Raw genomic sequence first — 144,179 nt, forward strand, 5'->3', positions numbered from 1 at the left:
ACTGGTTTTATATTCTAACTTATCCTCCTGTATTTCTGGTAAACCTGCTTCAAATCAAACATGTTGCACATCAAATTAAAGCTTAGGTTCTCTTCTTTCCAACAATTGTTGGCTTTCCATCCTATCACAACCTGGCTGCTTAAAATCAGACATTTAGTGTGGTCAATACCACACAGCTTTCAGAGCTGGGTCAGAGGTCAAATCTGTTCTGTATATTTAGCCTGGTCTTTCAGGCTAGCATGATCTGATTTACTGGAGTGACACCTCAATTTAAAGCTCAGATTCAGACCTTTTCATAGAGTCCAACATTGTTGATTTTACCCCTTCTGGTGGCTAGCAGCACACTGATGAATTATGGTTACATTCAGCTGTTTTCAAAAGGCCTGTAGCCAACAGGTTTTATATTCTAACTTATCCTCCTGTATTTCTGGTAAACCTGCTTCAAATCAAACATGTTGCACATCAAATTAAAGCTTAGGTTCTCTTCTTTCCATCAATTGTTGGCTTTCTATCATAGCACAACCTGGCTGCTTAAAATCAGACATTTAGTGTGGTCAATACCACACAGCTTTCAGAGCTGGGTCAGAGGTCAAATCTGTTCTGTATATTTAGCCTCGTCCGTCAGGCTAGCATGATCTGATTTACTGGAGTGACACCTCAATTTAAAGCTCAGATTCAGACCTTTTCATAGACTCCAACATTGTTAATTTTAAACCTTCTGGTGGCTAGCAGCACACTGATGAATTATGGTTATATTCAGCTGTTTTTAAAAGGCCTGTAGCCAACTGGTTTTATATTCTAACTTATCCTCCTGTATTTCTGGTAAACCTGCTTCAAATCAAACATGTTGCACATCAAATTAAAGCTTAGGTTCTCTTCTTTCCATCAATTGTTGGCTTTCCATCCTATCACAACCTGGCTGCTTAAAATCAGACATTTAGTGTGGTCAATACCACACAGCTTTCAGAGCTGGGTCAGAGGTCAAATCTGTTCTGTATATTTAGCCTGGTCTTTCAGGCTAGCATGATCTGATTTACTGGAATGATACCTCCATGTAAACCTCAGATTCAGACCTTTTCATAGAGTCCAACATTGTTGATTTTAACCCTTCTGGTGGCTAGCAGCACACTGATGAATTATGGTTACATTCAGCTGTTTTCAAAAGGCCTGCAGCCAACTGGTTTTATATTCTAACTTATCCTCCTGTATTTCTGGTAAACCTGCTTCAAATCAAACATGTTGCACATCAAATTAAAGCTTAGGTTCTCTTCTTTCCAACAATTGTTGGGTTTCCGTCATAGCACAAGCTGGCTGCTTAAAATCAGACATTTAGTGTGGTCAATACCACACAGCTTTCAGAGCTGGGTCAGAGGTCAAATCTGTTCTGTATATTTAGCCTGGTCTTTCAGGCTAGCATGATCTGATTTACTGGAGTGACACCTCAATTTAAAGCTCAGATTCAGACCTTTTCATAGACTCCAACATTGTTAATTTTAAACCTTCTGGTGGCTAGCAGCACACTGATGAATTATGGTTACATTCAGCTGTTTTCAAAAGGCCTGTAGCCAACAGGTTTTATATTCTAACTTATCCTCCTGTATTTCTGGTAAACCTGCTTCAAATCAAACATGTTGCACATCAAATTAAAGCTTAGGTTCTCTTCTTTCCATCAATTGTTGGCTTTCTATCATAGCACAACCTGGCTGCTTAAAATCAGACATTTAGTGTGGTCAATACCACACAGCTTTCAGAGCTGGGTCAGAGGTCAAATCTGTTCTGTATATTTAGCCTCGTCCGTCAGGCTAGCATGATCTGATTTACTGGAGTGACACCTCAATTTAAAGCTCAGATTCAGACCTTTTCATAGACTCCAACATTGTTAATTTTAAACCTTCTAGTGGCTAGCAGCACACTGATGAATTATGGTTATATTCAGCTGTTTTTAAAAGGCCTGTAGCCAACTGGTTTTATATTCTAACTTATCCTCCTGTATTTCTGGTAAACCTGCTTCAAATCAAACATGTTGCACATCAAATTAAAGCTTAGGTTCTCTTCTTTCCATCAATTGTTGGCTTTCCATCATAGCACAACCTGGCTGCTTAAAATCAGATATTTAGTGTGGTCAATACCACACAGCTTTCAGAGCTGGGTCAGAGGTCAAATCTGTTCTGTATATTTAGCCTCGTCCGTCAGGCTAGCATGATCTGATTTACTGGAGTGATACCTCCATGTAAACCTCAGATTCAGACCTTTTCATAGAGTCCAACATTGTTGATTTTACCCCTTCTGGTGGCTAGCAGCACACTGATGAATTATGGTTACATTCAGCTGTTTTCAAAAGGCCTGTAGCCAACAGGTTTTATATTCTAACTTATCCTCCTGTATTTCTGGTAAACCTGCTTCAAATCAAACATGTTGCACATCAAATTAAAGCTTAGGTTCTCTTCTTTCCATCAATTGTTGGCTTTCCATCATAGCACAACCTGGCTGCTTAAAATCAGACATTTAGTGTGGTCAATACCACACAGCTTTCAGAGCTGGGTCAGAGGTCAAATCTGTTCTGTATATTTAGCCTGGTCTTTCAGGCTAGCATGATCTGATTTACTGGAATGATACCTCCATGTAAACCTCAGATTCAGACCTTTTCATAGAGTCCAACATTGTTGATTTTAACCCTTCTGGTGGCTAGCAGCACACTGATGAATTATGGTTACATTCAGCTGTTTTCAAAAGGCCTGCAGCCAACTGGTTTTATATTCTAACTTATCCTCCTGTATTTCTGGTAAACCTGCTTCAAATCAAACATGTTGCACATCAAATTAAAGCTTAGGTTCTCTTCTTTCCAACAATTGTTGGCTTTCCATCCTATCACAACCTGGCTGCTTAAAATCAGACATTTAGTGTGGTCAATACCACACAGCTTTCAGAGCTGGGTCAGAGGTCAAATCTGTTCTGTATATTTAGCCTGGTCTTTCAGGCTAGCATGATCTGATTTACTGGAGTGACACCTCAATTTAAAGCTCAGATTCAGACCTTTTCATAGAGTCCAACATTGTTGATTTTACCCCTTCTGGTGGCTAGCAGCACACTGATGAATTATGGTTATATTCAGCTGTTTTTAAAAGGCCTGCAGCCAACAGGTTTTATATTCTAACTTATCCTCCTGTATTTCTGGTAAACCTGCTTCAAATCAAACATGTTGCACATCAAATTAAAGCTTAGGTTCTCTTCTTTCCAACAATTGTTGGCTTTCCATCCTATCACAACCTGGCTGCTTAAAATCAGACATTTAGTGTGGTCAATACCACACAGCTTTCAGAGCTGGGTCAGAGGTCAAATCTGTTCTGTATATTTAGCCTGGTCTTTCAGGCTAGCATGATCTGATTTACTGGAGTGACACCTCAATTTAAAGCTCAGATTCAGACCTTTTCATAGACTCCAACATTGTTCATTTTACCCCTTCTGGTGGCTAGCAGCACACTGATGAATTATGGTTACATTCAGCTGTTTTCAAAAGGCCTGTAGCCAACAGGTTTTATATTCTAACTTATCCTCCTGTATTTCTGGTAAACCTGCTTCAAATCAAACATGTTGCACATCAAATTAAAGCTTAGGTTCTCTTCTTTCCATCAATTGTTGGCTTTCCATCATAGCACAACCTGGCTGCTTAAAATCAGACATTTAGTGTGGTCAATACCACACAGCTTTCAGAGCTGGGTCAGAGGTCAAATCTGTTCTGTATATTTAGCCTGGTCTTTCAGGCTAGCATGATCTGATTTACTGGAATGATACCTCCATGTAAACCTCAGATTCAGACCTTTTCATAGAGTCCAACATTGTTGATTTTAACCCTTCTGGTGGCTAGCAGCACACTGATGAATTATGGTTACATTCAGCTGTTTTCAAAAGGCCTGCAGCCAACTGGTTTTATATTCTAACTTATCCTCCTGTATTTCTGGTAAACCTGCTTCAAATCAAACATGTTGCACATCAAATTAAAGCTTAGGTTCTCTTCTTTCCAACAATTGTTGGCTTTCCATCCTATCACAACCTGGCTGCTTAAAATCAGACATTTAGTGTGGTCAATACCACACAGCTTTCAGAGCTGGGTCAGAGGTCAAATCTGTTCTGTATATTTAGCCTGGTCTTTCAGGCTAGCATGATCTGATTTACTGGAGTGACACCTCAATTTAAAGCTCAGATTCAGACCTTTTCATAGAGTCCAACATTGTTGATTTTACCCCTTCTGGTGGCTAGCAGCACACTGATGAATTATGGTTACATTCAGCTGTTTTCAAAAGGCCTGTAGCCAACAGGTTTTATATTCTAACTTATCCTCCTGTATTTCTGGTAAACCTGCTTCAAATCAAACATGTTGCACATCAAATTAAAGCTTAGGTTCTCTTCTTTCCATCAATTGTTGGCTTTCTATCATAGCACAACCTGGCTGCTTAAAATCAGACATTTAGTGTGGTCAATACCACACAGCTTTCAGAGCTGGGTCAGAGGTCAAATCTGTTCTGTATATTTAGCCTCGTCCGTCAGGCTAGCATGATCTGATTTACTGGAGTGACACCTCAATTTAAAGCTCAGATTCAGACCTTTTCATAGACTCCAACATTGTTAATTTTAAACCTTCTGGTGGCTAGCAGCACACTGATGAATTATGGTTATATTCAGCTGTTTTTAAAAGGCCTGTAGCCAACTGGTTTTATATTCTAACTTATCCTCCTGTATTTCTGGTAAACCTGCTTCAAATCAAACATGTTGCACATCAAATTAAAGCTTAGGTTCTCTTCTTTCCATCAATTGTTGGCTTTCCATCCTATCACAACCTGGCTGCTTAAAATCAGACATTTAGTGTGGTCAATACCACACAGCTTTCAGAGCTGGGTCAGAGGTCAAATCTGTTCTGTATATTTAGCCTGGTCTTTCAGGCTAGCATGATCTGATTTACTGGAATGATACCTCCATGTAAACCTCAGATTCAGACCTTTTCATAGAGTCCAACATTGTTGATTTTAACCCTTCTGGTGGCTAGCAGCACACTGATGAATTATGGTTACATTCAGCTGTTTTCAAAAGGCCTGCAGCCAACTGGTTTTATATTCTAACTTATCCTCCTGTATTTCTGGTAAACCTGCTTCAAATCAAACATGTTGCACATCAAATTAAAGCTTAGGTTCTCTTCTTTCCAACAATTGTTGGCTTTCCATCCTATCACAACCTGGCTGCTTAAAATCAGACATTTAGTGTGGTCAATACCACACAGCTTTCAGAGCTGGGTCAGAGGTCAAATCTGTTCTGTATATTTAGCCTGGTCTTTCAGGCTAGCATGATCTGATTTACTGGAGTGACACCTCAATTTAAAGCTCAGATTCAGACCTTTTCATAGAGTCCAACATTGTTGATTTTAACCCTTCTGGTGGCTAGCAGCACACTGATGAATTATGGTTACATTCAGCTGTTTTCAAAAGGCCTGTAGCCAACAGGTTTTCTATTCTAACTTATCCTCCTGTATTTCTGGTAAACCTGCTTCAAATCAAACATGTTGCACATCAAATTAAAGCTTAGGTTCTCTTCTTTTCATCAATTGTTGGCTTTCCATCATAGCACAACCTGGCTGCTTAAAATCAGACATTTAGTGTGGTCAATACCACACAGCTTTCAGAGCTGGGTCAGAGGTCAAATCTGTTCTGTATATTTAGCCTCGTCCGTCAGGCTAGCATGATCTGATTTACTGGAGTGACACCTCAATTTAAAGCTCAGATTCAGACCTTTTCATAGAGTCCAACATTGTTGATTTTAACCCTTCTGGTGGCTAGCAGCACACTGATGAATTATGGTTACATTCAGCTGTTTTCAAAAGGCCTGCAGCCAACTGGTTTTATATTCTAACTTATCCTCCTGTATTTCTGGTAAACCTGCTTCAAATCAAACATGTTGCACATCAAATTAAAGCTTAGGTTCTCTTCTTTCCAACAATTGTTGGCTTTCCATCCTATCACAACCTGGCTGCTTAAAATCAGACATTTAGTGTGGTCAATACCACACAGCTTTCAGAGCTGGGTCAGAGGTCAAATCTGTTCTGTATATTTAGCCTGGTCTTTCAGGCTAGCATGATCTGATTTACTGGAGTGACACCTCAATTTAAAGCTCAGATTCAGACCTTTTCATAGAGTCCAACATTGTTGATTTTACCCCTTCTGGTGGCTAGCAGCACACTGATGAATTATGGTTACATTCAGCTGTTTTCAAAAGGCCTGTAGCCAACAGGTTTTCTATTCTAACTTATCCTCCTGTATTTCTGGTAAACCTGCTTCAAATCAAACATGTTGCACATCAAATTAAAGCTTAGGTTCTCTTCTTTTCATCAATTGTTGGCTTTCCATCATAGCACAACCTGGCTGCTTAAAATCAGACATTTAGTGTGGTCAATACCACACAGCTTTCAGAGCTGGGTCAGAGGTCAAATCTGTTCTGTATATTTAGCCTCGTCCGTCAGGCTAGCATGATCTGATTTACTGGAGTGACACCTCAATTTAAAGCTCAGATTCAGACCTTTTCATAGACTCCAACATTGTTCATTTTAAACCTTCTCGTGGCTAGCAGCACACTGATGAATTATGGTTATATTCAGCTGTTTTTAAAAGGCCTGCAGCCAACTGGTTTTATATTCTAACTTATCCTCCTGTATTTCTGGTAAACCTGCTTCAAATCAAACATGTTGCACATCAAATTAAAGCTTAGGTTCTCTTCTTTCCATCAATTGTTGGCTTTCCATCCTATCACAAGCTGGCTGCTTAAAATCAGACATTTAGTGTGGTCAATACCACACAGCTTTCAGAGCTGGGTCAGAGGTCAAATCTGTTCTGTATATTTAGCCTGGTCTTTCAGGCTAGCGTGATCTGATTTACTGGAGTGACACCTCAATTTAAAGCTCAGATTCAGACCTTTTCATAGAGTCCAACATTGTTGATTTTAACCCTTCTGGTGGCTAGCAGCACACTGATGAATTATGGTTACATTCAGCTGTTTTCAAAAGGCCTGCAGCCAACTGGTTTTATATTCTAACTTATCCTCCTGTATTTCTGGTAAACCTGCTTCAAATCAAACATGTTGCACATCAAATTAAAGCTTAGGTTCTCTTCTTTCCAACAATTGTTGGCTTTCCATCCTATCACAACCTGGCTGCTTAAAATCAGACATTTAGTGTGGTCAATACCACACAGCTTTCAGAGCTGGGTCAGAGGTCAAATCTGTTCTGTATATTTAGCCTGGTCTTTCAGGCTAGCATGATCTGATTTACTGGAGTGACACCTCAATTTAAAGCTCAGATTCAGACCTTTTCATAGACTCCAACATTGTTCATTTTACCCCTTCTGGTGGCTAGCAGCACACTGATGAATTATGGTTATATTCAGCTGTTTTTAAAAGGCCTGCAGCCAACAGGTTTTATATTCTACCTTATCCTCCTGTATTTCTGGTAAACCTGCTTCAAATCAAACATGTTGCACATCAAATTAAAGCTTAGGTTCTCTTCTTTCCATCAATTGTTGGCTTTCCATCATAGCACAACCTGGCTGCTTAAAATCAGACATTTAGTGTGGTCAATACCACACAGCTTTCAGAGCTGGGTCAGAGGTCAAATCTGTTCTGTATATTTAGCCTGGTCTTTCAGGCTAGCATGATCTGATTTACTGGAATCACACCTCAATTTAAAGCTCAGATTCAGACCTTTTCATAGACTCCAACATTGTTCATTTTAAACCTTCTGGTGGCTAGCAGCACACTGATGAATTATGGTTATATTCAGCTGTTTTTAAAAGGCCTGCAGCCAACTGGTTTTATATTCTAACTTATCCTCCTGTATTTCTGGTAAACCTGCTTCAAATCAAACATGTTGCACATCAAATTAAAGCTTAGGTTCTCTTCTTTCCAACAATTGTTGGGTTTCCGTCATAGCACAAGCTGGCTGCTTAAAATCAGACATTTAGTGTGGTCAATACCACACAGCTTTCAGAGCTGGGTCAGAGGTCAAATCTGTTCTGTATATTTAGCCTGGTCTTTCAGGCTAGCATGATCTGATTTACTGGAGTGACACCTCAATTTAAAGCTCAGATTCAGACCTTTTCATAGACTCCAACATTGTTGATTTTACCCCTTCTGGTGGCTAGCAGCACACTGATGAATTATGGTTATATTCAGCTGTTTTTAAAAGGCCTGCAGCCAACAGGTTTTATATTCTACCTTATCCTCCTGTATTTCTGGTAAACCTGCTTCAAATCAAACATGTTGCACATCAAATTAAAGCTTAGGTTCTCTTCTTTCCATCAATTGTTGGCTTTCCATCATAGCACAACCTGGCTGCTTAAAATCAGACATTTAGTGTGGTCAATACCACACAGCTTTCAGAGCTGGGTCAGAGGTCAAATCTGTTCTGTATATTTAGCCTGGTCTTTCAGGCTAGCATGATCTGATTTACTGGAATCACACCTCAATTTAAAGCTCAGATTCAGACCTTTTCATAGACTCCAACATTGTTCATTTTAAACCTTCTGGTGGCTAGCAGCACACTGATGAATTATGGTTATATTCAGCTGTTTTTAAAAGGCCTGCAGCCAACTGGTTTTATATTCTAACTTATCCTCCTGTATTTCTGGTAAACCTGCTTCAAATCAAACATGTTGCACATCAAATTAAAGCTTAGGTTCTCTTCTTTCCAACAATTGTTGGGTTTCCGTCATAGCACAAGCTGGCTGCTTAAAATCAGACATTTAGTGTGGTCAATACCACACAGCTTTCAGAGCTGGGTCAGAGGTCAAATCTGTTCTGTATATTTAGCCTGGTCTTTCAGGCTAGCATGATCTGATTTACTGGAGTGACACCTCAATTTAAAGCTCAGATTCAGACCTTTTCATAGACTCCAACATTGTTGATTTTACCCCTTCTGGTGGCTAGCAGCACACTGATGAATTATGGTTACATTCAGCTGTTTTCAAAAGGCCTGTAGCCAACAGGTTTTATATTCTAACTTATCCTCCTGTATTTCTGGTAAACCTGCTTCAAATCAAACATGTTGCACATCAAATTAAAGCTTAGGTTCTCTTCTTTCCATCAATTGTTGGCTTTCCATCATAGCACAACCTGGCTGCTTAAAATCAGACATTTAGTGTGGTCAATACCACACAGCTTTCAGAGCTGGGTCAGAGGTCAAATCTGTTCTGTATATTTAGCCTGGTCTTTCAGGCTAGCATGATCTGATTTACTGGAATGATACCTCCATGTAAACCTCAGATTCAGACCTTTTCATAGAGTCCAACATTGTTGATTTTAACCCTTCTGGTGGCTAGCAGCACACTGATGAATTATGGTTACATTCAGCTGTTTTCAAAAGGCCTGCAGCCAACTGGTTTTATATTCTAACTTATCCTCCTGTATTTCTGGTAAACCTGCTTCAAATCAAACATGTTGCACATCAAATTAAAGCTTAGGTTCTCTTCTTTCCAACAATTGTTGGCTTTCCATCCTATCACAACCTGGCTGCTTAAAATCAGACATTTAGTGTGGTCAATACCACACAGCTTTCAGAGCTGGGTCAGAGGTCAAATCTGTTCTGTATATTTAGCCTGGTCTTTCAGGCTAGCATGATCTGATTTACTGGAGTGACACCTCAATTTAAAGCTCAGATTCAGACCTTTTCATAGAGTCCAACATTGTTGATTTTAACCCTTCTGGTGGCTAGCAGCACACTGATGAATTATGGTTACATTCAGCTGTTTTCAAAAGGCCTGTAGCCAACAGGTTTTATATTCTAACTTATCCTCCTGTATTTCTGGTAAACCTGCTTCAAATCAAACATGTTGCACATCAAATTAAAGCTTAGGTTCTCTTCTTTCCATCAATTGTTGGCTTTCTATCATAGCACAACCTGGCTGCTTAAAATCAGACATTTAGTGTGGTCAATACCACACAGCTTTCAGAGCTGGGTCAGAGGTCAAATCTGTTCTGTATATTTAGCCTCGTCCGTCAGGCTAGCATGATCTGATTTACTGGAGTGACACCTCAATTTAAAGCTCAGATTCAGACCTTTTCATAGACTCCAACATTGTTAATTTTAAACCTTCTGGTGGCTAGCAGCACACTGATGAATTATGGTTATATTCAGCTGTTTTTAAAAGGCCTGTAGCCAACTGGTTTTATATTCTAACTTATCCTCCTGTATTTCTGGTAAACCTGCTTCAAATCAAACATGTTGCACATCAAATTAAAGCTTAGGTTCTCTTCTTTCCATCAATTGTTGGCTTTCCATCCTATCACAACCTGGCTGCTTAAAATCAGACATTTAGTGTGGTCAATACCACACAGCTTTCAGAGCTGGGTCAGAGGTCAAATCTGTTCTGTATATTTAGCCTGGTCTTTCAGGCTAGCATGATCTGATTTACTGGAATGATACCTCCATGTAAACCTCAGATTCAGACCTTTTCATAGAGTCCAACATTGTTGATTTTAACCCTTCTGGTGGCTAGCAGCACACTGATGAATTATGGTTACATTCAGCTGTTTTCAAAAGGCCTGCAGCCAACTGGTTTTATATTCTAACTTATCCTCCTGTATTTCTGGTAAACCTGCTTCAAATCAAACATGTTGCACATCAAATTAAAGCTTAGGTTCTCTTCTTTCCAACAATTGTTGGCTTTCCATCCTATCACAACCTGGCTGCTTAAAATCAGACATTTAGTGTGGTCAATACCACACAGCTTTCAGAGCTGGGTCAGAGGTCAAATCTGTTCTGTATATTTAGCCTGGTCTTTCAGGCTAGCATGATCTGATTTACTGGAGTGACACCTCAATTTAAAGCTCAGATTCAGACCTTTTCATAGAGTCCAACATTGTTGATTTTACCCCTTCTGGTGGCTAGCAGCACATTGATGAATTATGGTTACATTCAGCTGTTTTCAAAAGGCCTGTAGCCAACAGGTTTTCTATTCTAACTTATCCTCCTGTATTTCTGGTAAACCTGCTTCAAATCAAACATGTTGCACATCAAATTAAAGCTTAGGTTCTCTTCTTTTCATCAATTGTTGGCTTTCCATCATAGCACAACCTGGCTGCTTAAAATCAGACATTTAGTGTGGTCAATACCACACAGCTTTCAGAGCTGGGTCAGAGGTCAAATCTGTTCTGTATATTTAGCCTCGTCCGTCAGGCTAGCATGATCTGATTTACTGGAGTGACACCTCAATTTAAAGCTCAGATTCAGACCTTTTCATAGAGTCCAACATTGTTGATTTTAACCCTTCTGGTGGCTAGCAGCACACTGATGAATTATGGTTACATTCAGCTGTTTTCAAAAGGCCTGCAGCCAACTGGTTTTATATTCTAACTTATCCTCCTGTATTTCTGGTAAACCTGCTTCAAATCAAACATGTTGCACATCAAATTAAAGCTTAGGTTCTCTTCTTTCCAACAATTGTTGGCTTTCCATCCTATCACAACCTGGCTGCTTAAAATCAGACATTTAGTGTGGTCAATACCACACAGCTTTCAGAGCTGGGTCAGAGGTCAAATCTGTTCTGTATATTTAGCCTGGTCTTTCAGGCTAGCATGATCTGATTTACTGGAGTGACACCTCAATTTAAAGCTCAGATTCAGACCTTTTCATAGAGTCCAACATTGTTGATTTTACCCCTTCTGGTGGCTAGCAGCACACTGATGAATTATGGTTACATTCAGCTGTTTTCAAAAGGCCTGTAGCCAACAGGTTTTCTATTCTAACTTATCCTCCTGTATTTCTGGTAAACCTGCTTCAAATCAAACATGTTGCACATCAAATTAAAGCTTAGGTTCTCTTCTTTTCATCAATTGTTGGCTTTCCATCATAGCACAACCTGGCTGCTTAAAATCAGACATTTAGTGTGGTCAATACCACACAGCTTTCAGAGCTGGGTCAGAGGTCAAATCTGTTCTGTATATTTAGCCTCGTCCGTCAGGCTAGCATGATCTGATTTACTGGAGTGACACCTCAATTTAAAGCTCAGATTCAGACCTTTTCATAGACTCCAACATTGTTCATTTTAAACCTTCTCGTGGCTAGCAGCACACTGATGAATTATGGTTATATTCAGCTGTTTTTAAAAGGCCTGCAGCCAACTGGTTTTATATTCTAACTTATCCTCCTGTATTTCTGGTAAACCTGCTTCAAATCAAACATGTTGCACATCAAATTAAAGCTTAGGTTCTCTTCTTTCCATCAATTGTTGGCTTTCCATCCTATCACAAGCTGGCTGCTTAAAATCAGACATTTAGTGTGGTCAATACCACACAGCTTTCAGAGCTGGGTCAGAGGTCAAATCTGTTCTGTATATTTAGCCTGGTCTTTCAGGCTAGCGTGATCTGATTTACTGGAGTGACACCTCAATTTAAAGCTCAGATTCAGACCTTTTCATAGAGTCCAACATTGTTGATTTTAACCCTTCTGGTGGCTAGCAGCACACTGATGAATTATGGTTACATTCAGCTGTTTTCAAAAGGCCTGCAGCCAACTGGTTTTATATTCTAACTTATCCTCCTGTATTTCTGGTAAACCTGCTTCAAATCAAACATGTTGCACATCAAATTAAAGCTTAGGTTCTCTTCTTTCCAACAATTGTTGGCTTTCCATCCTATCACAACCTGGCTGCTTAAAATCAGACATTTAGTGTGGTCAATACCACACAGCTTTCAGAGCTGGGTCAGAGGTCAAATCTGTTCTGTATATTTAGCCTGGTCTTTCAGGCTAGCATGATCTGATTTACTGGAGTGACACCTCAATTTAAAGCTCAGATTCAGACCTTTTCATAGACTCCAACATTGTTCATTTTACCCCTTCTGGTGGCTAGCAGCACACTGATGAATTATGGTTATATTCAGCTGTTTTTAAAAGGCCTGCAGCCAACAGGTTTTATATTCTACCTTATCCTCCTGTATTTCTGGTAAACCTGCTTCAAATCAAACATGTTGCACATCAAATTAAAGCTTAGGTTCTCTTCTTTCCATCAATTGTTGGCTTTCCATCATAGCACAACCTGGCTGCTTAAAATCAGACATTTAGTGTGGTCAATACCACACAGCTTTCAGAGCTGGGTCAGAGGTCAAATCTGTTCTGTATATTTAGCCTGGTCTTTCAGGCTAGCATGATCTGATTTACTGGAATCACACCTCAATTTAAAGCTCAGATTCAGACCTTTTCATAGACTCCAACATTGTTCATTTTAAACCTTCTGGTGGCTAGCAGCACACTGATGAATTATGGTTATATTCAGCTGTTTTTAAAAGGCCTGCAGCCAACTGGTTTTATATTCTAACTTATCCTCCTGTATTTCTGGTAAACCTGCTTCAAATCAAACATGTTGCACATCAAATTAAAGCTTAGGTTCTCTTCTTTCCAACAATTGTTGGCTTTCCATCATAGCACAACCTGGCTGCTTAAAATCAGACATTTAGTGTGGTCAATACCACACAGCTTTCAGAGCTGGGTCAGAGGTCAAATCTGTTCTGTATATTTAGCCTGGTCTTTCAGGCTAGCATGATCTGATTTACTGAAGTGACACCTCAATTTAAAGCTCAGATTCAGACCTTTTCATAGACTCCAACATTGTTCATTTTAAACCTTCTGGTGGCTAGCAGCACACTGATGAATTATGGTTATATTCAGCTGTTTTTAAAAGGCCTGCAGCCAACTGGTTTTATATTCTAACTTATCCTCCTGTATTTCTGGTAAACCTGCTTCAAATCAAACATGTTGCACATCAAATTAAAGCTTAGGTTCTCTTCTTTCCATCAATTGTTGGCTTTCCATCCTATCACAACCTGGCTGCTTAAAATCAGACATTTAGTGTGGTCAATACCACACAGCTTTCAGAGCTGGGTCAGAGGTCAAATCTGTTCTGTATATTTAGCCTGGTCTTTCAGGCTAGCATGATCTGATTTACTGGAGTCACACCTCAATTTAAAGCTCAGATTCAGACCTTTTCATAGACTCCAACATTGTTCATTTTAAACCTTCTGGTGGCTAGCAGCACACTGATGAATTATGGTTACATTCAGCTGTTTTCAAAAGGCCTGCAGCCAACTGGTTTTATATTCTAACTTATCCTCCTGTATTTCTGGTAAACCTGCTTCAAATCAAACATGTTGCACATCAAATTAAAGCTTAGGTTCTCTTCTTTCCAACAATTGTTGGCTTTCCATCATAGCACAACCTGGCTGCTTAAAATCAGACATTTAGTGTGGTCAATACCACACAGCTTTCAGAGCTGGGTCAGAGGTCAAATCTGTTCTGTATATTTAGCCTGGTCTTTCAGGCTAGCATGATCTGATTTACTGGAGTGACACCTCAATTTAAAGCTCAGATTCAGACCTTTTCATAGAGTCCAACATTGTTGATTTTACCCCTTCTGGTGGCTAGCAGCACACTGATGAATTATGGTTACATTCAGCTGTTTTCAAAAGGCCTGTAGCCAACAGGTTTTCTATTCTAACTTATCCTCCTGTATTTCTGGTAAACCTGCTTCAAATCAAACATGTTGCACATCAAATTAAAGCTTAGGTTCTCTTCTTTCCATCAATTGTTGGCTTTCTATCATAGCACAACCTGGCTGCTTAAAATCAGACATTTAGTGTGGTCAATACCACACAGCTTTCAGAGCTGGGTCAGAGGTCAAATCTGTTCTGTATATTTAGCCTCGTCCGTCAGGCTAGCATGATCTGATTTACTGGAGTGACACCTCAATTTAAAGCTCAGATTCAGACCTTTTCATAGACTCCAACATTGTTAATTTTAAACCTTCTGGTGGCTAGCAGCACACTGATGAATTATGGTTATATTCAGCTGTTTTTAAAAGGCCTGTAGCCAACTGGTTTTATATTCTAACTTATCCTCCTGTATTTCTGGTAAACCTGCTTCAAATCAAACATGTTGCACATCAAATTAAAGCTTAGGTTCTCTTCTTTCCATCAATTGTTGGCTTTCCATCATAGCACAACCTGGCTGCTTAAAATCAGACATTTAGTGTGGTCAATACCACACAGCTTTCAGAGCTGGGTCAGAGGTCAAATCTGTTCTGTATATTTAGCCTCGTCCGTCAGGCTAGCATGATCTGAGTTACTGGAGTGATACCTCCATGTAAACCTCAGATTCAGACCTTTTCATAGTGTCCAACATTGTTGATTTTAACCCTTCTGGTGGCTAGCAGCACACTGATGAATTATGGTTACATTCAGCTGTTTTCAAAAGGCCTGTAGCCAACAGGTTTTATATTCTAACTTATCCTCCTGTATTTCTGGTAAACCTGCTTCAAATCAAACATGTTGCACATCAAATTAAAGCTTAGGTTCTCTTCTTTCCATCAATTGTTGGCTTTCCATCATAGCACAAGCTGGCTGCTTAAAATCAGACATTTAGTGTGGTCAATACCACACAGCTTTCAGAGCTGGGTCAGAGGTCAAATCTGTTCTGTATATTTAGCCTGGTCTTTCAGGCTAGCATGATCTGATTTACTGGAGTGACACCTCAATTTAAAGCTCAGATTCAGACCTTTTCATAGACTCCAACATTGTTCATTTTAAACCTTCTGGTGGCTAGCAGCACACTGATGAATTATGGTTATATTCAGCTGTTTTTAAAAGGCCTGCAGCCAACTGGTTTTATATTCTAACTTATCCTCCTGTATTTCTGGTAAACCTGCTTCAAATCAAACATGTTGCACATCAAATTAAAGCTTAGGTTCTCTTCTTTCCAACAATTGTTGGCTTTCCATCATAGCACAACCTGACTGCTTAAAATCAGACATTTAGTGTGGTCAATACCACACAGCTTTCAGAGCTGGGTCAGAGGTCAAATCTGTTCTGTATATTTAGCCTGGTCTTTCAGGCTAGCATGATCTGATTTACTGGAGTGACACCTCAATTTAAAGCTCAGATTCAGACCTTTTCATAGACTCCAACATTGTTCATTTTAAACCTTCTGGTGGCTAGCAGCACACTGATGAATTATGGTTATATTCAGCTGTTTTTAAAAGGCCTGCAGCCAACTGGTTTTATATTCTAACTTATCCTCCTGTATTTCTGGTAAACCTGCTTCAAATCAAACATGTTGCACATCAAATTAAAGCTTAGGTTCTCTTCTTTCCATCAATTGTTGGCTTTCCATCCTATCACAACCTGGCTGCTTAAAATCAGACATTTAGTGTGGTCAATACCACACAGCTTTCAGAGCTGGGTCAGAGGTCAAATCTGTTCTGTATATTTAGCCTGGTCTTTCAGGCTAGCATGATCTGATTTACTGGAGTCACACCTCAATTTAAAGCTCAGATTCAGACCTTTTCATAGACTCCAACATTGTTCATTTTAAACCTTCTGGTGGCTAGCAGCACACTGATGAATTATGGTTATATTCAGCTGTTTTTAAAAGGCCTGCAGCCAACTGGTTTTATATTCTAACTTATCCTCCTGTATTTCTGGTAAACCTGCTTCAAATCAAACATGTTGCACATCAAATTAAAGCTTAGGTTCTCTTCTTTCCATCAATTGTTGGCTTTCCATCCTATCACAACCTGGCTGCTTAAAATCAGACATTTAGTGTGGTCAATACCACACAGCTTTCAGAGCTGGGTCAGAGGTCAAATCTGTTCTGTATATTTAGCCTGGTCTTTCAGGCTAGCATGATCTGATTTACTGGAGTGACACCTCAATTTAAAGCTCAGATTCAGACCTTTTCATAGACTCCAACATTGTTCATTTTACCCCTTCTGGTGGCTAGCAGCACACTGATGAATTATGGTTATATTCAGCTGTTTTTAAAAGGCCTGCAGCCAACAGGTTTTATATTCTAACTTATCCTCCTGTATTTCTGGTAAACCTGCTTCAAATCAAACATGTTGCACATCAAATTAAATCTTAGGTTCTCTTCTTTCCAACAATTGTTGGCTTTCCATCCTATCACAACCTGGCTGCTTAAAATCAGACATTTAGTGTGGTCAATACCACACAGCTTTCAGAGCTGGGTCAGAGGTCAAATCTGTTCTGTATATTTAGCCTGGTCTTTCAGGCTAGCATGATCTGATTTACTGGAGTCACACCTCAATTTAAAGCTCAGATTCAGACCTTTTCATAGACTCCAACATTGTTCATTTTAAACCTTCTGGTGGCTAGCAGCACACTGATGAATTATGGTTATATTCAGCTGTTTTCAAAAGGCCTGCAGCCAACTGGTTTTATATTCTAACTTATCCTCCTGTATTTCTGGTAAACCTGCTTCAAATCAAACATGTTGCACATCAAATTAAAGCTTAGGTTCTCTTCTTTCCAACAATTGTTGGGTTTCCGTCATAGCACAAGCTGGCTGCTTAAAATCAGACATTTAGTGTGGTCAATACCACACAGCTTTCAGAGCTGGGTCAGAGGTCAAATCTGTTCTGTATATTTAGCCTGGTCTTTCAGGCTAGCATGATCTGATTTACTGGAGTGACACCTCAATTTAAAGCTCAGATTCAGACCTTTTCATAGACTCCAACATTGTTCATTTTAAACCTTCTGGTGGCTAGCAGCACACTGATGAATTATGGTTATATTCAGCTGTTTTTAAAAGGCCTGCAGCCAACTGGTTTTATATTCTAACTTATCCTCCTGTATTTCTGGTAAACCTGCTTCAAATCAAACATGTTGCACATCAAATTAAAGCTTAGGTTCTCTTCTTTCCATCAATTGTTGGCTTTCCATCCTATCACAACCTGGCTGCTTAAAATCAGACATTTAGTGTGGTCAATACCACACAGCTTTCAGAGCTGGGTCAGAGGTCAAATCTGTTCTGTATATTTAGCCTGGTCTTTCAGGCTAGCATGATCTGATTTACTGGAGTGACACCTCAATTTAAAGCTAAGATTCAGACCTTTTCATAGAGTCCAACATTGTTGAGTTTACCCCTTCTGGTGGCTAGCAGCACACTGATGAATTATGGTTACATTCAGCTGTTTTCAAAAGGCCTGCAGCCAACAGGTTTTCTATTCTAACTTATCCTCCTGTATTTCTGGTAAACCTGCTTCAAATCAAACATGTTGCACATCAAATTAAAGCTTAGGTTCTCTTCTTTCCAACAATGGTTGGCTTTCCATCATAGCACAACCTGGCTGCTTAAAATCAGACATTTAGTGTGGTCAATACCACACAGCTTTCAAAGCTGGTTCAGAGGTCAAATCTGTTCTGTATATTTAGCCTGGTCTTTCAGGCTAGCATGATCTGATTTACTGGAGTGACACCTCAATTTAAAGCTCAGATTCAGACCTTTTCATAGACTCCAACATTGTTCATTTTAAACCTTCTGGTGGCTAGCAGCACACTGATGAATGATGGTTATATTCAGTTGTTTTTAAAATGCCTGCATCCAACTGGTTTTATATTCTAACTTATCCTCCTGTATTTCTGGTAAACCTGCTTCAAATCAAACATGTTGCACATCAAATTAAAGCTTAGGTTCTCTTCTTTCCAACAATTGTTGGCTTTCCATCCTATCACAACCTGGCTGCTTAAAATCAGACATTTAGTGTGGTCAATACCACACAGCTTTCAGAGCTGGGTCAGAGGTCAAATCTGTTCTGTATATTTAGCCTGGTCCTTCAGGCTAGCATGATCTGATTTACTGGAGTGACACCTCAATTTAAAGCTAAGATTCAGACCTTTTCATAGAGTCCAACATTGTTGATTTTACCCCTTCTGGTGGCTAGCAGCACACTGATGAATTATGGTTACATTCAGCTGTTTTCAAAAGGCCTGCAGCCAACAGGTTTTCTATTCTAACTTATCCTCCTGTATTTCTGGTAAACCTGCTTCAAATCAAACATGTTGCACATCAAATTAAAGCTTAGGTTCTCTTCTTTCCATCAATTGTTGGCTTTCCATCCTATCACAATCTGGCTGCTTAAAATCAGACATTTAGTGTGGTCAATACCACACAGCTTTCAGAGCTGGGTCAGAGGTCAAATCTGTTCTGTATATTTAGCCTGGTCCTTCAGGCTAGCATGATCTGATTTACTGGAGTGACACCTCAATTTAAAGCTCAGATTCAGACCTTTTCATAGAGTCCAACATTGTTGATTTTACCCCTTCTGGTGGCTAGCAGCACACTGATGAATTATGGTTACATTCAGCTGTTTTCAAAAGGCCTGCAGCCAACAGGTTTTATATTCGAACTTATCCTCCTGTATTTCTGGTAAACCTGCTTCAAATCAAACATGTTGCACATCAAATTAAAGCTTAGGTTCTCTTCTTTCCATCAATTGTTGGCTTTCCATCCTATCACAACCTGGCTGCTAAAAATCAGACATTTAGTGTGGTCAATACCACACAGCTTTCAGAGCTGGGTCAGAGGTCAAATCTGTTCTGTATATTTAGCATGGTCCTTCAGGCTAGCATGATCTGATTTACTGGAGTGACACCTCAATTTAAAGCTAAGATTCAGACCTTTTCATAGAGTCCAACATTGTTGATTTTACCCCTTCTGGTGGCTAGCAGCACACTGATGAATTATGGTTACATTCAGCTGTTTTCAAAAGGCCTGCAGCCAACAGGTTTTCTATTCTAACTTATCCTCCTGTATTTCTGGTAAACCTGCTTCAAATCAAACATGTTGCACATCAAATTAAAGCTTAGGTTCTCTTCTTTCCAACAATGGTTGGCTTTCCATCATAGCACAACCTGGCTGCTTAAAATCAGACATTTAGTGTGGTCAATACCACACAGCTTTCAAAGCTGGTTCAGAGGTCAAATCTGTTCTGTATATTTAGCCTGGTCTTTCAGGCTAGCATGATCTGATTTACTGGAGTGACACCTCAATTTAAAGCTCAGATTCAGACCTTTTCATAGACTCCAACATTGTTCATTTTAAACCTTCTGGTGGCTAGCAGCACACTGATGAATTATGGTTATATTCAGTTGTTTTTAAAATGCCTGCATCCAACTGGTTTTATATTCTAACTTATCCTCCTGTATTTCTGGTAAACCTGCTTCAAATCAAACATGTTGCACATCAAATTAAAGCTTAGGTTCTCTTCTTTCCAACAATTGTTGGCTTTCCATCCTATCACAACCTGGCTGCTTAAAATCAGACATTTAGTGTGGTCAATACCACACAGCTTTCAGAGCTGGGTCAGAGGTCAAATCTGTTCTGTATATTTAGCCTGGTCCTTCAGGCTAGCATGATCTGATTTACTGGAGTGACACCTCAATTTAAAGCTAAGATTCAGACCTTTTCATAGAGTCCAACATTGTTGAGTTTACCCCTTCTGGTGGCTAGCAGCACACTGATGAATTATGGTTACATTCAGCTGTTTTCAAAGGGCCTGTAGCCAACAGGTTTTATATTCTAACTTATCCTCCTGTATTTCTGGGTTACCTGCTTCAAATCAAACATGTTGCACATCAAATTAAAGCTTAGGTTCTCTTCTTTCCATCAATTGTTGGCTTTCCATCCTATCACAACCTGGCTGCTTAAAATCAGACATTTAGTGTGGTCAATACCACACAGCTTTCAGAGCTGGGTCAGAGGTCAAATCTGTTCTGTATATTTAGCCTGGTCCTTCAGGCTAGCATGATCTGATTTACTGGAGTGACACCTCAATTTAAAGCTAAGATTCAGACCTTTTCATAGAGTCCAACATTGTTGATTTTACCCCTTCTGGTGGCTAGCAGCACACTGATGAATTATGGTTACATTCAGCTGTTTTCAAAAGGCCTGCAGCCAACAGGTTTTCTATTCTAACTTATCCTCCTGTATTTCTGGTAAACCTGCTTCAAATCAAACATGTTGCACATCAAATTAAAGCTTAGGTTCTCTTCTTTCCATCAATTGTTGGCTTTCCATCCTATCACAATCTGGGTGCTTAAAATCAGACATTTAGTGTGGTCAATACCACACAGCTTTCAGAGCTGGGTCAGAGGTCAAATCTGTTCTGTATATTTAGCCTGGTCCTTCAGGCTAGCATGATCTGATTTACTGGAGTGACACCTCAATTTAAAGCTCAGATTCAGACCTTTTCATAGAGTCCAACATTGTTGATTTTACCCCTTCTGGTGGCTAGCAGCACACTGATGAATTATGGTTACATTCAGCTGTTTTCAAAAGGCCTGCAGCCAACAGGTTTTCTATTCGAACTTATCCTCCTGTATTTCTGGTAAACCTGCTTCAAATCAAACATGTTGCACATCAAATTAAAGCTTAGGTTCTCTTCTTTCCATCAATTGTTGGCTTTCCATCCTATCACAACCTGGCTGCTAAAAATCAGACATTTAGTGTGGTCAATACCACACAGCTTTCAGAGCTGGGTCAGAGGTCAAATCTGTTCTGTATATTTAGCATGGTCCTTCAGGCTAGCATGATCTGATTTACTGGAGTGACACCTCAATTTAAAGCTAAGATTCAGACCTTTTCATAGAGTCCAACATTGTTGATTTTACCCCTTCTGGTGGCTAGCAGCACACTGATGAATTATGGTTACATTCAGCTGTTTTCAAAAGGCCTGCAGCCAACAGGTTTTCTATTCTAACTTATCCTCCTGTATTTCTGGTAAACCTGCTTCAAATCAAACATGTTGCACATCAAATTAAAGCTTAGGTTCTCTTCTTTCCATCAATTGTTGGCTTTCCATCCTATCACAACCTGGCTGCTTAAAATCAGACATTTAGTGTGGTCAATACCACACAGCTTTCAGAGCTGGGTCAGAGGTCAAATCTGTTCTGTATATTTAGCCTGGTCCTTCAGGCTAGCATGATCTGATTTACTGGAGTGACACCTCAATTTAAAGCTAAGATTCAGACCTTTTCATAGAGTCCAACATTGTTGAGTTTACCCCTTCTGGTGGCTAGCAGCACACTGATGAATTATGGTTACATTCAGCTGTTTTCAAAAGGCCTGCAGCCAACAGGTTTTCTATTCTAACTTATCCTCCTGTATTTCTGGTAAACCTGCTTCAAATCAAACATGTTGCACATCAAATTAAAGCTTAGGTTCTCTTCTTTCCATCAATTGTTGGCTTTCCATCCTATCACAACCTGGCTGCTTAAAATCAGACATTTAGTGTGGTCAATACCACACAGCTTTCAGAGCTGGGTCAGAGGTCAAATCTGTTCTGTATATTTAGCCTGGTCTTTCAGGCTAGCATGATCTGATTTACTGGAGTGACACCTCAATTTAAAGCTAAGATTCAGACCTTTTCATAGAGTCCAACATTGTTGAGTTTACCCCTTCTGGTGGCTAGCAGCACACTGATGAATTATGGTTACATTCAGCTGTTTTCAAAAGGCCTGCAGCCAACAGGTTTTCTATTCTAACTTATCCTCCTGTATTTCTGGTAAACCTGCTTCAAATCAAACATGTTGCACATCAAATTAAAGCTTAGGTTCTCTTCTTTCCATCAATTGTTGGCTTTCCATCATAGCACAACCTGGCTGCTTAAAATCAGACATTTAGTGTGGTCAATACCACACAGCTTTCAGAGCTGGGTCAGAGGTCAAATCTGTTCTGTATATTTAGCCTGGTCCTTCAGGCTAGCATGATCTGATATACTGGAGTGACACCTCAATTTAAACCTAAGATTCAGACCTTTTCATAGAGTCCAACATTGTTGATTTTACCCCTTCTGGTGGCTAGCAGCACACTCATTAATTATGGTTACATTCAGCTGTTTTCAAAAGGCCTGCAGCCAACAGGTTTTATATTCTAACTTATCCTCCTGTATTTCTGGGTTACCTGCTTCAAATCAAACATGTTGCACATCAAATTAAAGCTTAGATTCTCTTCTTTCCATCAATTGTTGGCTTTCCATCATAGCACAACCTGGCTGCTTAAAATCAGACATTTAGTGTGGTCAATACCACACAGCTTTCAGAGCTGGGTCAGAGGTCAAATCTGTTCTGTATATTTAGCCTGGTCTTTCAGGCTAGCATGATCTGATTTACTGGAGTGACACCTCAATTTAAAGCTAAGATTCAGACCTTTTCATAGTGTCCAACATTGTTGATTTTACCCCTTCTGGTGGCTAGCAGCACACTGATGAATTATAGTTACATTCAGCTGTTTTCAAAAGGCCTGTAGCCAACAGGTTTTATATTCTAACTTATCCTCCTGTATTTCTGGTAAAACTGCTTCAAATCAAACATGTTGCACATCAAATTAAAGCTTAGGTTCTCTTCTTTCCATCAATTGTTGGCTTTCCATCATAGCACAACCTGGCTGCTTAAAATCAGACATTTAGTGTGATCAATACCACACAGCTTTCAGAGCTGGGTCAGAGGTCAAATCTGTTCTGTATATTTAGCCTGGTCTTTCAGGCTAGCATAATCTGATTTACTGGAGTGACACCTCAATTTAAAGCTAAGATTCAGACCTTTTCATAGAGTCCAACATTGTTGAGTTTACCCCTTCTGGTGGCTAGCAGCACACTGATGAATTATGGTTACATTCAGCTGTTTTCAAAAGGCCTGCAGCCAACAGGTTTTCTATTCTAACTTATCCTCCTGTATTTCTGGTAAACCTGCTTCAAATCAAACATGTTGCACATCAAATTAAAGCTTAGGTTCTCTTCTTTCCAACAATGGTTGGCTTTCCATCATAGCACAACCTGGCTGCTTAAAATCAGACATTTAGTGTGGTCAATACCACACGGCTTTCAAAGCTGGTTCAGAGGTCAAATCTGTTCTGTATATTTAGCCTGGTCTTTCAGGCTAGCATGATCTGATTTACTGGAGTGACACCTCAATTTAAAGCTCAGATTCAGACCTTTTCATAGACTCCAACATTGTTCATTTTAAACCTTCTGGTGGCTAGCAGCACACTGATGAATTATGGTTATATTCAGTTGTTTTTAAAATGCCTGCATCCAACTGGTTTTATATTCTAACTTATCCTCCTGTATTTCTGGTAAACCTGCTTCAAATCAAACATGTTGCACATCAAATTAAAGCTTAGGTTCTCTTCTTTCCAACAATTGTTGGCTTTCCATCCTATCACAACCTGGCTGCTTAAAATCAGACATTTAGTGTGGTCAATACCACACAGCTTTCAGAGCTGGGTCAGAGGTCAAATCTGTTCTGTATATTTAGCCTGGTCCTTCAGGCTAGCATGATCTGATTTACTGGAGTGACACCTCAATTTAAAGCTAAGATTCAGACCTTTTCATAGAGTCCAACATTGTTGAGTTTACCCCTTCTGGTGGCTAGCAGCACACTGATGAATTATGGTTACATTCAGCTGTTTTCAAAGGGCCTGTAGCCAACAGGTTTTATATTCTAACTTATCCTCCTGTATTTCTGGGTTACCTGCTTCAAATCAAACATGTTGCACATCAAATTAAAGCTTAGGTTCTCTTCTTTCCATCAATTGTTGGCTTTCCATCCTATCACAACCTGGCTGCTTAAAATCAGACATTTAGTATGGTCAATACCACACAGCTTTCAGAGCTGGGTCAGAGGTCAAATCTGTTCTGTATATTTAGCCTGGTCTTTCAGGCTAGCATGATCTGATTTACTGGAGTGACACCTCAATTTAAAGCTAAGATTCAGACCTTTTCATAGTGTCCAACATTGTTGATTTTACCCCTTCTGGTGGCTAGCAGCACACTGATGAATTATAGTTACATTCAGCTGTTTTCAAAAGGCCTGTAGCCAACAGGTTTTATATTCTAACTTATCCTCCTGTATTTCTGGTAAAACTGCTTCAAATCAAACATGTTGCACATCAAATTAAAGCTTAGGTTCTCTTCTTTCCATCAATTGTTGGCTTTCCATCATAGCACAACCTGGCTGCTTAAAATCAGACATTTAGTGTGGTCAATACCACACAGCTTTCAGAGCTGGGTCAGAGGTCAAATCTGTTCTGTATATTTAGCCTGGTCTTTCAGGCTAGCATAATCTGATTTACTGGAGTGACACCTCAATTTAAAGCTCAGATTCAGACCTTTTCATAGAGTCCAACATTGTTGATTTTACCCCTTCTGGTGGCTAGCAGCACACTGATGAATTATGGTTATATTCAGCTGTTTTTAAAAGGCCTGCAGCCAACTGGTTTTATATTCTAACTTATCCTCCTGTATTTCTGGTAAAACTGCTTCAAATCAAACATGTTGCACATCAAATTAAAGCTTAGGTTCTCTTCTTTCTAACAATTGTTGGCTTTCCATCCTATCACAACCTGGCTGCTTAAAATCAGACATTTAGTGTGGTCAATACCACACAGCTTTCAGAGCTGGTTCAGAGGTCAAATCTGTTCTGTATATTTAGCCTGGTCTTTCAGGCTAGCATGATCTGATTTACTGGAGTTACACCTCAATTTAAAGCTCAGACTCAGACCTTTTCATAGAGTCCAACATTGTTGATTTTACCCCTTCTGGTGGCTAGCAGCACACTGATGAATTATGGTTACATTCAGCTGTTTTCAAAAGGCCTGCAGCCAACAGGTTTTCTATTCTAACTTATCCTCCTGTATTTCTGGTAAACCTGCTTCAAATCAAACATGTTGCACATCAAATTAAAGCTTAGGTTCTCTTCTTTCCATCAATTGTTGGCTTTCCATCCTATCACAATCTGGCTGCTTAAAATCAGACATTTAGTGTGGTCAATACCACACAGCTTTCAGAGCTGGGTCAGAGGTCAAATCTGTTCTGTATATTTAGCCTGGTCCTTCAGGCTAGCATGATCTGATTTACTGGAGTGACACCTCAATTTAAAGCTCAGATTCAGACCTTTTCATAGAGTCCAACATTGTTGATTTTACCCCTTCTGGTGGCTAGCAGCACACTGATGAATTATGGTTACATTCAGCTGTTTTCAAAAGGCCTGCAGCCAACAGGTTTTCTATTCGAACTTATCCTCCTGTATTTCTGGTAAACCTGCTTCAAATCAAACATGTTGCACATCAAATTAAAGCTTAGGTTCTCTTCTTTCCATCAATTGTTGGCTTTCCATCCTATCATAACCTGGCTGCTAAAAATCAGACATTTAGTGTGGTCAATACCACACAGCTTTCAGAGCTGGGTCAGAGGTCAAATCTGTTCTGTATATTTAGCATGGTCCTTCAGGCTAGCATGATCTGATTTACTGGAGTGACACCTCAATTTAAAGCTAAGATTCAGACCTTTTCATAGAGTCCAACATTGTTGATTTTACCCCTTCTGGTGGCTAGCAGCACACTGATGAATTATGGTTACATTCAGCTGTTTTCAAAAGGCCTGCAGCCAACAGGTTTTCTATTCTAACTTATCCTCCTGTATTTCTGGTAAACCTGCTTCAAATCAAACATGTTGCACATCAAATTAAAGCTTAGGTTCTCTTCTTTCCATCAATTGTTGGCTTTCCATCCTATCACAACCTGGCTGCTTAAAATCAGACATTTAGTGTGGTCAATACCACACAGCTTTCAGAGCTGGGTCAGAGGTCAAATCTGTTCTGTATATTTAGCCTGGTCTTTCAGGCTAGCATGATCTGATTTACTGGAGTGACACCTCAATTTAAAGCTAAGATTCAGACCTTTTCATAGAGTCCAACATTGTTGAGTTTACCCCTTCTGGTGGCTAGCAGCACACTGATGAATTATGGTTACATTCAGCTGTTTTCAAAAGGCCTGCAGCCAACAGGTTTTCTATTCTAACTTATCCTCCTGTATTTCTGGTAAACCTGCTTCAAATCAAACATGTTGCACATCAAATTAAAGCTTAGGTTCTCTTCTTTCCATCAATTGTTGGCTTTCCATCATAGCACAACCTGGCTGCTTAAAATCAGACATTTAGTGTGGTCAATACCACACAGCTTTCAGAGCTGGGTCAGAGGTCAAATCTGTTCTGTATATTTAGCCTGGTCCTTCAGGCTAGCATGATCTGATATACTGGAGTGACACCTCAATTTAAAGCTAAGATTCAGACCTTTTCATAGAGTCCAACATTGTTGATTTTACCCCTTCTGGTGGCTAGCAGCACACTGATGAATTATGGTTACATTCAGCTGTTTTCAAAAGGCCTGTAGCCAACAGGTTTTATATTCTAACTTATCCTCCTGTATTTCTGTGTTACCTGCTTCAAATCAAACATGTTGCACATCAAATTAAAGCTTAGGTTCTCTTCTTTCCATCAATTGTTGGCTTTCCATCATAGCACAACCTGGCTGCTTAAAATCAGACATTTAGTGTGGTCAATACCACACAGCTTTCAGAGCTGGGTCAGAGGTCAAATCTGTTCTGTATATTTAGCCTGGTCTTTCAGGCTAGCATAATCTGATTTACTGGAGTGACACCTCAATTTAAAGCTCAGATTCAGACCTTTTCATAGAGTCCAACATTGTTGATTTTACCCCTTCTGGTGGCTAGCAGCACACTGATGAATTATGGTTATATTCAGCTGTTTTTAAAAGGCCTGCAGCCAACTGGTTTTATATTCTAACTTATCCTCCTGTATTTCTGGTAAACCTGCTTCAAATCAAACATGTTGCACATCAAATTAAAGCTTAGGTTCTCTTCTTTCCAACAATTGTTGGCTTTCCATCCTATCACAACCTGGCTGCTTAAAATCAGACATTTAGTGTGGTCAATACCACACAGCTTTCAGAGCTGGTTCAGAGGTCAAATCTGTTCTGTATATTTAGCCTGGTCTTTCAGGCTAGCATGATCTGATTTACTGGAGTTACACCTCAATTTAAAGCTCAGACTCAGACCTTTTCATAGACTCCAACATTGTTCATTTTAAACCTTCTGGTGGCTAGCAGCACACTGATGAATTATGGTTACATTCAGCTGTTTTCAAAAGGCCTGTAGCCAACAGGTTTTATATTCTAACTTATCCTCCTGTATTTCTGGTAAACCTGCTTCAAATCAAACATGTTGCACATCAAATTAAAGCTTAGGTTCTCTTCTTTCCATCAATTGTTGGCTTTCCATCCTATCACAATCTGGCTGCTTAAAATCAGACATTTAGTGTGGTCAATACCACACAGCTTTCAGAGCTGGGTCAGAGGTCAAATCTGTTCTGTATATTTAGCCTGGTCCTTCAGGCTAGCATGATCTGATTTACTGGAGTGACACCTCAATTTAAAGCTCAGATTCAGACCTTTTCATAGAGTCCAACATTGTTGATTTTACCCCTTCTGGTGGCTAGCAGCACACTGATGAATTATGGTTACATTCAGCTGTTTTCAAAAGGCCTGCAGCCAACAGGTTTTCTATTCTAACTTATCCTCCTGTATTTCTAGTAAACCTGCTTCAAATCAAACATGTTGCACATCAAATTAAAGCTTAGGTTCTCTTCTTTCCAACAATTGTTGGCTTTCCATCCTATCACAACCTGGCTGCTTAAAATCAGACATTTAGTGTGGTCAATACCACACAGCTTTCAGAGCTGGGTCAGAGGTCAAATCTGTTCTGTATATTTAGCCTGGTCCTTCAGGCTAGCATGATCTGATTTACTGGAGTGACACCTCAATTTAAAGCTAAGATTCAGACCTTTTCATAGAGTCCAACATTGTTGAGTTTACCCCTTCTGGTGGCTAGCAGCACACTGATGAATTATGGTTACATTCAGCTGTTTTCAAAAGGCCTGCAGCCAACAGGTTTTATATTCTAACTTATCCTCCTGTATTTCTGGGTTACCTGCTTCAAATCAAACATGTTGCACATCAAATTAAAGCTTAGGTTCTCTTCTTTCCATCAATTGTTGGCTTTCCATCCTATCACAACCTGGCTGCTTAAAATCAGACATTTAGTGTGGTCAATACCACACAGCTTTCAGAGCTGGGTCAGAGGTCAAATCTGTTCTGTATATTTAGCCTGGTCCTTCAGGCTAGCATGATCTGATTTACTGGAGTGACACCTCAATTTAAAGCTAAGATTCAGACCTTTTCATAGAGTCCAACATTGTTGATTTTACCCCTTCTGGTGGCTAGCAGCACACTGATGAATTATGGTTACATTCAGCTGTTTTCAAAAGGCCTGCAGCCAACAGGTTTTCTATTCTAACTTATCCTCCTGTATTTCTGGTAAACCTGCTTCAAATCAAACATGTTGCACATCAAATTAAAGCTTAGGTTCTCTTCTTTCCATCAATTGTTGGCTTTCCATCCTATCACAATCTGGCTGCTTAAAATCAGACATTTAGTGTGGTCAATACCACACAGCTTTCAGAGCTGGGTCAGAGGTCAAATCTGTTCTGTATATTTAGCCTGGTCCTTCAGGCTAGCATGATCTGATTTACTGGAGTGACACCTCAATTTAAAGCTCAGATTCAGACCTTTTCATAGAGTCCAACATTGTTGATTTTACCCCTTCTGGTGGCTAGCAGCACACTGATGAATTATGGTTACATTCAGCTGTTTTCAAAAGGCCTGCAGCCAACAGGTTTTCTATTCTAACTTATCCTCCTGTATTTCTGGTAAACCTGCTTCAAATCAAACATGTTGCACATCAAATTAAAGCTTAGGTTCTCTTCTTTCCATCAATTGTTGGCTTTCCATCCTATCACAACCTGGCTGCTTAAAATCAGACATTTAGTGTGGTCAATACCACACAGCTTTCAGAGCTGGGTCAGAGGTCAAATCTGTTCTGTATATTTAGCCTGGTCTTTCAGGCTAGCATGATCTGATTTACTGGAGTGACACCTCAATTTAAAGCTCAGATTCAAACCTTTTCATAGAGTCCAACATTGTTCATTTTAAACCTTCTGGTGGCTAGCAGCACACTGATGAATTATGGTTATATTCAGTTGTTTTTAAAAGGCCTGCAGCCAACTGGTTTTATATTCTAACTTATCCTCCTGTATTTCTGGTAAACCTGCTTCAAATCAAACATGTTGCACATCAAATTAAAGCTTAGGTTCTCTTCTTTCCAACAATTGTTGGCTTTCCATCCTATCACAACCTGGCTGCTTAAAATCAGACATTTAGTGTGGTCAATACCACACAGCTTTCAGAGCTGGGTCAGAGGTCAAATCTGTTCTGTATATTTAGCCTGGTCCTTCAGGCTAGCATGATCTGATTTACTGGAGTGACACCTCAATTTAAAGCTAAGATTCAGACCTTTTCATAGAGTCCAACATTGTTGATTTTACCCCTTCTGGTGGCTAGCAGCACACTGATGAATTATGGTTACATTCAGCTGTTTTCAAAAGGCTTGCAGCCAACAGGTTTTCTATTCTAACTTATCCTCCTGTATTTCTGGTAAACCTGCTTCAAATCAAACATGTTGCACATCAAATTAAAGCTTAGGTTCTCTTCTTTCCATCAATTGTTGGCTTTCCATCATAGCACAACCTGGCTGCTTAAAATCAGACATTTAGTGTGGTCAATACCACACAGCTTTCAGAGCTGGGTCAGAGGTCAAATCTGTTCTGTATATTTAGCCTGGTCCTTCAGGCTAGCATGATCTGATTTACTGGAGTGACACCTCAATTTAAAGCTAAGATTCAGACCTTTTCATAGAGTCCAACATTGTTGAGTTTACCCCTTCTGGTGGCTAGCAGCACACTGATGAATTATGGTTACATTCAGCTGTTTTCAAAAGGCCTGCAGCCAACAGGTTTTCTATTCTAACTTATCCTCCTGTATTTCTGGTAAACCTGCTTCAAATCAAACATGTTGCACATCAAATTAAAGCGTAGGTTCTCTTCTTTCCATCAATTGTTGGCTTTCCATCCTATCACAACCTGGCTGCTTAAAATCAGACATTTAGTGTGGTCAATACCACACAGCTTTCAGAGCTGGGTCAGAGGTCAAATCTGTTCTGTATATTTAGCCTGGTCTTTCAGGATAGCATGATCTGATTTACTGGAGTGACACCTCAATTTAAAGCTAAGATTCAGACCTTTTCATAGTGTCCAACATTGTTGAGTTTAACCCTTCTGGTGGCTAGCAGCACACTGATGAATTATGGTTACATTCAGCTGTTTTCAAAAGGCCTGCAGCCAACAGGTTTTCTATTCTAACTTATCCTCCTGTATTTCTGGTAAACCTGCTTCAAATCAAACATGTTGCACATCAAATTAAAGCTTAGGTTCTCTTCTTTCCATCAATTGTTGGCTTTCCATCCTATCACAACCTGGCTGCTTAAAATCAGACATTTAGTGTGGTCAATACCACACAGCTTTCAGAGCTGGGTCAGAGGTCAAATCTGTTCTGTATATTTAACCTGGTCTTTCAGGCTAGCATGATCTGATTTACTGGAGTGACACCTCAATTTAAAGCTCAGATTCAGACCTTTACATAGAGTCCAACATTGTTGAGTTTACCCCTTCTGGTGGCTAGCAGCACACTGATGAATTATGGTTACATTCAGCTCTTTTCAAAAGGCCTGCAGCCAACAGGTTTTCTATTCTAACTTATCCTCCTGTATTTCTGGTAAACCTGCTTCAAATCAAACATGTTGCACATCAAATTAAAGCTTAGGTTCTCGTCTTTCCATCAATTGTTGGCTGTCCATCCTATCACAACCTGGCTGCTTAAAATCAGACATTTAGTATGGTCAATACCACACAGCTTTCAGAGCTGGGTCAGAGGTCAAATCTGTTCTGTATATTTAGCCTGGTCCTTCAGGCTAGCATGATCTGATTTACTGGAGTGACACCTCAATTTAAAGCTAAGATTCAGACCTTTTCATAGAGTCCAACATTGTTGAGTTTACCCCTTCTGGTGGCTAGCAGCACACTGATGAATTATGGTTACATTCAGCTGTTTTCAAAAGGCCTGCATCCAACTGGTTTTATATTCTAACTTATCCTCCTGTATTTCTGGTCAACCTGCTTCAAATCAAACATGTTGCACATCAAATTAAAGCTTAGGTTCTCTTCTTTCCAACAATTGTTGGTTTTCCATCCTATCACAAGCTGGCTCCTTAAAATCAGACATTTAGTGTGGTCAATACCACACAGCTTTCAGAGCTGGGTCAGAGGTCAAATCTGTTCTGTATATTTAGCCTGGTCTTTCAGGCTAGCATGATCTGATTTACTGGAGTGACACCTCAATTTAAAGCTAAGATTCAGACCTTTTCATAGAGTCCAACATTGTTGAGTTTACCCCTTCTGGTGGCTAGCAGCACACTGATGAATTATGGTTACATTCAGCTCTTTTCAAAAGGCCTGCAGCCAACAGGTTTTCTATTCTAACTTATCCTCCTGTATTTCTGGTAAACCTGCTTCAAATCAAACATGTTGCACATCAAATTAAAGCTTAGGTTCTCTTCTTTCCATCAATTGTTGGCTTTCCATCCTATCACAACCTGGCTGCTTAAAATCAGACATTTAGTGTGGTCAATACCACACAGCTTTCAGAGCTGGGTCAGAGGTCAAATCTGTTCTGTATATTTAGCCTGGTCTTTCAGGCTAGCATGATCTGATTTACTGGAGTGACACCTCAATTTAAAGCTAAGATTCAGACCTTTTCATAGAGTCCAACATTGTTGAGTTTACCCCTTCTGGTGGCTAGCAGCACACTGATGAATTATGGTTACATTCAGCTCTTTTCAAAAGGCCTGCAGCCAACAGGTTTTCTATTCTAACTTATCCTCCTGTATTTCTGGTAAACCTGCTTCAAATCAAACATGTTGCACATCAAATTAAAGCTTAGGTTCTCTTCTTTCCATCAATTGTTGGCTTTCCATCCTATCACAACCTGGCTGCTTAAAATCAGACATTTAGTGTGGTCAATACCACACAGCTTTCAGAGCTGGGTCAGAGGTCAAATCTGTTCTGTATATTTAGCCTGGTCTTTCAGGCTAGCATGATCTGATTTACTGGAGTGACACCTCAATTTAAAGCTCAGATTCAGACCTTTTCATAGAGTCCAACATTGTTGATTTTACCCCTTCTGGTGGCTAGCAGCACACTGATGAATTATGGTTACATTCAGCTGTTTTCAAAAGGCTTGCAGCCAACAGGTTTTCTATTCTAACTTATCCTCCTGTATTTCTGGTAAACCTGCTTCAAATCAAACATGTTGCACATCAAATTAAAGCTTAGGTTCTCTTCTTTCCATCAATTGTTGGCTTTCCATCCTATCACAACCTGGCTGCTTAAAATCAGACATTTAGTGTGGTCAATACCACACAGCTTTCAGAGCTGGGTCAGAGGTCAAATCTGTTTTGTATATTTAGCCTGGTCTTTCAGGCTAGCATGATCTGATTTACTGGAGTGACACCTCAATTTAAAGCTCAGATTCAAACCTTTTCATAGAGTCCAACATTGTTCATTTTAAACCTTCTGGTGGCTAGCAGCACACTGATGAATTATGGTTATATTCAGTTGTTTTTAAAAGGCCTGCAGCCAACTGGTTTTATATTCTAACTTATCCTCCTGTATTTCTGGTAAACCTGCTTCAAATCAAACATGTTGCACATCAAATTAAAGCTTAGGTTCTCTTCTTTCCAACAATTGTTGGCTTTCCATCCTATCACAACCTGGCTGCTTAAAATCAGACATTTAGTGTGGTCAATACCACACAGCTTTCAGAGCTGGGTCAGAGGTCAAATCTGTTTTGTATATTTAGCCTGGTCCTTCAGGCTAGCATGATCTGATTTACTGGAGTGACACCTCAATTTAAAGCTCAGATTCAGACCTTTTCATAGAGTCCAACATTGTTGATTTTACCCCTTCTGGTGGCTAGCAGCACACTGATGAATTATGGTTACATTCAGCTGTTTTTAAAAGGCCTGCAGCCAACAGGTTTTCTACTCTAACTTATCCTCCTGTATTTCTGGTAAACCTGCTTCAAATCAAACATGTTGCACATCAAATTAAAGCTTAAGTTCTCTTCTTTCCATCAATTGTTGGCTTTCCATCATAGCACAAGCTGGCTGCTTAAAATCAGACATTTAGTGTGGTCAATACCACACAGCTTTCAGAGCTGGGTCAGAGGTCAAATCTGTTCTGTATATTGTAAATGCAAAAATTTACTTCACCCGTTGTGGGTCAAAATGAATAAGCAAGGTTCAAGAGTCTTGTGTGGATTCTTTATTCAGCCATGCATGGTTCAGTTCAGTGTTCCAAACAAGCAACAAAGAAGTGACAAAGAACGGAGTTTAGGATCCACTTATATAGGTTAAAGTAAACAAAACTATAAATCTTGGCTCATAGCCAAACCCACTTGGTTCAAAACCAAACCCACTAGTTCGGACTTTTTACTGCGTGTCCACCTATAGAATCATTTAAAACCACACATAACCATATATAGTTATCATGCATGCATTCAAGCACTGATTACATCATTGTAGTAAGCAGGACAAAAAACACTCCACTTTCCAGGACAAAGGAAAGCAAGAACAGAGTGTACTATCCATATAAAAAAGCACATTATACATTTTATTTCTTACATTCCTCCCTTTTGTCACAAGGTGACAACTTAGATTAAAATAAAATAATGCAAAATGCAGCCTATTCTATATAGTACATCACTTAAACAGTGAGGAAAACATTTCTTCTAAAGTTACAAGCAAGCCATACCCAATGTAGATAAAAACAAAAAATAAAAGAATACAGCTGAAAACAACATTCCATCTCAATACATTCAATTCCCTATTCAGCATGAGATTAACAAACATGTCCTATATTGTTTCTCCATAACATAACAATACAGGGTACATCACAGGATTAATCAAATATCATTCGTTTGGTCAGAGAAGTCACAAAGCTATATTCACATTTACGTCTTTGTATTTTCAGACACAATCACTACTGAACTTTAGTGATCATCATCACCACAGTAAGGAGGAATCCACTCTTCTGGTGGAGTTCGCATTTTAACATACTGCTGTACTGCACCACCAACCACACCACCTAACCACCTATATATGAGAGCACGCATACACGTCAAAGTACACGTACAAAAGCAAAGAACTATGCCTAACACAATTACAACTGGAATCAATAATTGTATCAACATGGCTCCCCAAGGTCCTAATCTATCAGTTAACCATACTTGGAAACTATAACCTGCTGATGCCGAGGGACCAAAAGCATCTCTGATTACTTCCAAAGCATCAATAACACCAGTAAGATTATCTGTATTATCGGGAATCAGAGTGAAACAAACATCACCAGTAAGATTTAAGGTAGTACAAAGTCCTCCTGTCTTAGCCATAATATAATCCAATGCCATTTCATGTTTTAGTAGAGTAAGCCTATGTGATTTACTAGTCTCTTTAAGCCATTTAAACCCTGCAATAGTCTCATTAGCAAAAGCAGACATAGTATAAGTAATGTTGTCAATGTGATCGGCTAGATAAGTAACACCATAGTGTGGAAAAAGGCCTATTGCCCACTTTTCACCCAAAGATATTCTCCAATGATACGATTCTATATTATGAAACTTAGCCAAATCACGTTTATGCAAACGTTCAGCATGGTGATCAGCCTTAGAGTCAACTGGGACCATATGTAAATTAGTAATGGTCAGATTTGCAAGAAAACAACAGCCTGACCATTTTGCAGGAAGAAACAAGTAAGCTTTAGTTCCACAAATCCAATACACAAAAGGAAAAGGAAGAAAACCTCCTTCCATAGAGTAGGGGAGCAATGTGCTTACCAAGACAGTATTATCTTCTATACGCATTTTAATTTCTAGTGAATCATCTTTAGCAGTATATGCTTGATAACTCCTACATCTAGATATACCCAAATACGAACCTGTACTATTTTGACAAACACAACCTACTTCACGTGCAGGTGGCAACCGAGGGCGTTCAATAGGCACACCAGGATTTAAGTCTTTTGATGGGGCTGGCCACAAATTAGCACAGCACCAATCAAGGCAAGCTTCTAACCTAGGCACATTAACATCCCCTTCCCAATATTTGTTTTCCTTAACACATTCAGAATAATTCATAGACCTATTTGAACGATCCATAATAATATACACAGCAAACAATTCACAAGGAAAAGGATGAGCTTCAAGGTCAAAAGGACGATTAGCAACATGAGTCGTCTTATATGCAGCAATAACAGATTGATTCGGATAAACTTGGTCTCTCATATACATAAGGAAATTGTACCAATGATTATTAGCAGGATTATATGGATCTATCAAATCAGAGGTAGCATCAAATCCATACGGCTTCCAATTCAGTATAGCCCGCTTCTTTCTTTTCAATGAGGATACCGTGTCTTTCCAAATTGTCAGTCCGTCACTGTGTTCCATGTCTGCGTCTTCAATATCAGTGTGCATGTCGGTGTTGGGAGTAAGTGAGCTCGTGCGCTCTGACGACTTCCGCTCTCCAGGATCATCTGGAGGTGTGCTCCATGGTTGCACAACGAGGAGGGTGATGATTACACCCACAAAGAATGCCGCCATCTGGACTCTATGACAGGCATCTTCTCCTAAGCCCCACAGACCAGGCTTACGCTGGGGTGGAGTCATCTCAAGGTAAGGATTTACACTGGGATGCGTGAATCCAGGTGTCTCTCTCAGCTATACGGACTGCAGTTGGTGTAGTCAACAACACCTGGAATGGTCCAGTCCAACGAGGTTGATGCCAGTACTTCCTTCTCAGATCCTTTACCACCACCCAGTCCCCTGGTTGGATAGTATGGAGTTGTGCTGTGATGGGTTCAGGAAGAGCAGCTTTCACCTTCGGAAAGATAACCTTCAGAACATTGTTAAGGGCACAACAATACTCCATCATATCATCATCTAGACCAACCAGAGTCAGCCTATTCTGGGGAAAAGGTGTATTAGTCATACGCATGGGACGCCCCGTAAGTACTTCATAAGGGGAAAGTCCAGTGGTTTGATGTGGACGACCCCTCATGTACATCAGCGCAAGAGGTAAGACCTCAACCCATGTTAGCTGCGTTTCAGCTATCAACTTTGTGAGTTTTCCTTTCAAGGTCTGATTCGCTCTTTCCACTGCACCTCCACTAGCTGGATGGTAGGCACAGTGTGTCTTCAAATTTATTCGCAAACTCTCCGAAAGGCTCTGAATCACATTATTTACAAAATGAGAGCCATTGTCACTAGTCAATTTTGATGGGAGCCCCCATCTTGGAATGATTTCTCTCAGCAGAGCCTTTGCTACCGAAACAGCTGTAGCATGTCTGCAAGGAAAACATTCGATCCATTTAGAAAACATATCTACCACCACTAGGCAGTATTTATATCCCCTACATGGAGTGAGTTCGATGAAATCCATCATCAAATGTTCAAAAGGGCCCTCTGGCCTTGGATGCGCAGAGAGAGGCATGTCTGTTCCTCTACCTACATTATTTGTAGCACAAATGACACATTTCTTACAAAAATTTTCAGCAAATGTAGAAAAACCTGGCGCATACCAAAATTTATTTACAGTGTCTAACATTCCCCTTTTCGATACATGGTCAGAACCATGAGACAATTTTGCCAGGAAAGGGAATGTAGCACGTGGCAAAACAGGTAACCCATCCGGGCTAACCCAAACCCCTGAATCAAGGGGCTTGCACCCGTTCCTCGACCAGGAAGAAACTTCCTCCTTATCGGCTCCTCCCTGCACAAGAGAAACGTCATGGAAAGAGAAAAAATCATCCTGGGAAGATAGATGCATCTGCAAAGTTGGGGAGACAGGTGAAAGAGCAGCAGCTTTAGCAGCAGCGTCAGCAACAGCATTTCCCTGTGAAACTGGATCCACATTACTTGTATGAGCCTGACATTTACACACAGCAACAGAATTCGGAAGAAGAAGGGCTGACAGAAGATTAACAATGAGAGATCTATGAGCAATAGGTTTCCCATTGGAAGCTATGAACCCACGGTTGCTCCAAAGAGCATGAAAATTATGACACACATTAAAAGCATACTGAGAATCAGTATAGACTGTAATATTCTTACCAGCACCTAGAATAAAAGCACGAGTTAAGGCAAAGAGTTCTGCTGCTTGCGCAGAAAGATGTCCCGGAAGCTTAGCACTTTCAACAACATCATGTGAAGTGCAAACAGCATAAGCAACACAAGGAATACCCTCTTCCCTTTGTGCTGAACCATCTACAAAGAAAACACAGTCAGGATTAGTCAATGGTGTATCAAACAAGGCATCGCGAGGTTTCATAGCAATGTCAATCACTTGCAAACAGCAGTGGGGTTCACCATCTTCTGCTGTAGGAAGAAGTGTAGAAGGGTTAAGAACAGTACAACGCTTCAGAGTGACATGAGACATAGTGAGTAGAACATTCTGCCAATGCAGCATTTTCGCAGGAGTCAAATGAGCAGTCTTAGCCTGTAGGATAAGAGAATGAACAGCATGTGGAACATGAACAGTTAAAGGACACATAGCAACAAGATCGGCAGTTGCAAGAACAGCTTCAGTAGCTGCAGCAACAGACCTGAGGCACGAGACCATTGCTCTCTCAGTTGTAGACAGATGTTTAGAAAAATAACCAACAGGACGTTGCTTATCACCATGGGACTGAGTTAAAACAGCTGACATAAACCCATCTCGTTCAGAGACAAACAGATTAAAGGGTTTACTATGGTCAGGGAGTCCTAAACAAGGAGAACTAGAAAGAGCCAATTTCAAGTCAGTAAATGCTTTGTCAGCTTCAGTAGTCCAAGTCAAGGAGTCAGTCATGGCCAGATGTTTACCACCGAATGTGATATCATATAGAGGTTGAGATATCTCTGCATAGTCACGTATCCACGGGCGGCAATAGCCTACAAGACCCAAAAACGACATCATTCGCTGTTTAGTTTGAGGTTTTGGTACCTCCAAAATTGCAGTAACGCGTTCGGGACAGAGTTTACGACCTTCAGGTGTGACTATATGTCCTAAATACCGCACGGACTGTGAAACCAGCTGGAGTTTGGTTTTTGAGACCTTGTGTCCGTTCTCTGCTAAATAACAGAGAAGGGAGACAGTGTCTTTTTTGCAGGCCTGCTCAGAAGTAGAACACAACAAAAGATCATCCACATACTGTATCAATGTACTACCACAAGGAGCCTCCCAGCCTGAGAGGTTCTCAGCTACAGCCAAAGCAAACAAAGTGGGGCTGCTTGAGAAACCCTGAGGCATACGAGTCCATGTGTAGCGTTTACCATTGCATTCCAAAGTGAAAGCAAACCAGAACTGGGAGTCAGGATGCACAGGAATGCTGAAAAAAGCATTAGCCAGATCAATCACAGTAAACCAACAAGAATTAGATGGGACTTGAGACATCAGAGTTACCACATTTGGTACTGTGGGCGCTGGATGTTGCACAGCGTCATTTACAGCTCTCAAATCCTGAACAGGTCTCCAACCACCATTAGGCTTCCTAATGGGCAGAAGAGGGGTATTACAAGGAGAGTGAGGACATTCCACAATGGCACCCTGTTTTTGTAATGACTCAATAACAGGAGCAATTCCCTCCACAGCCTCTAGGCTGAGGGGATATTGCCTCTTACATGGTCTGAAAGAGGATTTAGGTTCTACCACTATAGGTGTTGCAGTTTTCATACTACCACAATCAAATCTACTACTAGCCCATAGTGTAGGCGGAACCATAGAGATCATATTCTCCTCTTCAGTTGTTAAAGGCATATGAACAAAAGAAGTGGTATCTGGTTCTTGATTAGAAAGAACATCCTCATCTACATGCTCTGTCAAATCCCAAAAATAACCCTCATGTGTTGTCATAGTGAAAATACCTAGCGTCTTAGAGGAAAGAATGATGCCTTCCGGACTGCAGTACATATTTATTCCCAAAGCACACATGAGATCACGCCCTAACAAATTCACTGGACAAAAATCTGTCAACAAGAACGGATGATCTCCTATGTAATCACCATGAGTGACAGAAAGTGGTTCAGAAATTGGTTCTAACACCGGGACTCCTGATGAGCCAACTGTTTTAAGAAATTTTGTCGATTTAGGCGCATTTGGGAGTAATTTGGACTGCACAACGGAAACATCAGCACCAGAATCAACCAAAAAGGGCGCTACTACATTTCCTACTTTCAAACTTAATTTAGCTGCTTTCTGTTTCTGTGGGTCTAATTTAGTATACTGACCATAAGTTATAATAGGGCCAGTGTCTGCCTGTCCATCTGAACTATCTTGTTGATCTATCTGACCTGTCCCCGCTGTCTCCTATTGGTTAGCTGGCTGAAATCCTGGAGCATTCACAGATAGGCTTGAGGGGGGTGCATGTGGCCAGGATCCATCAGGTGCATTCTCATGTCTTTGTATGCCAGACCTGTGTTCTGATGAACAATCACGAGCCATATGACCATACCCCCCACAGTTGAAACACCTTAGACGTTGCTGGTTGTAAAACTGTGTGGATGGCTGTCTTCCATAGCCTCTTCCTCCACGTCCTCGTCCTCTTCCTCGTCCTCTGCGCATTTCATTGCCCCAAGTTCCCGTCTGTTGATAAAACATTAACTGTGCAGTTTGGATTTTCTTACTGTGTCTTTGCTCGATGTCAGTCTGGTTCCTTTCAGCATGAAGGACATGAGCCCAGACTTCGCTGAGAGGTTTGGTTTCCCAGGCGATGCACGTGGCCACGGTTTGGCTCTTCAGCATTGGATGAAGGCCTTGTATCAACGCATTCTTCAGCAGACTATTATAGGCATCATTATCCTGGTCAACTCCTGAATGGGCAGCAAACACAGATTCCATTCTAGCACGATAATCAGTAGCAGACTCACCATCATTTTGCTTGGTCCTGTAGATGTCGGGCCAACTGGTACGTAAGGGATATGCTGTCTTCACAGCAGCATAGAGCTCATCCATCTGATCTCTGTAGCCGTGACTGCCTGGATCATGATTTATGTCCCAACTGCCTGGCTTGATGTTCGGCCATCTCAACAGAAAACACCTGCGACATACTGCTTCCACCTCTGCCAATGTAGGATTATACATTATCAACAACTGTTGCATTGCGATCACCCATTTCTCACCTCCAGTTTTATTGGGGTCCGGCAATTCTGTGGCAACTTCCTTCAGTTCATCAGGTTGCCATGGCCTGTAGACCAAGACATGCGACTGCCAAAGACCTTTTCCATCATCTGGCTGTGGATTCGGATATATCATCATGGGCATCTGATTCACTGTCTCTGTCTGTAGGTTTGCTGCCATACTACGAGTCTGTGGGCGGTGTGTAACAGGAGTACCAGAGGCGGAACCTACATTTGAAGGAGGAGTTAAAAACCCCAATGAAGCCTCCTTCTCCTTGAGCTCAGACCCTCCCACAGTTTGTAGTGTTGGATAAACATTAGATGGTTGAGGTGGAGCCTGAGATGTAGGAGGGGCTGAAACTGCCTTCTTCAGAACCGCCCCCTCATCTTCATCATCCTCTTCGTCACTCTCGTCATCACGCATTCCTGAAGGTGGAGCTATGCGAGAAAGAGCATAGGGGGGAGGCAGATCCCTCTCTCTGTCCCTGAGTTTCTTCATCTTTTTCTTTCTTCTAACCCTTTCTTCTGTTTCCTTACATATCTTTGCTGTTCCTTTTGAGAGCATTATATTAGCTGCGGACTTTACTGCCTTAGCCTCTGCTTCTCGCTCCCACTTTTGGAAAGCATGCCAATTTACCTTCTTTTTGCTCTTCTCACTCAATCTCATCTTTTCCTTCTCTTCTTTTTCTTCCAACATAACCCTACATCTGGTTAAACAATTTACACTCAAAGTACCTCTCATGGGGAAAATACCTTCAGTAACAGTGCCAGAGCGGAACCTCATCAACCACACTTTTACCCCATTTGTCTGCCATCACTTTTACAGGACCTACTAAGGGGTCTGTAAGTGGCTCTAATTTGTCCAATGTATTTCCCATCTTTCACCCAGTTGTGGTTGCCTTCCCTATTTTTTTTTTCTTCACACAATTAAATCCCCCTAAACAATAACTATCGCAAAAACTAATAATCCCTATATTACAATCAATAATTAGTGTCTACAGTTCACAGATTTTAAAATACTCCTTCCCAACATACACTCTTAAGTCCTATACCTTGACCACACGTTGTATAACTCCATTCACACAATGCCAATGGAATGTAGCATGATATCAGCCAGGTAGTTTGTACGACACTTTCGTTCAGAGCAACATACCCCTTGTGTGGATAAATACCCACAGGACACTGATATCACCACTTCATTCCCATCCACTCACAGTACATCACAAACAATATCTCCCCTTAAAAACTGTTTTTTTTTTTTTTTTTTCACTTTGGATCCCTTTCTACCCCCTGGGCTATGTCTCTTTCTACCCCCTGGGCTTTGTCCCTGACAATCTTCCTTATCTAATAACGGCAACCTCCCCGAGGCCCAACTATGCTCCCTGAGCTAACATTTTACGCCTCCCTGAACTACCTAGGGTTCTCTCTCCCTACAACTATGTAAAGACCTCCCTGAGGAAAAATTTTTACTCCCTCCCTGAGGAAGAGAAAAAAAATTCACAGAAACTCACCACTTGCTCTCTTAAAACGGATGGACGACCCACTGAACACCGCCCTCGCTGATTTCAGGCGGGATCCAGGCCCCCCTTTTTCTGGAGCGGAATTCTCCCTGAGTCTCCTGGAGACTCCTGTGCACAGTTGAACCCTCAGTCAGTCTCAGACGGCGCTCAGTGATGTGTCCATCCCATCCTCGTCGCCAAACTGTAAATGCAAAAATTTACTTCACCCGTTGTGGGTCAAAATGAATAAGCAAGGTTCAAGAGTCTTCTGTGGATTCTTTATTCAGCCATGCATGGTTCAGTTCAGAGAAAGAACGGAGTTTAGGATCCACTTATATAGGTTAAAGTAAACAAAACTATAAATCTTGGCTCATAGCCAAACCCACTTGGTTCAAAACCAAACCCACTAGTTCGGACTTTTTACTGCGTGTCCACCTATAGAATCATTTAAAACCACACATAACCATATATAGTTATCATGCATGCATTCAAGCACTGATTACATCATTGTAGTAAGCAGGACAAAAAACACTCCACTTTCCAGGACAAAGGAAAGCAAGAACAGAGTGTACTATCCATATAAAAAAGCACATTATACATTTTATTTCTTACAATATTTAGCCTGGTCTTTCAGGCTAGCATGATCTGATTTACTGGAGTGACACCTCAATTTAAAGCTCAGATTCAGACCTTTTCATAGACTCCAACATTGTTCATTTTAAACCTTCTGGTGGCTAGCAGCACACTGATGAATTATGGTTATATTCAGCTGTTTTTAAAAGGCCTGCAGCCAACTGGTTTTATATTCTAACTTATCCTCCTGTATTTCTGGTAAACCTGCTTCAAATCAAACATGTTGCACATCAAATTAAAACTTAGGTTCTCTTCTTTAAAACAATTGTTGGCTTTCCATCCTATCACAACCTGGCTGCTTAAAATCAGACATTTTGTGTGGTCAATACCAGACAGCTTTCAGAGCTGGGTCAGAGGTCAAATCTGTTCTGTATATTTAGCCTGGTCTTTCAGGCTAGCATGATCTGATTTACTGGAGTGGCACCTCAATTTAAAGCTAAGAGTCAGACCTTTTCATAGAGTCCAACATTGTTGATTTTACCCCTTCTGGTGGCTAGCAGCACACTGATGAATTATGGTTACATTCAGCTGTTTTTAAAAGGCCTGCAGCCAACAGGTTTTATATTCTAACTTATCCTCCTGTATTTCTGGTAAACCTGCTTCAAATCAAACATGTTGCACATCAAATTAAAGCTTAGGTTCTCTTCTTTCCATCAATTGTTGGCTTTCCATCCTATCACAACCTGGCTGCTTAAAATCAGACATTTAGTATGGTCAATACCACACAGCTTTCAGAGCTGGGTCAGAGGTCAAATCTGTTCTGTATATTTAGCCTGGTCTTTCAGGCTAGCATGATCTAATTTACTGGAGTGACACCTCAATTTAAAGCTCAGATTCAGACCTTTTCATAGAGCCCAACATTGTTCATTTTAAACCTTCTGGTGGCTAGCAGCACACTGATGAATTATGGTTACATTCAGCTGTTTTCAAAAGTCCTGCAGCCAACAGGTTTTATATTCTAACTTATCCTCCTGTATTTCTGGTAAACCTGCTTCAAATCAAACATGTTGCACATCAAATTAAAGCTTAGGTTCTCTTCTTTCCATCAATTGTTGGCTTTCCATCATAACACAACCTGGCTGCTTAAAATCAGACATTTAGTGTGGTCAATAACACACAGCTTTCAGAGCTGGGTCAGAGGTCAAATCTGTTCTGTATATTTAGCCTGGTCTTTCAGGCTGTAGTCAGCTCAGCCAATCAGCAGTCATATAACACTCAAATTTAATCAGCTCAGCCAATCAGCAGTCATATAAAACAAGCCTGTAGTGAGTTCAACCAATCAGCAGCCATGTAATATTTCCCTGTAGTCAGCTCAGCCAATCAGAAGTCATGTAACATCTGCCTGTAGTCAGCTCAGCCAATCAGCAGTCGTGTAACACTATACTGTATTCAGCTCAGCCAATCAGCAGCCATGTAACACTCAAATGTAGTCGGCTCAGCCAATCAGAAATCATGTAACACTAGCCTGTAGTCAGCTCAGCCAATCAGCAGCCGTGTAACACTAGCCTGTAGTCAGCTCAGCCAATCAGAAGTCATGTAACACTCAAATTTAGTCAGCTCAGCCAGTCAGAGGTCATGTAACACTAGCCTGTAGTCAGCTCAGCCAATCAGCAGTCGTGTAACACTAGCCTTTAGTCAGCGCAGCCAATCAGTAGAACTGTAACACTAGCCTGTAGTCAGGTCAGCCAATCAGCAGTCATGTAAAATAACACTGTAGTCAGCTCAGCCAATCAGCAGCCATGTAACACTCAAATGTAGCCAGCTCAGCCAATCAGCAGTCATGTAACACTAGACTGTAGTCAGCTCAGCCAATCAGCAGTCATATAACACTCAAATTTAATCAGCTCAGCCAATCAGCAGTCATATAAAACAGGCCTGTAGTGAGTTCAACCAATCAGCAGCCATGTAATACTTCCCTGTAGTCAGCTCAGCCAATCAGAAGTCATGTAACATCTGCCTGTAGTCAGCTCAGCCAATCAGCAGTCGTGTAACACTATACTGTATTCAGCTCAGCCAATCAGAAATCATGTAACACTAGCCTGTAGTCAGCTCAGCCAATCAGCAGCCGTGTAACACTAGCCTGTAGTCAGCTCAGCCAATCAGAAGTCATGTAACACTCAAATTTAGTCAGCTCAGCCAGTCAGAGGTCATGTAACACTAGCCTGTAGTCAGCTCAGCCAATCAGCAGTCGTGTAACACTAGCCTTTAGTCAGCGCAGCCAATCAGTAGAACTGTAACACTAGCCTGTAGTCAGGTCAGCCAATCAGCAGTCATGTAAAATAACACTGTAGTCAGCTCAGCCAATCAGCAGCCATGTAACACTCAAATGTAGCCAGCTCAGCCAATCAGCAGTCATGTAACACTAGACTGTAGTCAGCTCAGCCAATCAGCAGTCATATAACACTCAAATTTAATCAGCTCAGCCAATCAGCAGTCATATAAAACAGGCCTGTAGTGAGTTCAACCAATCAGCAGCCATGTAATACTTCCCTGTAGTCAGCTCAGCCAATCAGAAGTCATGTAACATCTGCCTGTAGTCAGCTCAGCCAATCAGCAGTCGTGTAACACTATACTGTATTCAGCTCAGCCAATCAGAAATCATGTAACACTAGCCTGTAGTCAGCTCAGCCAATCAGCAGCCGTGTAACACTAGCCTGTAGTCAGCTCAGCCAATCAGAAGTCATGTAACACTCAAATTTAGTCAGCTCAGCCAGTCAGAGGTCATGTAACACTAGCCTGTAGTCAGCTCAGCCAATCAGCAGTCGTGTAACACTAGCCTTTAGTCAGCGCAGCCAATCAGTAGAAATGTAACACTAGCCTGTAGTCAGGTCAGCCAATCAGCAGTCATGTAAAATAACACTGTAGTCAGCTCAGCCAATCAGCAGCCATGTAACACTCAAATGTAGTCAGCTCAGCCAATCAGCAGTCATGTAACACTAGACTGTAGTCAGCTCAGCCAATCAGCAACCATGTAACACTAGACTGTAGCCAGCTCAGCCAATCAAAAGTCATGTACCACTAGCCTGTAGTCAGCTCAGCCAATCAGCAGCCATGTAACACTCAAATGTTGTCAGCTAAGCCAATCAGCAATCATGTAACACTAGCTTGTCATCAGCACAGCCAATCAGCAGTAATGTAAAACTCGCCTGTCCTCAGCTCAGCTAATCAGAAGTCATGTAACACCTGCCTGTAGTCAGCTCAGCCAATCAGCTGACAGTCAAACAGTCAAATGTAGTCAGCTCAGCCAATCAGAAGACATGTAACACTAGACTGTAGCCAGCTCAGCCAATCAAAAGTCATGTACCACTAGCCTGTAGTCAGCTCAGCCAATAAGCAGCCATGTAACGCTCAAATGTAGTCAACTCAGCCAATCAGCAGTCATGTAAAACTATAGTAATCTCAGCCAATCAGCATCCATGTAACAGTCAAATGTAGTCAGCTCAGCCAATCAGAAGACATGTAACACTAGACTGTAGTCAGCTCAGACAGTCAGCAGCCATGTGACACTAGACTGTAGCCAGCTCAGCCAATCAGAAGTCATGTAACACTAGCCTGTAGTCATCTCAGCCAATCAGCAGCCATGTAACAGTCAAATGTAGTCAGCTCAGCCAATCAGCAGTCATGTAAAACTACACTATAGTAATCTCAGCCAATCAGCTGACAGTCAAACAGTCAAATGTAGTCAGCTCAGCCAATCAGAAGACATGTAACACTAGACTGTAGTCAGCTCAGCCAGTCAGCAGCCATGTAACACTAGACTGTAGTCAGCTCAGCCTATAAGCAGTCATGTAAAACTAAACTGTAGTCAGCTCAGCCAATCAGCAGCCATGTAACGCTCAAATGTAGTCAACTCAGCCAATCAGCAGTCATCTAAAACTACACTATAGTAATCTCAGCCAATCAGCAGCCATGTAACAGTCAAATGTAGTCAGCTCAGCCAATCAGAAGACATGTAACACTAGACTGTAGTCAGCTCAGCCAGTCAGCAGCCATGTGACACTAGACTGTAGTCAGCTCAGCCAATCAGAAGTCATGTAACACTAGCCTGTAGTCATCTCAGCCAATCAGCAGCCATGTAACAGTCAAATGTAGTCAGCTCAGCCAATCAGAATAAAAGTAACACTAGCCTGTAGTCAGCTCAGCCAATCAGAAGAAAAGTAATGCTAGCCTGTCGTCAGCTCAGACAATCAGAAGTCATGTAACACCTGCCTGTAGTCAGCTCAGCCAATAAGCAGTCATGTAAAACTACACTGTAGTCAGCTCAGCCAATCAGCAGCCATGTAACACTCAAATGTAGTCAGCTCAGCCAATCAGCAGTCATATAAAACAAGCCTGTAGTGAGTTCAACCAATCAGCAGCCATGTAACACTTGCCTGTAGTCAGCTCAGCCAATCAGGAGCCATGTAACACTCAAATGTAGTCAGCTCAGCCAATCAGCAGCCATGTAACACTTAAATGTAGTCAGCTCAGCCAATCAGCAGCCATGTAACACTCAAATGTAGTCAGCTCAGCCAATCAGCAGTCATGTAACACTAGACTGTAGTCAACTAATCCTATCAGAAGTCATGTAACACCTGCCTCTAGTCAGCTCAGCCAATCAGCAGTCATGAAAAACTACACTGTAGTCAGCTCAGCCAATCAGCAGCCATATAACACTCAAATGTAGTCAGCTCAGCCAATGAGCAGCCATGTAACACTAACCTGCAGTCAGCTCAGCCAGTCAGAAGTCAGGTAACACTAGCCTGTAGTCAGCTCAGCCAATCAGCAGTCATGTAACACTCAAATGTAGTCAGCTCAACCAATGAGCAGCCATGTAACACCTGCCTGTAGTCAGCTCAGCCAATCAGCAGCTGTGTAACACTAGCCTGTAGTCAGCTCAGCCAATCAGCAGTCATGTAACACTCAAATTTAGTCAGCTCAGCCAATCAGCAGTCACATAAAACAAGCCTGTAGTGAGTTCAACCAATCAGCAGTGATGTAACACTCAAATTTAGTCAGCTCAGCCAATCAGCAGTCATATAAAACAAGCCTGTAGTGAGTTCAACCAATCAGCAGCCATGTAACACTTGCCTGTAGTCAGCTCAGCCAATCAGAAGTCATCTAACACCTGCCTGTAGTCAGCTCAGCCAATTAGCAGTCATGTAACAGTCAAATGTAGTCAGCTCAGCCAATCAGAAGTCATGTAACACTCAAATTTAGTCAGCTCAGCCAATCAGCAGTCATTTAAGACCATACTGTAGTCAGCCCAGCCAATCATCAGCCATGTAACACTCAAATGTAGTCAGGTTAGTAAATCAGAAGTCATGTAATACCTGCCTGTAGTCAGCTAATCCAATCAGCAGCCATATAACACTCAAATGTAGTCATCTCAGCCAATCAGAAGTCATGTAACACTAGATTGTAGTCAGCTCAGCCAATCAGCAGCCATGTAATATTTCCCTGTAGTCAGCTCAGCCAATCAGAAGTCATGTAACATCTGCCTGTAGTCAGCTCAGCCAATCAGCAGTCGTGTAACACTATACTGTATTCAGCTCAGCCAATCAGCAGCCATGTAACACTCAAATGTAGTCGGCTCAGCCAATCAGAAATCATGTAACACTAGCCTGTAGTCAGCTCAGCCAATCAGCAGCCGTGTAACACTAGCCTGTAGTCAGCTCAGCCAATCAGAAGTCATGTAACACTCAAATTTAGTCAGCTCAGCCAGTCAGAGGTCATGTAACACTAGCCTGTAGTCAGCTCAGCCAATCAGCAGTCGTGTAACACTAGCCTTTAGTCAGCGCAGCCAATCAGTAGAACTGTAACACTAGCCTGTAGTCAGGTCAGCCAATCAGCAGTCATGTAAAATAACACTGTAGTCAGCTCAGCCAATCAGCAGCCATGTAACACTCAAATGTAGCCAGCTCAGCCAATCAGCAGTCATGTAACACTAGACTGTAGTCAGCTCAGCCAATCAGCAGTCATATAACACTCAAATTTAATCAGCTCAGCCAATCAGCAGTCATATAAAACAGGCCTGTAGTGAGTTCAACCAATCAGCAGCCATGTAATACTTCCCTGTAGTCAGCTCAGCCAATCAGAAGTCATGTAACATCTGCCTGTAGTCAGCTCAGCCAATCAGCAGTCGTGTAACACTATACTGTATTCAGCTCAGCCAATCAGAAATCATGTAACACTAGCCTGTAGTCAGCTCAGCCAATCAGCAGCCGTGTAACACTAGCCTGTAGTCAGCTCAGCCAATCAGAAGTCATGTAACACTCAAATTTAGTCAGCTCAGCCAGTCAGAGGTCATGTAACACTAGCCTGTAGTCAGCTCAGCCAATCAGCAGTCGTGTAACACTAGCCTTTAGTCAGCGCAGCCAATCAGTAGAAATGTAACACTAGCCTGTAGTCAGGTCAGCCAATCAGCAGTCATGTAAAATAACACTGTAGTCAGCTCAGCCAATCAGCAGCCATGTAACACTCAAATGTAGTCAGCTCAGCCAATCAGCAGTCATGTAACACTAGACTGTAGTCAGCTCAGCCAATCAGCAACCATGTAACACTAGACTGTAGCCAGCTCAGCCAATCAAAAGTCATGTACCACTAGCCTGTAGTCAGCTCAGCCAATCAGCAGCCATGTAACACTCAAATGTTGTCAGCTAAGCCAATCAGCAATCATGTAACACTAGCTTGTCATCAGCACAGCCAATCAGCAGTAATGTAAAACTCGCCTGTCCTCAGCTCAGCTAATCAGAAGTCATGTAACACCTGCCTGTAGTCAGCTCAGCCAATCAGCTGACAGTCAAACAGTCAAATGTAGTCAGCTCAGCCAATCAGAAGACATGTAACACTAGACTGTAGCCAGCTCAGCCAATCAAAAGTCATGTACCACTAGCCTGTAGTCAGCTCAGCCAATAAGCAGCCATGTAACGCTCAAATGTAGTCAACTCAGCCAATCAGCAGTCATGTAAAACTATAGTAATCTCAGCCAATCAGCATCCATGTAACAGTCAAATGTAGTCAGCTCAGCCAATCAGAAGACATGTAACACTAGACTGTAGTCAGCTCAGACAGTCAGCAGCCATGTGACACTAGACTGTAGCCAGCTCAGCCAATCAGAAGTCATGTAACACTAGCCTGTAGTCATCTCAGCCAATCAGCAGCCATGTAACAGTCAAATGTAGTCAGCTCAGCCAATCAGCAGTCATGTAAAACTACACTATAGTAATCTCAGCCAATCAGCTGACAGTCAAACAGTCAAATGTAGTCAGCTCAGCCAATCAGAAGACATGTAACACTAGACTGTAGTCAGCTCAGCCAGTCAGCAGCCATGTAACACTAGACTGTAGTCAGCTCAGCCTATAAGCAGTCATGTAAAACTAAACTGTAGTCAGCCCAGCCAATCATCAGCCATGTAACACTCAAATGTAGTCAGGTTAGTAAATCAGAAGTCATGTAATACCTGCCTGTGGTCAGCTAATCCAATCAGCAGCCATATAACACTCAAATGTAGTCATCTCAGCCAATCAGAAGTCATGTAACACTAGATTGTAGTCAGCTCAGCCAATCAGCAGCCATGTAACACTCAAATGTTGTCAGCTAAGCCAATCAGCAATCATGTAACACTAGCTTGTCATCAGCACAACCAATCAGCAGTAATGTAACTCACCTGTCCTCAGCTCAGCTAATCAGAAGTCATGTAACACCTGCCTGTAGTCAGCTCAGCCAATCAGCAGCCAAGTAACACTAGACTGTAGTCATCTCAGCCAATCATAAGTCATGTAACACTAGACTGTAGTCAGCTCAGCCAATCAGCAGCCATGTAACACTAGACTGTAGTCAGCTCAGCCAATCAGCAGCCATGTAACACTCAAATGTTGTCAGCTCAGCCAATAAGATGTCATGTAACACCTGCCTGTAATCAGCTCAGCCAATCAGAAGTCATGTAACACCTGCCTGTAGCACCTTGTTGATTTTCAATGGACTCCTTTTTAATAAAATGTACTCTTCAATAGAATTACTTTTTAGTGTTTTGCAATTTTCTACTTTACCATGTCCAGCTAACACTTAAAATAAGTAAAACTTAAAATGTTTGCAGGGGGGAAAAAACAACAAACACCATTATATCCATGTCTTAATACCAATTTATTAAAAATAAAAATAAAAACAATAACCCTCAAGGTTTAGTTTACAATTCAAAAACAAGTTTTCATTTTCTTTAGGTTTTGTGATGCAAGTGTGACAGCTCCCTTATCACGTGCTACATAACAATGAAACTTCACTTTCAGTTGAAAAGATGAAAAAAATAAAAAAACACATTGTTCTTAAAAGACATGGTACATTTAAAATTGTTACTATGAGAGGAAGGACAGTTAAAATCTTAACCATTTCTCTTACACTGAAAAATGTGTGTTTAAAGTGCATTTCAGAGGATACACACATCAGAGGATAATTCCAGCCATTTTCAACCTAGAACAAACTTTGCCATCATCTGGAATCTACCAATCGATTCTAACCAAAATCTTATCAAATGGGTCACTGAGTGAGTTGTGATGTGAGAGTGTGCCTGCCTTCGTGTGTGTTTGTGTTGACTTTAACAGTTGGCCAAGTTCTGAATTTTTTTCCAGTGGTGAGACATGACATATTTGGGTGCTTTAGAAGATCTGACTATCTGTTGCCTCGATACATTGTACTGCTGCTGGATAAACACCAGCGAACTCAAGTGCCAAAAAATAAAATGCACTCAATGGTAGGGTTGTCATTTTTCCATTTGAAATACTTTTCAAACACGGTAAAATGGATGTAAAATATTGTATCTGTAACTATGTGTTTGAATTCCAAATTGGAGTGCAGTTAGATTTACGATCTGACTTTCGATTTGCCACAGATTAGTGGGCCTTCTATTCCAACAGGTGTTCAAATTAGATTTTTAAAGGAGAGATTCGCCTTTTTTCAACCTTATCTCTATCTATCCGCATTACAGATATAGTGTGAAAAACGGCTGCAGTTATACACATCAAATGACGTTGCTGGTGCCGGAAGAACAGATTTTGCAGCTGCGCGGTGCAGCGCCCCAGAGACACAGAGAACATCGGCAAAAACTGCAGGTCAGTTGTTTCCCTCATCTTACAGATGAGGGAAAAACATTGTGTTTTCTTCCAACTTTGCGTCCACTTGGGTTGTCTCAAAAAGAAAAAAACATTTTTAACATCCGTTCACTAGGCTACAATACAAACTTTCTTGAACACGACAAGATGCTTCTCAGCTTGGGATGCGGACACCTTGCCTGGTCTTTTCCGGCCTTGGGCTGAAGGAGGAATCAGGTGGAGGAGGAGGATAATGGAAGAAAGATCACTGTCTCATTCTGTACACAGAAACAAAAGAGCTAAATGTTATATAATGGTACTATAATCTTGCAATTTAAAAACACCATTCCTTTAAAGCTACAGCTGAACCAAGAAAAAGCTGGGGAATTGAAACATTTCCACTTCATTTGACGTAGCTTCTGCGCAATGGATCAGTTCTTCAAGGTTGCTTGAGGTAGGGAGAGCCTTGCTCTGCTGGATGACCTTTTGCTTGAATGTAGTAGGCCACCTAGATAGAGAGATACTTTATTAATCCAACATGGAGAAATTCAAACACCAATAAGAAACAAAAGCAGATAAATGTATCAGTGATGAGAATAATAAAAACCCAATGTCTCCAATATCAAGTGACCATGATGTATTATACATTATAACCATATTGTCATTGCCATGCTAACATGGCACCAACTTGTGGACGAATTATATAATATAAATACTGATACATCCTGGAGTATCCCAATATGGAGTAAATAAGTGTAGATGTGATACAGAGAATGAGAATACAACAAAAGGGCCTATTGGAGGACCACCTCATAAACCTGCAAACTGGGTTTTTGGGCTAGGACTAATATAGAGTTGGGACTAACCTCTCCAAAAACTTGGCAGCTACATCTTCTCCAAACTGCAGGATGAAGTCTTGCTCGATCTGCAATAGATAAATGACATACCAAGAGAGAGCTTTTAAGAAATGTAACTACTGCCTCAACATCAGATAAGCAAACTACATCAAGGTGTGCGTTTCAGGGGCTGGCGTGTTGGGACTGTCCAGAAAAATCTTACATTTTAGGTCTAGCAGTTGACCAGGTATTTTTAAACAATGGTATACAGAAATCTTTATTTCTATAAAATTATAATAGCCGTAAGGCCTTGCAAATTGTTTAACCGTATCAGTTTCATAAAGATGAGGCAACGAAGTATAAAAGCCTCTGTCTGTCTTCTTTCTTAAAATGTATAAACAGGAATACTCTGAAGTCAGTGTAAGTCTGGCCCATCCTCCAGAATCACTTTCCCCCTTATGAAATTTGTGTGCAGTCCTATCGCCACAACAGGCATGTTATTAATTTACCTATACAGATGCAATTCACTTCCCATTCAGCTGCAAAAATAATATTAAAATAAACTTCCTAAGAAATTCCTAAGTTTATGTAGTTATGTAATCCATGGAGATTTGTGTGTGAGAAATTTTCTCTTCGCCTTTCCTTATTAGGCATGCGTGTTTGACTTCCTGAATGCACCAACTGATTCAAAATGGCTCAACATTTGAAACTACTTCTCAATCACAAAAACAGTAGCCTTTTAATGCTTCATATGATTAAGTCATGCTCATACACAAATCTCTATGGATTTACATTACTACAATAACTTTGGAATCTCTATGTTTGATTTTGATATTGGTTGGAGTTGAATGGGAAGTGAATGGCGTCCAGACTGTAGATAGAATCAGGTACACCAACACAAGGAAAGGATGGGGAGAGGGCACCAAATGTTTAGGGTAGTGGAGACAGTTATACATATTGTTATATCGTCTTTCCCAATAGGGGCCTTTGACGTCTTTGAAGCGCGGAAATTCAGTCAAGACGTCTGAGGATTTATCTTCGTCGAAGACCATATTGCGACAATATTCAAATGCCATCTTCATCTTCTGCTTGATAGTGGCCTCATCAGAGGAATGCTTCATTAAGGACATGGCCTCCCTGCATTGCTCTTCACTCAGGGTCATCTCAGGACTAAATGAAGCATCTCTCCTTGCTGTCGGCCATCCACCAGTCAGCTGACCTGATGCTCTCTGATGAAGTACTCTTCCTCTGGATGGTTTTGAGCCTCCATGCTAAGTAACCACTGCCACTTTCACCATCATAGAAATGTTCCTTTAAAATTATAACAGGATCATTAGTTATGAAAAAAGCAGCAGTTGGTTAAAATGATGAAGTTGGATAAATGTAATACAGGATAACTTGTGTGATCTAAATGCTTTGGACACTGGAATATTTGGAAATAGCAATTCAATATTTTCATAGTATGAATCGTGCATCAGGTCTCTAAAGTGCAACCATTTTAGTCGCATATGTGATCTAATTTTAAGTTGTGCAACCCGTAAATTAAATTTGGGCGCACTGGTGTGATCAAATTTACTTGTGTTGGTGGCCTTTGCTTCTTTCTTTCTTCAGTACGGCCTATAGTAGGAATAATTTGCTCTCAACCGTCTAATAACAAGAACACTTAAAAAATCTTACATATCCATTTTTGGAATATGGATCCATCAGGTAAGGGAACGTGGCAACTATGCCTCGAGCATACATCTCTCTCACATGCCGTGGCGGTGCCGTCCTGACAAGAGAAAAGTGAATAGTGTCATGGCTCTTGCCATGACTCTAGTTTTCCTTGTGTTTCTCGTTGTTCCCTGCCCCCTGTGTGTCTCCGCCTCCCTGGTTTGTCTTTCTGTGTTTGTCTGTGTCTGTCGTGTGTGGCGTGGGCGTGGCTCCCTCTCCTTCCCAGCTCCTGGGCTCCTGAGTTGCCGACACACCTGAACCTCATCACTCATCACCTCCTGTATATCAACCCCGGCGTACCTACCAGTGGTCGCCAGATTGTTCCACCAACTCCGTGGTAGACACACTCTCGGTCGCTCTGCACTTTATGTCTGGACTTACCTTGTGTATCAAGTTCTGTTAATGTTGATCGTGTCTCTCCTGTGCCCAGGATTTCCTCCATGAGTCTCTCCACCTGCCCACGCCACATCTGCCAGCCACCCAGCTTTCCTGCCTGTCCGCCAGCTCGTTACACTCCAACCCGAGCTCCAGCCAGCCGTCTCGCTCGCCGGCTAACCCACCAGCTCGTCAGCTCGCCGGTCAGCCCAGCTCCGATCATCTTCCCTACTCCGGCTGCCTGCCTTCATCTCACCACTTCTAATTCCAACCTCCAATAAATCGCTTTTCCTTTTACATTTTGTCTGTGTCTGCATTTGGGTCCAAGAAGACAACCATTCCTAACAGAACAATCTGGCCAAGAATGGACCCAGCAGACACTGACACCCTTCGCCAGGCTATCGCTAACCAGGGCGCACTCGTGGGCCAACACGACCAGACCCTCCGGGACGTGATAGAGACCCTGCGGTCACTTACCTCCAGTGTGTCCCAGCTGACTGGACAAATGGACCAAGTTGCCGCGCAGTTTTTGGCTCCCCTGACCGGGACTGCAGGTCTATCCTCTGCTGGTCCTTCACCTCCTCCGCCGCCAGCCATTCCGGCTCCGCTTCCTAGAGAACCTTTCGTCCCGACGCCTGAACGCTACACAGGAGATCTGGGAACTTGCCATCGATTCCTCCTGCAATGTTCCCTTGTGTTTGAACAACAACCCTCCACGTATATCTCAGATAAGTCCCGTATAGCTATGTCATTGGGCTTTTGAGTGGTCAAGCTTCTCTTTGGGCCACAGCTGTTTGGGAGAGTCAGTCTGAGATTTGTAGTTCATATGACAGATTTGTAACAGAGATGAAGAAGGTTTTCGATCATCCCGTTCGAGGCAAGGAAGCCTCAAAACGGCTCCTTTCTCTCCGTCAAAATTCTCTGTCAGTAGCAGAATATGCAGTAGAGTTCAGAATTCTAGCGGTAGAGAGTGGGTGGAATGAGGAGTCTTTACAGGGAGTTTTTCTCAACGGTCTCAGTGAGAGCCTTAAGGATGAGCTAGCGGCTAGGAATGAGACGACTAGTTTGGACTCCCTCATTTCCCTCTCGATTAGGCTTGACAACCGCCTTAGAGAGCGCCGCAGGGAGAAAGCTAGCCGTTTTTCCGTTTCCTCTCCTAGTTGCACCCCTAGAATCCCCTCTCGTAGCAGCTCTAACCAGTCAGTCTCCCTCGGGGTTACTGCCAGTCAGTCGTCTGTAGTCGCCGTGGACGAGCCCATGCAGGTGGGTCGAACCCGTCTTTCCCCAGCGGAGCGTCAGCGACGGATGAGGACCAGCGCCTGCATCTACTGTGGCCAGGACGGTCACTTTCTGGCAGCATGTCCGCTTCGGCCAAAAGAGGAGGCTCGTCAGTGACTGTGGGGGTACTGATGAGCCATACCACCATCTCTTCAACTCCCCGCACTCGTATGCAGTTCCATGCTTCCCTGCTCTGGAAGGAAGATTCCATCCCGGTGCTTGCTCTAGTTGATTCCGGCGCTGATGCGAATTTCATTGATGCCAATCTGGTTTCCCAAGCTGGCATTTCCACCGAGGCCCTTTCTTCCACGCTGGAGGCAAATGCACTGGATGGCAGGCTTCTGGCTCGGGTCACCCACCGTTCCGTACCCCTCAACCTCCTCATTTCAGGAAACCACAGGGAGTCCATTCAGCTCCACCTGATCTCCTCTCCTCTCGCTCCTGTGGTTCTGGGTCGGCCCTGGTTAGAGTTGCATAACCCGCATATAGACTGGTCTACGGGGACGGTGGTTAGTTGGAGTGTCTTCTGTCATTCTCATTGCCTCCAATCTGCTCTGGCACCTGGGGAGTCCGCCGTTTCTCCCTCTCCCGAGCCTCCTGATCTCTCCTCCGTGCCTGCTGAGTACCATGATTTGGGAGAGGTATTCAGTAAACAGCGAGCCCTCGCCTTACCTCCTCATCGGCCGTATGATTGTGCCATCGATCTGCTACCTGGAGCTCCTCTGCCCTCTAGTCGTCTCTACAACCTGTCTCGTCCTGAGCGGGAGGCCATGGAGAAGTACATCCACGACTCCCTGGCCGCCGGACTTGTTCGTCCTTCCTCTTCTCCCGTAGGAGCGGGGTTTTTCTTCGTGGCCAAGAAGGATCTTACCCTGCGTCCTTGTATTGATTTCCGTGGTCTAAATGATATAACGGTAAAGAACAAGTATCCTCTTCCTCTCATTGACTCTGCTTTTGTGCCCCTACAACAGGCTACCGTTTTCTCCAAGCTGGATCTCCGGAACGCTTACCACCTTATTCGGATTCGAGAGGGAGACGAGTGGAAGACGGCGTTTAACACTCCCCTGGGACACTTTGAGTACCTGGTGATGCCCTTCGGTTTAACCAACGCTCCCGCCGTCTTCCAGGCTCTCGTTAACGACGTCCTCCGAGACATGTTGAACCGCTTCATCTTCGTTTACCTGGATGACATTCTGATCTTTTCTCGGGACATGGAGGAACATACCCAGCATGTGCGGTTAGTGCTCCGTCGTTTACTTGAGAACAAACTGTTTGTGAAAGCCGAGAAGTGTGAGTTTCATAAGTCTTCTGTGAGTTTCCTGGGTTACATCATTGAGCGGGGACAGGTGAAGACGGACCCGGCCAAGATCCAGGCAGTGTCGGAGTGGGCTAGACCTACTACCCGGAAACAACTCCAGCGATTCCTGGGGTTTGCTAACTTCTACCGGCGTTTTATCAAAGACTACAGCAGAGTTGCAGCTCCCCTAACCCGGCTAACCTCTCCTGTTTCTAGCTTCTCTTGGACCCCTGAGGCTGATACCGCGTTTAACCACCTCAAGAGACTCTTTACCTCCGCCCCGGTTCTGATTCACCCAGATCCCTCTAGGCAGTTTGTGGTAGAGGTGGATGCTTCTGACTCGGGAGTGGGGGCTGTGCTTTCTCAGCGTGCGGCCGACGACATGAAACTACATCCCTGTGCATTTTTCTCCCGACGTCTCTCCCCTGCAGAGAGCAACTATGATGTGGGTAATCGAGAGCTACTGGCTGTGGTTCTGGCTTTGGAGGAGTGGAGACACTGGCTGGAGGGCTCCGAACATCCCTTCATCGTTTGGACTGATCATAAAAACCTCTCCTATCTCCGTTCTGCCAAACGACTGAACTCTCGTCAAGCTCGGTGGGCATTGTTCCTTGGCCGTTTCAGTTTCACCCTCACCTATCGCCCTGGTTCTCGGAACGTTAAGCCTGATGCTCTCTCTCGCCAGTCTGCACTGGAGAAATCAACCTCTGAGCCGGAGCCCATCCTTCCCTCTTCCTGTGTGGTTGCTGCAGTTACGTGGGAAGTGGAGGATGTAGTTCGAGAAGCGCAACGCACCCAGCCAGATCCAGGTAATGGTCCTCCTAACCGTCTGTTTGTGCCTGAATCCGCCAGGTCCCAGGTTCTCCAGTGGGGACACGCCTCGAAGCTCTCCTGCCACCCCGGTCTCCATCGCTCGCTGTCCTTCATCAAGCGGCGATTTTGGTGGCCCTCTATGGAGAAGGATACCAGGGGTTTTGTGTCAGCCTGCTCTGTTTGTGCCCGCAGTAAATCTTCTCATCTTCCTCCAGCTGGATTACTGCGACCTCTACCCGTTCCCAGCCGTCCTTGGTCCCATATTGCGGTGGATTTCGTCACCGGCTTACCTCCATCATCTGGTAACACTACCATACTTACCATTGTTGATCGGTTTTCGAAGTCTGTCCATTTTGTTCCCCTTCCTAAACTCCCCTCTGCCACTGAGACAGCTGATCTTATGGTTAATCATGTGTTCCGGCTTCATGGTATTCCACTAGACATTGTCTCCGACAGAGGACCACAGTTCATCTCTCAAGTGTGGAAGAGTTTTTGCCAGGCGCTGGGTGCCACTCGCAGTCTTTCCTCTGGTTACCACCCCCAAACGAACGGCCAGACGGAGCGGGCAAATCAGGATTTGGAAGCAGCTCTTCGGTGTGTCACAGTGCGCAACCCGTCCAGCTGGAGTTCACTCCTACCCTGGGTCGAATACGCTCACAATTCCCTCACCAGCTCCGCCACAGGTATGACCCCTTTCCAAGTCTCTCTGGGTTTCCAACCTCCTCTTTTTCCCGCTCAGGAAGAGGAGGTGGCGGTGCCGTCCGTGCAGGCCCATCTCCAGCGGTGTCGTCGCATTTGGAAGGCGACTCGTGCCGCCCTTCTCCGCTCTGCTGCCCGTAACCAGCGCTTTGCCGATCGCCACCGGACTCCTGCGCCTGCATACCAGCCGGGACAAAAGGTATGGCTTTCCTCTCGGGATTTGCCTCTGCTGACAGAGTCTCGCAAATTGGCGCCCCGTTTTGTGGGTCCATTTGAAATTGAAGGGATCGTCAATCCATCTGCTGTGCGCCTTAAGTTGCCTGCCTCCATGAGGGTCCATCCCACGTTTCATGTCTCCCTTCTGAAGCCTGTCTCTTCCAGTCCCTTATCGCCTCCCACCGCTCCCCCTCCACCTCCCCGGATGATCGACGACCATCCAGTTTACACTGTGCATCGACTCCTGGATGTTCGTGGCCGGGGGTTCCAGTTTTTGGTGGACTGGGAGGGATATGGTCCTGAGGAGCGTTCTTGGGTTCCCAAGCGGGACATTTTGGATCCTTCTCTCATCCGTGATTTCTATCGGGAGCATCCGGATAGGCCTGGTGGGTCGCCTGGAGGCGACCGTTGAGGGGGGGGTACTGTCATGGCTCTTGCCATGACTCTAGTTTTCCTTGTGTTTCTCGTTGTTCCCTGCCCCGTGTGTCTCCGCCTCCCTGGTTTGTCTTTCTGTGTTTGTCTGTGTCTGTCGTGTGTGGCGTGGGCGTGGCTCCCTCTCCTTCCCAGCTCCTGGGCTCCTGAGTTGCCGACACACCTGAACCTCATCACTCATCACCTCCTGTATATCAACCCCGGCGTACCTACCAGTGGTCGCCAGATTGTTCCACCAACTCCGTGGTAGACACACTCTCGGTCGCTCTGCACTTTATGTCTGGACTTACCTTGTGTATCAAGTTCTGTTAATGTTGATCGTGTCTCTCCTGTGCCCAGGATTTCCTCCATGAGTCTCTCCACCTGCCCACGCCACATCTGCCAGCCACCCAGCTTTCCTGCCTGTCCGCCAGCTCGTTACACTCCAACCCGAGCTCCAGCCAGCCGTCTCGCTCGCCGGCTAACCCACCAGCTCGTCAGCTCGCCGGTCAGCCCAGCTCCGATCATCTTCCCTACTCCGGCTGCCTGCCTTCATCTCACCACTTCTAATTCCAACCTCCAATAAATCGCTTTTCCTTTTACATTTTGTCTGTGTCTGCATTTGGGTCCAAGAAGACAACCATTCCTAACAAATAGTTCTATTAATTTCAATGCTTACAATAAGTTTCAGAGCAATGAGAATTAAAGAATGGCACTTAATAAATATTGATGTTTTCCCCACAAGCATGGAAGAAATGTCTTGTCACATGTCAAATGTCACAAGCATGGACGAAAAGTTCTGCTTGAAAAAAAGACATCCGAATTACCCATGAGTTTCAGTCATGTCTGCAGCGAGGATGTTAACTATCTGTTGCCGTGAGGAGTCAGTCAGACCTTTCGTCCGGTTGTATTCCTTGACAATGCGGTCTCCACCAGGTTTCTTGGTCAGTGCAGATTCAACCACCTGTGAAAGGACAGAGTAGAAGACAAGCCAATATTCACTAAAAAATAAATAATCTTGAACAATTGACAGTAAATACACCTAAAAAAATAACAAACAATCAAAAAAGTGTGCAATCCTCAAAGGAAGCTGTCACAACAAACAAATTTTACACATCAATTTACATGTTTGGCATCTTTATCCGCCTTTTGCCGTTTTCTGGAAGGGCTGTAATCCTCATCCAGGATGACTGTATCATCAGAGCTGCAGGCTGAAAGTGCCAGCGCTGAATTGGTTACGACATCAAGCAGTGGACTGGCGGACGAAGTTGTCCCCTGGAAACAGCCAGACGAAGTTGTTCCCTGGGAACCTAAGTGTAATTCAGGAGAGAGAGGGAGGAGAGAAAAAAATAAAAAATAAACACCTACCATTTGTCGGTTTTTCACAACCTAAAAGTGTAACTGAGTCTTAGGCAACATTCCATGGACTATGCTGAAAGAAATGGGAATCAAGAGAGAACAAGTTTACCGTTGTCAAATCTGATAGTAAATACACCAGCGTTGGGTTGCTGTGCTACTTCTTCAAAGACGTCTGCATCCACCTCAGTTCCCATCTCATCATAAACTCTGATGCCTTCGCTGATGGGTGGGATGGAGAACTTCATGAAAGCTTATGGAAAAAACACAAACAGGGAGTCATTCCATATGAAATGCTCAAAATTAACAAAGGGTATACCCCCGAAACGCCCTCAGTGATATCTTTTGACCATGCCACTAATCTGGTCACACTGTCTGGCCTACCAACTTTCATTAATCAAATTTAAAAAACAGTGGTCCCTAGATACCACACCAATTAAGTGAGAAACAAAACTCAACTAAGCCGACCAACAAAAGCCAGCCCTTGATTGCTGTGACCTCTGGAGATGCCCAAAAGGTAGCTTGCCAGAAAGTGAGAGATGGAGATTATTTTCAATCGATAGAACAATGACATGCATCTCCAAAAGTCATGAACTGACACATCCACTTTCCTTGTGTTTTTACAATGGCGTGACTGATGGCTTACCAGAATTCAAGAATTCATCCAGGCTCGGTTCACTGATCTTGACATATTTCTGTTCGTTATCGATTTTTGTTTTAATCAACATGATGGTATCTGTAAAAACAGCAAAACTGAATCCGTATTGTGATCTACAACACAAAGCTACTCTGACAGTAGCATCAGCTCCTGTTGGCATATTACAGTAGATGGGGAAATTGTATTGGTCGATTTCAAATTCAAAGCCACTGGACTGTGTGGAGTCTCTGAGGTGTGTAAGCAGAAACAATTTTGACATGTGCGTAAACAAAGACTAATGTTAATATTAACTTATCTAAAATGTTACTTACCATCACCGGACCATAGCACATAACGGACAAATCTGAAGAACAAAGTAGAAAAATAAATGAATTCCATGTAACGTTAAAAGGAATAAAGGGAAAATAAAGTCAGCTAGCTTATATCAGGGTATGAACAGATTTTACAAAGTCTAATTAAATACTTTAAGACTTTTTGACTATAAGAACTACCACTATGCGTTGCCATCAGCTTCACAGCAATTTGCCATTCTACCTGTTCCACAGTTTGTCGTTTTGACTTTTATCCAAGGGACACATTGATAAAATTCACTATGCAACAATTTTGACTCCATTCATTTCCTATGGCAGACGAACCATTGCTGCATTAGACATGATTGTATGGCAGGGTTTTTCCCGCATGGAAGATTTTTTGGTGGCCACCAAAGACAAATCAGGGCCACCAAAATGTGTAAAAACAGCCATTTCAATTCTCGATAAACAGAAGAAGCGTTTCACATCGCCACTGGAGAGGGAGGGAGTGTGAGAAAACAAGCACAGTGAACTGGATGGATGGAATGCCCTCAAACTAAAAGGCAGCTATTTTTGAAACTAGAAGTTAAATTCTTATTTTATGTATTTCTTGTATGCCTTGTTATATACTTGCATTGTCTAATTCAACTATCGTATTAACATACATTGACTAACCAATGTAATTTCAATATTGAAAGCTCGCCTTGCCTTTGTTTGTGTAATTATATCTTGGGGAGCATGCAGGCAAATAATTCAGTGTTTCTCAGTGGCTCTTCACTTTCAAAGTCTACTTTAACAGTACACCGAATCAAGAAAAACGCTCTTAATACAGCTATTTAGACTAACATTACTTTCATCTAACTGAAATGGGAATAAATACGACCTCAAATTTGTATTGTGAGGCATTTTAATGCCTCTAAATTTATTCCAAAGAGTTTGACTTTTTACAGAGCTGCAGTGTTACCCCTGGCCTGCATACCGTTGTCCCACGTGCAACATGGAGCCAACAACGTGCAACCTGTCTGGACAAGTTAACGTTAGCTACTTAGCTACCTAAGCTAACGTTAGGCTAACCAGTTTCATACCCCTCCTCGAAATTATCAAAACGTTGACACTATTATCAGGTTTAGCTTCAACAAATATTTAGTTAGCGACACAACGTAACAACATAGAATGCCAACTATTGCTAATATAAAGCAAGCACACAGCCCAGGCCATTTTTTCATCTCATTGTCGACAGTCTTTCTTTAGTTTACGTTAACTACCACCTATGCGTTTAATTCAAATTTGAATGTTAACGTTAGCTAGCAATATTAACATAGAAATTAAACATTGAAGTTTGGCTAAAATTAGTTGACTGTTAAATTGACTTATACGTGGCGTATAAGTCAATTTAACAGTCAACTAATTTAGTTAGCCTTTTTTGTTTCTCACCTTTTCAAATATTCAACGAGGTCTCCATAGCTTCGGGAGATGGCGGTTGAAGAGGAGATGACTGGGCGGAGTCTAGGTTTTGCATAAAGTTAACGTCAGTTAGTTACAGTTGCCAACACTGTTATTCTAACACATTTTTGGACATCATCAAGTTTTGCTTTAAGCAGCATGCTCCCTGCAGAGAGTATCAGCACATAATTTCTCATAGTTAAAAGTTCATATGCTCATTATTACAATAAACAAAAACAAAAATATATGTATAACAATCTCATGCATTTCAACAGAAGCAGCCCTGCAGCAAGGCCAACTTTTATGAGGTGAATCATGTTCAATTTATTTGAGTATAAGAAAAGGTGTTGTTTCAAGCCACCAAACAGCTGACAAATGATCAGCTATTTTGCAGAAATGGCCAGCAAGGTTTAATTCTACTTATGTTTAATCATGTCATCTTGCTGAAGGTGCCAACCGGCACATGAAATCACTTTACAAATCACGTTTCTCTACCTGGGTCCACTACCAGCAATGTAAGAGGCAAACTGGCTCCTATCTAGACTCAAAACACACGTTAAGATAATTAAAAAGATTAAGTTAATTAGCACTGGTGAGCCACTTAGCATGGTGTCTCCTAATCATCACTGAACACCCGGGAGGTTGTCAGACATCAGAAACAGAACAGAGTTTGTCAATAATTGTTTATGCAATGCATCTTGCTTGTTCTTTTATATGAATTTTATCTTTTTATCTGTCTCTTATCTGCCTTTTATTGGTGTAAAGCACTTTGAGCTGCATGTTGTGTATGAAAGGTACTATACAAATAAAGGTTATTATTAGTGTGCTTGCTTCAGCAAGCAAACTATTGTTATTCTCCTTACTTATTATTAGTGTGCTTGCTTCAGCAAGCAAACTATTGTTATCCGTCTTACTTATTATTATTTTTCAATATCTTCAACTTCTTTTTATTCTTCCGGACACTTTAATGCGGCTTGAACCGTTTGAGCTATTGATGCGGTTCCAACTCTCAAACGTTCAGCATGTTCGGGAATAGCATGCCATTACTTTTCTAAGCGTTCCGATGTTTAGTTTTTCCGCTATTTACGTTTAAACGGGAATTTTTTCCCAATAGAAATGAATGGTGGAATGTTCAGCTCGCTAGAGTGTGTGATGTCATCCCCACTCTAGCTACTCTTCAGACTTCAGATGCTGTGATTTTTAACTAAATATTCAAATTTCTTGAACTGTCATGACTCCCACAATTTTCACACTATATACACGTTACACTAGGGTTGGGCGGTAATACGGTAATACGGTATCCCGGGGTATTTGAAAATAGCAACGGTGTCCGTTTCATTACCGTCATAAAAAAATTTCTGGCAGAAGAAGAGGAGAGAGATGCCCAACCTGCACCCCCGAAAAAAAAGATAACTTTGGGCAGTCTCTTGCAAAAAAAAGCTGATGCGGCGGGCGCGGCAGGTCCCGTCGGACTCGGCACCATAGAGGAGCAAGCAGAATCAGAGATGAATGCCTATTGTCGCGAGCCTGTGATTCACGGAGACGAAGATCCCCTTCTCTGGTGGAAGTCAAATGGAGCCAGCCGCTTTCCGCTGATGTCGAGGGTGGCCCGAAAGTACTTGTGCGCGTGTGCCACAAGCTCACCATCAGAGCGGGTGTTCAGCACCGCAGGCAAAGTTGTAAGTCCGTTACGTGCCCTGCTCAAGCTGGAAAAAGTAAATACCGTATTTCCTCTAATAGTAGCCTGTAGTCAATTAAAAGCCGGGTCTCCGATAATGGCCGGGGCCGTGGTCGACACAAACAAATAAAAGCCGGCCTCAAATACAGGCCGGGGGAAAAAACTAGGTCAAAACCTAGTACATGGCTGGACCGTGTCCGTCTCCTCTCTCCGCCGCTGCCTCTCCACCGCGCCCACGGCCCGCATTGATCCTCCCGATCCAAGCCCCGGACCCCCGCCGAAATCTTGGCCGGATCACCGGGAACACATCGGTGCCCAGGTTCAGTTAGCTTCAGTTAGCTTCAGCTTACATGCAAACAACGGTGGATACTGGTAAACTCCTGGTGCCTGTTTGTAACTGTAGTTTGTAGTAACGTACAAGTGCCACAAGACGGCTCGGCCGGCGGAAGTCTCTGGAGCATGCCGTCGTCGATTACCGTAATTATCGTAATGCATTGCAGTAACAAAAAAAGTCTACCTAACGTACCGTAACAGAAGCAGATCAGAAAACAAGGAGGCTTCGTACTAAAATAGGAGCAAATATACTTATCAAACAGAGGGAATTAGAAATAAAGATAGATGACATGTTGTTAATTTTGTACATGTTTTGTTGTTATTGTTTCAATATTCTGTTGTAAATATGCAACGTTTTCTATTCCGTTTCTGATGTTCAGAGAATAAAACTGGAACATGTATCACATTTTTGTCGTGTGAAAATCACAGTTGAAGTGCACTGCAGCCACCTTGTGGCGGGAAACGGTATAGCAGCGACTACATAAATTCATCATTTGGAATTGGCGGCTCCCTCCAAGCCATACAATGTGATTTTTAATCAGATGGTAATACCGTATACCGCGGGAAAATTTGGGGAAGGTTTAACGGTGTCAAAAATTGGATACCGCCCAACCCTACGTTACACATCAAACTGTTCAGCTACTCCTTCTGCCACTCACAATGTAAATATCTAAGTCATAGTGTTTAGACTTTTTCAGCTATGATGGTTTGTTCAACACTAGTGCAAAACTGTGTTTTACGGCCCCTATCTAACTTTTAAACAGCTTTGTCATTAACACATTCTTAAACTGTCACTATTCCCACAATTTTCATACTACATACATATATTTTACAGCAAACTGTTCAGCTACTCCTTCTGTCACTCACAATGTAAATATCTAAGTAATAGCACTTGTAGTTTTTGAGCTGTGATGGCTTGTTCAACACTAGTGCTGTTCAGTTTTTGGCTCCTACACTTCAACATTAGTGCTTTACAGTAATTTTGCCTACTTTAAACAGCTTTTTCTTCTTGCACATTCAGTATTTAAACTGAAGTAGTTTCCACTGTCTTCACACTACATACATATATTATATATCACACTGTTCAGCTACTTCTTCTGTCACTGACAATGTAAATATCTACGTGGTAGCATTTGTAGTTTTTGAGCTATGATGGTTTGTTCAACACTAGTGCTGTTCAGTTTTTGGCTCCTATGAGCAGATTTTTTCTGCTTACACATATTTGAACTATCACAATGTCCACAACTTTAAGACTACATGCATATATTACACATTAAAATGTTCAGCCAGTCCTACTCTTTCTCACAATGTAAATATCTAAGTGCTGGGATTTGTAGTTTTTCAGTTAGGTACGTTTGTTCAGCATTAGTGCTCAAATTCAACTTTTTCACTTCATTTTACTACAATTCAACTTCTTCAGCTTTCTTTCAACTGTAATCAACTTACTACTATTTCTAATGCTGCTGCTACTACTGCTACTGCAGCTACTACTACTACTACTACTACTACTTCTAATACTGCTACTACTGCTACTTCTACTACTACTGCTACTACTACTACCTCTAATACTACTACTACTACTGCTACTGCTAAAACTACTACTGCTAATAGTACTACTACTGCTACTTCTACTACTACTACTACTTCTAATACTACTACTACTTCTAATACTGCTACTATTACTACTGCTACTACTTCTAATACTACTACTACTTCTAATACTGCTACTATTACTACTGCTACTACTTCTAATGCTGCTACTATTACTACTGCTACTGCTTCTAATACTACTACTATTACTACTGCTACTACTTCTAATACTACTACTACTTCTAATACTGCTACTATTACTACTGCTACTACTTCTAATACTACTACTACTTCTAATACTGTTACTACTACTGCTACTACTGCTACTAGTATTACTACTACTGTTACTACTCCTACTATTTCTAATGCTGCTACTACTACTGCCACTACTACTGCTACTGCAGCTACTACTACTGCTACTACTACTACGTCTAATACTGCTACTACTTCTACTGCTACTACTACTACTTCTACTACTACCACCTCTAATACTACTACTACTACTACTACTGCTACTGCTATCACTACTACTGCTACTACTACTACTACTTCTACTACTTCTCTCCTAATGCAGCTCTCCTAATGCTGCTGTCTGCACTTCTCCACTTTCATACACACGTAGGGGGCCACACACACACACACACACACACACACACACGTATTGGATTTGATGAATAAATAAAAATAAATCTGTTTAAATCTATATTTTAAGGTTTAAACTTTATGGCTTTTATTTTGAAGGCTGAAAGCCAAAACCGGAAGTTGTATTCATTGATATTCTGGTGAGCTTAACGCATGTAGCGTCTGTGTGCATCGAGTGGCTTTGACAAGCTGGAAGTCTCCCATTTCCCAGTTCACCTGAACGCACCACGTGTAAAAGCTGCCTGTGACGGTTAGAAAAATATCATTTGTGTTTTGGTAAGAGAAGGTGAGGGCAACGTCGCTTTATCGGCCAACGGTCATTTTACCGCTATGTTGGTCCAATGTAGGCTGAGACATTGTTTCTGTTTTTAAAATGTCATTAGATTTAACATTACTTGCTAACTGAGACAAGCGACAGCTTTCAGACATTAATGTTACGTTGGTAGCGTTGAAGACTGCTTTGAAAACGTCAACTGCCCAGTGTTAACGTTAGCCTGCTTAGCTAGCAAGAGACTGACGTTACTCTTTATGTAACGTTAACGTTAATAATGTTAGTTAGCATTGTTGACAAGTTATTTCCAGTCGACAACCAAGGTTGACCACCTCACTAGCTAACCGGGCTAACGTTAATGTGGCTATCTTATCGGTCATAGCTAGAAATTGCATTAGTTTGAAAAAACAGATGTAAAAATAGCGGCCAATTAAAGCTACAACATAGTAACCTGGCCAAAAAAATGTTAGATAAACCGGGTGGTGTTTTTTCATTGTCACTGAGATGATACAGATAAAGATATTTGAGACTAGTTAAACGTAAGAAAAGACTAGCCTGTACTTGTGATCTGACAGCTCTGGGGTGTGTGTAAATGTCTCATTGCTCTTGTATTTGCCCTGTATTTACAGATTGCCCTTGCTGAGACTCCTGCTTTGTGGGTGAGGATGTGTTCATGTGTGTTTTAAAGTAGCTCCAATCAAGTGAACAGAAACATTTGCTACTTTTTACCTTCAACATGAAATACTTGTGGTTACAGTGCAGTACCCAAATATATGCTTCGAATAAATGGGGATTTCATCACCTATAGTCTCACTGCAATAGTTTGTATATTGTAATGTAGTATTTTGATATGTCATGTGTTTTGATGGTGGTTTTTACTATGACAATTGTACTTTTTTTCTGAATTACTTAGGTGTTTTTTGTGACTGCTTAGTGGTAAATTCATGACCTAATCAACCTCTTAGCATATGTCTATCACTTTACAAGGGATTTACATTGCCTTGTAAATCCCTTGCAATACCATTTAAAACAGGGCAAAAATCTATGCCTGCATACATGTTCGTATTTCATCCCCTCAATTTTCTTTGCAATGCAGTTGTGGTGGTTATATCTTCCAGCACACTGCTTTCTTATGTGTAAATATTTGAGTGATAGGATTTGTAGTTTTTGAGTTATGAATGTTCATGCTTTACAGTAATTTTGCCTCTTTTCAACAGCTTTGTCTTCTGACAGCTCTGGGGTGTGTCAATGTCTCATTGCTCTTGTATTTACCCTGTATTTACAGATTGCCGTTGCTGAGACTCCTGCTCTGTGTGTGAGTATGCAGTGTGTTCACGTGTGTTTTAAAGTAGTTCCAATCAAGTGAACAGGAACATTCTCTACATTTTACCTTCAACATTAAATACTGCTGGTTACAGTGCAGTACCCAAATATATCCTTAGAATAAATAGGGATTTCAGCACCTATACTCTCACTGCAATAGATTGTATATTCTAATGTAGTATTTTGATATGTCATTATGTGTTTTGATGGTGGTTTTTACCATGACAATTATACTTTTTCTGAATTGCTTAGGTGTTTTTGTTTTTGTTTGTGACTGCTTAGTGGTAAAGTTAAGTGTTTTTTTCCCCTCCTCCTTTGTTCACAGATTTCATTTCTGGTGATCACATCCTCAAGGTGAGTTAATTTTAGGTTGCCACTCATGTTATGATTCACACATGTGATCTTTGTGCTGCAGGGCAGTTTTGGGTTTATTCTATTGATTTCAGTCTGCCCACTCTCTCACATCCTGCTTTGTGTAGCCTTCCCAAGGTTTCTCCCTTTTTTTTTTTCCTTACTCAGGTTTTGTGGGCATTTTTCCCCATTCACACAGGGGTCAAAGGTCAAACCAGTGCCGCTGTTGATTTAATTTGTTTCATAATGTGGCTGCTAAGAAGCCCTTTGATATTGTAATGGTGAGGAGGAGGGAGAGTATATACTGTATGTCTAACTGTTAATGTTGGACCTTAACACACAACAAGCCACACTGTATGGATAGTTGTGTCCCTGCTGTGATGTTGCTGTGGCAATTTGCTCTGATCAGCTGCTTTTGTCTAGCCCATCTCTCTCTTTCTCACTCTCACAGAGATTGTCGATTTGTCCTGAGCTACCCTCATCAGTAAGTTCACACTTTTTACAGTACCAAAGCAAAGTACCAAAACAAATTCTTAGAAAATAGGGATTTCAGCACCTGTAGTATCACTGCAATAGTTTGTATATTCTAATGTAGTAATAGTATTTTAGAGTGTATAGTGGACAGTACTCAAACATAAGAATCCCAAATATATATATTTTGTCATAACAAAATGTGCAAAAAGTCAATGGAGTTGACCAAAATCTTTAAGCAACTGCCTTAAAACTTGGACTCTTGAGTGTGTGCAGTGCAAACATTTAAGTGGTATTGCTCATTGAACAAATTTCAATCAATACTCAGCAAATACAACAAGAAAAAACATGTGGCAATTCAGAATTTGTTTTCAGTGATTTTATTCTGTGTCTTTCTATTAGTCTACAGTCAAAATAAGGTCAGTGGAACATAACAAAATATTTTATGAAATTATCCACAGTTTTCCTAATACAATTTTAGAGTAATCTGACAAGCATATAAAGAGCCCATTGTCCACAGTGGATGCTGTAGTTGGTTTGTAAGACTTGTAGCGGTCGCTGGCGGTTAAGCCGGGGTGCCAGTCAGAGTCTTTAGTCTGACAAAATATAATGGTACGAATACAGCCAACAAAACCCTACAAAGGAATGGATAGCAGGTACCAATCCCTTAACTACCTGTACACACAAAGCAGCCACAAGCATAAAACACACAACACAGCAAATGCAATGTTCCCCACAGTGTATTATACAAATAAGGACAGTGCAAATACCAACCAAACAATAATTCAATACAGTGCAACCCAACCCCAATAGTCCGTTTTTCAGTAGTGTCAGTCTGTGTCAATGTTTCTGAGTTCTCTACTCGAGACTTCCTTGATTCCCACAGTACTGCAACATTTGAGCTCCCGAATCTGAGTCCGAGTGTAACCTCCCGTCAGTGTAATGCATCTGTGTGCTCCGGGGAAACCCCGGGGTTACCTCCACAACGTTACTCCGGTTCGGGCGAGGTAGCAGGTAGCCGGCTCCCGGGAATAGTCGGACCGGGCGATGAACGGCGGGTTGGTGTATAAATGGCGTGTGAAGTGAAGAGAAGAAGCGGTGGATCCGGTCTGTAGGACGGGCGGTCTAGCAAATGGCGGACTTTTACACGCTGCCAGGGGTTGGCAGGCTAACGGCGGACACTCGGACGGTCTAGCCACTTCCTGGTGTGTGTCTGTGGTAAGTACGCGCCATAGTGCTTTTGAAATCCGGCCTTGAACAGTCTATGGGTGTGTGTGCGTGACGTGGGGGGGTACGTCCTTAAAGGCGCAGATCGCCACAGACTACGCTCACTCCTAATTGTAAACCTTGCCTAATTACTGTAAATAGGCTGTAGGGCTATAGAGATACATGACAGATGTGCATATTAACTTTTTCTGATTTGTTTCTGACAGGTCTGTACACCACAGTAGGCTATGTCTGTTTCATGTTCATTGCACAGTTGACATTGTAAACCTTTTCAAACATCAGTACAGCATTAACCCAAACTGGATGTAAGCTGACAGGCATCTAATCGTACAGTTTCCTTGTTCAAGGAGAACAACATTGTTTTTAGCCGTGCATCTATGAACAAGTGTTACAGGTACTGGTTTGTTAATTTCAATTATTTTACTCAACAACCGTGTCTTATGAATTTTTTCTTCTTGTCTTACAGGTGTGCTGCTGCTGCTGCCGCTGGTTCCAGTTGCACCTCTATACACGTTCCATCTTTCTATCCCTCTAGTCTATACCGCTCTGTCTTTTTTTGGATTTTCTTCTCTTTCTGTCCCTTATACTGCTCTGTCTAAATTTTGGATTATTCTATCTTTCTCTCCTCTAGTCTATCCCACTCTATCTAATTTTGGATGACATTCTACCATTGTGTGACACAATTTGAGATTCTGCTTTGAGAAACTGCTTTGAAAAACGATTTTGAGATTTGCACCTTTTGATACATTGCTTTGGTGTTTACTATATTGATTGCATTGTCTGATTGCACTCACACCCCATTACACCGAATTCTCTCTCTCTGAATTCGTTTGCTCTCTCTCTCTCTCTCTCTCTCTCTCTCTTTCACACTCTCTCTGTTGCTAACTGTGCTCCCACTGCATTTGGCAGGATTTGAAAAGCACTAATCTGTATCCAGACAGAATTTAAAGAATTACTATTCATAGACTACAGAACTACTGAGTACTTTAATATTGAATCTGAATAGAAAGAATATTGAACGGAGTTAACTACATATATTTAATTGTTTAGACTGTTTAGAGTTCTTTAGACTTGTGTGTACTGAATTATATTTAAACTATTGAGAATTTTATACATAAGTTAATTCTGATTGTTGCAGATCCACGCTAATAACAGTCTGAGTAGAATCCATTTGTTTGATCTGAATAGCCATATCAAAGTGTTTATTAAAAGTTGCCAAGGAGAAGAAACTCGACATCTGAAGCAGCCGTATCCTGTCAGCAGAACAACGTACCTGACTGGTGAATGGTAAACAGGTGGTAGAATACTGATGCTGAAAGCACTCATATTTGTTTAGACTTTTCCCTAATACTTCATGCTCAACTGAGTGAGCTGAATTGAATTTGTTTACACTGAATTAAAATCAACTGATCTGTTGCATTTGACATAAGAAATTAGACAAATTGTAATAGTTTATTGATACAGAACTCTTGATACACATTTATTTACATCTGTTGCTATCTACTGTGTGTATTTTAGACGGATACCAGTTATATACACAACACTTACATATTACATTGATTTGATTTAGATTTGTGTTTACTGAATTACATTCAAATTAAACAAGTAGAAATAGCCTGCTGCTTGTAATATTTCAAAAGTACATTCTATTACTGATTACCAGGCAACTGAGTTGAGTCGTCTCAGAACTCAAATTTGACTGACATTACACTGAAAAGGAGTTATTACATTATTTTCAGTTCTTTTGGAGACAGAAAAATTAATAGATAAGCTGATACAGATCATTCTTCATATTTCTGTATTGAGATCGCACTTACTGACATTTCTATCTCTGAATTGCATTTACTGCAATACATACCGTTCTCTACCAGTGTATATTTAAGGACGTAACATCTAAATATTGAGTAAGGTCAGGTAATTCCTTAGACCTGTCTGTAGCTGTCTGAATTCTATTGCAAACATATTTTGTAAATATAGTGGAAATAAGTGTTTGCTGCTTCCAAATACAAGAGTAGGCTACATCCTATTACTGATTGTAGCTGATAAATATAGTCTTAATTTCAGTTGTCAATAGCCATATCTGCCAATTTACAGCTACATTGTATAAGGTATCAAAAGAGAATCAACAACCTAAGTGGACATTTGAACTTTTATATTGACCTGTGTAGAACATTGAAGTGAGTGAGAAATACTGTTTGAGTGAAAAAAACAATTAAAAAAAACTGTCATATCACCCAGTTCTTACAGTAGTGTTCATTGTATAGTGGTATTAACACTTGCACCTTAAATTTGGAATATAAGTAAATTTACAGAAAATATTTACATTTATTCCTCTTAGATTTACGCTGATTGCATTTCTATAGCAGTGTTTGTCACTTTTGTACACATTTTCATCACTTATTGATCGTATAGGGAACAAAGGTACATTTTATCTGTGTCCAATAGTGTAATAAAGAGTAAATACTTTGCAACAAGCTTATTTTCTTTGGGGAAAAACTGCTGAACTCGGGATAACCATGCCAAGGCGAGGGAAAAGATCAGAAGCATCAAAACAGCGTTGGAGGAAGCTGAGCTTAGAAGTTGGTGTACCCAGTCAGCAGACACACACAGCAGAGTCTGGTCACACAGCCCCTGTACAGGTCACAGCCAGCCAGCCAGATGTGATGTATGTCAGAGCCTCCCACTGCCAGGCTGATGCTAGATATAATGAGTACTCCAGAAATGCTCAGTGCGCTTGTAATTCTCTCACATTTCTTGTCCATCACAATGAAAATGAGCAGCTCCAAAGCCCTGATCTTGATTGCATACTGGAGGAAGGCGATGCTGTGTACACTAGTGTCAGGGCAATGCTCGAGATAGAGAACAGATTTAAGGAGAGACGTTTGGCCTTTGATGAGCTCCCATGCTGGGCTATGTGCAATAACCATGAGTACGATGTCATCAAAGCAGATGTAATGCATGGTTTCTTCACTGCTACTGCCCCTTGTGCAGAAATGGAAGCGCTGTACCCAAACCTTGCAACAAGACTTCAGTGTCTCTCAACCGATGTCAATCAAGCATTGCTTACATTATCTGGGACCACCATTGCTGTATTCAGAGACACCTCTGGAAGATATGGCATCTTTGACCCACACTCCAGGTCAGCTGATGGACTGATACTGATGGAACACTCTGGAGGCAAAGCTTTAATGCTGTCTTTCAAAAGTTTGAATGACATGATTGAGAGATTACATATGATGTTTGACTGGGTGTCTCCTGATAAGCAATATAATTTCATGCCCGTCTCATTTCAGAGGGTAGATGTATCTGTAAATGATGTTCCACACCAAGCAGATCCTGCTGCACACATCCCTGATCCAGCTGCATGTGCTGAAACGGCAGAGGTCACACTTTCTGTTCAGCAAGTTGAAACACAGACCGGTAATGATGCAAAATTATCAAACCAACAAGGAAAGACTTCATATGGCAAGCAATTTGAGCTACATGCATCCAGTAATTTAAAAGTCATCAGAGGTCCACCATGCATTGCTTATTGTATCTCCTGAGTGCATTGCTGTGTTTCGTGACAGATCAGGAAGATTTGGTTTCTTTGATTCTCACTCTAGAACTGCTGATGGTTTGCGTGACCCTGGTAACGGAACTGCTGTGATGCTCACTTTTACACATCTGAGTGATATGATTGAAAGAATTCACATGTTGTTCCAAATTCATGCTGATGAAGCCCCATATGATTTCATGCCAGTGTCATTTGAAAGTGTAAACATGCCCTCTGATGAAAATGGTGCATCACAAAATGCCATGGCTGTGTCATATAATGACTCTGAGTTAATGGATGTTGACAACTGTGATGGTAGTGATTTAACAATGGAACAAGAGCATGGTTGGCAAATCAAAAAGGAACACAACACCACTTGCCACCTGTAGGAGAAAATGATGCACAGCATGAACAAACTAGTACATCAGATTCCCAAAGTGATGTGATGGAGGTTGATAATGATAACGTACTTGAGCAGAACACAGATGCAACACTTAGAAATGAAAGTGATGGACAAAATGAGCAGTCACCTAACTCAGAGGAGGAGAAAGATGATCTGAGACCTGGTCTTGCCCTTGACACTTGCCTGCAACTAACTGATATTGGACAGGATATTCTATCATATGGTGAAGGAATATTCAGTATCGCCCCTGCCGAAGGAAAAAGGCCAGTCAGCTTTTTTAAAACACCAAAACTAGAAGCAATGGCTTTCCCTGTTCAGTTCCCTACTGGAAATAACACACTCGATGAGGTCAGACAGATAAAAATATCTCCAAGCATGTACTTCAATGCAAGGCTGTTTTCTGTGGATACTCGTTTTGCGAGAGAACAAACCTACCTCTTCTTTGCACAGTTTGTCACAGAGATACACATGGTCACATCTAGTATGTCAATACAGTTAAGAAAAGGGAAAGCTAAAACCAAAGATGGCCGCAAAATATCTAACAGGCTATTGCGGGATAAGCGTGAGATTGAGAAACTGGTACACAATAAGGATGCAACAAGATTCATGCAGCCTCTGAGAGGGACTCCAGCATACTGGGACAAAACGCTAAAAGATCTGCTCGCCATGATCAGACAGTTGGGGAAGCCTACTTTCTTCTGTACATTCAGTGCTGCAGAGATGAGATGGCCAGAGGTTATAACAGCAATAAAAGCACAACAAGATGAACAGGTGGAATTTTCAGAGCTTGACTGGACTACAAAATGTGACATACTACGAAGCAACCCTGTCACAGTCATGCGCATGTTTGAGAAACGTGTCGATGCGTTAATGAGAGATCTGCTCATGTCAGAGGCACAGCCCATTGGTGAGGTACTCTGATGCAACCGTGTGTGCCTTTGTCGATCGCTACATAACATGCCAGCTGCCAGATACAATCAAAGACCCTGAGCTGTACAGCATAGTTACGGAGGTTCAGACGCACAGCAGAAATCATTCCACTTCATGCAGGAAAGGCTCTAAACTCTGCCGTTTTGGTTTTCCAAAGCCACCTATGCCACAGACAAAGATAACTCGCCCAAGGTCAGCAAACATGGATGAAGCAGACACCTCAGTTCCAAAAGAGTCAAACAACAATGATTCAGACACACAGGCAGCCAAATTGAAGCTCAAACCAGTCTGGGATCTGCTCAACGACCCTAACGTCTCTTTCGACAGTCTATCAGAGCTGTTAGCCCAATGTAATTTGAGCTTGGAGGAATACAAGCAATGCGCTGAGGCAATGACCAAGTCGAGTGTGATTATCATGAAGCGAGATCCAAAAGACTGTTGGGTGAATGGATACAACGCAGATCTACTGAGAGCCTGGAATGCCAACATGGATATCCAGTACATTCTCGACCACTACAGATGCGTTATGTACATGTTGTCGTACATATCCAAACCCGAACACGACATGAGTGAATATCTAAAGGCAATAATCCAAGATGTCAGGCAAACAGATGTAACTCAGCAGGAGGAAATGAAGCAAGTTATGCAGGCTTACTCTAAACATAGACAAGTTAGCGCTCAAGAGTCTGTGGCCCGAACGTGCAGCCTGCCACTGAAAAAAAGCTCCCGCAACGTTGTGTTTATACAGACAGATGACAATGCCCTGAAAATGAGTCTTCCCATGAGTGCACTGGAGAACAAGACACCAGAGTCACTGGATGTGTGGATGACAGGATTACCAGAGAAATACAGGGCAAGCACCTGAATTTGAAACTATGTGTCTGGCAGACTTTGCTTCAGGTTGTAGAGTTGTCTATGGCAGGCAAAAGAATGGGAAGAATGTTGTGCCTCTACTCAATGACGCGGGACACATTCAAAAACCAACAGTAGGGAAACCTGCACTTATCAGATATGTCCGCTTTTCCCAGGAAAGAGATCCAGAGAAACACTATGGCAGGCTACTCAAATTGTATCTCCCTAACCGCTCTGACTCACAGCTGAAAACCAAGAGATTCCCAACATATGAAGCATTTTACAAAAGTGCCTGTGTGAAACTTCCAGGAACTGAGTACATCCACTCTGTGTACAAAATTGTGAATGAAAACAGAGCACAATATGAGCAACATGAAGAAGAGGTAGAGAGAGCCATTAAGGAGTTTGAACAGAATGGCCCTTTTGAGGATGCATGGTCCACTTTTGCACCTGAAATTGATCTAGTTCGGTTGGAATGTATTGCAGAACAAGAGCAAGTACACCCTGATGAACAAAATGAACAAGATGATATTCCAGACTACAGCACTCGCTCAGATGAAAGAGGAGGAACAGTACCAACAGTGGAAGGCCCCAAAATAAACAATAAAGTCATCCACTCGATGTATCAAAACCTGAACCAGACACAGGCCTCTATATTTTACACAGTCCGTGATTGGTGCACAAAGCGCGTGTGGGGCCAAAATCCTGACCAGTTCTATTTCATCACTGGAGGCGCCGGCTGTGGCAGGTCACATCTCATCAAATGCATCTATGCTGAGGCCACTAAGATACTGTGTGAACTCCCCCGACTCTGTGAAGAAACAGACATATCGATGCCCACAGTGTTACTGACTGCATTCACTGGTACCGCAGCATTCAACATATCAGGAAAAACACTGTATTCCACTCTCAAACTGCCGAGAAGTTTAAAGCCACCTTATCAAGGACTTGGAAATGCACTAGATGAAGTCAGGTCTACACTGTCAAATGCAGAGATAATTATCATTGATGAAGTGTCAATGGTTTCGAAACATCTGTTTGCCTATGTCAACTGGAGATTGCAGCAGATCAAAGGCAGCAAAAAACCTTTTGGAGGCATGTCAGTTATTGCGGTTGGAGACTTTCATCAGCTGCCCCCACTTGGAAAAGCAAAAGCCCTCTGCGTGTTTGAGGATCATGTGATCGACTTCTGGCAAGAGCATTTTCAAATGATCACGCTGACAGAGATCATGCGACAGAAAGAGGATGTTGCTTTTGCCCAACTGCTGAACAGAATCCGGGTGAAACAAAAGACAGAGCCCCTATCTGAGGATGACAAAGCTTTGCTCTCACAAGCTGTGACTGACCCGGCAAACTGCCCCAATGATGTGATACACATATTTGCAACCAACAAAGAGGTGGATGAACACAATGCTGCAACAATATCCGCTCTTCACAGCAATATCATTAATATAGATGCAGATGACTACAAAAAAGATCCACGGACAGGAAAGGAGATCTGCCTGACATGATACAAGCTGCCGAGGGTGCCCATGTAATGCTCATCAGAAATATAGATGTGGAAGACGGCCTGGTGAACGGTTCGTTTGGCAAGATTTCCAGAATTGTGACTCAGACTCTAAATGGTGTGAGCAGAGTACAAATGCTTGGCCTGGAGCTTGACAGTTCAAGTGCAGGACAGAAACACTGCAACAAGGTACCTGGTGGACCTGATAACCTGGTGTACATTGAGAGAATAGAGGAAAACCTGAGCAGAAAAGGAGTGGTTCGCAGGCAATTCCCAATGAAGTTAGCGTTTGCGTGCACAACGCACAAAGTTCAAGGCATGACAACACAGTCTGCAGTAGTTTCACTGAAACATGTATTTGAACCAGGCATGGCATATGTTGCACTGAGCAGAACAACTTCCCTCCGTGGACTGCATGTCACTCATTTGGATGAAAAGAAAATATACACAGATCCTGAAATCACAGCCTCTCTGCAGAGCATGAGAAAAGCATCACTTGACCACATGATGCCACTATTGCAAATTGCACGAGCATCAAATCAAACACCTACTCTAAAAATCATTCATCACAACACAGAGGGATTACAGTGTCACATTCAGGATATCAAAAGTCATCATGAGTTGAGACTTGCAGATATTTTGTGTTTTACCGAAACTTGGCTTTCAGGCTCTTCTGTTGATGAAAGTCTCCAACTGGAAGGCTACAACATGTTCAAACGCAACAGACACGCCTCGTACACAAACTCTTCTCAGATTTCTGACAAAAACGGTGGAGGAGTTGTTGTCTATGTGAAAAGCCACTGTGAAGCTCAGGCCATACAGTATATGCACAATGTGACTGACCTGGAGTATGTTGTCGTCAAAATTGAGGCCCCAGTGAGTGCACTGATCGCTGTCGTCTACAGACCTCCAAAGTACAGCCTGCTGCAATTCCTGTCTAACCTGCGCAGCCTACTGGATTGTTTGGACATCATAGATCACCACCCGATCATTGTCTGTGGAGACTTCAATGAGGATCTGTTATCAAAAGAAAGGAAGCCCATCTTTGAGCTGTTTCAGTTGAGAGGATACACACAACTCATCAACACTGCCACCACTGAGAAGCAGACCCTGCTGGATCACATTTTCATTTCCAGACCAGAGCAATGCCTGCAGTCAGGTGTTCTGCAAACGTATTACAGCTATCATGATCCAACCTTCTGCGTTTTGTCTTCAAACATGACATGATTGGAGCGTCATATCACACATGTCGCATTAATGGTTACATTGTTGTTGTTGAACTTATAATAGCAGACCTTGCATTTGGTAACTTTGTATTTGATAACTTAATTATTGGAGCGTAATGTTACATATCTTGTATTAATGGTTACATTATTGTTGTTGAACTTATGATAGCAGACTTTGCATCTGGTAATCAAGTATATGATAATCTAATTTTTGGAGCCTAATTTCACAAGTCCTATATTAATTGGTCAACTTAATCAACCTATCAACTAATTTGGAAAAAAATGTGGGTGGAAGGAAGACACAGCTCTTCAGTTGTGTCTTCCTTACTTCACCCCACACACCAATGCCCCACCCATTAATCAACCTATCAACTCATTTGGAAAATTTAAACCTCCACCTCTGGCCACTTGCCCGAGGATATTATTGATGCTGGCCCCTCCCCTCCTCCAGCCCTTGTGTGCTGTGAGGTGCTGGATCAGCTGACCTTCCCATCAATGGTGGACTCCAGCACAGTACTAAGCTCTTCCTCACAGTCCATAAGGTATTGGACTTTTAAATATTACATTTAATACATTCAGTGTTTCCCACAGAATTCGAATGTACTTGTGGTGGTAGGTGGGTTGGCAATGGGGGGGGGGGGGGGGGGGGGCTTTTTATTCTTGTATTCTCTTATATTGTCAATATATAGGCTAATATCAATGAAGGATCCCACTACCTGGATGGCTGAAAAATTATCTAATATATTCCATTTTAAATAGTTCCATTTGTCAAACAAATAACTAACCTGTATATATCTAAAGTACTTTGTGTCAAAGATAACATAACTTAAAAATATAAACAGTGCTACACTGTTCTGTCTGTTGCTTGCTTTAGTCTACAAGGTGAAGAATAGAAATGAGACTCCTTTTACAGAGAAATCTGCTGTTCTGCCCCTCTGCCCTGCTACATCTCTCTGTGCTGTCAGTCTCACCTGTATCTTTACATCGTTACATTACAGCCTTTGACAGTATTATCTGCTCTGTTTTACTGCTCAGCTCCTCTGGTCCAGACTGTCCTGCTCCTCCTCAGGACGAGTCCTTTTCCTTCTTTGAAAATATTTTTCAATATTAATCTGGATTGAGGGAGCAAACATTCAGAGTCAGAGTTAAAAAGTTAATATTAACGTTATCAGTCCACTCAGTGGATACTGACTAGCAGCTAGGCTATACAGCGTGCTAATCTCGGAAACTCAGCTGGATTCCGAGTAACGTTAACTGTTAGTTCTTCTTTTCGGGAATTCAGTCGGCCGTCTTCTTGGCATGGAAAAAAATATCCCTCACGCGTGTGCAGTGGGAGGCAAACAGACGGGTCCGGTGAGAGAGCGAGTGAGCGAGAGAGAGAGAGAGAGAAAGAGAGAGAGTGAGAGAGAAGAGGTCGCATGGAGCAATTAGGGGCTGAGCGAATCAATGCGCTACACGCAGTTTTATGATTATATAGTTTCATATAAAGTTTTCTGTGTGTGGGAAACCCTGGAGGGGTAGAGCGAGGGGAGATTGCCCACTAGTTAATTGATCGCGGATGGCGTCGTTCTCTCGGACGGATAAAAAAATAAAAATAAAAAATGCTAAAATGGGTCGCCAAATATACTTTGGCGGCCGTGAATATACCTGGGCGGCCCGCCCAAGTAAAGTCTATGTGTGGGAAACACTGACATTGTTGTTGTTGACTGTTTGCACTAATCATATTGTTTCACTAACCAATACTACTTTACATACTACATACATACACACATACTTCTTTTTACACATTATTGTTACTCTACACTGTATTACAACTTCCTGTTTTTCTTTTCAGAACTACTGCCAACCTCCTCTCTCCACATCACCTTCTGGACACCCAGCGCTACACGGAGCGGTAGAAGGCAACTAGTAATACAGGAGAAGAGACACAGCTTTGAGGATCATAATTTTAGATAAAGAGGCTGTTGTTAAGGAGGCCATATACATCAAACTGGAATGACCTTCACTAAACAGAGGGGAGGAGTGCAACATCACCGCTACATACAACGCTGTCATAACATCTGGAGGACCATAGTGCCAATGCCAAGTTTTAACATCTTTCCAGCAGTTTCAGACTTATTCACACCTCCACTCATGCGACTCAAAAGACTCTCATGTTCATGGTGTGAATCACCCACACAGGTTAAATGCCAGGGAATTCTCCACCATTCAGTACAGCTGGAGAAGCCTCTCGGATGAGTGGTGAAACACCTTCCACTCTTCCAGTGGATTTTGTTATTTATTTTGTTTATTTTTATTTTTTGACATCTTACTTCCTTAATGTGTTTTGTGTTGAAACAATTATTGTTTTTGCTCTTATTATGTGGCAAGGCCTACATCTACTTAAAAACCTTTAAACATTTCCGCTTCTAATAGTACTTCTACTACTGCTTCTACTGCCCCCTAGCACTAGTACTACAACACTACTACAGTAGTGCAACTACTAATTCAACTACTTCCACTGCTTGAACTCCTGCAACTACTACATTTTCTGAATATTTTGACTTTTATTAGTAAAAGTTCTTTTCAAAAAATCAATAATTGTGTACATAAAGTGCCTTGATTTTCAGAATTGTATCTTCAATTTTGAATTCATGAAAACTATTTGTGTTCTGCCCTTATTGTCACACAAAGCTCTCATTCAGGAACAGACAGGAAAAATGTTGAAGCCAGCTGTAGGTCATTCCTTCCTTCCCTTTTTCCCTCTTCCTTCTGGAATGAAGGAAAGAAACAAAGAGGGAAGAAAAGAACATAGCTTTTCTTCCTTGTTTCTTTCCTTCATTCCAGAGTTTGATTTTGGTTTTGTTTGGTCTCTGCTTTTTTTGTTTTTTTGTTTTGATGTTTAACTGTGTCCCTGAATTGATGGGGGGCCCACAAGCAGGCTTTGAGGCCTGATTGGTTGCCCCATCACCCTTATGATTTTGGTTTTGTTTATGTATTTTTATTTTGATGTTTAATTGTTTCCCTGATTTGATGGGGGGCCTACAGGCAGGTGGAAACACTGTAAGGCCTGATAGGTTACCCCACCGCCCTTATAGTTGTTGTTTTTTTTAGATTGTTTTATATTCTCATCTCATGTATATAGTCTAATATGTATTGTCAATACTGAGACCAATTTATTGTAAATGTACATATATTTGATCAAATATATACCATTATACAGTATATTTTAATATGTATTTTATCAGATTTTAGAGCATTATCAATACCAGATTTATGATTCATCAGGAATCTGAAGACACATTTAATGTTTGTCTAGCAGTCTATGTTCTAATGTAATACCCATGATTTCTCTTTTATTCCTGTATAAATTGAGAAATACATTATTTTGAAATACAGCATGACTTCCATTTCCGTATATACATGTCAGTTCAGGTTGACAATTTGAAACATTCTGTATGTTACATTATATTGACAACACCTAAACTATTTTAGATAAAGAGCTTGATGTACACTTAATAAGATCCATTATTATAACTTCTAGTACTGTACTACTACTGCAGCTACTTCTACTGCTACTACTACTACTACTGCAGCTACTTCTACTGCTACTACTACTGCAGCTACTACTACTGCTACTACTTCTAATACTGCTACTACTGGTACTACTACCACTACTTCTACTGCTACTACTTCTAATACTGCTACTACTGCTAGTACTACCACTACTTCTACTGCTACTACTACTACTTATACTGCTACCACTACTACTTCTAATACTGCTACTACTACTACTACTACTACTTCTACTGCTACCACTACTACTTCTAATACTGCTACTACTATTACTGCTACTACTACTGCTACCACTACTACTTCTAATACTGCTACTACTACTGCTACTACTACTGCTACTACTACTACTACTACTGCAGCTACTTCTACTGCTACTACGACTACTACTGCAGCTACTACTACTGCTACTACTTCTAATACTGCTACTACTACTACTGCTACTACTACTACTTCTACTACTACTGCTACTACTACTACCTCTAATACTACTACTACTACTGCTACTGCTATCACTACTACTGCTAATAGTACTACTACTGCTACTTCTACTACTATTACTACTTCTTATACTACTACTATTACTACTGCTACTACTTCTAATACTACTACTACTTCTAATACTGCTACTATTACTACTGCTACTACTTCTAATGCTGCTACTATTACTACTGCTACTACTTCTAATACTACTGCTATTACTACTGCTACTTCTAATACTGCTACTATTACTACTGCTACTACTTCTAATACTACTACTACTTCTAATACTGTTACTACTACTGCTATTTCTAATACCACTACTACTAATACTGCTACTATTACTACTGCTACTACTTCTAATACTACTACTACTTCTAATACTGCTACTATTACTACTGCTACTACTTCTAATACTACTACTGCTTCTAATACTGCTACTATTACTAATGCTACTACTTCTAATACTACTACTACTAATACTGCTACTGTTACTACTGCTACTACTTCTAATACTACTACTAAACTACTTCTAATACTGCTACTATTACTACTGCTACTACTTCTAATACTACTACTACTGCTACTATTACTACTGCTACTACTTCTATTACTACTACTATTACTACTGCTACTAGTTCTAATACTACTACTACTTCTAATACTGCTACTATTACTACTGCTACGACTTCTAATACTGTTACTACTACTGCTACTACTGCTACTGCTACTAGTATTACTACTACTGTTACTACTACTACTATTTCTAATGCTGCTACTACTACTGCCACTACTACTGCTACTGCAGCTACTACTACTGCTACTACTACTACTTCTAATACTGCTACTACTTCTACTGCTACTACTACTACTTCTACTACTACTGCTACTACTACCTCTAATACTACTACTACTACTACTACTGTTACTACTGCTAATAGTACTACTACTGCTACTTCTACTACTACTACTACTTCTAATACTACTACTTCTAACACTGCTACTACTACAACTATTACTTCAGCTAAGTACTGCTTCAAACAGCAGATCGAAATACTCAAAATGTACAAACATTTAAACTCTTGGTAATGAAATTCAACTGTCTTCAGCCCTCTCTTGTTGAAGCAAGCACACAAATTTTCTTCAGAAAATGTAACCTTTTCTAGTGTTATTCTTCTTACTTATTATTATTCAACAACTTCTTTTTATTCTTCCAGACACTTTTTTAAACTTTAATGCGGCTTGAACCGTTTGAGCTATCGATGCGGTTCCAACTCTCAAACGTTCAGCATGTTCGGGAATAGCGTGCTTCTATTTTTATAAGCATTCCGATGTTTACTTTTTCCGCTATTTACATTTAAACGGGAATTTTTTTCCCAATAGAAATGAATTGCGGAATGTTCAGCTCACTAGAGTGCATGATGTCATCCCCACTCTAGCCGCTCTTCAGACTTCAGATGTTGTGATTTTGTACTAAATATTCAAATTTCTTAAACTGTTGTTATTCCCACAACTTTCACACTATATACACGTTACACATCAAACTGTTCAGCTACTCCTTCTGCCACTCACAATGTAAATATCAAAGTCATAGTTCAGCTTTTTCAGCTATGATTGTTTGTTCAACACTAGTGCAAAACTGTGTTTTACAGCCCCTTTCTATCTTTTAAACAGCTTTGTCATTTCCACATTCTCAAATTGTCACTATTCCCACAATTTTCATACTACATACATATATTTTACAGCAAACTGTTCAGCTACTCCTTCTGCCACTCACAATGTAAATATCTAAGTAATAGCATTTGTAGTTTTTGAGCTGTGATGGTTTGTTCAACACTAGTGCTTTACAGTAATTTTGCCTACTTTAAACAGCTTTTTCTTTCTGCACATGCAATATTTAAACTGTAGTAGTTCCCACAAGTTTCACACTACATACATATATTATATATCAAACTGTTCAGCTATTTCTTCTCTCTCACACAATATAAATATCTAAGTGATGGGATTTGTAGTTTTTGAGCTATGATGGTTTGTTCAACACTAGTGCTGTACAGTTTTTGGCTCCTATGAGCAGATTTTTTCTGCTTACACATATTTGAACTATCACAATGTCCACAACTTTAAGACTACATGCATATATTACACATTAAAATGTTCAGCCAGTCCTACTCTTTTTCACAATGTAAATATCTAAGTGCTGGGATTTGTAGTTTTTTAGTTAGGTACGTTTGTTCAACATTAGTGCTCCAATTCAACTTTTTCCACTTCATTTTACTACAGTTCAACTTCTTCAACTTTCTTTCAACTGTAATAATTCCCACAAATTTGAACAGTTCATTCACATATTACACATCAAACTGTTCAGCTGTTCCTGCTTTAACTTATGAGTAAATATCTAAGTGATAGCATTTGTAGTTTTTGAGTTAGGGACGTTTGTTCAACACTAGTGCTTTACAGTCATTTTGCCTACTTTAAATAGCTTTTTCTTCTTGCATATTCAGTATTTGAACTGTAGTAGTTTCCACTATTTTCACACTACATACATATATTATATATATAACTGTTCAGCTACTTCTTCTGTCACTGACAATGTAAATATCTAAGTGGTAGCATTTGTAGCTTTTGAGCTATGATGGTTTGTTCAACATTAGTTATTATTAGCTGTACTGTTTTTGGCTCTTATGAACAGATTTTTCCTGTTTACACATATTTGAACTGTCACAGTTTCCAGAATTTTAGCACTATGTGCATATATTACACATTAAAATGTTCAGCCAGTTCTGCTCTTTCTCACAATCTAAATGGTGGGATTTGTAGTTTTTGAATTATGAACGTTTGAGCTCCACTTGCGCCTCTGCTGCTCTCCTAATGCAGCTTTCCTAATGCTGCTGGCACTTCTCCACTTTCATACACACGTGTCTCTCTCTCTCTCTGTTAATACTGCTACTACTGCTACTTCTACTTCTAATACTACTACTACTACTGCTTCGAATACTGCTACTATTACTACTGCTACTACTTCTAATACTACTACTACTAATACTGCTACTATTACTACTGCTACTACTTCTAATACTACTACTAGCCTACTTCTAATACTGCTAATATTACTACTGCTACTACTTCTAATACTACTACTACTAATACTGCTACTATTACTACTGCTACTACTTCTAATACTACTACTAGCCTACTTCTAATACTGCTACTACTTCTAATGCTGCTACTATTACTACTGCTACTACTTCTAATACTACTACTATTACTACTGCTACTACTTCTAATACTACTACTACTTCTAATACTGCTACTATTACAACTGCTACTACTTCTAATACTAGGTTACTACTAGGTTACTACTAGCCTACTTCTAATACTGCTACTACTTCGAATGCTGCTACTATTACTACTGCTACTACTTCTAATACTACTACTACTTCTAATACTGCTACTATTACAACTGCTACTACTTCTAACACTACTACTACTTCTAATACTGTTACTACTACTGCTACTAGCACTACTACTACTGTTACTACTACTACTATTTCTAATGCTGCTACTACTACTGCCACTACTACTGCTACTGCAACTACTACTACTGCTACTACTACTACTTCTAATACTGCTACTACTTCTACTGCTACTACTTCTACTACTACTGCTACTACCTCTACTACTACTACTACTGCTACTGCTATCACTACTACTGCTAATAGTACTACTACTGCTACTTCTACTACTACTACTAGTTCTAATACTGCTACTTCTAACACTGCTACTACTACAACTGTTACTTCAGCAAAGTACTGCTTCAAACACCAGATCGAAATACTCAAAATGTACAGACATTTAAACTCTTTGTAATGAAATTCAACTGTCTTCAGCCTTCTCTTGCTGAAGCAAGCACACACATTTTCTTCAGAAAATTTAACCTTTTCTAGTTTAGTTTAACTAGCCAAAAATACACCGATTACGCAGTAACTAATTCATACGAAACTAATTTGTTAACGCTATGTTAGCGTTACATCTTCTAGTTAGTGTTAATCCTTGTAGGATTGCCCGCGCACGCAAACGTAACGTTAGCCACGGATAACTAGTCAAGCTAACATTAGCTAGTTTAGCCAACTCCCCACACATGCAGTCTTTGCTATTTTACTGGAATTTATGGACGTTACAAAGAATACAACACAATCACCCCTCCACATTAACAACATTAACGTTACCTCTTGCCGACATTGTCTAGTTTGACGTTAGCTAGTTAGCGTTAATTAGCTTAATGTTGCTCGCACATTTAAGCTAGCCATCAACTCGGTCATGTTAGCCCTTTGGAATTCGGTATTTTAAGATTCAAAACCAGCTGGAGTGTATGGTGAACAACAATATAAAGTTATTCTAAAATGCTGCTTCTGTTGAAATGCCAAATAATTGGTTTAATAGGTGATTAGGAGAAACTTACCCCAGTCTTTCGATGAGAAGAAAATGGCGCTGTGAAAATTCTTGTCGGTTTGAAACGAGAAGGAGGTGGGCGGGGCTTTCCAGAGTACTTCTTACACCATGTATTTTAACTACGAAAATTTTCACCAACACTGTGGGGCATCTTAGTCAAGCTGTTGTTGTAATAACTCTGAAAGAGTCCATGTACTTTGACACTGCATATTTTACACTGGGGAATTTACTGTGTAACACCTGCCTGTAGTAAACTCAGCCAATCAGAAGTCATGTAAAACTACACTGTAGTCATGGCCGGATTAACCATATGGGCAACTGGGCGAGTGCCCAGGGGCACCAAGACTCCTGGGGCACCAAGCAACCGATGTTATTTTTATTTTTATTTTTTTAATAATTAAAAAAATAAAATAAATTTAATTGCAATAATACAGTAGGCCTACATAAGTTTGGGACAACAGTGACCAAAAAATCACTCACGTTAACTTCTTGTCCCACAATGTGTCTCAGTGACTGCCCATGGTGCCTGCGGCTGCGGCGGGTGGGGGTAGGTGGGAGTCAGCTCAGCCAATCAGCAGCCATGTAACACTCAAATGTAGTCAGCTCAGCCAATCAGCAGTCATGTAAAACTACACTATAGTAATCTCAGCCAATCAGCAGCCATGTAACAGTCAAATGTAGTCAGCTCAGCCAATCAGAAGACATGCAACACTAGACTGTAGTCAGCTCAGCCAGTCAGCAGCCATGTAACACTAGACTGTAGCCAGCTCAGCCAATCAGAAGTCATGTACCACTAGCCTGTAATCAGCTCAGCCAATCAGCAGCCATGTAACACTCAAATGTAGTCAGCCCAGCCTATCAGAAGTCATGTAACACCAGCCTGTAGTCAGCTCAGCCAATCAGCAGTCATGAAAAACTACACTGTAGTCAGCTCAGCCAATCAGCAGCCATATAACACTCAAATGTAGTCAGCTCAGCCAATGAGCAGCCATGTAACACTAACCTGCAGTCAGCACAGCCAGTCAGAAGTCAGGTAATACTAACCTGTTGTCAGCTCAGCCAATCAGCAGCTGTGTAACACTAGCCTGTAGTCAGCTCAGCCAATGAGCAGCCATGTAACACTAACCTGCAGTCAGCACAGCCAGTCAGAAGTCAGGTAACACTAACCTGTTGTCAGCTCAGCCAATCAGCAGCTGTGTAACACTAGCCTGTAGTCAGCTCAGCCAATCAGAAGTCATGTAACACTCAAATTTAGTGAGCTCAGCCAATCAGCAGTCATGTAACACCATACTGTAGTCAGCCCAGCCATTCAGCAGCCATGTAACACTCAAATATAGTCAGCTCAGCCAATCAGAAGTCATGTAACACTAGCCTGTAGTAAGCTCAGCTAATCAGTAATATTGTAACACTAGCCTGTCATCAGCACAGCCAATCAGAAGTAATGTAACACTCGCCTGTCCTCAGCTCAGCCAATCAGAAGTCATATAAGACTAGCCTGTAGTAAGTTCAATCAATCAGATCGCTCCTTTCCTCCTGCTGTGGTCCAATCAGATCCCTCCTTTCCTCTTGCTGTGGTCCAATCAGATCCCTCCTTTTATGCCACGGTCCAATCAGAGCTCTCCTTTCATCTTGCTGTGGTCCAATCAGATCGCTCCTTTCCTCCTGCTGTGGTCCAATCAGATCCCTCCTTTCCTCTTGCTGTGGTCCAATCAGATCCCTCCTTTTATGCCACGGTCCAATCAGAGCTCTCCTTTCATCTTGCTGTGGTCCAATCAGATCGCTCCTTTCCTCCTGCTGTGGTCCAATCAGATCCCTCCTTTCCTCTTGCTGTGGTCCAATCAGATCCCTCCTTTTATGCCACGGTCCAATCAGAGCTCTCCTTTCATCTTGCTGTGGTCCAATCAGATCGCTCCTTTCCTCCTGCTGTGGTCCAATCAGATCCCTCCTTTTATGCCACGGTCCAATCAGAGCTCTCCTTTCATCTTGCTGTGGTCCAATCAGATCGCTCCTTTCCTCCTGCTGTGGTCCAATCAGATCCCTCCTTTCCTCTTGCTGTGGTCCAATCAGATCCCTCCTTTTATGCCACGGTCCAATCAGAGCTCTCCTTTCATCTTGCTGTGGTCCAATCAGATCGCTCCTTTCCTCCTGCTGTGGTCCAATCAGATCCCTCCTTTCCTCTTGCTGTGGTCCAATCAGATCCCTCCTTTTATGCCACGGTCCAATCAGAGCTCTCCTTTCATCTTGCTGTGGTCCAATCAGATCGCTCCTTTCCTCCTGCTGTGTTCCAATCAGATCCCTCCTTTCCTCTTGCTGTGGTCCAATCAGATCCCTCCTTTTATCCCACGGTCCAATCAGAGCTCTCCTTTCATCTTGCTGTGGTCCAATCAGATCGCTCCTTTCCACCTGCTGTGGTCCAATCAGATCCCTCCTTTCCTCTTGCTGTGGTCCAATCAGATCCCTCCTTTTATGCCACGGTCCAATCAGAGCTCTCCTTTCATCTTGCTGTGGTCCAATCAGATCGCTCCTTTCCTCCTGCTGTGGTCCAATCAGATCCCTCCTTTCCTCTTGCTGTGGTCCAATCAGATCGCTCCTATTATGCCACGGTCCAATCAGAGCTCTCCTTTCATCTTTCGGTGGTCCAATCAAATCGCTCCTTTCCTCCTGCTGTGGTCCAATCAGATCCCTCCTTTTATGCCACGGTCCAATCAGAGCTCTCCTTTCATCTTGCTGTCGTCCAATCAGATCGCTCCTTTTCTCCTGCTGTGGTCCAATCAGAGCTCTCCTTTCATCTTGCTGTGGTCCAATCAGATCGCTCCTTTCCTCCTGCTGTGGTCCAATCAGATCCCTCCTTTCCTCTTGCTGTGGTCCAATCAGATCCCTCCTTTTATCCCACGGTCCAATCAGAGCTCTCCTTTCATCTTGCTGTCGTCCAATCAGATAGCTGCTTTCCACCTGCTGTGGTCCAATCAGATCGCTCCTTTCCTCCTGCTGTGGTCCAATCAGATCCCTCCTTTCCTCTTGCTGTGGTCCAATCAGATCCCTCCTTTTATCCCACGGTCCAATCAGAGCTCTCCTTTCATCTTGCTGTCGTCCAATCAGATCGCTCCTTTCCACCTGCTGTGGTCCAATCAGATCCCTCCTTTCCTCTTGCTGTGGTCCAATCAGATCCCTCCTTTTATGTCACGGTCCAATCAGAGCTCTCCTTTCATCTTGCTGTGGTCCAATCAGATCGCTCCTTTCCTCCTGCTGTGGTCCAATCAGATCCCTCCTTTTATGCCACGGTCCAATCAGAGCTCTCCTTTCATCTTGCTGTCGTCCAATCAGATCGCTCCTTTTCTCCTGCTGTGGTCCAATGAGAGCTCTCCTTTCATCTTGCTGTCGTCCAATCAGATCGCTCCTTTCCTCCTGCTGTGGTCCAATCAGATCCCTCCTTTCCTCTTGCTGTGGTCCAATCAGATCCCTCCTTTTATGCCACGGTCCAATCAGAGCTCTCCTTTCATCTTGCTGTGGTCCAATCAGATCGCTCCTTTCCTCCTGCTGTGGTCCAATCAGATCCCTCCTTTCCTCTTGCTGTGGTCCAATCAGATCCCTCCTTTTATGCCACGGTCCAATCAGAGCTCTCCTTTCATCTTGCTGTGGTCCAATCAGATCGCTCCTTTCCTCCTGCTGTGGTCCAATCAGATCCCTCCTTTCCTCTTGCTGTGGTCCAATCAGATCCCTCCTTTTATGCCACGGTCCAATCAGAGCTCTCCTTTCATCTTGCTGTGGTCCAATCAGATCGCTCCTTTCCTCCTGCTGTGGTCCAATCAGATCCCTCCTTTTATGCCACGGTCCAATCAGAGCTCTCCTTTCATCTTGCTGTCGTCCAATCAGATCGCTCCTTTTCTCCTGCTGTGGTCCAATCAGAGCTCTCCTTTCATCTTGCTGTGGTCCAATCAGATCGCTCCTTTCCTCCTGCTGTGGTCCAATCAGATCCCTCCTTTCCTCTTGCTGTGGTCCAATCGGATCCCTCCTTTTATCCCACGGTCCAATCAGAGCTCTCCTTTCATCTTGCTGTCGTCCAATCAGATCGCTCCTTTCCACCTGCTGTGGTCCAATCAGATCCCTCCTTTCCTCTTGCTGTGGTCCAATCAGATCCCTCCTTTTATGTCACGGTCCAATCAGAGCTCTCCTTTCATCTTGCTGTGGTCCAATCAGATCGCTCCTTTCCTCCTGCTGTGGTCCAATCAGATCCCTCCTTTCCTCTTGCTGTGGTCCAATCAGATCCCTCCTTTTATGCCACGGTCCAATCAGAGCTCTCCTTTCATCTTGCTGTGGTCCAATCATATCGCTCCTTTCCTCCTGCTGTGGTCCAATCAGATCCCTCCTTTTATGCCACGGTCCAATCAGAGCTCTCCTTTCATCTTGCTGTCGTCCAATCAGATCGCTCCTTTTCTCCTGCTGTGGTCCAATCAGAGCTCTCCTTTCATCTTGCTGTCGTCCAATCAGATCGCTCCTTTCCTCCTGCTGTGGTCCAATCAGATCCCTCCTTTCCTCTTGCTGTGGTCCAATCAGATCCCTCCTTTTATGCCACGGTCCAATCAGATCTCTCCTTTCATCTTGCTGTGGTCCAATCAGATCGCTCCTTTCCTCCTGCTGTGGTCCAATCAGATCCCTCCTTTCCTCTTGCTGTGGTCCAATCAGATCCCTCCTTTTATGCCACGGTCCAATCAGAGCTCTCCTTTCATCTTGCTGTGGTCCAATCAGATCGCTCCTTTCCTCCTGCTGTGGTCCAATCAGATCCCTCCTTTCCTCTTGCTGTGGTCCAATCAGATCCCTCCTTTTATCCCACGGTCCAATCAGAGCTCTCCTTTCATCTTGCTGTGGTCCAATCAGATCGCTCCTTTCCACCTGCTGTGGTCCAATCAGATCCCTCCTTTCCTCTTGCTGTGGTCCAATCAGATCCCTCCTTTTATGCCACGGTCCAATCAGAGCTCTCCTTTCATCTTGCTGTGGTCCAATCAGATCGCTCCTTTCCTCCTGCTGTGGTCCAATCAGATCCCTCCTTTCCTCTTGCTGTGGTCCAATCAGATCCCTCCTATTATGCCACGGTCCAATCAGAGCTCTCCTTTCATCTTTCGGTGGTCCAATCAAATCACTCCTTTCCTCCTGCTGTGGTCCAATCAGATCCCTCCTTTTATGCCACGGTCCAATCAGAGCTCTCCTTTCATCTTGCTGTCGTCCAATCAGATCGCTCCTTTTCTCCTGCTGTGGTCCAATCAGAGCTCTCCTTTCATCTTGCTGTGGTCCAATCAGATCGCTCCTTTCCTCCTGCTGTGGTCCAATCAGATCCCTCCTTTCCTCTTGCTGTGGTCCAATCAGATCCCTCCTTTTATCCCACGGTCCAATCAGAGCTCTCCTTTCATCTTGCTGTCGTCCAATCAGATAGCTGCTTTCCACCTGCTGTGGTCCAATCAGATCGCTCCTTTCCTCCTGCTGTGGTCCAATCAGATCCCTCCTTTCCTCTTGCTGTGGTCCAATCAGATCCCTCCTTTTATCCCACGGTCCAATCAGAGCTCTCCTTTCATCTTGCTGTCGTCCAATCAGATCGCTCCTTTCCACCTGCTGTGGTCCAATCAGATCCCTCCTTTCCTCTTGCTGTGGTCCAATCAGATCCCTCCTTTTATGTCACGGTCCAATCAGAGCTCTCCTTTCATCTTGCTGTGGTCCAATCAGATCGCTCCTTTCCTCCTGCTGTGGTCCAATCAGATCCCTCCTTTTATGCCACGGTCCAATCAGAGCTCTCCTTTCATCTTGCTGTCGTCCAATCAGATCGCTCCTTTTCTCCTGCTGTGGTCCAATGAGAGCTCTCCTTTCATCTTGCTGTCGTCCAATCAGATCGCTCCTTTCCTCCTGCTGTGGTCCAATCAGATCCCTCCTTTCCTCTTGCTGTGGTCCAATCAGATCCCTCCTTTTATGCCACGGTCCAATCAGAGCTCTCCTTTCATCTTGCTGTGGTCCAATCAGATCGCTCCTTTCCTCCTGCTGTGGTCCAATCAGATCCCTCCTTTCCTCTTGCTGTGGTCCAATCAGATCCCTCCTTTTATGCCACGGTCCAATCAGAGCTCTCCTTTCATCTTGCTGTGGTCCAATCAGATCGCTCCTTTCCTCCTGCTGTGGTCCAATCAGATCCCTCCTTTCCTCTTGCTGTGGTCCAATCAGATCCCTCCTTTTATGCCACGGTCCAATCAGAGCTCTCCTTTCATCTTGCTGTGGTCCAATCAGATCGCTCCTTTCCTCCTGCTGTGGTCCAATCAGATCCCTCCTTTTATGCCACGGTCCAATCAGAGCTCTCCTTTCATCTTGCTGTCGTCCAATCAGATCGCTCCTTTTCTCCTGCTGTGGTCCAATCAGAGCTCTCCTTTCATCTTGCTGTGGTCCAATCAGATCGCTCCTTTCCTCCTGCTGTGGTCCAATCAGATCCCTCCTTTCCTCTTGCTGTGGTCCAATCGGATCCCTCCTTTTATCCCACGGTCCAATCAGAGCTCTCCTTTCATCTTGCTGTCGTCCAATCAGATCGCTCCTTTCCACCTGCTGTGGTCCAATCAGATCCCTCCTTTCCTCTTGCTGTGGTCCAATCAGATCCCTCCTTTTATGTCACGGTCCAATCAGAGCTCTCCTTTCATCTTGCTGTGGTCCAATCAGATCGCTCCTTTCCTCCTGCTGTGGTCCAATCAGATCCCTCCTTTCCTCTTGCTGTGGTCCAATCAGATCCCTCCTTTTATGCCACGGTCCAATCAGAGCTCTCCTTTCATCTTGCTGTGGTCCAATCATATCGCTCCTTTCCTCCTGCTGTGGTCCAATCAGATCCCTCCTTTTATGCCACGGTCCAATCAGAGCTCTCCTTTCATCTTGCTGTCGTCCAATCAGATCGCTCCTTTTCTCCTGCTGTGGTCCAATCAGAGCTCTCCTTTCATCTTGCTGTGGTCCAATCAGATCGCTCCTTTCCTCCTGCTGTGGTCCAATCAGATCCCTCCTTTCCTCTTGCTGTGGTCCAATCAGATCCCTCCTTTTATGCCACGGTCCAATCAGATCTCTCCTTTCATCTTGCTGTGGTCCAATCAGATCGCTCCTTTCCTCCTGCTGTGGTCCAATCAGATCCCTCCTTTCCTCTTGCTGTGGTCCAATCAGATCCCTCCTTTTATGCCACGGTCCAATCAGAGCTCTCCTTTCATCTTGCTGTGGTCCAATCAGATCGCTCCTTTCCTCCTGCTGTGGTCCAATCAGATCCCTCCTTTCCTCTTGCTGTGGTCCAATCAGATCCCTCCTTTTATCCCACGGTCCAATCAGAGCTCTCCTTTCATCTTGCTGTGGTCCAATCAGATCGCTCCTTTCCACCTGCTGTGGTCCAATCAGATCCCTCCTTTCCTCTTGCTGTGGTCCAATCAGATCCCTCCTTTTATGCCACGGTCCAATCAGAGCTCTCCTTTCATCTTGCTGTGGTCCAATCAGATCGCTCCTTTCCTCCTGCTGTGGTCCAATCAGATCCCTCCTTTCCTCTTGCTGTGGTCCAATCAGATCCCTCCTATTATGCCACGGTCCAATCAGAGCTCTCCTTTCATCTTTCGGTGGTCCAATCAAATCACTCCTTTCCTCCTGCTGTGGTCCAATCAGATCCCTCCTTTTATGCCACGGTCCAATCAGAGCTCTCCTTTCATCTTGCTGTCGTCCAATCAGATCGCTCCTTTTCTCCTGCTGTGGTCCAATCAGAGCTCTCCTTTCATCTTGCTGTGGTCCAATCAGATCGCTCCTTTCCTCCTGCTGTGGTCCAATCAGATCCCTCCTTTCCTCTTGCTGTGGTCCAATCAGATCCCTCCTTTTATCCCACGGTCCAATCAGAGCTCTCCTTTCATCTTGCTGTCGTCCAATCAGATAGCTGCTTTCCACCTGCTGTGGTCCAATCAGATCCCTCCTTTCCTCTTGCTGTGGTCCAATCAGATCCCTCCTTTTATGTCACGGTCCAATCAGAGCTCTCCTTTCATCTTGCTGTGGTCCAATCAGATCGCTCCTTTCCTCCTGCTGTGGTCCAATCAGATCCCTCCTTTCCTCTTGCTATGGTCCAATCAGATCCCTCCTTTTATGCCACGGTCCAATCAGAGCTCTCCTTTCAATCTTGCTGTGGTCCAATCAGATCGCTCCTTTCCTCCTGCTGTGGTCCAATCAGATCCCTCCTTTTATGCCACGGTCCAATCAGAGCTCTCCTTTCATCTTGCTGTCGTCCAATCAGATCGCTCCTTTTCTCCTGCTGTGGTCCAATCAGAGCTCTCCTTTCATCTTGCTGTCGTCCAAACAGATCGCTCCTTTCCTCCTGCTGTGGTCCAATCAGATCCCTCCTTTCCTCTTGTTGTGGTCCAATCAGATCCCTCCTTTTATGCCACGGTCCAATCAGAGCGATCGCTCCTTTTATGTCACGGTCCAATCAGAACTCTCCTTTCATCTTGCTGTGGTCCAATCAGATCGCTCCTTTCCTCCTGCTGTGGTCCAATCAGATCCCTCCTTTCCTCTTGCTGTGGTCCAATCAGATCCCTCCTTTTATGCCACGGTCCAATCAGAGCTCTCCTTTCATCTTGCTGTGGTCCAATCAGATCGCTCCTTTCCTCCTGCTGTGGTCCAATCAGATCCCTCCTTTTATGCCACGGTCCAATCAGAGCTGTCCTTTCATCTTGCTGTCGTCCAATCAGATCGCTACTTTTCTCCTGCTGTGGTCCAATCAGAGCTCTCCTTTCATCTTGCTGTGGTCCAAACAGATCGCTCCTTTCCTCCTGCTGTCGTCCAATCAGATCCCTCCTTTCCTCTTGCTGTGGTCCAATCAGATCCCTCCTTTTAAGCCACGGTCCAATCAGAGCTCTCCTTTCATCTTGCTGTGGTCCAATCAGATCGCTCCTTTGCTCCTGCTGTGGTCCAATCAGATCCCTCCTTTTATGCCACGGTCCAATCAGAGCTCTCCTTTCATCTTGCTGTCGTCCAATTAGATCGCTCCTTTCCTCCTGCTGTCTTCCAATCAGATCCCTCCTTTCCTCTTGCTGTGGTCCAATCAGATCCCTCCTTTTATGCCACGGTCCAATCAGAGCTCTCCTTTCATCTTGCTGTGGTCCAATCAGATCGCTCCTTTCCTCCTGCTGTGGTCCAATCAGATCCCTCCTTTTATGCCACGGTCCAATCAGAGCTCTCCTTTCATCTTGCTGTCGTCCAATCAGATCGCTCCTTTTCTCCTGCTGTGGTCCAATCAGAGCTCTCCTTTCATCTTGCTGTGGTCCAATCAGATCGAGCCTTTCCTCCTGCTGTGGTCCAATCAGATCCCTCCTTTCCTCTTGCTGTGGTCCAATCAGATCCCTCCTTTTATCCCACGGTCCAATCAGAGCTCTCCTTTCATCTTGCTGTCGTCCAATCAGATCGCTCCTTTCCTCCTGCTGTGGTCCAATCAGATCCCTCCTTTCCTCTTGCTGTGGTCCAATCAGATCCCTCCTTTTATGCCACGGTCCAATCAGAGCTCTCCTTTCATCTTGCTGTGGTCCAATCAGATCGCTCCTTTCCTCCTGCTGTGGTCCAATCAGATCCCTCCTTTCCTCTTGCTGTGGTCCAATCAGATCCCTCCTTTTATGCCACGGTCCAATCAGAGCTCTCCTTTCATCTTGCTGTGGTCCAATCAGATCGCTCCTTTCCTCCTGCTGTGGTCCAATCAGATCCCTCCTTTTATGCCACGGTCCAATCAGAGCTCTCCTTTCATCTTGCTGTCGTCCAATCAGATCGCTCCTTTTCTCCTGCTGTAGTCCAATCAGAGCTCTCCTTTCATCTAGCTGTGGTCCAATCAGATCGCTCCTTTCCTCCTGCTGTGGTCCAATCAGATCCCTCCTTTCCTCTTGCTGTGGTCCAATCAGATCCCTCCTTTTATGCCACGGTCCAATCAGAGCTCTCCTTTCATCTTGTTGTGGTCCAATCAGATCGCTCCTTTCCTCCTGCTGTGTTCCAATCAGATCCTTCCTTTCCTCTTGCTGTGTTCCAATCAGATCCCTCCTTTTATGCCACGGTCCAATCAGAGCTCTCCTTTCATCTTGCTGTCGTCCAATCAGATCGCTCCTTTCCTCCTGCTGTGTTCCAATCAGATCCCTCCTTTCCTCTTGCTGTGGTCCAATCAGATCCCTCCTTTTATGCCACGGTCCAATCAGAGCTCTCCGTTCATCTTGCTGTGGTCCAATCAGATCGCTCGTTTCCTCCTGCTGTGGTCCAATCAGAGCTCTCCTTTCGTCTTGCTGTGGTCCAATCAGATCGCTCCTTTCCTCCTGCTGTGGTCCAATCAGATCCCTCCTTTTATGCCACGGTCCAATCAGAGCTCTCGTTTCATCTTGCTGTCGTCCAATTAGATCGCTCCTTTTCTCCTGCTGTGGTCCAATCAGAGCTCTCCTTTCATCTTGCTGTCGTCCAATCAGATCGCTCCTTTCATCTTGCTGTGGTCCAATCAGATCGCTCCTTTCCTCCTGCTGTGGTCCAATCAGATCCCTCCTTTCCTCTTGCTGTGGTCCAATCAGATCCCTCCTTTTATCCAACGGTCCAATCAGAGCTCTCCTTTCATCTTGCTGTCGTCCAATCAGATCGCTCCTTTCCACCTGCTGTGGTCCAATCAGATCCCTCCTTTCCTCTTGCTGTGGTCCAATCAGATCCCTCCTTTTATGTCACGGTCCAATCAGAGCTCTCCTTTCATCTTGCTGTGGTCCAATCAGATCGCTCCTTTCCTCCTGCTGTGGTCCAATCAGATCCCTCCTTTTATGCCACGGTCCAATCAGAGCTCTCCTTTCATCTTGCTGTCGTCCAATCAGATCGCTCCTTTTCTCCTGCTGTGGTCCAATGAGAGCTCTCCTTTCATCTTGCTGTCGTCCAATCAGATCGCTCCTTTCCTCCTGCTGTGGTCCAATCAGAGCTCTCCTTTCATCTTGCTGTGGTCCAATCAGATCGCTCCTTTCCTCCTGCTGTGGTCCAATCAGAGCTCTCCTTTCATCTTGCTGTGGTCCAATCAGATCGCTCCTTTCCTCCTGCTGTGTTCCAATCAGATCCTTCCTTTCCTCTTGCTGTGGTCCAATCAGATCCCTCCTTTTATGCCACGGTCCAATCAGAGCTTTCCTTTCATCTTGCTGTCGTCCAATCAGATCGCTCCTTTCCTCCTGCTGTGTTCCAATCAGATCCCTCCTTTCCTCTTGCTGTGCTCCAATCAGATCCCTCCTTTTATGCCACGGTCCAATCAGAGCTCTCCGTTCATCTTGCTGTGGTCCAATCAGATCGCTCCTTTCCTCCTGCTGTGGTCCAATCAGAGCTCTCCTTTCGTCTTGCTGTGGTCCAATCAGATCGCTCCTTTCCTCCTGCTGTGGTCCAATCAGATCCCTCCTTTTATGCCACGGTCCAATCAGAGCTCTCCTTTCATCTTGCTGTCGTCCAATTAGATCGCTCCTTTTCTCCTGCTGTGGTCCAATCAGAGCTCTCCTTTCATCTTGCGGTCGTCCAATCAGATCGCTCCTTTCATCTTGCTGTGGTCCAATCAGATCGCTCCTTTCCTTCTGCTGTGGTCCAATCAGATCCCTCCTTTTATGCCACGGTCCAATCAGAGCTCTCCTTTCATCTTGCTGTCGTCCAATCAGATCTCTCCTTTTCTCCTGCTGTGGTCCAATCAGAGCTCTCCTTTCATCTTGCTGTGGTCCAATCAGATCGCTCCTTTCCTCCTGCTGTGGTCCAATCAGATCCCTCCTTTCCTCTTGCTGTGGTCCAATCAGATCCCTCCTTTTATGCCACGGTCCAATCAGAGCTCTCCTTTCATCTTGCTGTGGTCCAATCATATCGCTCCTTTCCTCCTGCTGTGTTCCAATCAGATCCCTCCTTTCCTCTTGCTGTCGTCCAATCAGATACCTCCTTTTATGCCACGGTCCAATCAGAGCTCTCCTTTCATCTTGCTGTGGTCCAATCAGATCGCTCCTTTCCTCCTGCTGTGGTCCAATCAGATCCCTCCTTTTATGCCACGGTCCAATCAGAGCTCTCCTTTCATCTTGCTGTCGTCCAATCAGATCGCTCCTTTTCTCCTGCTGTGGTCCAATCAGAGCTCTCCTTTCATCTTGCTGTGGTCCAATCAGATCGCTCCTTTCCTCCTGCTGTGGTCCAATCAGATCCCTCCTTTCCTCTTGCTGTGGTCCAATCAGATCCCTCCTTTTATGCCACGGTCCAATCAGAGCTCTCCTTTCATCTTGCTGTGGTCCAATCAGATCGCTCCTTTCCACCTGCTGTGGTCCAATCAGATCCCTCCTTTCCTCTTGCTGTGGTCCAATCAGATCCCTCCTTTTATGCCACGGTCCAATCAGAGCTCTCCTTTCATCTTGCTGTGGTCCAATCAGATCGCTCCTTTCCTCCTGCTGTGGTCCAATCAGATCCCTCCTTTCCTCTTGCTGTGGTCCAATCAGATCCCTCCTTTTATCCAACGGTCCAATCAGAGCTCTCCTTTCATCTTGCTGTCGTCCAATCAGATCGCTCCTTTCCACCTGCTGTGGTCCAATCAGATCCCTCCTTTCCTCTTGCTGTGGTCCAATCAGATCCCTCCTTTTATGTCACGGTCCAATCAGAGCTCTCCTTTCATCTTGCTGTGGTCCAATCAGATCGCTCCTTTCCTCCTGCTGTGGTCCAATCAGATCCCTCCTTTTATGCCACGGTCCAATCAGAGCTCTCCTTTCATCTTGCTGTCGTCCAATCAGATCGCTCCTTTTCTCCTGCTGTGGTCCAATGAGAGCTCTCCTTTCATCTTGCTGTCGTCCAATCAGATCGCTCCTTTCCTCCTGCTGTGGTCCAATCAGAGCTCTCCTTTCATCTTGCTGTGGTCCAATCAGATCGCTCCTTTCCTCCTGCTGTGGTCCAATCAGAGCTCTCCTTTCATCTTGCTGTGGTCCAATCAGATCGCTCCTTTCCTCCTGCTGTGTTCCAATCAGATCCTTCCTTTCCTCTTGCTGTGGTCCAATCAGATCCCTCCTTTTATGCCACGGTCCAATCAGAGCTTTCCTTTCATCTTGCTGTCGTCCAATCAGATCGCTCCTTTCCTCCTGCTGTGTTCCAATCAGATCCCTCCTTTCCTCTTGCTGTGCTCCAATCAGATCCCTCCTTTTATGCCACGGTCCAATCAGAGCTCTCCGTTCATCTTGCTGTGGTCCAATCAGATCGCTCCTTTCCTCCTGCTGTGGTCCAATCAGAGCTCTCCTTTCGTCTTGCTGTGGTCCAATCAGATCGCTCCTTTCCTCCTGCTGTGGTCCAATCAGATCCCTCCTTTTATGCCACGGTCCAATCAGAGCTCTCCTTTCATCTTGCTGTCGTCCAATTAGATCGCTCCTTTTCTCCTGCTGTGGTCCAATCAGAGCTCTCCTTTCATCTTGCGGTCGTCCAATCAGATCGCTCCTTTCATCTTGCTGTGGTCCAATCAGATCGCTCCTTTCCTCCTGCTGTGGTCCAATCAGATCCCTCCTTTTATGCCACGGTCCAATCAGAGCTCTCCTTTCATCTTGCTGTCGTCCAATCAGATCTCTCCTTTTCTCCTGCTGTGGTCCAATCAGAGCTCTCCTTTCATCTTGCTGTGGTCCAATCAGATCGCTCCTTTCCTCCTGCTGTGGTCCAATCAGATCCCTCCTTTCCTCTTGCTGTGGTCCAATCAGATCCCTCCTTTTATGCCACGGTCCAATCAGAGCTCTCCTTTCATCTTGCTGTGGTCCAATCATATCGCTCCTTTCCTCCTGCTGTGTTCCAATCAGATCCCTCCTTTCCTCTTGCTGTCGTCCAATCAGATACCTCCTTTTATGCCACGGTCCAATCAGAGCTCTCCTTTCATCTTGCTGTGGTCCAATCAGATCGCTCCTTTCCTCCTGCTGTGGTCCAATCAGATCCCTCCTTTTATGCCACGGTCCAATCAGAGCTCTCCTTTCATCTTGCTGTCGTCCAATCAGATCGCTCCTTTTCTCCTGCTGTGGTCCAATCAGAGCTCTCCTTTCATCTTGCTGTGGTCCAATCAGATCGCTCCTTTCCTCCTGCTGTGGTCCAATCAGATCCCTCCTTTCCTCTTGCTGTGGTCCAATCAGATCCCTCCTTTTATGCCACGGTCCAATCAGAGCTCTCCTTTCATCTTGCTGTGGTCCAATCAGATCGCTCCTTTCCACCTGCTGTGGTCCAATCAGATCCCTCCTTTCCTCTTGCTGTGGTCCAATCAGATCCCTCCTTTTATGCCACGGTCCAATCAGAGCTCTCCTTTCATCTTGCTGTGGTCCAATCAGATCGCTCCTTTCCTCCTGCTGTGGTCCAATCAGATCCCTCCTTTCCTCTTGCTGTGGTCCAATCAGATCCCTCCTTTTATGCCACGGTCCAATCAGAGCTCTCCTTTCATCTTGCTGTGGTCCAATCAGATCGCTCCTTTCCTCCTGCTGTGGTCCAATCAGATCCCTCCTTTTATGCCACGGTCCAATCAGAGCTCTCCTTTCATCTTGCTGTCGTCCAATCAGATCGCTCCTTTTCTCCTGCTGTGGTCCAATCAGAGCTCTCCTTTCATCTTGCTGTCGTCCAATCAGATCGCTCCTTTCCTCCTGCTGTGGTCCAATCAGATCCCTCCTTTCCTCTTGCTGTGGTCCAATCAGATCCCTCCTTTTATGCCACGGTCCAATCAGAGCTCTCCTTTCATCTTGCTGTGGTCCAATCAGATCGCTCCTTTCCTCCTGCTGTGTTCCAATCAGAGCTCTCCTTTCGTCTTGCTGTGGTCCAATCAGATCGCTCCTTTCCTCCTGCTGTCGTCCAATCAGATCCCTCCTTTCCTCTTGCTGTGGTCCAATCAGATCCCTCCTTTTATGCCACGGTCCAATCAGAGCTCTCCTTTCATCTTGCTGTGGTCCAATCAGATCGCTCCTTTCCTCCTGCTGTGGTCCAATCAGATCCCTCCTTTTATGCCACGGTCCAATCAGAGCTCTCCTTTCATCTTGCTGTCGTCCAATTAGATCGCTCCTTTCCTCCTGCTGTCTTCCAATCAGATCCCTCCTTTCCTCTTGCTGTGGTCCAATCAGATCCCTTTTTTTATGCCACGGTCCAATCAGAGCTCTCCTTTCATCTTGCTGTGGTCCAATCAGATCGCTCCTTTCCTCCTGCTGTGGTCCAATCAGATCCCTCCTTTCCTCTTGCTGTGGTCCAATCAGATCCCTCCTTTCCTCTTGCTGTGGTCCAATCAGATCCCTCCTTTTATGCCACGGTCCAATCAGAGCTCTCCTTTCATCTTGCTGTGGTCCAATCAGAGCTCTCCTTTCGTCTTGCTGTGGTCCAATCAGATCGCTCCTTTCCTCCTGCTGTGGTCCAATCAGATCCCTCCTTTTATGCCACGGTCCAATCAGAGCTCTCCTTTCATCTTGCTGTAGTCCAATTAGATCGCTCCTTTTCTACTGCTGTGGTCCAAACAGAGCTCTCCTTTCATCTTGCTGTAGTCCAATCAGATCGCTCCTTTCATCTTGCTGTGGTCCAATCAGATCGCTCCTTTCCTCCTGCTGTGGTCCAATCAGATCCCTCCTTTCATGCCACGGTCCAATCAGAGCTCTCCTTTCATCTTGCTGTCGTCCAATCAGATCTCTCCTTTTCTCCTGCTGTGGTCCAATCAGAGCTCTCCTTTCATCTTGCTGTGGTCCAATCAGATCGCTCCTTTCCTCCTGCTGTGGTCCAATCAGATCCCTCCTTTCCTCTTGCTGTGGTCCAATCAGATCCCTCCTTTTATGCCACGGTCCAATCAGAGCTCTCCTTTCATCTTGCTGTGGTCCAATCAGATCGCTCCTTTCCTCCTGCTGTGTTCCAATCAGATCCCTCCTTTCCTCTTGCTGTCGTCCAATCAGATCCCTCCTTTTATGCCACGGTCCAATCAGAGCTCTCCTTTCATCTTGCTGTGGTCCAATCAGATCGCTCCTTTCCTCCTGCTGTGGTCCAATCAGATCCCTCCTTTTATGCCACGGTCCAATCAGAGCTCTCCTTTCATCTTGCTGTCGTCCAATCAGATCGCTCCTTTTCTCCTGCTGTGGTCCAATCAGAGCTCTCCTTTCATCTTGCTGTGGTCCAATCAGATCGCTCCTTTCCTCCTGCTGTGGTCCAATCAGATCCCTCCTTTCCTCTTGCTGTGGTCCAATCAGATCCCTCCTTTTATCCCACGGTCCAATCAGAGCTCTCCTTTCATCTTGCTGTCGTCCAATCAGATCGCTCCTTTCCACCTGCTGTGGTCCAAACAGATCCCTCCTTTCCTCTTGCTGTGGTCCAATCAGATCCCTCCTTTTATGCCACGGTCCAATCAGAGCTCTCCTTTCATCTTGCTGTGGTCCAATCAGATCGCTCCTTTCCTCCTGCTGTGGTCCAATCAGATCCCTCCTTTTATGCCACGGTCCAATCAGAGCTCTCCTTTCATCTTGCTGTCGTCCAATCAGATCGCTCCTTTTCTCCTGCTGTGGTCCAATCAGAGCTCTCCTTTCATCTTGCTGTGGTCCAATCAGATCGCTCCTTTCCTCCTGCTGTGGTCCAATCAGATCCCTCCTTTCCTCTTGCTATGGTCCAATCAGATCCCTCCTTTTATGCCACGGTCCAATCAGAGCTCTCCTTTCATCTTGCTGTGGTCCAATCAGATCGCTCCTTTCCTCCTGCTGTGGTCCAATCAGATCCCTCCTTTTATGCCACGGTCCAATCAGAGCTCTCCTTTCATCTTGCTGTCGTCCAATCAGATCGCTCCTTTTCTCCTGCTGTGGTCCAATCAGAGCTCTCCTTTCATCTTGCTGTCGTCCAAACAGATCGCTCCTTTCCTCCTGCTGTGGTCCAATCAGATCCCTCCTTTCCTCTTGTTGTGGTCCAATCAGATCCCTCCTTTTATGCCACGGTCCAATCAGAGCGATCCCTCCTTTTATGTCACGGTCCAATCAGAACTCTCCTTTCATCTTGCTGTGGTCCAATCAGATCGCTCCTTTCCTCCTGCTGTGGTCCAATCAGATCCCTCCTTTCCTCTTGCTGTGGTCCAATCAGATCCCTCCTTTTATGCCACGGTCCAATCAGAGCTCTCCTTTCATCTTGCTGTGGTCCAATCAGATCGCTCCTTTCCTCCTGCTGTGGTCCAATCAGATCCCTCCTTTTATGCCACGGTCCAATCAGAGCTCTCCTTTCATCTTGCTGTCGTCCAATCAGATCGCTACTTTTCTCCTGCTGTGGTCCAATCAGAGCTCTCCTTTCATCTTGCTGTGGTCCAATCAGATCGCTCCTTTCCTCCTGCTGTGGTCCAATCAGATCCCTCCTTTCCTCTTGCTGTGGTCCAATCAGATCCCTCCTTTTAAGCCACGGTCCAATCAGAGCTCTCCTTTCATCTTGCTGTGGTCCAATCAGATCGCTCCTTTCCTCCTGCTGTGGTCCAATCAGATCCCTCCTTTTATGCCACGGTCCAATCAGAGCTCTCCTTTCATCTTGCTGTCGTCCAATTAGATCGCTCCTTTCCTCCTGCTGTCTTCCAATCAGATCCCTCCTTTCCTCTTGGTGTGGTCCAATCAGATCCCTCCTTTTATGCCACGGTCCAATCAGAGCTCTCCTTTCATCTTGCTGTGGTCCAATCAGATCGCTCCTTTCCTCCTGCTGTGGTCAAATCAGATCCCTCCTTTTATGCCACGGTCCAATCAGAGCTCTCCTTTCATCTTGCTGTCGTCCAATCAGATCGCTCCTTTTCTCCTGCTGTGGTCCAATCAGAGCTCTCCTTTCATCTTGCTGTGGTCCAATCAGATCGAGCCTTTCCTCCTGCTGTGGTCCAATCAGATCCCTCCTTTCCTCTTGCTGTGGTCCAATCAGATCCCTCCTTTCATCCCACGGTCCAATCAGAGCTCTCCTTTCATCTTGCTGTCGTCCAATCAGATCGCTCCTTTCCTCCTGCTGTGGTCCAATCAGATCCCTCCTTTCCTCTTGCTGTGGACCAATCAGATCCCTCCTTTTATGCCAAGGTCCAATCAGAGCTCTCCTTTCATCTTGCTGTGGTCCAATCAGATCGCTCCTTTCCTCCTGCTGTGGTCCAATCAGAGCTCTCCTTTCGTCTTGCTGTGGTCCAATCAGATCGCTCCTTTCCTCCTGCTGTGGTCCAATCAGATCCCTCCTTTTATGCCACGGTCCAATCAGAGCTCTCGTTTCATCTTGCTGTCGTCCAATTAGATCGCTCCTTTTCTCCTGCTGTGGTCAAATCAGAGCTCTCCTTTCATCTTGCTGTCGTCCAATCAGATCGCTCCTTTCATCTTGCTGTGGTCCAATCAGATCGCTCCTTTCCTCCTGCTGTGGTCCAATCAGATCCCTCCTTTCCTCTTGCTGTGGTCCAATCAGATCCCTCCTTTTATCCCACGGTCCAATCAGAGCTCTCCTTTCATCTTGCTGTCGTCCAATCAGATCGCTCCTTTCCACCTGCTGTGGTCCAATCAGATCCCTCCTTTCCTCTTGCTGTGGTCCAATCAGATCCCTCCTTTTATGTCACGGTCCAATCAGAGCTCTCCTTTCATCTTGCTGTGGTCCAATCAGATCGCTCCTTTCCTCCTGCTGTGGTCCAATCAGATCCCTCCTTTTATGCCACGGTCCAATCAGAGCTCTCCTTTCATCTTGCTGTCGTCCAATCAGATCGCTCCTTTTCTCCTGCTGTGGTCCAATGAGAGCTCTCCTTTCATCTTGCTGTCGTCCAATCAGATCGCTCCTTTCCTCCTGCTGTGGTCCAATCAGATCCCTCCTTTCCTCTTGCTGTGGTCCAATCAGATCCCTCCTTTTATGCCACGGTCCAATCAGAGCTCTCCTTTCATCTTGCTGTGGTCCAATCAGATCTCTCCTTTCCTCCTGCTGTGGTCCAATCAGATCCCTCCTTTCCTCTTGCTGTGGTCCAATCAGATCCCTCCTTTTATGCCACGGTCCAATCAGAGCTCTCCTTTCATCTTGCTGTGGTCCAATCAGATCGCTCCTTTCCTCCTGCTGTGGTCCAATCAGATCCCTCCTTTCCTCTTGCTGTGGTCCAATCAGATCCCTCCTTTTATGCCACGGTCCAATCAGAGCTCTCCTTTCATCTTGCTGTGGTCCAATCAGATCGCTCCTTTCCTCCTGCTGTTGTCCAATCAGATCCCTCCTTTCCTCTTGCTGTGGTCCAATCAGATCCCTCCTTTTATGCCACGGTCCAATCAGAGCTCTCCTTTCATCTTGCTGTGGTCCAATCAGATCGCTCCTTTCCTCCTGCTGTGGTCCAATCAGATCCCTCCTTTTATGCCACGGTCCAATCAGAGCTCTCCTTTCATCTTGCTGTCGTCCAATCAGATCGCTCCTTTTCTCCTGCTGTGGTCCAATCAGAGCTCTCCTTTCATCTAGCTGTCGTCCAATCAGATCGCTCCTTTCCTCCTGCTGTGGTCCAATCAGATCCCTCCTTTCCTCTTGCTGTGGTCCAATCAGATCCCTCCTTTTATGCCACGGTCCAATCAGAGCTCTCCTTTCATCTTGCTGTGGTCCAATCAGATCGCTCCTTTCCTCCTGCTGTGTTCCAATCAGATCCTTCCTTTCCTCTTGCTGTGGTCCAATCAGATCCCTCCTTTTATGCCACGGTCCAATCAGAGCTCTCCTTTCATCTTGCTGTGGTCCAATCAGATCGCTCCTTTCCTCCTGCTGTGTTCCAATCAGATCCTTCCTTTCCTCTTGCTGTGGTCCAATCAGATCCCTCCTTTTATGCCACGGTCCAATCAGAGCTCTCCTTTCATCTTGCTGTCGTCCAATCAGATCGCTCCTTTCATCTTGCTGTGGTCCAATCAGATCGCTCCTTTCCTCCTGCTGTGGTCCAATCAGATCCCTCCTTTCCTCTTGCTGTGGTCCAATCAGATCCCTCCTTTTATCCCACGGTCCAATCAGAGCTCTCCTTTCATCTTGCTGTCGTCCAATCAGATCGCTCCTTTCCACCTGCTGTGGTCCAATCAGATCCCTCCTTTCCTCTTGCTGTGGTCCAATCAGATCCCTCCTTTTATGTCACGGTCCAATCAGAGCTCTCCTTTCATCTTGCTGTGGTCCAATCAGATCGCTCCTTTCCTCCTGCTGTGGTCCAATCAGATCCCTCCTTTTATGCCACGGTCCAATCAGAGCTCTCCTTTCATCTTGCTGTCGTCCAATCAGATCGCTCCTTTTCTCCTGCTGTGGTCCAATGAGAGCTCTCCTTTCATCTTGCTGTCGTCCAATCAGATCGCTCCTTTCCTCCTGCTGTGGTCCAATCAGATCCCTCCTTTCCTCTTGCTGTGGTCCAATCAGATCCCTCCTTTTATGCCACGGTCCAATCAGAGCTCTCCTTTCATCTTGCTGTGGTCCAATCAGATCGCTCCTTTCCTCCTGCTGTGGTCCAATCAGATCCCTCCTTTCCTCTTGCTGTGGTCCAATCAGATCCCTCCTTTTATGCCACGGTCCAATCAGAGCTCTCCTTTCATCTTGCTGTGGTCCAATCAGATCGCTCCTTTCCTCCTGCTGTGGTCCAATCAGATCCCTCCTTTCCTCTTGCTGTGGTCCAATCAGATCCCTCCTTTTATGCCACGGTCCAATCAGAGCTCTCCTTTCATCTTGCTGTGGTCCAATCAGATCGCTCCTTTCCTCCTGCTGTGGTCCAATCAGATCCCTCCTTTCCTCTTGCTGTGGTCCAATCAGATCCCTCCTTTTATGCCACGGTCCAATCAGAGCTCTCCTTTCATCTTGCTGTGGTCCAATCAGATCGCTCCTTTCCTCCTGCTGTGGTCCAATCAGATCCCTCCTTTTATGCCACGGTCCAATCAGAGCTCTCCTTTCATCTTGCTGTCGTCCAATCAGATCGCTCCTTTTCTCCTGCTGTGGTCCAATCAGAGCTCTCCTTTCATCTAGCTGTCGTCCAATCAGATCGCTCCTTTCCTCCTGCTGTGGTCCAATCAGATCCCTCCTTTCCTCTTGCTGTGGTCCAATCAGATCCCTCCTTTTATGCCACGGTCCAATCAGAGCTCTCCTTTCATCTTGCTGTGGTCCAATCAGATCGCTCCTTTCCTCCTGCTGTGTTCCAATCAGATCCTTCCTTTCCTCTTGCTGTGGTCCAATCAGATCCCTCCTTTTATGCCACGGTCCAATCAGAGCTCTCCTTTCATCTTGCTGTGGTCCAATCAGATCGCTCCTTTCCTCCTGCTGTGTTCCAATCAGATCCTTCCTTTCCTCTTGCTGTGGTCCAATCAGATCCCTCCTTTTATGCCACGGTCCAATCAGAGCTCTCCTTTCATCTTGCTGTCGTCCAATCAAATCGCTCCTTTCATCTTGCTGTGGTCCAATCAGATCGCTCCTTTCCTCCTGCTGTGGTCCAATCAGATCCCTCCTTTCCTCTTGCTGTGGTCCAATCAGATCCCTCCTTTTATCCCACGGTCCAATCAGAGCTCTCCTTTCATCTTGCTGTCGTCCAATCAGATCGCTCCTTTCCACCTGCTGTGGTCCAATCAGATCCCTCCTTTCCTCTTGCTGTGGTCCAATCAGATCCCTCCTTTTATGTCACGGTCCAATCAGAGCTCTCCTTTCATCTTGCTGTGGTCCAATCAGATCGCTCCTTTCCTCCTGCTGTGGTCCAATCAGATCCCTCCTTTTATGCCACGGTCCAATCAGAGCTCTCCTTTCATCTTGCTGTCGTCCAATCAGATCGCTCCTTTTCTCCTGCTGTGGTCCAATGAGAGCTCTCCTTTCATCTTGCTGTCGTCCAATCAGATCGCTCCTTTCCTCCTGCTGTGGTCCAATCAGATCCCTCCTTTCCTCTTGCTGTGGTCCAATCAGATCCCTCCTTTTATGCCACGGTCCAATCAGATCGCTCCTTTCATCTTGCTGTGGTCCAATCAGATCGCTCCTTTCCTCCTGCTGTGGTCCAATCAGATCCCTCCTTTCCTCTTGCTGTGGTCCAATCAGATCCCTCCTTTTATCCCACGGTCCAATCAGAGCTCTCCTTTCATCTTGCTGTCGTCCAATCAGATCGCTCCTTTCCACCTGCTGTGGTCCAATCAGATCCCTCCTTTCCTCTTGCTGTGGTCCAATCAGATCCCTCCTTTTATGTCACGGTCCAATCAGAGCTCTCCTTTCATCTTGCTGTGGTCCAATCAGATCCCTCCTTTCCTCTTGCTGTGGTCCAATCAGATCCCTCCTTTTATGCCACGGTCCAATCAGAGCTCTCCTTTCATCTTGCTGTGGTCCAATCAGATCGCTCCTTTCCTCCTGCTGTGGTCCAATCAGATCCCTCCTTTTATGCCACGGTCCAATCAGAGCTCTCCTTTCATCTTGCTGTGGTCCAATCAGATCGCTCCTTTTCTCCTGCTGTGGTCCAATCAGAGCTCTCCTTTCCTCTTGCTGTGGTCCAATCAGATCCCTCCTTTTATGCCACGGTCCAATCAGAGCTCTCCTTTCATCTTGCTGTGGTCCAATCAGATCGCTCCTTTCCTCCTGCTGTGGTCCAATCAGATCCCTCCTTTTATGCCACGGTCCAATCAGAGCTCTCCTTTCATCTTGCTGTCGTCCAATCAGATCGCTCCTTTTCTCCTGCTGTGGTCCAATCAGAGCTCTCCTTTCATCTTGCTGTGGTCCAATCAGATCACTCCTTTCCTCCTGCTGTGGTCCAAACAGATCCCTCCTTTCCTCTTGCTGTGGTCCAATCAGATCCCTCCTTTTATGCCACGGTCCAATCAGAGCTCTCCTTTCATCTTGCTGTGGTCCAATCAGATCGCTCCTTTCCTCCTGCTGTGTTCCAATCAGATCCCTCCTTTCCTCTTGCTGTGGTCCAATCAGATCCCTCCTTTTATGCCACGGTCCAATCAGAGCTCTCCTTTCATCTTGCTGTGGTCCAATCAGATCGCTCCTTTCCTCCTGCTGTGGTCCAATCAGATCCCTCCTTTCCTCTTGCTGTGGTCCAATCAGATCCCTCCTTTTATCCCACGGTCCAATCAGAGCTCTCCTTTCATCTTGCTGTGGTCCAATCAGATCGCTCCTTTCCACCTGCTGTGGTCCAATCAGATCCCTCCTTTCCTCTTGCTGTGGTCCAATCAGATCCCTCCTTTTATGCCACGGTCCAATCAGAGCTCTCCTTTCATCTTGCTGTGGTCCAATCAGATCGCTCCTTTCCTCCTGCTGTGGTCCAATCAGATCCCTCCTTTTATGCCACGGTCCAATCAGAGCTCTCCTTTCATCTTGCTGTCGTCCAATCAGATCGCTCCTTTTCTCCTGCTGTGGTCCAATCAGAGCTCTCCTTTCATCTTGCTGTGGTCCAATCAGATCGAGCCTTTCCTCCTGCTGTGGTCCAATCAGATCCCTCCTTTCCTCTTGCTGTGGTCCAATCAGATCCCTCCTTTTATCCCACGGTCCAATCAGAGCTCTCCTTTCATCTTGCTGTGGTCCAATCAGATCGCTCCTTTCCTCCTGCTGTGGTCCAATCAGATCCCTCCTTTCCTCTTGCTGTGGTCCAATCAGATCCCTCCTTTTATGCCACGGTCCAATCAGAGCTCTCCTTTCATCTTGCTGTGGTCCAATCAGATCGCTCCTTTCCTCCTGCTGTGGTCCAATCAGATCCCTCCTTTTATGCCACGGTCCAATCAGAGCTCTCCTTTCATCTTGCTGTGGTCCAATCAGATCGCTCCTTTTCTCCTGCTGTGGTCCAATCAGAGCTCTCCTTTCCTCTTGCTGTGGTCCAATCAGATCCCTCCTTTTATGCCACGGTCCAATCAGAGCTCTCCTTTCATCTTGCTGTGGTCCAATCAGATCGCTCCTTTCCTCCTGCTGTGGTCCAATCAGATCCCTCCTTTTATGCCACGGTCCAATCAGAGCTCTCCTTTCATCTTGCTGTCGTCCAATCAGATCGCTCCTTTTCTCCTGCTGTGGTCCAATCAGAGCTCTCCTTTCATCTAGCTGTCGTCCAATCAGATCGCTCCTTTCCTCCTGCTGTGGTCCAATCAGATCCCTCCTTTCCTCTTGCTGTGGTCCAATCAGATCCCTCCTTTTATGCCACGGTCCAATCAGAGCTCTCCTTTCATCTTGCTGTGGTCCAATCAGATCGCTCCTTTCCTCCTGCTGTGTTCCAATCAGATCCTTCCTTTCCTCTTGCTGTGGTCCAATCAGATCCCTCCTTTTATGCCACGGTCCAATCAGAACTCTCCTTTCATCTTGCTGTCGTCCAATCAGATCGCTCCTTTCATCCTGCTGTGTTCCAATCAGATCCCTCCTTTCCTCTTGCTGTGGTCCAATCAGATCCCTCCTTTTATGCCACGGTCCAATCAGAGCTCTCCGTTCATCTTGCTGTTGTCCAATCAGATCGCTCCTTTCCTCCTGCTGTGGTCCAATCAGAGCTCTCCTTTCGTCTTGCTGTGGTCCAATCAGATCGCTCCTTTCCTCCTGCTGTGGTCCAATCAGATCCCTCCTTTTATGCCACGGTCCAATCAGAGCTCTCGTTTCATCTTGCTGTCGTCCAATTAGATCGCTCCTTTTCTCCTGCTGTGGTCCAATCAGAGCTCTCCTTTCATCTTGCTGTCGTCCAATCAGATCGCTCCTTTCATCTTGCTGTGGTCCAATCAGATCGCTCCTTTCCTCCTGCTGTGGTCCAATCAGATCCCTCCTTTCCTCTTGCTGTGGTCCAATCAGATCCCTCCTTTTATGCCACGGTCCAATCAGAGCTCTCCTTTCATCTTGCTGTGGTCCAATCAGATCGCTCCTTTCCTCCTGCTGTGGTCCAATCAGATCCCTCCTTTTATGCCACGGTCCAATCAGAGCTCTCCTTTCATCTTGCTGTCGTCCAATCAGATCGCTCCTTTTCTCCTGCTGTGGTCCAATCAGAGCTCTCCTTTCATCTAGCTGTCGTCCAATCAGATCGCTCCTTTCCTCCTGCTGTGGTCCAATCAGATCCCTCCTTTCCTCTTGCTGTGGTCCAATCAGATCCCTCCTTTTATGCCACGGTCCAATCAGAGCTCTCCTTTCATCTTGCTGTGGTCCAATCAGATCGCTCCTTTCCTCCTGCTGTGTTCCAATCAGATCCTTCCTTTCCTCTTGCTGTGGTCCAATCAGATCCCTCCTTTTATGCCACGGTCTAATCAGAGCTCTCCTTTCATCTTGCTGTCGTCCAATCAGATCGCTCCTTTCCTCCTGCTGTGTTCCAATCAGATCCCTCCTTTCCTCTTGCTGTGGTCCAATCAGATCCCTCCTTTTATGCCACGGTCCAATCAGAGCTCTCCGTTCATCTTGCTGTGGTCCAATCAGATCGCTCCTTTCCTCCTGCTGTGGTCCAATCAGAGCTCTCCTTTCGTCTTGCTGTGGTCCAATCAGATCGCTCCTTTCCTCCTGCTGTGGTCCAATCAGATCCCTCCTTTTATGCCACGGTCCAATCAGAGCTCTCGTTTCATCTTGCTGTCGTCCAATTAGATCGCTCCTTTTCTCCTGCTGTGGGCCAATCAGAGCTCTCCTTTCATCTTGCTGTCGTCCAATCAGATCGCTCCTTTCATCTTGCTGTGGTCCAATCAGATCGCTCCTTTCCTCCTGCTGTGGTCCAATCAGATCCCTCCTTTCCTCTTGCTGTGGTCCAATCAGATCCCTCCTTTTATCCCACGGTCCAATCAGAGCTCTCCTTTCATCTTGCTGTCGTCCAATCAGATCGCTCCTTTCCACCTGCTGTGGTCCAATCAGATCCCTCCTTTCCTCTTGCTGTGGTCCAATCAGATCCCTCCTTTTATGTCACGGTCCAATCAGAGCTCTCCTTTCATCTTGCTGTGGTCCAATCAGATCGCTCCTTTCCTCCTGCTGTGGTCCAATCAGATCCCTCCTTTCCTCTTGCTGTGGTCCAATCAGATCCCTCCTTTTATGCCACGGTCCAATCAGAGCTCTCCTTTCATCTTGCTGTGGTCCAATCAGATCGCTCCTTTCCTCCTGCTGTGGTCCAATCAGATCCCTCCTTTTATGCCACGGTCCAATCAGAGCTCTCCTTTCATCTTGCTGTCGTCCAATCAGATCGCTCCTTTTCTCCTGCTGTGGTCCAATCAGAGCTCTACTTTCATCTTGCTGTCGTCCAATCAGATCGCTCCTTTCCTCCTGCTGTGGTCCAATCAGATCCCTCCTTTCCTCTTGCTGTGGTCCAATCAGATCCCTCCTTTTATGCCACGGTCCAATCAGAGCTCTCCTTTCATCTTGCTGTGGTCCAATCAGATCGCTCCTTTCCTCCTGCTGTGGTCCAATCAGATCCCTCCTTTCCTCTTGCTGTGGTCCAATCAGATCCCTCCTTTTATGCCACGGTCCAATCAGAGCTCTCCTTTCATCTTGCTGTGGTCCAATCAGATCGCTCCTTTCCTCCTGCTGTGGTCCAATCAGATCCCTCCTTTCCTCTTGCTGTGGTCCAATCAGATCCCTCCTTTTATCCCACGGTCCAATCAGAGCTCTCCTTTCATCTTGCTGTGGTCCAATCAGATCGCTCCTTTCCACCTGCTGTGGTCCAATCAGATCCCTCGTTTCCTCTTGCTGTGGTCCAATCAGATCCCTCCTTTTATGCCACGGTCCAATCAGAGCTCTCCTTTCATCTTGCTGTGGTCCAATCAGATCGCTCCTTTCCTCCTGCTGTGGTCCAATCAGATCCCTTCTTTCCTCTTGCTGTGGTCCAATCAGATCCCTCCTTTTATGCCACGGTCCAATCAGAGCTCTCCTTTCATCTTTCTGTGGTCCAATCAAATCGCTCCTTTCCTCCTGCTGTGGTCCAATCAGATCCCTCCTTTTATGCCACGGTCCAATCAGAGCTCTCCTTTCATCTTGCTGTCGTCCAATCAGATCGCTCCTTTTCTCCTGCTGTGGTCCAATCAGAGCTCTCCTTTCATCTTGCTGTGGTCCAATCAGATCGCTCCTTTCCTCCTGCTGTGGTCCAATCAGATCCCTCCTTTCCTCTTGCTGTGGTCCAATCAGATCCCTCCTTTTATCCCACGGTCCAATCAGAGCTCTCCTTTCATCTTGCTGTGGTCCAATCAGATCGCTGCTTTCCACCTGCTGTGGTCCAATCAGATCCCTCCTTTCCTCTTGCTGTGGTCCAATCAGATCCCTCCTTTTATGCCACGGTCCAATCAGAGCTCTTCTTTCATCTTGCTGTGGTCCAATCAGATCACTCCTTTCCTCCTGCTGTGGTCCAATCAGATCACTCCTTTTATGCCACGGTCCAATCAGAGCTCTCCTTTCATCTTGCTGTCGTCCAATCAGATCGCTCCTTTTCTCCTGCTGTGGTCCAATCAGAGCTCTCCTTTCATCTTGCTGTCTTCCAATCAGATCGCTCCTTTCCTCCTGCTGTGGTCCAATCAGATCCCTCCTTTCCTCTTGCTGTGGTCCAATCAGATCCCTCCTTTTATGCCACGGTCCAATCAGAGCTCTCCTTTCATCTTGCTGTGGTCCAATCAGATCGCTCCTTTCCTCCTGCTGTGTTCCAATCAGATCCCTCCTTTCCTCTTGCTGTGGTCCAATCAGATCCCTCCTTTTATGCCACGGTCCAATCAGAGCTCTCCTTTCATCTTGCTGTGGTCCAATCAGATCGCTCCTTTCCTCCTGCTGTGGTCCAATCAGATCCCTCCTTTCCTCTTGCTGTGGTCCAATCAGATCCCTCCTTTTATCCCACGGTCCAATCAGAGCTCTCCTTTCATCTTGCTGTGGTCCAATCAGATCGCTCCTTTCCTCCTGCTGTGGTCCAATCAGATCCCTCCTTTCCTCTTGCTGTGGTCCAATCAGATCTCTCCTTTTATGCCACGGTCCAATCAGAGCTCTCCTTTCATCTTGCTGTGGTCCAATCAGATCGCTCCTTTCCTCCTGCTGTGGTCCAATCAGATCCCTCCTTTTATGCCACGGTCCAATCAGAGCTCTCCTTTCATCTTGCTGTCGTCCAATCAGATCGCTCCTTTTCTCCTGCTGTGGTCCAATCAGAGCTCTCCTTTCATCTTGCTGTGGTCCAATCAGATCGAGCCTTTCCTCCTGCTGTGGTCCAATCAGATCCCTCCTTTCCTCTTGCTGTGGTCCAATCAGATCCCTCCTTTTATCCCACGGTCCAATCAGAGCTCTCCTTTCATCTTGCTGTCGTTCAATTAGATCGCTCCTTTCCTCCTGCTGTGGTCCAATCAGATCCCTCCTTTCCTCTTGCTGTGGTCCAATCAGATCCCTCCTTTTATGCCACGGTCCAATCAGAGCTCTCCTTTCATCTTGCTGTGGTCCAATCAGATCGCTCCTTTCCTCCTGCTGTGGTCCAATCAGATCCCTCCTTTCCTCTTGCTGTGGTCCAATCAGATCCCTCCTTTTATGCCACGGTCCAATCAGAGCTCTCCTTTCATCTTGCTGTGGTCCAATCAGATCGCTCCTTTCCTCCTGCTGTGGTCCAATCAGATCCCTCCTTTTATGCCACGGTCCATTCAGAGCTCTCCTTTCATCTTGCTGTCGTCCAATCAGATCGCTCCTTTTCTCCTGCTGTGGTCCAATCAGAGCTCTCCTTTCATCTAGCTGTGGTCCAATCAGATCGCTCCTTTCCTCCTGCTGTGGTCCAATCAGATCCCTCCTTTCCTCTTGCTGTGGTCCAATCAGATCCCTCCTTTTATGCCACGGTCCAATCAGAGCTCTCCTTTCATCTTGCTGTGGTCCAATCAGATCGCTCCTTTCCTCCTGCTGTGTTCCAATCAGATCCTTCCTTTCCTCTTGCTGTGGTCCAATCAGATCCCTCCTTTTATGCCACGGTCCAATCAGAGCTTTCCTTTCATCTTGCTGTCGTCCAATCAGATCGCTCCTTTCCTCCTGCTGTGTTCCAATCAGATCCCTCCTTTCCTCTTGCTGTGCTCCAATCAGATCCCTCCTTTTATGCCACGGTCCAATCAGTTCCCTCCTTTCCTCTTGCTGTGCTCCAATCAGATCCCTCCTTTTATGCCACGGTCCAATCAGAGCTCTCCGTTCATCTTGCTGTGGTCCAATCAGATCGCTCCTTTCCTCCTGCTGTGGTCCAATCAGAGCTCTCCTTTCGTCTTGCTGTGGTCCAATCAGATCGCTCCTTTCCTCCTGCTGTGGTCCAATCAGATCCCTCCTTTTATGCCACGGTCCAATCAGAGCTCTCCTTTCATCTTGCTGTCGTCCAATTAGATCGCTCCTTTTCTCCTGCTGTGGTCCAATCAGAGCTCTCCTTTCATCTTGCGGTCGTCCAATCAGATCGCTCCTTTCATCTTGCTGTGGTCCAATCAGATCGCTCCTTTCCTCCTGCTGTGGTCCAATCAGATCCCTCCTTTTATGCCACGGTCCAATCAGAGCTCTCCTTTCATCTTGCTGTCGTCCAATCAGATCTCTCCTTTTCTCCTGCTGTGGTCCAATCAGAGCTCTCCTTTCATCTTGCTGTGGTCCAATCAGATCGCTCCTTTCCTCCTGCTGTGGTCCAATCAGATCCCTCCTTTCCTCTTGCTGTGGTCCAATCAGATCCCTCCTTTTATGCCACGGTCCAATCAGAGCTCTCCTTTCATCTTGCTGTGGTCCAATCATATCGCTCCTTTCCTCCTGCTGTGTTCCAATCAGATCCCTCCTTTCCTCTTGCTGTCGTCCAATCAGATCCCTCCTTTTATGCCACGGTCCAATCAGAGCTCTCCTTTCATCTTGCTGTGGTCCAATCAGATCGCTCCTTTCCTCCTGCTGTGGTCCAATCAGAGCTCTCCTTTCATCTTGCTGTCGTCCAATCAGATCGCTCCTTTCCTCCTGCTGTGGTCCAATCAGATCCTTCCTTTCCTCTTGCTGTGGTCCAATCAGATCCCTCCTTTTATGCCACGGTCCAATCAGAGCTCTCCTTTCATCTTGCTGTGGTCCAATCAGATCGCTCCTTTCCTCCTGCTGTGGTCCAATCAGATCCCTCCTTTCCTCTTGCTGTGGTCCAATCAGATCCCTCCTTTTATGCCACGGTCCAATCAGAGCTCTCCTTTCATCTTGCTGTGGTCCAATCAGATCGCTCCTTTCCTCCTGCTGTGTTCCAATCAGATCCTTCCTTTCCTCTTGCTGTGGTCCAATCAGATCCCTCCTTTTATGCCACGGTCCAATCAGAGCTCTCCTTTCATCTTGCTGTCGTCCAATCAGATCGCTCCTTTCCTCCTGCTGTGTTCCAATCAGATCCCTCCTTTCCTCTTGCTGTGGTCCAATCAGATCCCTCCTTTTATGCCACGGTCCAATCAGAGCTCTCCGTTCATCTTGCTGTGGTCCAATCAGATCGCTCCTTTCCTCCTGCTGTGGTCCAATCAGAGCTCTCCTTTCGTCTTGCTGTGGTCCAATCAGATCGCTCCTTTCCTCCTGCTGTGGTCCAATCAGATCGCTCCTTTTATGCCACGGTCCAATCAGAGCTCTCGTTTCATCTTGCTGTCGTCCAATTAGATCGCTCCTTTTCTCCTGCTGTGGTCCAATCAGAGCTCTCCTTTCATCTTGCTGTCGTCCAATCAGATCGCTCCTTTCATCTTGCTGTGGTCCAATCAGATCGCTCCTTTCCTCCTGCTGTGGTCCAATCAGATCCCTCCTTTTATGCCACGGTCCATTCAGAGCTCTCCTTTCATCTTGCTGTCGTCCAATCAGATCGCTCCTTTTCTCCTGCTGTGGTCCAATCAGAGCTCTCCTTTCATCTAGCTGTGGTCCAATCAGATCGCTCCTTTCCTCCTGCTGTGGTCCAATCAGATCCCTCCTTTCCTCTTGCTGTGGTCCAATCAGATCCCTCCTTTTATGCCACGGTCCAATCAGAGCTCTCCTTTCATCTTGCTGTGGTCCAATCAGATCGCTCCTTTCCTCCTGCTGTGTTCCAATCAGATCCTTCCTTTCCTCTTGCTGTGGTCCAATCAGATCCCTCCTTTTATGCCACGGTCCAATCAGAGCTTTCCTTTCATCTTGCTGTCGTCCAATCAGATCGCTCCTTTCCTCCTGCTGTGTTCCAATCAGATCCCTCCTTTCCTCTTGCTGTGCTCCAATCAGATCCCTCCTTTTATGCCACGGTCCAATCAGATCCCTCCTTTCCTCTTGCTGTGCTCCAATCAGATCCCTCCTTTTATGCCACGGTCCAATCAGAGCTCTCCGTTCATCTTGCTGTGCTCCAATCAGATCGCTCCTTTCCTCCTGCTGTGGTCCAATCAGAGCTCTCCTTTCGTCTTGCTGTGGTCCAATCAGATCGCTCCTTTCCTCCTGCTGTGGTCCAATCAGATCCCTCCTTTTATGCCACGGTCCAATCAGAGCTCTCCTTTCATCTTGCTGTCGTCCAATTAGATCGCTCCTTTTCTCCTGCTGTGGTCCAATCAGAGCTCTCCTTTCATCTTGCGGTCGTCCAATCAGATAGCTCCTTTCATCTTGCTGTGGTCCAATCAGATCGCTCCTTTCCTCCTGCTGTGGTCCAATCAGATCCCTCCTTTTATGCCACGGTCCAATCAGAGCTCTCCTTTCATCTTGCTGTCGTCCAATCAGATCTCTCCTTTTCTCCTGCTGTGGTCCAATCAGAGCTCTCCTTTCATCTTGCTGTGGTCCAATCAGATCGCTCCTTTCCTCCTGCTGTGGTCCAATCAGATCCCTCCTTTCCTCTTGCTGTGGTCCAATCAGATCCCTCCTTTTATGCCACGGTCCAATCAGAGCTCTCCTTTCATCTTGCTGTGGTCCAATCATATCGCTCCTTTCCTCCTGCTGTGTTCCAATCAGATCCCTCCTTTCCTCTTGCTGTCGTCCAATCAGATCCCTCCTTTTATGCCACGGTCCAATCAGAGCTCTCCTTTCATCTTGCTGTGGTCCAATCAGATCGCTCCTTTCCTCCTGCTGTGGTCCAATCAGAGCTCTCCTTTCATCTTGCTGTCGTCCAATCAGATCGCTCCTTTCCTCCTGCTGTGGTCCAATCAGATCCTTCCTTTCCTCTTGCTGTGGTCCAATCAGATCCCTCCTTTTATGCCACGGTCCAATCAGAGCTCTCCTTTCATCTTGCTGTGGTCCAATCAGATCGCTCCTTTCCTCCTGCTGTGGTCCAATCAGATCCCTCCTTTCCTCTTGCTGTGGTCCAATCAGATCCCTCCTTTTATGCCACGGTCCAATCAGAGCTCTCCTTTCATCTTGCTGTGGTCCAATCAGATCGCTCCTTTCCTCCTGCTGTGTTCCAATCAGATCCTTCCTTTCCTCTTGCTGTGGTCCAATCAGATCCCTCCTTTTATGCCACGGTCCAATCAGAGCTCTCCTTTCATCTTGCTGTCGTCCAATCAGATCGCTCCTTTCCTCCTGCTGTGTTCCAATCAGATCCCTCCTTTCCTCTTGCTGTGGTCCAATCAGATCCCTCCTTTTATGCCACGGTCCAATCAGAGCTCTCCGTTCATCTTGCTGTGGTCCAATCAGATCGCTCCTTTCCTCCTGCTGTGGTCCAATCAGAGCTCTCCTTTCGTCTTGCTGTGGTCCAATCAGATCGCTCCTTTCCTCCTGCTGTGGTCCAATCAGATCCCTCCTTTTATGCCACGGTCCAATCAGAGCTCTCGTTTCATCTTGCTGTCGTCCAATTAGATCGCTCCTTTTCTCCTGCTGTGGTCCAATCAGAGCTCTCCTTTCATCTTGCTGTCGTCCAATCAGATCGCTCCTTTCATCTTGCTGTGGTCCAATCAGATCGCTCCTTTCCTCCTGCTGTGGTCCAATCAGATCCCTCCTTTCCTCTTGCTGTGGTCCAATCAGATCCCTCCTTTTATCCCACGGTCCAATCAGAGCTCTCCTTTCATCTTGCTGTCGTCCAATCAGATCGCTCCTTTCCACCTGCTGTGGTCCAATCAGATCCCTCCTTTCCTCTTGCTGTGGTCCAATCAGATCCCTCCTTTTATGTCACGGTCCAATCAGAGCTCTCCTTTCATCTTGCTGTGGTCCAATCAGATCGCTCCTTTCCTCCTGCTGTGGTCCAATCAGATCCCTCCTTTCCTCTTGCTGTGGTCCAATCAGATCCCTCCTTTTATGCCACGGTCCAATCAGAGCTCTCCTTTCATCTTGCTGTGGTCCAATCAGATCGCTCCTTTCCTCCTGCTGTGGTCCAATCAGATCCCTCCTTTTATGCCACGGTCCAATCAGAGCTCTCCTTTCATCTTGCTGTCGTCCAATCAGATCGCTCCTTTTCTCCTGCTGTGGTCCAATCAGAGCTCTCCTTTCATCTTGCTGTCGTCCAATCAGATCGCTCCTTTCCTCCTGCTGTGGTCCAATCAGATCCCTCCTTTCCTCTTGCTGTGGTCCAATCAGATCCCTCCTTTTATGCCACGGTCCAATCAGAGCTCTCCTTTCATCTTGCTGTGGTCCAATCAGATCGCTCCTTTCCTCCTGCTGTGGTCCAATCAGATCCCTCCTTTCCTCTTGCTGTGGTCCAATCAGATCCCTCCTTTTATGCCACGGTCCAATCAGAGCTCTCCTTTCATCTTGCTGTGGTCCAATCAGATCGCTCCTTTCCTCCTGCTGTGGTCCAATCAGATCCCTCCTTTCCTCTTGCTGTGGTCCAATCAGATCCCTCCTTTTATCCCACGGTCCAATCAGAGCTCTCCTTTCATCTTGCTGTGGTCCAATCAGATCGCTCCTTTCCACCTGCTGTGGTCCAATCAGATCCCTCGTTTCCTCTTGCTGTGGTCCAATCAGATCCCTCCTTTTATGCCACGGTCCAATCAGAGCTCTCCTTTCATCTTGCTGTGGTCCAATCAGATCGCTCCTTTCCTCCTGCTGTGGTCCAATCAGATCCCTCCTTTCCTCTTGCTGTGGTCCAATCAGATCCCTCCTTTTATGCCACGGTCCAATCAGAGCTCTCCTTTCATCTTTCTGTGGTCCAATCAAATCGCTCCTTTCCTCCTGCTGTGGTCCAATCAGATCCCTCCTTTTATGCCACGGTCCAATCAGAGCTCTCCTTTCATCTTGCTGTCGTCCAATCAGATCGCTCCTTTTCTCCTGCTGTGGTCCAATCAGAGCTCTCCTTTCATCTTGCTGTGGTCCAATCAGATCGCTCCTTTCCTCCTGCTGTGGTCCAATCAGATCCCTCCTTTCCTCTTGCTGTGGTCCAATCAGATCCCTCCTTTTATCCCACGGTCCAATCAGAGCTCTCCTTTCATCTTGCTGTGGTCCAATCAGATCGCTGCTTTCCACCTGCTGTGGTCCAATCAGATCCCTCCTTTCCTCTTGCTGTGGTCCAATCAGATCCCTCCTTTTATGCCACGGTCCAATCAGAGCTCTTCTTTCATCTTGCTGTGGTCCAATCAGATCACTCCTTTCCTCCTGCTGTGGTCCAATCAGATCCCTCCTTTTATGCCACGGTCCAATCAGAGCTCTCCTTTCATCTTGCTGTCGTCCAATCAGATCGCTCCTAATCTCCTGCTGTGGTCCAATCAGAGCTCTCCTTTCATCTTGCTGTCTTCCAATCAGATCGCTCCTTTCCTCCTGCTGTGGTCCAATCAGATCCCTCCTTTCCTCTTGCTGTGGTCCAATCAGATCCCTCCTTTTATGCCACGGTCCAATCAGAGCTCTCCTTTCATCTTGCTGTGGTCCAATCAGATCGCTCCTTTCCTCCTGCTGTGTTCCAATCAGATCCCTCCTTTCCTCTTGCTGTGGTCCAATCAGATCCCTCCTTTTATGCCACGGTCCAATCAGAGCTCTCCTTTCATCTTGCTGTGGTCCAATCAGATCGCTCCTTTCCTCCTGCTGTGGTCCAATCAGATCCCTCCTTTCCTCTTGCTGTGGTCCAATCAGATCCCTCCTTTTATCCCACGGTCCAATCAGAGCTCTCCTTTCATCTTGCTGTGGTCCAATCAGATCGCTCCTTTCCACCTGCTGTGGTCCAATCAGATCCCTCCTTTCCTCTTGCTGTGGTCCAATCAGATCCCTCCTTTTATGCCACGGTCCAATCAGAGCTCTCCTTTCATCTTGCTGTGGTCCAATCAGATCGCTCCTTTCCTCCTGCTGTGGTCCAATCAGATCCCTCCTTTTATGCCACGGTCCAATCAGAGCTCTCCTTTCATCTTGCTGTCGTCCAATCAGATCGCTCCTTTTCTCCTGCTGTGGTCCAATCAGAGCTCTCCTTTCATCTTGCTGTGGTCCAATCAGATCGAGCCTTTCCTCCTGCTGTGGTCCAATCAGATCCCAACTTTCCTCTTGCTGTGGTCCAATCAGATCCCTCCTTTTATCCCACGGTCCAATCAGAGCTCTCCTTTCATCTTGCTGTCGTTCAATTAGATCGCTCCTTTCCTCCTGCTGTGGTCCAATCAGATCCCTCCTTTCCTCTTGCTGTGGTCCAATCAGATCCCTCCTTTTATGCCACGGTCCAATCAGAGCTCTCCTTTCATCTTGCTGTGGTCCAATCAGATCGCTCCTTTCCTCCTGCTGTGGTCCAATCAGATCCCTCCTTTCCTCTTGCTGTGGTCCAATCAGATCCCTCCTTTTATGCCACGGTCCAATCAGAGCTCTCCTTTCATCTTGCTGTGGTCCAATCAGATCGCTCCTTTCCTCCTGCTGTGGTCCAATCAGATCCCTCCTTTTATGCCACGGTCCATTCAGAGCTCTCCTTTCATCTTGCTGTCGTCCAATCAGATCGCTCCTTTTCTCCTGCTGTGGTCCAATCAGAGCTCTCCTTTCATCTAGCTGTGGTCCAATCAGATCGCTCCTTTCCTCCTGCTGTGGTCCAATCAGATCCCTCCTTTCCTCTTGCTGTGGTCCAATCAGATCCCTCCTTTTATGCCACGGTCCAATCAGAGCTCTCCTTTCATCTTGCTGTGGTCCAATCAGATCGCTCCTTTCCTCCTGCTGTGTTCCAATCAGATCCTTCCTTTCCTCTTGCTGTGGTCCAATCAATTCCCTCCTTTTATGCCACGGTCCAATCAGAGCTTTCCTTTCATCTTGCTGTCGTCCAATCAGATCGCTCCTTTCCTCCTGCTGTGTTCCAATCAGATCCCTCCTTTCCTCTTGCTGTGCTCCAATCAGATCCCTCCTTTTATGCCACGGTCCAATCAGATCCCTCCTTTCCTCTTGCTGTGCTCCAATCAGATCCCTCCTTTTATGCCACGGTCCAATCAGAGCTCTCCGTTCATCTTGCTGTGGTCCAATCAGATCGCTCCTTTCCTTCTGCTGTGGTCCAATCAGAGCTCTCCTTTCGTCTTGCTGTGGTCCAATCAGATCGCTCCTTTCCTCCTGCTGTGGTCCAATCAGATCCCTCCTTTTATGCCACGGTCCAATCAGAGCTCTCCTTTCATCTTGCTGTCGTCCAATTAGATCGCTCCTTTTCTCCTGCTGTGGTCCAATCAGAGCTCTCCTTTCATCTTGCGGTCGTCCAATCAGATCGCTCCTTTCATCTTGCTGTGGTCCAATCAGATCGCTCCTTTCCTCCTGCTGTGGTCCAATCAGATCCCTCCTTTTATGCCACGGTCCAATCAGAGCTCTCCTTTCATCTTGCTGTCGTCCAATCAGATCTCTCCTTTTCTCCTGCTGTGGTCCAATCAGAGCTCTCCTTTCATCTTGCTGTGGTCCAATCAGATAGCTCCTTTCCTCCTGCTGTGGTCCAATCAGATCCCTCCTTTCCTCTTGCTGTGGTCCAATCAGATCCCTCCTTTTATGCCACGGTCCAATCAGAGCTCTCCTTTCATCTTGCTGTGGTCCAATCATATCGCTCCTTTCCTCCTGCTGTGTTCCAATCAGATCCCTCCTTTCCTCTTGCTGTCGTCCAATCAGATCCCTCCTTTTATGCCACGGTCCAATCAGAGCTCTCCTTTCATCTTGCTGTGGTCCAATCAGATCGCTCCTTTCCTCCTGCTGTGGTCCAATCAGAGCTCTCCTTTCATCTTGCTGTCGTCCAATCAGATCGCTCCTTTCCTCCTGCTGTGGTCCAATCAGATCCTTCCTTTCCTCTTGCTGTGGTCCAATCAGATCCCTCCTTTTATGCCACGGTCCAATCAGAGCTCTCCTTTCATCTTGCTGTGGTCCAATCAGATCGCTCCTTTCCTCCTGCTGTGGTCCAATCAGATCCCTCCTTTCCTCTTGCTGTGGTCCAATCAGATCCCTCCTTTTATGCCACGGTCCAATCAGAGCTCTCCTTTCATCTTGCTGTGGTCCAATCAGATCGCTCCTTTCCTCCTGCTGTGTTCCAATCAGATCCTTCCTTTCCTCTTGCTGTGGTCCAATCAGATCCCTCCTTTTATGCCACGGTCCAATCAGAGCTCTCCTTTCATCTTGCTGTCGTCCAATCAGATCGCTCCTTTCCTCCTGCTGTGTTCCAATCAGATCCCTCCTTTCCTCTTGCTGTGGTCCAATCAGATCCCTCCTTTTATGCCACGGTCCAATCAGAGCTCTCCGTTCATCTTGCTGTGGTCCAATCAGATCGCTCCTTTCCTCCTGCTGTGGTCCAATCAGAGCTCTCCTTTCGTCTTGCTGTGGTCCAATCAGATCGCTCCTTTCCTCCTGCTGTGGTCCAATCAGATCGCTCCTTTTATGCCACGGTCCAATCAGAGCTCTCGTTTCATCTTGCTGTCGTCCAATTAGATCGCTCCTTTTCTCCTGCTGTGGTCCAATCAGAGCTCTCCTTTCATCTTGCTGTCGTCCAATCAGATCGCTCCTTTCATCTTGCTGTGGTCCAATCAGATCGCTCCTTTCCTCCTGCTGTGGTCCAATCAGATCCCTCCTTTTATGCCACGGTCCATTCAGAGCTCTCCTTTCATCTTGCTGTCGTCCAATCAGATCGCTCCTTTTCTCCTGCTGTGGTCCAATCAGAGCTCTCCTTTCATCTAGCTGTGGTCCAATCAGATCGCTCCTTTCCTCCTGCTGTGGTCCAATCAGATCCCTCCTTTCCTCTTGCTGTGGTCCAATCAGATCCCTCCTTTTATGCCACGGTCCAATCAGAGCTCTCCTTTCATCTTGCTGTGGTCCAATCAGATCGCTCCTTTCCTCCTGCTGTGTTCCAATCAGATCCTTCCTTTCCTCTTGCTGTGGTCCAATCAGATCCCTCCTTTTATGCCACGGTCCAATCAGAGCTTTCCTTTCATCTTGCTGTCGTCCAATCAGATCGCTCCTTTCCTCCTGCTGTGTTCCAATCAGATCCCTCCTTTCCTCTTGCTGTGCTCCAATCAGATCCCTCCTTTTATGCCACGGTCCAATCAGATCCCTCCTTTCCTCTTGCTGTGCTCCAATCAGATCCCTCCTTTTATGCCACGGTCCAATCAGAGCTCTCCGTTCATCTTGCTGTGCTCCAATCAGATCGCTCCTTTCCTCCTGCTGTGGTCCAATCAGAGCTCTCCTTTCGTCTTGCTGTGGTCCAATCAGATCGCTCCTTTCCTCCTGCTGTGGTCCAATCAGATCCCTCCTTTTATGCCACGGTCCAATCAGAGCTCTCCTTTCATCTTGCTGTCGTCCAATTAGATCGCTCCTTTTCTCCTGCTGTGGTCCAATCAGAGCTCTCCTTTCATCTTGCGGTCGTCCAATCAGATCGCTCCTTTCATCTTGCTGTGGTCCAATCAGATCGCTCCTTTCCTCCTGCTGTGGTCCAATCAGATCCCTCCTTTTATGCCACGGTCCAATCAGAGCTCTCCTTTCATCTTGCTGTCGTCCAATCAGATCTCTCCTTTTCTCCTGCTGTGGTCCAATCAGAGCTCTCCTTTCATCTTGCTGTGGTCCAATCAGATAGCTCCTTTCCTCCTGCTGTGGTCCAATCAGATCCCTCCTTTCCTCTTGCTGTGGTCCAATCAGATCCCTCCTTTTATGCCACGGTCCAATCAGAGCTCTCCTTTCATCTTGCTGTGGTCCAATCATATCGCTCCTTTCCTCCTGCTGTGTTCCAATCAGATCCCTCCTTTCCTCTTGCTGTCGTCCAATCAGATCCCTCCTTTTATGCCACGGTCCAATCAGAGCTCTCCTTTCATCTTGCTGTGGTCCAATCAGATCGCTCCTTTCCTCCTGCTGTGGTCCAATCAGAGCTCTCCTTTCATCTTGCTGTCGTCCAATCAGATCGCTCCTTTCCTCCTGCTGTGGTCCAATCAGATCCTTCCTTTCCTCTTGCTGTGGTCCAATCAGATCCCTCCTTTTATGCCACGGTCCAATCAGAGCTCTCCTTTCATCTTGCTGTGGTCCAATCAGATCGCTCCTTTCCTCCTGCTGTGGTCCAATCAGATCCCTCCTTTCCTCTTGCTGTGGTCCAATCAGATCCCTCCTTTTATGCCACGGTCCAATCAGAGCTCTCCTTTCATCTTGCTGTGGTCCAATCAGATCGCTCCTTTCCTCCTGCTGTGTTCCAATCAGATCCTTCCTTTCCTCTTGCTGTGGTCCAATCAGATCCCTCCTTTTATGCCACGGTCCAATCAGAGCTCTCCTTTCATCTTGCTGTCGTCCAATCAGATCGCTCCTTTCCTCCTGCTGTGTTCCAATCAGATCCCTCCTTTCCTCTTGCTGTGGTCCAATCAGATCCCTCCTTTTATGCCACGGTCCAATCAGAGCTCTCCGTTCATCTTGCTGTGGTCCAATCAGATCGCTCCTTTCCTCCTGCTGTGGTCCAATCAGAGCTCTCCTTTCGTCTTGCTGTGGTCCAATCAGATCGCTCCTTTCCTCCTGCTGTGGTCCAATCAGATCGCTCCTTTTATGCCACGGTCCAATCAGAGCTCTCGTTTCATCTTGCTGTCGTCCAATTAGATCGCTCCTTTTCTCCTGCTGTGGTCCAATCAGAGCTCTCCTTTCATCTTGCTGTCGTCCAATCAGATCGCTCCTTTCATCTTGCTGTGGTCCAATCAGATCGCTCCTTTCCTCCTGCTGTGGTCCAATCAGATCCCTCCTTTTATGCCACGGTCCATTCAGAGCTCTCCTTTCATCTTGCTGTCGTCCAATCAGATCGCTCCTTTTCTCCTGCTGTGGTCCAATCAGAGCTCTCCTTTCATCTAGCTGTGGTCCAATCAGATCGCTCCTTTCCTCCTGCTGTGGTCCAATCAGATCCCTCCTTTCCTCTTGCTGTGGTCCAATCAGATCCCTCCTTTTATGCCACGGTCCAATCAGAGCTCTCCTTTCATCTTGCTGTGGTCCAATCAGATCGCTCCTTTCCTCCTGCTGTGTTCCAATCAGATCCTTCCTTTCCTCTTGCTGTGGTCCAATCAGATCCCTCCTTTTATGCCACGGTCCAATCAGAGCTTTCCTTTCATCTTGCTGTCGTCCAATCAGATCGCTCCTTTCCTCCTGCTGTGTTCCAATCAGATCCCTCCTTTCCTCTTGCTGTGCTCCAATCAGATCCCTCCTTTTATGCCACGGTCCAATCAGATCCCTCCTTTCCTCTTGCTGTGCTCCAATCAGATCCCTCCTTTTATGCCACGGTCCAATCAGAGCTCTCCGTTCATCTTGCTGTGCTCCAATCAGATCGCTCCTTTCCTCCTGCTGTGGTCCAATCAGAGCTCTCCTTTCGTCTTGCTGTGGTCCAATCAGATCGCTCCTTTCCTCCTGCTGTGGTCCAATCAGATCCCTCCTTTTATGCCACGGTCCAATCAGAGCTCTCCTTTCATCTTGCTGTCGTCCAATTAGATCGCTCCTTTTCTCCTGCTGTGGTCCAATCAGAGCTCTCCTTTCATCTTGCGGTCGTCCAATCAGATAGCTCCTTTCATCTTGCTGTGGTCCAATCAGATCGCTCCTTTCCTCCTGCTGTGGTCCAATCAGATCCCTCCTTTTATGCCACGGTCCAATCAGAGCTCTCCTTTCATCTTGCTGTCGTCCAATCAGATCTCTCCTTTTCTCCTGCTGTGGTCCAATCAGAGCTCTCCTTTCATCTTGCTGTGGTCCAATCAGATCGCTCCTTTCCTCCTGCTGTGGTCCAATCAGATCCCTCCTTTCCTCTTGCTGTGGTCCAATCAGATCCCTCCTTTTATGCCACGGTCCAATCAGAGCTCTCCTTTCATCTTGCTGTGGTCCAATCATATCGCTCCTTTCCTCCTGCTGTGTTCCAATCAGATCCCTCCTTTCCTCTTGCTGTCGTCCAATCAGATCCCTCCTTTTATGCCACGGTCCAATCAGAGCTCTCCTTTCATCTTGCTGTGGTCCAATCAGATCGCTCCTTTCCTCCTGCTGTGGTCCAATCAGAGCTCTCCTTTCATCTTGCTGTCGTCCAATCAGATCGCTCCTTTCCTCCTGCTGTGGTCCAATCAGATCCTTCCTTTCCTCTTGCTGTGGTCCAATCAGATCCCTCCTTTTATGCCACGGTCCAATCAGAGCTCTCCTTTCATCTTGCTGTGGTCCAATCAGATCGCTCCTTTCCTCCTGCTGTGGTCCAATCAGATCCCTCCTTTCCTCTTGCTGTGGTCCAATCAGATCCCTCCTTTTATGCCACGGTCCAATCAGAGCTCTCCTTTCATCTTGCTGTGGTCCAATCAGATCGCTCCTTTCCTCCTGCTGTGTTCCAATCAGATCCTTCCTTTCCTCTTGCTGTGGTCCAATCAGATCCCTCCTTTTATGCCACGGTCCAATTAGAGCTCTCCTTTCATCTTGCTGTCGTCCAATCAGATCGCTCCTTTCCTCCTGCTGTGTTCCAATCAGATCCCTCCTTTCCTCTTGCTGTGGTCCAATCAGATCCCTCCTTTTATGCCACGGTCCAATCAGAGCTCTCCGTTCATCTTGCTGTGGTCCAATCAGATCGCTCCTTTCCTCCTGCTGTGGTCCAATCAGAGCTCTCCTTTCGTCTTGCTGTGGTCCAATCAGATCGCTCCTTTCCTCCTGCTGTGGTCCAATCAGATCCCTCCTTTTATGCCACGGTCCAATCAGAGCTCTCGTTTCATCTTGCTGTCGTCCAATTAGATCGCTCCTTTTCTCCTGCTGTGGTCCAATCAGAGCTCTCCTTTCATCTTGCTGTCGTCCAATCAGATCGCTCCTTTCATCTTGCTGTGGTCCAATCAGATCGCTCCTTTCCTCCTGCTGTGGTCCAATCAGATCCCTCCTTTCCTCTTGCTGTGGTCCAATCAGATCCCTCCTTTTATCCCACGGTCCAATCAGAGCTCTCCTTTCATCTTGCTGTCGTCCAATCAGATCGCTCCTTTCCACCTGCTGTGGTCCAATCAGATCCCTCCTTTCCTCTTGCTGTGGTCCAATCAGATCCCTCCTTTTATGTCACGGTCCAATCAGAGCTCTCCTTTCATCTTGCTGTGGTCCAATCAGATCGCTCCTTTCCTCCTGCTGTGGTCCAATCAGATCCCTCCTTTCCTCTTGCTGTGGTCCAATCAGATCCCTCCTTTTATGCCACGGTCCAATCAGAGCTCTCCTTTCATCTTGCTGTGGTCCAATCAGATCGCTCCTTTCCTCCTGCTGTGGTCCAATCAGATCCCTCCTTTTATGCCACGGTCCAATCAGAGCTCTCCTTTCATCTTGCTGTCGTCCAATCAGATCGCTCCTTTTCTCCTGCTGTGGTCCAATCAGAGCTCTCCTTTCATCTTGCTGTCGTCCAATCAGATCGCTCCTTTCCTCCTGCTGTGGTCCAATCAGATCCCTCCTTTCCTCTTGCTGTGGTCCAATCAGATCCCTCCTTTTATGCCACGGTCCAATCAGAGCTCTCCTTTCATCTTGCTGTGGTCCAATCAGATCGCTCCTTTCCTCCTGCTGTGGTCCAATCAGATCCCTCCTTTCCTCTTGCTGTGGTCCAATCAGATCCCTCCTTTTATGCCACGGTCCAATCAGAGCTCTCCTTTCATCTTGCTGTGGTCCAATCAGATCGCTCCTTTCCTCCTGCTGTGGTCCAATCAGATCCCTCCTTTCCTCTTGCTGTGGTCCAATCAGATCCCTCCTTTTATCCCACGGTCCAATCAGAGCTCTCCTTTCATCTTGCTGTGGTCCAATCAGATCGCTCCTTTCCACCTGCTGTGGTCCAATCAGATCCCTCGTTTCCTCTTGCTGTGGTCCAATCAGATCCCTCCTTTTATGCCACGGTCCAATCAGAGCTCTCCTTTCATCTTGCTGTGGTCCAATCAGATCGCTCCTTTCCTCCTGCTGTGGTCCAATCAGATCCCTCCTTTCCTCTTGCTGTGGTCCAATCAGATCCCTCCTTTTATGCCACGGTCCAATCAGAGCTCTCCTTTCATCTTTCTGTGGTCCAATCAAATCGCTCCTTTCCTCCTGCTGTGGTCCAATCAGATCCCTCCTTTTATGCCACGGTCCAATCAGAGCTCTCCTTTCATCTTGCTGTCGTCCAATCAGATCGCTCCTTTTCTCCTGCTGTGGTCCAATCAGAGCTCTCCTTTCATCTTGCTGTGGTCCAATCAGATCGCTCCTTTCCTCCTGCTGTGGTCCAATCAGATCCCTCCTTTCCTCTTGCTGTGGTCCAATCAGATCCCTCCTTTTATCCCACGGTCCAATCAGAGCTCTCCTTTCATCTTGCTGTGGTCCAATCAGATCGCTGCTTTCCACCTGCTGTGGTCCAATCAGATCCCTCCTTTCCTCTTGCTGTGGTCCAATCAGATCCCTCCTTTTATGCCACGGTCCAATCAGAGCTCTCCTTTCATCTTGCTGTGGTCCAATCAGATCACTCCTTTCCTCCTGCTGTGGTCCAATCAGATCCCTCCTTTTATGCCACGGTCCAATCAGAGCTCTCCTTTCATCTTGCTGTCGTCCAATCAGATCGCTCCTATTCTCCTGCTGTGGTCCAATCAGAGCTCTCCTTTCATCTTGCTGTCTTCCAATCAGATCGCTCCTTTCCTCCTGCTGTGGTCCAATCAGATCCCTCCTTTCCTCTTGCTGTGGTCCAATCAGATCCCTCCTTTTATGCCACGGTCCAATCAGAGCTCTCCTTTCATCTTGCTGTCGTCCAATCAGATCGCTCCTTTTCTCCTGCTGTGGTCCAATCAGAGCTCTCCTTTCATCTAGCTGTGGTCCAATCAGATCGCTCCTTTCCTCCTGCTGTGGTCCAATCAGATCCCTCCTTTCCTCTTGCTGTGGTCCAATCAGATCCCTCCTTTTATGCCACGGTCCAATCAGAGCTCTCCTTTCATCTTGCTGTGGTCCAATCAGATCGCTCCTTTCCTCCTGCTGTGTTCCAATCAGATCCTTCCTTTCCTCTTGCTGTGGTCCAATCAGATCCCTCCTTTTATGCCACGGTCCAATCAGAGCTTTCCTTTCATCTTGCTGTCGTCCAATCAGATCGCTCCTTTCCTCCTGCTGTGTTCCAATCAGATCCCTCCTTTCCTCTTGCTGTGCTCCAATCAGATCCCTCCTTTTATGCCACGGTCCAATCAGATCCCTCCTTTCCTCTTGCTGTGCTCCAATCAGATCCCTCCTTTTATGCCACGGTCCAATCAGAGCTCTCCGTTCATCTTGCTGTGGTCCAATCAGATCGCTCCTTTCCTCCTGCTGTGGTCCAATCAGAGCTCTCCTTTCGTCTTGCTGTGGTCCAATCAGATCGCTCCTTTCCTCCTGCTGTGGTCCAATCAGATCCCTCCTTTTATGCCACGGTCCAATCAGAGCTCTCCTTTCATCTTGCTGTCGTCCAATTAGATCGCTCCTTTTCTCCTGCTGTGGTCCAATCAGAGCTCTCCTTTCATCTTGCGGTCGTCCAATCAGATCGCTCCTTTCATCTTGCTGTGGTCCAATCAGATCGCTCCTTTCCTCCTGCTGTGGTCCAATCAGATCCCTCCTTTTATGCCACGGTCCAATCAGAGCTCTCCTTTCATCTTGCTGTCGTCCAATCAGATCTCTCCTTTTCTCCTGCTGTGGTCCAATCAGAGCTCTCCTTTCATCTTGCTGTGGTCCAATCAGATCGCTCCTTTCCTCCTGCTGTGGTCCAATCAGATCCCTCCTTTCCTCTTGCTGTGGTCCAATCAGATCCCTCCTTTTATGCCACGGTCCAATCAGAGCTCTCCTTTCATCTTGCTGTGGTCCAATCATATCGCTCCTTTCCTCCTGCTGTGTTCCAATCAGATCCCTCCTTTCCTCTTGCTGTCGTCCAATCAGATCCCTCCTTTTATGCCACGGTCCAATCAGAGCTCTCCTTTCATCTTGCTGTGGTCCAATCAGATCGCTCCTTTCCTCCTGCTGTGGTCCAATCAGAGCTCTCCTTTCATCTTGCTGTCGTCCAATCAGATCGCTCCTTTCCTCCTGCTGTGGTCCAATCAGATCCCTCCTTTCCTCTTGCTGTGGTCCAATCAGATCCCTCCTTTTATGCCACGGTCCAATCAGAGCTCTCCTTTCATCTTGCTGTGGTCCAATCAGATCGCTCCTTTCCTCCTGCTGTGTTCCAATCAGATCCCTCCTTTCCTCTTGCTGTGGTCCAATCAGATCCCTCCTTTTATGCCACGGTCCAATCAGAGCTCTCCTTTCATCTTGCTGTGGTCCAATCAGATCGCTCCGTTCCTCCTGCTGTGGTCCAATCAGATCCCTCCTTTTATGCCACGGTCCAATCAGAGCTCTCCTTTCATCTTGCTGTCGTCCAATCAGATCGCTCCTTTTCTACTGCTATGGTCCAATCAGAGCTCTCCTTTCATCTTGCTGTGGTCCAATCAGATCGCTCCTTTCCTCCTGCTGTGGTCCAATCAGATCCCTCCTTTCCTCTTGCTGTGGTCCAATCAGATCCCTCCTTTTATCCCACGGTCCAATCAGAGCTCTCCTTTCATCTTGCTGTAGTCCAATCAGATCGCTCCTTTCCACCTGCTGTGGTCCAATCAGATCCCTCCTTTCCTCTTGCTGTGGTCCAATCAGATCCCTCCTTTTATGCCACGGTCCAATCAGAGCTCTCCTTTCATCTTGCTGTGGTCCAATCAGATCGCTCCTTTCCTCCTGCTGTGGTCCAATCAGATCCCTCCTTTCCTCTTGCTGTGGTCCAATCAGATCCCTCCTTTTATGCCACGGTACAATCAGAGCTCTCCTTTCATCTTGCTGTGGTCCAATCAGATCGCTCCTTTCCTCCTGCTGTGGTCCAATCAGATCCCTCCTTTTATGCCACGGTCCAATCAGAGCTCTCCTTTCATCTTGCTGTCGTCCAATCAGATCGCTCCTTTTCTCCTGCTGTGGTCCAATCAGAGCTCTCCTTTCATCTAGCTGTCGTCCAATCAGATCGCTCCTTTCCTCCTGCTGTGGTCCAATCAGATCCGTCCTTTCCTCTTGCTGTGGTCCAATCAGATCCCTCCTTTTATGCCACAGTCCAATCAGAGCTCTCCTTTCATCTTGCTGTGGTCCAATCAGATCGCTCCTTTCCTCCTGCTGTGTTCCAATCAGATCCTTCCTTTCCTCTTGCTGTGGTCCAATCAGATCCCTCCTTTTATGCCACGGTCCAATCAGAGCTCTCCTTTCATCTTGCTGTCGTCCAATCAGATCGCTCCTTTCCTCCTGCTGTGTTCCAATCAGATCCCTCCTTTCCTCTTGCTGTGGTCCAATCAGATCCCTCCTTTTATGCCACGGTCCAATCAGAGCTCTCCGTTCATCTTGCTGTGGTCCAATCAGATCGCTCCTTTCCTCCTGCTGTGGTCCAATCAGAGCTCTCCTTTCGTCTTGCTGTGGTCCAATCAGATCGCTCCTTTCCTCCTGCTGTGGTCCAATCAGATCCCTCCTTTTATGCCACGGTCCAATCAGAGCTCTCCTTTCATCTTGCTGTAGTCCAATTAGATCGCTCCTTTTCTACTGCTGTGGTCCAATCAGAGCTCTCCTTTCATCTTGCTGTCGTCCAATCAGATCGCTCCTTTCATCTTGCTGTGGTCCAATCAGATCGCTCCTTTCCTCCTGCTGTGGTCCAATCAGATCCCTCCTTTTATGCCACGGTCCAATCAGAGCTCTCCTTTCATCTTGCTGTCGTCCAATCAGATCTCTCCTTTTCTCCTGCTGTGGTCCAATCAGAGCTCTCCTTTCATCTTGCTGTGGTCCAATCAGATCGCTCCTTTCCTCCTGCTGTGGTCCAATCAGATCCCTCCTTTCCTCTTGCTGTGGTCCAATCAGATCCCTCCTTTTATGCCACGGTCCAATCAGAGCTCTCCTTTCATCTTGCTGTGGTCCAATCAGATCGCTCCTTTCCTCCTGCTGTGTTCCAATCAGATCCCTCCTTTCCTCTTGCTGTCGTCCAATCAGATCCCTCCTTTTATGCCACGGTCCAATCAGAGCTCTCCTTTCATCTTGCTGTGGTCCAATCAGATCGCTCCTTTCCTCCTGCTGTGGTCCAATCAGATCCCTCCTTTTATGCCACGGTCCAATCAGAGCTCTCCTTTCATCTTGCTGTCGTCCAATCAGATCGCTCCTTTTCTCCTGCTGTGGTCCAATCAGAGCTCTCCTTTCATCTTGCTGTGGTCCAATCAGATCGCTCCTTTCCTCCTGCTGTGGTCCAATCAGATCCCTCCTTTCCTCTTGCTGTGGTCCAATCAGATCCCTCCTTTTATCCCACGGTCCAATCAGAGCTCTCCTTTCATCTTGCTGTCGTCCAATCAGATCGCTCCTTTCCACCTGCTGTGGTCCAAACAGATCCCTCCTTTCCTCTTGCTGTGGTCCAATCAGATCCCTCCTTTTATGCCACGGTCCAATCAGAGCTCTCCTTTCATCTTGCTGTGGTCCAATCAGATCGCTCCTTTCCTCCTGCTGTGGTCCAATCAGATCCCTCCTTTCCTCTTGCTGTGGTCCAATCAGATCCCTCCTTTTATGCCACGGTCCAATCAGAGCTCTCCTTTCATCTTGCTGTGGTCCAATCAGATCGCTCCTTTCCTCCTGCTGTGGTCCAATCAGATCCCTCCTTTTATGCCACGGTCCAATCAGAGCTCTCCTTTCATCTTGCTGTCGTCCAATCAGATCGCTCCTTTTCTCCTGCTGTGGTCCAATCAGAGCTCTCCTTTCATCTTGCTGTCGTCCAATCAGATCGCTCCTTTCCACCTGCTGTGGTCCAATCAGATCCCTCCTTTCCTCTTGCTGTAGTCCAATCAGATCCCTCCTTTTATGCCACGGTCCAATCAGAGCTCTCCTTTCATCTTGCTGTGGTCCAATCAGATCGCTCCTTTCCTCCTGCTGTGGTCCAATCAGATCCCTCCTTTCCTCTTGCTGTGGTCCAATCAGATCCCTCCTTTTATGCCACGGTCCAATCAGAGCTCTCGTTTCATCTTGCTGTGGTCCAATCAGATCGCTCCTTTCCTCCTGCTGTGGTCCAATCAGATCCCTCCTTTTATGCCACGGTCCAATCAGAGCTCTCCTTTCATCTTGCTGTCGTCCAATCAGATCGCTCCTTTTCTCCTGCTGTGGTCCAATCAGAGCTCTCCTTTCATCTTGCTGTGGTCCAATCAGATCGCTCCTTTCCTCCTGCTGTGGTCCAATCAGATCCCTCCTTTCCTCTTGCTGTGGTCCAATCAGATCCCTCCTATTATGCCACGGTCCAATCAGAGCTCTCCTTTCATCTTTCGGTGGTCCAATCAAATCGCTCCTTTCCTCCTGCTGTGGTCCAATCAGATCCCTCCTTTTATGCCACGGTCCAATCAGAGCTCTCCTTTCATCTTGCTGTCGTCCAATCAGATCGCTCCTTTTCTCCTGCTGTGGTCCAATCAGAGCTCTCCTTTCATCTTGCTGTGGTCCAATCAGATCGCTCCTTTCCTCCTGCTGTGGTCCAATCAGATCCCTCCTTTCCTCTTGCTGTGGTCCAATCAGATCCCTCCTTTTATCCCACGGTCCAATCAGAGCTCTCCTTTCATCTTGCTGTCGTCCAATCAGATAGCTGCTTTCCACCTGCTGTGGTCCAATCAGATCCCTCCTTTCCTCTTGCTGTGGTCCAATCAGATCCCTCCTTTTATGTCACGGTCCAATCAGAGCTCTCCTTTCATCTTGCTGTGGTCCAATCAGATCGCTCCTTTCCTCCTGCTGTGGTCCAATCAGATCCCTCCTTTCCTCTTGCTATGGTCCAATCAGATCCCTCCTTTTATGCCACGGTCCAATCAGAGCTCTCCTTTCATCTTGCTGTGGTCCAATCAGATCGCTCCTTTCCTCCTGCTGTGGTCCAATCAGATCCCTCCTTTTATGCCACGGTCCAATCAGAGCTCTCCTTTCATCTTGCTGTCGTCCAATCAGATCGCTCCTTTTCTCCTGCTGTGGTCCAATCAGAGCTCTCCTTTCATCTTGCTGTCGTCCAAACAGATCGCTCCTTTCCTCCTGCTGTGGTCCAATCAGATCCCTCCTTTCCTCTTGTTGTGGTCCAATCAGATCCCTCCTTTTATGCCACGGTCCAATCAGAGCGATCCCTCCTTTTATGTCACGGTCCAATCAGAACTCTCCTTTCATCTTGCTGTGGTCCAATCAGATCGCTCCTTTCCTCCTGCTGTGGTCCAATCAGATCCCTCCTTTCCTCTTGCTGTGGTCCAATCAGATCCCTCCTTTTATGCCACGGTCCAATCAGAGCTCTCCTTTCATCTTGCTGTGGTCCAATCAGATCGCTCCTTTCCTCCTGCTGTGGTCCAATCAGATCCCTCCTTTTATGCCACGGTCCAATCAGAGCTCTCCTTTCATCTTGCTGTCGTCCAATCAGATCGCTACTTTTCTCCTGCTGTGGTCCAATCAGAGCTCTCCTTTCATCTTGCTGTGGTCCAATCAGATCGCTCCTTTCCTCCTGCTGTCGTCCAATCAGATCCCTCCTTTCCTCTTGCTGTGGTCCAATCAGATCCCTCCTTTTAAGCCACGGTCCAATCAGAGCTCTCCTTTCATCTTGCTGTGGTCCAATCAGATCGCTCCTTTCCTCCTGCTGTGGTCCAATCAGATCCCTCCTTTTATGCCACGGTCCAATCAGAGCTCTCCTTTCATCTTGCTGTCGTCCAATTAGATCGCTCCTTTCCTCCTGCTGTCTTCCAATCAGATCCCTCCTTTCCTCTTGCTGTGGTCCAATCAGATCCCTCCTTTTATGCCACGGTCCAATCAGAGCTCTCCTTTCATCTTGCTGTGGTCCAATCAGATCGCTCCTTTCCTCCTGCTGTGGTCCAATCAGATCCCTCCTTTTATGCCACGGTCCAATCAGAGCTCTCCTTTCATCTTGCTGTCGTCCAATCAGATCGCTCCTTTTCTCCTGCTGTGGTCCAATCAGAGCTCTCCTTTCATCTTGCTGTGGTCCAATCAGATCGCTCCTTTCCTCCTGCTGTGGTCCAATCAGATCCCTCCTTTCCTCTTGCTGTGGTCCAATCAGATCCCTCCTTTTATCCCACGGTCCAATCAGAGCTCTCCTTTCATCTTGCTGTCGTCCAATCAGATAGCTGCTTTCCACCTGCTGTGGTCCAATCAGATCCCTCCTTTCCTCTTGCTGTGGTCCAATCAGATCCCTCCTTTTATGTCACGGTCCAATCAGAGCTCTCCTTTCATCTTGCTGTGGTCCAATCAGATCGCTCCTTTCCTCCTGCTGTGGTCCAATCAGATCCCTCCTTTCCTCTTGCTATGGTCCAATCAGATCCCTCCTTTTATGCCACGGTCCAATCAGAGCTCTCCTTTCATCTTGCTGTGGTCCAATCAGATCGCTCCTTTCCTCCTGCTGTGGTCCAATCAGATCCCTCCTTTTATGCCACGGTCCAATCAGAGCTCTCCTTTCATCTTGCTGTCGTCCAATCAGATCGCTCCTTTTCTCCTGCTGTGGTCCAATCAGAGCTCTCCTTTCATCTTGCTGTCGTCCAAACAGATCGCTCCTTTCCTCCTGCTGTGGTCCAATCAGATCCCTCCTTTCCTCTTGTTGTGGTCCAATCAGATCCCTCCTTTTATGCCACGGTCCAATCAGAGCGATCCCTCCTTTTATGTCACGGTCCAATCAGAACTCTCCTTTCATCTTGCTGTGGTCCAATCAGATCGCTCCTTTCCTCCTGCTGTGGTCCAATCAGATCCCTCCTTTCCTCTTGCTGTGGTCCAATCAGATCCCTCCTTTTATGCCACGGTCCAATCAGAGCTCTCCTTTCATCTTGCTGTGGTCCAATCAGATCGCTCCTTTCCTCCTGCTGTGGTCCAATCAGATCCCTCCTTTTATGCCACGGTCCAATCAGAGCTCTCCTTTCATCTTGCTGTCGTCCAATCAGATCGCTACTTTTCTCCTGCTGTGGTCCAATCAGAGCTCTCCTTTCATCTTGCTGTGGTCCAATCAGATCGCTCCTTTCCTCCTGCTGTCGTCCAATCAGATCCCTCCTTTCCTCTTGCTGTGGTCCAATCAGATCCCTCCTTTTAAGCCACGGTCCAATCAGAGCTCTCCTTTCATCTTGCTGTGGTCCAATCAGATCGCTCCTTTCCTCCTGCTGTGGTCCAATCAGATCCCTCCTTTTATGCCACGGTCCAATCAGAGCTCTCCTTTCATCTTGCTGTCGTCCAATTAGATCGCTCCTTTCCTCCTGCTGTCTTCCAATCAGATCCCTCCTTTCCTCTTGCTGTGGTCCAATCAGATCCCTCCTTTTATGCCACGGTCCAATCAGAGCTCTCCTTTCATCTTGCTGTGGTCCAATCAGATCGCTCCTTTCCTCCTGCTGTGGTCCAATCAGATCCCTCCTTTTATGCCACGGTCCAATCAGAGCTCTCCTTTCATCTTGCTGTCGTCCAATCAGATCGCTCCTTTTCTCCTGCTGTGGTCCAATCAGAGCTCTCCTTTCATCTTGCTGTGGTCCAATCAGATCGAGCCTTTCCTCCTGCTGTGGTTCAATCAGATCCCTCCTTTCCTCTTGCTGTGGTCCAATCAGATCCCTCCTTTCATCCCACGGTCCAATCAGAGCTCTCCTTTCATCTTGCTGTCGTCCAATCAGATCGCTCCTTTCCTCCTGCTGTGGTCCAATCAGATCCCTCCTTTCCTCTTGCTGTGGTCCAATCAGATCCCTCCTTTTATGCCACGGTCCAATCAGAGCTCTCCTTTCATCTTGCTGTGGTCCAATCAGATCGCTCCTTTCCTCCTGCTGTGGTCCAATCAGATCCCTCCTTTCCTCTTGCTGTGGTCCAATCAGATCCCTCCTTTTATGCCACGGTCCAATCAGAGCTCTCCTTTCATCTTGCTGTGGTCCAATCAGATCGCTCCTTTCCTCCTGCTGTGGTCCAATCAGATCCCTCCTTTTATGCCACGGTCCAATCAGAGCTCTCCTTTCATCTTGCTGTCGTCCAATCAGATCGCTCGTTTTCTCCTGCTGTGGTCCAATCAGAGCTCTCCTTTCATCTAGCTGTCGTCCAATCAGATCGCTCCTTTCCTCCTGCTGTGGTCCAATCAGATCCCTCCTTTCCTCTTGCTGTGGTCCAATCAGATCCCTCCTTTTATGCCACGGTCCAATCAGAGCTCTCCTTTCATCTTGCTGTGGTCCAATCAGATCGCTCCTTTCCTCCTGCTGTGTTCCAATCAGATCCTTCCTTTCCTCTTGCTGTGGTCCAATCAGATCCCTCCTTTTATGCCACGGTCCAATCAGAGCTCTCCTTTCATCTTGCTGTGGTCCAATCAGATCGCTCCTTTCCTCCTGCTGTGTTCCAATCAGATCCTTCCTTTCCTCTTGCTGTGGTCCAATCAGATCCCTCCTTTTATGCCACGGTCCAATCAGAGCTCTCCTTTCATCTTGCTGTCGTCCAATCAGATCGCTCCTTTCATCTTGCTGTGGTCCAATCAGATCGCTCCTTTCCTCCTGCTGTGGTCCAATCAGATCCCTCCTTTCCTCTTGCTGTGGTCCAATCAGATCCCTCCTTTTATCCCACGGTCCAATCAGAGCTCTCCTTTCATCTTGCTGTCGTCCAATCAGATCGCTCCTTTCCACCTGCTGTGGTCCAATCAGATCCCTCCTTTCCTCTTGCTGTGGTCCAATCAGATCCCTCCTTTTATGTCACGGTCCAATCAGAGCTCTCCTTTCATCTTGCTGTGGTCCAATCAGATCGCTCCTTTCCTCCTGCTGTGGTCCAATCAGATCCCTCCTTTTATGCCACGGTCCAATCAGAGCTCTCCTTTCATCTTGCTGTCGTCCAATCAGATCGCTCCTTTTCTCCTGCTGTGGTCCAATGAGAGCTCTCCTTTCATCTTGCTGTCGTCCAATCAGATCGCTCCTTTCCTCCTGCTGTGGTCCAATCAGATCCCTCCTTTTATGCCACGGTCCAATCAGAGCTCTCCTTTCATCTTGCTGTCGTCCAATCAGATCGCTCCTTTTCTCCTGCTGTGGTCCAATCAGAGCTCTCCTTTCATCTTGCTGTGGCCAATCAGATCGCTCCTTTCCTCCTGCTGTGGTCCAATCAGATCCCTCCTTTCCTCTTGCTGTGGTCCAATCAGATCCCTCCTTTTATGCCACGGTCCAATCAGCGCTCTCCTTTCATCTTGCTGTGGTCCAATCAGATCGCTCCTTTCCACCTGCTGTGGTCCAATCAGATCCCTCCTTTCCTCTTGCTGTGGTCCAATCAGATCCCTCCTTTTATGCCACGGTCCAATCAGAGCTCTCCTTTCATCTTGCTGTGGTCCAATCAGATCGCTCCTTTCCTCCTGCTGTGGTCCAATCAGATCCCTCCTTTCCTCTTGCTGTGGTCCAATCAGATCCCTCCTTTTATGCCACGGTCCAATCAGAGCTCTATTTTCATCTTGCTGTGGTCCAATCAGATCGCTCCTTTCCTCCTGCTGTGGTCCAATCAGATCCCTCCTTTTATGCCACGGTCCAATCAGATCTCTCCTTTCATCTTGCTGTCGTCCAATTAGATCGCTCCTTTCCTCCTGCTGTCTTCCAATCATATCCCTCCTTTCCTCTTGCTGTGGTCCAATCAGATCCCTCCTTTTATGCCACGGTCCAATCAGAGCTCTCCTTTCATCTTGCTGTGGTCCAATCAGATCGCTCCTTTCCTCCTGCTGTGGTCCAATCAGATCCCTCCTTTCCTCTTGCTGTGGTCCAATCAGATCCCTCCTTTTATGCCACGGTCCAATCAGAGCTCTCCTTTCATCTTGCTGTGGAACAATCAGATCGCTCCTTTCCTCCTGCTGTGGTCCAATCAGATCCCTCCTTTTATGCCACGGTCCAATCAGAGCTCTCCTTTCATCTTGCTGTCGTCCAATCAGATCGCTCCTTTTCTCCTGCTGTGGTCCAATCAGAGCTCTCCTTTCATCTAGCTGTGGTCCAATCAGATCGCTCCTTTCCTCCTGCTGTGGTCCAATCAGATCCCTCCTTTCCTCTTGCTGTGGTCCAATCAGATCCCTCCTTTTATGCCACGGTCCAATCAGAGCTCTCCTTTCATCTTGCTGTGGTCCAATCAGATCGCTCCTTTCCTCCTGCTGTGTTCCAATCAGATCCTTCCTTTCCTCTTGCTGTGGTCCAATCAGATCCCTCCTTTTATGCCACGGTCCAATCAGAGCTTTCCTTTCATCTTGCTGTCGTCCAATCAGATCGCTCCTTTCCTCCTGCTGTGTTCCAATCAGATCCCTCCTTTCCTCTTGCTGTGCTCCAATCAGATCCCTCCTTTTATGCCACGGTCCAATCAGAGCTCTCCGTTCATCTTGCTGTGGTCCAATCAGATCGCTCCTTTCCTCCTGCTGTGGTCCAATCAGAGCTCTCCTTTCGTCTTGCTGTGGTCCAATCAGATCGCTCCTTTCCTCCTGCTGTGGTCCAATCAGATCCCTCCTTTTATGCCACGGTCCAATCAGAGCTCTCCTTTCATCTTGCTGTCGTCCAATTAGATCGCTCCTTTTCTCCTGCTGTGGTCCAATCAGAGCTCTCCTTTCATCTTGCGGTCGTCCAATCAGATCGCTCCTTTCATCTTGCTGTGGTCCAATCAGATCGCTCCTTTCCTCCTGCTGTGGTCCAATCAGATCCCTCCTTTTATGCCACGGTCCAATCAGAGCTCTCCTTTCATCTTGCTGTCGTCCAATCAGATCTCTCCTTTTCTCCTGCTGTGGTCCAATCAGAGCTCTCCTTTCATCTTGCTGTGGTCCAATCAGATCGCTCCTTTCCTCCTGCTGTGGTCCAATCAGATCCCTCCTTTCCTCTTGCTGTGGTCCAATCAGATCTCTCCTTTTATGCCACGGTCCAATCAGAGCTCTCCTTTCATCTTGCTGTGGTCCAATCAGATCGCTCCTTTCCTCCTGCTGTGGTCCAATCAGATCCCTCCTTTCCTCTTGCTGTGGTCCAATCAGATCCCTCCTTTTATGCCACGGTCCAATCAGAGCTCTACTTTCATCTTGCTGTGGTCCAATCAGATCGCTCCTTTCCTCCTGCTGTGGTCCAATCAGATCCCTCCTTTTATGCCACGGTCCAATCAGATCTCTCCTTTCATCTTGCTGTCGTCCAATTAGATCGCTCCTTTCCTCCTGCTGTCTTCCAATCATATCCCTCCTTTCCTCTTGCTGTGGTCCAATCAGATCCCTCCTTTTATGCCACGGTCCAATCAGAGCTCTCCTTTCATCTTGCTGTGGTCCAATCAGATCGCTCCTTTCCTCCTGCTGTGGTCCAATCAGATCCCTCCTTTCCTCTTGCTGTGGTCCAATCAGATCCCTCCTTTTATGCCACGGTCCAATCAGAGCTCTCCTTTCATCTTGCTGTGGAACAATCAGATCGCTCCTTTCCTCCTGCTGTGGTCAAATCAGATCCCTCCTTTTATGCCACGGTCCAATCAGAGCTCTCCTTTCATCTTGCTGTCGTCCAATCAGATCGCTCCTTTTCTCCTGCTGTGGTCCAATCAGAGCTCTCCTTTCATCTAGCTGTGGTCCAATCAGATCGCTCCTTTCCTCCTGCTGTGGTCCAATCAGATCCCTCCTTTCCTCTTGCTGTGGTCCAATCAGATCCCTCCTTTTATGCCACGGTCCAATCAGAGCTCTCCTTTCATCTTGCTGTGGTCCAATCAGATCGCTCCTTTCCTCCTGCTGTGTTCCAATCAGATCCTTCCTTTCCTCTTGCTGTGGTCCAATCAGATCCCTCCTTTTATGCCACGGTCCAATCAGAGCTTTCCTTTCATCTTGCTGTCGTCCAA

This window comes from Centroberyx gerrardi, chromosome 20 (genome assembly GCF_048128805.1).
Source record: "Centroberyx gerrardi isolate f3 chromosome 20, fCenGer3.hap1.cur.20231027, whole genome shotgun sequence".
In the NCBI taxonomy this organism is placed as follows: Eukaryota; Metazoa; Chordata; class Actinopteri; order Beryciformes; family Berycidae; genus Centroberyx; species Centroberyx gerrardi.